The following is a 124,859-nucleotide window of genomic DNA, read 5'->3' as shown; positions in this document are numbered from 1 at the left end:
GATCAGATCATCAAGATTAACATTCTGACCAAGTTTCTTTAAGATATGGTCACAAATGTGGCCTCTAAAATGTTAACTAGCTTTTCCTTTGATTTGACCTAGTTCTGACCCCACATGACCTAGATTTGAACTTGACCTAAAGATCATCAAGGTTAACATTCTGACCAAGATTCATAAAGATACAGTCATAAATGTGACCTCTAGAGTGTTAAGCTTTTCCTTTGATTTTTGGACCAGGTGACCTAGTTTTTGATTCCACATGATCCAGATTCAAACTTAACCTAGAGGTCAAACATTCTGATTAAGTTCCATAGATATTGGGCCAAAATTGAGTGTTAACAAGCTTTTCCTTTGATGTGACCTAGTTTTTTACCCCAGATGACCCAATATCGAACTCGTCCAAGATTTTATTGAGGGTAACATTCTGACCAAGTTTCATTAAGATTGGGCTAAAATTCTGACCTTTAGAGTGTTAACAAGCTTTTCCTTTGATTTGACCTGGTGACTTAGTTTTTGACCCCAGATGACCCAATATCGAACTCATCCAAGATTTTATTGAGGGTAACATTCTGACCAAGTTTCATTAAGATTGGGCTAAAATTGTGACCTCTAGAGTGTTAACAGTCAAATTGTTAACGACGGACGACAACGGACACAGGGCGATCACAAAAGCTCACCTTGAGCACAAAGGTGAGCTAAAAATAGATTTTTTCCGAGTTTGGTCATCAAAAAGCTGGTTTCGAGTTTATAACTTTAAAGATAATAACTGGCTTTGGATTGTGTTTTGGGTCACTGTTACTAAAAATAGAAAAATGGTTTATGCTAAGAAGCTGTTGGCGTGATGCATTTACTAACGGAGATTATTGAAAACCTGGTTTTCATGGAATTTCTACGTTTCTTGTTTTCTCTGTAGAGCTATTTTCCTTATTTTCTTTGCATTTTTGGAAATCACATGACAGAACTATGCTTGACATGTAGGTAGCATTTTCATAATGAAATAATAACATGACAGAATTTGTCTCAGAAACTTAGATCATACACCACCACTACAATTTAGGGTCTCATTTTTAGCTGATTTTGTAGTTTGTGTTTACTGCATGAAATATTTTTCTTGTATCAAACATGACCCCCACTTTTCTTTGATTTTTATTCAGCACTGACAATATTCTTAATGTAAGTTACAGACATTTAAAATGGGTGCTGATGTGTGCTGCAGCCAATCTGGAACGACTGATACATATTAGACCTTTCTGAGCCAATATATAGAATAAAAATGGGTCAAATTTTTCCTGATAGACCAGCGCCAGTCAGTTTTAGTTGATGGAGAAACTTCTGATGAAGTCCCAGTAACATCCGGGGTACCCCCAAGGTTCTGTTTTAGGCCCTCTTCTCTTATTCTATATAAATGACCTGCCTGAAAATTTAGCTTCACAGGTCTGGTTTTTCGCTGACGACACTGCTGTTTACATCACCGTCAAAAACTCTTCTCATGAAAGTATCCTTCAACAAGACTTTAACAGGTTACAGAGCAAATGGGACACGGAGTTTAACCCATCAAAATGCACAGTGATTAATATCACTAGGTCAAAAAACCCATTTAGGTCCATGCTCACTCCATGGCAAAATCCTTGGAAACAGTAAGTGATGCCAAATACCTTGGAGTCACTATCTCCTCAGACCTTAACTGGAACATCTCCTCAGACCTTAACTGGAACAAAAATGTTAACCAGGTCACCTCCAAATCAAGTCAAACTCTTAACTTCCTGAAAAGGAACATCCCCACCAAAAACCCAAAAGTTTGCTTTCAAAACTCTAGTCAGACCCCAACTTGAATACTCCAGCTCTGTTTGGAGTCCTTAGGCATAAAAGAAAATGTTTGTTTCCGGTATCCCGACCTCCCCTAAATTTTTAGCCCGACCCTAAATGTTTTTTTATGGCCTTGGAGAATATTTTTTTCAACTTTTTAACAAAAAGTTACAAAACTGCACTTTTTATGCTTTAAACAAGGCCAGTGATGTTAGAAATCAACTTACTGATGCTCTAAAGGCATAACCCCCTTATTTGTATTAATTTTTTGACACAAAAATAATTTTCGAAAAGTCTCCCTTAATAAAAAAAATCAAAAAAAAAAATATGTATCGTGCGTCCGTCCGCAGCCATTTCTCAGTAACTGGCAGGTAGAATTTCATGAAACTTTAAATAAACATGAACCAACATACTGCAATTTTTTTTTGGATTGGTCAATTTCAAGTTATTGCCCTTGATTTAATGAAAAATGCCCAAAAATGTCCGTCCGCAGCCATTTTCTCAGTAACTATCAGATAGAATTTCATAAAATTCGAAATAAACATGCACCAACATACTGTGATGATGCCCGTTAAGTTTTATTTTTTGGATTGGTAAATTTCGCTTAGGGTTATTGCCTTTGATTTAATGAAAAATCCAGGTCTGCAGCCATTTCTCAGTAACAAGTTGGTAGAATTTCATGAAATTTGAAATAAATATGAACCAACACACTTCGATGATGTCTGTAATTTTTATTTTTTTTCAATTGGTCAATTTTCCATAGAGTTATTGCCCTTCAATTGTTTAAAAATCTACAGATTTGTACTTAACAAACCAACAAACTTCTTTCATTCTTTCCGATGAACATTTATTATAAACATGTGAAGTTTTGTACCCACACCTGGTCACCACCTTGCCTTGGTCACACCCCCTCCCCCTTCCCCCATCCCCCCACCCCCTCAAAAAAAAATTTCTTTTAATTATTGTTTTATTTTTTTTCAAACCTTCCATGAAAATTTATTAGCATGCAAAGTTGTACCGTTTCCTCACCTCACTCTCCACTCAGTCTTGCCCACCACCCCGATCATGCATTTTTAACTTTCCATCAATATTTATAATCAACACATGAAATTTTGTACCCTCACCTGGTCACCCCAGCTGCCGCACCCCCCCCCCCCCCCCCCCAAAAAAAAAAAAACAAAACATTCATTTTCTGTTAAAATGATTTTGACTACTGAAATTATTTGCTTCTAAGTAACATCCTTAAATTTTTGCCAGATAATTTGTTTTGCCATTCCTCACCTCAAGCCCTTTCTGCGGGGAATACCAATTAATCGAATTTGCTTATAATAACACTGCCGTATTGACTTTTCAACACTTCACAAATACATTAGTATTTCTTTTACTCTCCTGTACATTTCTTTTTTAAAATCTCTCACACAGACGCGCACCTGCACGTAATACTCGGAAAGAGGGCGTGGCAGTATAATTGAACGCGAATGTGTCTCCTGTTTTCAAAAAGGTGAAGTGCACCTTGCGGAAAATTATAGACCAGTTTCATGAACTTCTGTGCTATGCAAGACATTAGAACACTATCTGCAAACATCTTCTAAACCACCTAGAACGAAATAAAATACTTACAAACTTGAACCATGGATTTCGTAGTGGTTTTTCTTGTGACTTAACGCAGATATTAGTAACTCTTAATGATTTATTAACATTTAATGATGAAGGTCATCAAATAGACGTAATCATTCTAGACTTTTCAAAAGCCTTTGATACAGTGCCACATAAAGAATTGTTATCTAAATTAAACAGCTACAACATAAATGGTCCTATACACTCATGGTTAAAATCATTTCTAATAGAAAGACATATGCAAGTTGTTGTAGAAAGTGAAACTTCCCAGAAATGTACAGTCGACTCTGGGGTTCCGCAGGTCACAGTCCTTGGACCTCTTCTCTTCTTGTGTCACATAAACAACCATTCGATATCCGTCGAATCACAGGTACGCCTATTTGCAGGCGATTGCCTGTTGTACTGAAAATTCAGAAACCAGAAAGATTACAACATCTTACAGAAAGATTTATTAGAACTGGAAAAATGGGCTAACATCTGGGGTATGAAATTTAATGCTAAGAAATGCTATGTTTTGAGCGTTAACAATAAAAACCTACACTTCTATTCGTTATGTGGACATATCCTCCGGCAAGTATCAGAAAATCCATACATAGGGCTAACATTGGCTGAAGATCTACGTTGGTCATCGCATATAAGTAAAGTTAAAAAAAAAAGCAAATTCTATAATGGCTCTTCTTAGAAGAATTTTACGTTATTGTCCACTTGAATGTCGGAAAACCACTTAAATTTCACTTGTACGATCAATATTGGACTATGGATCAATTATCTGGGAAAAGTATAACATCGATAAATTTATAGAAAAGGTTCAGCGTCAAGCGGCTCGATTCATAGCAGGTGACTACAGAGATGTGGGCTGTGTAACAAGGACGTTGAGTACACTGGAACTTACGACTCTACAGCAGCGCAGTCAGTCTAACGGCTGATCTTCCTATTCAAGGTGGCTGAGGGTCTGGTGCCAGCACTACCTCCATCGGTATACCTGCACCCGGCGAAACAGAGGACTCAGGAGGCACATTAAAATTAAGAAATTCACAGACTATGAGACGAAAAACGTTCTTGAAAAACAAGTTATTAACAATTCACGTGGTTTTCTTGTCACACATTGTAAAACTGAGCAATTAAGAAATTCTTTCTTTGTGAAAACGCCACAGGATTGGAACCACTTGGAAGACCATATAGTGTGTGCAAAGACATTACAGGGCTTTAAGTCGGCCCTCCAATATTACTAGCACCTCCCCCCAGTGTCCTATACCGTATATAAGTGTATTCCCCGGAAAACCCGGAAATATTACGGCTAATTTCCGGAAATCACTCAAGAGGTCATAAAGTAATCATTTTAAAAGGGATTCGTCTAATTTTGGTAAATATCTAAACTAGAGCCTCTATACTCACAAATATATAAAAATAAATATAAATAAATAAATTTTAATAGGCCAATTTGACTGTCAAAATACCGTATTTTTCTACGTGAAATAGTAGCATTTTGGAAAGCCCGGAAATCATAAAATTGCTTAGAAATTAAATATATATATAGCAATTAATTTATTTTTTATATGTATCTAAAGAGGACCCTATATGCTACGACATATATAAAAAGAAATAGAAACTATTGAGATTTAATAAGGTAATCTTATCGTCAATATACCGTATTTTTCTACGTGAAATAGTTACATTTTGGAAAACCCGGAAATCATAAAATTGCTCAGAAATTAAATATATATATAGCAATTAATTTATTTTTTATATGTATCTAAAGAGGACCCTATATGCTACGACATATATAAAAAGAAATAGAAACTATTGAGATTTAATAAGGTAATCTTATCGTCAAAATACCGTATATTTCGATGTGAAATTGTAGCATTTTGGATAATCTGGAAATCATAAAAGTGGTTAGAATTAAAATAAATTTAAAGCAATATTTTTCAATTTTTTTTTAAATATCGAAACAATAATCTATATCATACTATACATGCATAAAGAAACAGAAATATTGATATTTAATACGATAATTTGATCATGTTTCTATTTGAAAGCATATCTCGGAATAGAAATATCTTACAAAGCAAAGATTTCTTTTCAAGTATGTTTTCTTTCTACATTGTACATTGTATTTGTATATGTATATCTTATACTTGGAACAAACATTTAATTGCTTAGGAGATAATCTAGCTATAACTTATTTTTTGTTTTCCGAGTTTTCCCAAATTCTTTTAATAAATTTTATACTATTTTACTTTGTGAAAATCGGAAAGAAAGTTATACTAATTAACTCTATCAAACAAAGTCATTTACCAAAGGAATGGAATTATATAACATTTATATGAAAGCATGATCAAAAACGAATAGTGTATTCTCAAGCTTTATAGGCGAATTTAAAAGACAATAAAATTTAAGTACAATTATACGCAGAAACGTCCGTAAAATTCACTATAAAATTTATTACGGATGTGTACTGTGTCATTTTGCCTTCATACAAATCACGAGAAGTATTTCTTCCACATATACCCTTGCAATTAAGACCAATGATAAATAACTTGAAATATTGGCATTATTTAATTCTGGTTTATCACACAAGTTCTAATAAGTACCTTAATTGTGGTGTTTCATCAAAGTTATCATATAAAGTAATAATTAGAATTATTATTATAAAAGGTTGAAATGTTAAATTGTTTATGGGTATAATGATATTTAAAGAAACAGAACACAAATACCCAATCATGCCTTATTTCTCTTTTTATTGCTACCAGCGAACAAGTTATCACCTCTGACTGAATTATCACACCTTCATTAATTGCCTGATGATATACCGCACGTGTATGTTAATCGAGTGTGCGCATTACAATAAACAATCAATTTAGCAATTTGGTGACATCGGTACACACTTTGATTTATTATCTTCGAAGATGGTAATCAATACAATACAACAATATCATTTTATTGCATTAAACATATTACAATGCTTATAGCACAATACATTTTAAACATAAGCAGATGAAAACATATCCAAAAGAGATAGAAAAGGACATTCGTAGATTCATATTTCTACTTATAACAGTGAACCACTGATTTTTTATATATATATTTCTTACTCTATACTTTTTTGAAACAACAAAAAAATAATTATGATTATGCAATTCGGATTTTATTTGCAAAGAAGATGAATTTAGCTAATTGATTTATTGATTTTTTAGATTTACAATTCATAATCGAATCGAACTTGTTCAAAGTTGGCCATCGGCAGTAATAAGGTTTAAGGTATTTTTTTCTGAGTTCGCGGTAGTTGGGACACACTAGCAAGAAATGATATTCATTTTCTAATGTATTCATACTACAAGATTTACAAATACGTTGATTGCGTTCAGTGTTATCATAGCGACCTGTTTCAATAAATAAATTGTGCGAGGATGTTCTAAATTTCGACAGTGCAATTTTGTATTTATTTTCCGATATACAATTTAAATACTGTTCAGTTTCAAAGTTGTGTTTAAAGATACAGTATGATTGCAGGCGGGCCGAGTTATTAATATCAGTGTACCAACGCTGTAAATATACATCAAAAATACGCTGTTTAATAACTTGAAATGGAATATCTATAATAAATTGATGATTCCAAATGTAATTTAATCCATGTGTATCTAGTATTGTTTTTACCTGACTAGCCCAGTTTTTACCTCTATAGTCTATACCGTTGTCAACGTCTGACTTAAGGAACATATATGTTTGTTTAACTAATGAATTATCGAGATGCTTAAGGATTTTAATCCAATATTTTATAATGTTGATTTTTCTAATAACAGATAGTGGTATACGTCCAAGCTCACCATATAGAGCGGATAGATTTGTAGAGCGTTTTACGCATAATACTCGACGCAAAAATTTAGTATGAACTAATTCAATATCTGTTGCTTCGTGCATTCCCCATATTTCAGAGCCGAAGTGGAGGATTGAACCTACAAGGCTGTCAAACAAATAAAGTATCTGTTTAATTGGTAATTCGATGTTATTTAGAATTGAGAACAGGCTATATAAAGCCCGCGATGCATTTTGTGCAATACATTTTTGACTGCGGTACCAATTACCATTTTTAAATAATGTGATACCAAGGTATTTAAAGGATGTTACAGTTTCCACTGGGGTGTTATAAATATAAAAGTTATGATAGGTGTGTCGGCCTTTCTCGAATATCATTGCCTGAGTTTTTGATACATTTATTTTTAATCCCCATCTCTGACAATAGTTTACAAGATCATCAAGCATCGATTGGAGGGTCTCTGGTGATTTTGCGAAAAGCACTTGATCGTCAGCATAAAGTAACAAGAAATATTGAAGTTCATTTACAGTAAAAATATCCGCCATATTTGAGTTAATATGCTGAGAAATGTCGTTTACGAAAAACATAAAGAGGAGAGGGGAACTCGGGTCCCCTTGTTTTAACCCGATATTTGAGGTAAAAAAGTCGGACGTCTGGGAATTGAACCGTACACAAGACCTAACAACCGTATACATTGATTTCAAGGCTTGTACTAATTTTCCGCTGACGTTTTCTTTCAATAGTTTTTGAAAAAGGAATGATCTATCTATTTTATCAAAGCACTGCATGTAATCGATAAAAATACAGTATAGTTTTTGTCCCGAAGCCAGAACCTTGCTTATCACTGAATGCAGAATAAAAATACAGTCTATTATTGATTTACCTTTTTGAAAACCAAATTGCCTTTTATCAAGTTTTTCATACTTATTGGACCATTTTGTTAACCTGTTTAAAAGTAACTGAGAGTATATTTTGGCAAGAACGTTAATTAAGGTGATACCGCGATAATTTTTTGCGTCGTTTATATCTCCTTTTTTGAAGATCGGTGTGATGATACCGTTTCCCCAGGAAGTAGGGTATTCGCCACTACTCAACAGCCTATTGTAAAGTGTAATCAAGAAAGGTGAGATTAAATCGTAACTTGCCTTAAATATTTCGCTTGTTAGATTGTCTAAGCCAGGCATTTTATTATTATTTTGTGAAAAAACCGCTGTCCGTACTTCCGCATCTGTAAATGCGCAATCTAAATCTTGGTCAATTTGGTCAGTGTTTAATTCCGGGTCTGCATTTTCGGAATGCTCATTACCAAACATCGATTTAAAATGATCAAAAAGGCTGCTTATGTTAAGATTATCAGCCTTGAGTGAATTACTTTTCAAGGACTTTTTTATTTTCTTCCAGAATAATCGAGGTTGGGATTTTGCCAAATTACCTATTTTTTGCCCTTCTTTCAATCTGTATTTATGCTGCGATTTTTTCTTAGTCCTATTATACTTTGTTCTTGCTTGAGTAAATAATATCCTATTATTGTCACTTTTGTTTCTATTAAAATTATTTCTTGCTCTTTTAAAATTCAGTTTTGCAGATTGACAATTTTCGTCGAACCATTTCTTATTCGGCTTTCTCGGCGTTTTGGATTTATGGAAATGAAAGTTAGTATTTTTTCCGAAAGATGCAAACGCACAGTCATGTAACACACTAGTGAACCTGTCTACCACGTGATCAATTGGTGACGTTGATATACTGTCTGTTAAGTTACTTATGATATCCCGATTGTTTGTAAGCTGTAATCGGAAAAACGGAACTTTCTCACTGTCCCGAATTATTTTTCTGTTTTGATATTCTGTGTTAATATCTGAATCCGAATTACAATAAAGCGGTTCCGGTGCAGACATTGAAAGGCTACTGTAAACAGTATCGGGGGGTGATCCGAGTACTCGTTGAACTCCGCAATTTCGAAATATGAAATAGTATCAAAGTCTAAAAAGTTCAGTAAAAGGTAATCAACAGTGCTTAAACCTTGACGGGAACAAAAAGTGAAATCGCCCGGTTCATTAAACGCGCGACCGTTAGCTATTAACAGACCTGTGGTCTGACATAAGTCGATCAAGCGCTTGCCGTTATGGTCTATGACCTTGTCCTTACTAACACGTGCGGGAATGTTTGTATTGGTGTTTAATACATTTATATTTTGGTCTAAATACTTATCATATGTAACAAAGTCTTCCACGTTTGCAACTCGGCTATTAAAGTCGCCGGTGACATAGATTTTACCTAGATCGTTATATTTTAAAATGTATAGTTCAATCTGTTCAAAAAAATCAAAGTCAGAGGCATTGAACACTTTTGAGCTATTAGGTGGGAAATATGCATGGCATATATATATATCTTGATTGTCAACAAATAAATCTGCAGAAATTTTTAACCATATTATACCATGTTGATTTTTATCTACAACACTGATAAAGCGTTTAAGTTTTTATTTGAAATAAATGGAAATACCTCCACTAAAACGTCCTTTAGATATACCCTTTGTCTTATTTCCAGAAATATGGATGCTACTGAAACCATTTATATCAATGTTAGTAATATTTTGATTAGATATCCAAGTTTCACTAAAACAAATAATGTCGAAGTTTTCAATATAAGACAAAAAGTCAGGGTCTACGAGTTTCCTTAACAGTCCATGTATATTCCATGCTAGAATACTTAATTCCGTCTCTTCTGGACGCCCCTAATTTTCCGTGCCCTCGGGTTTATGCAGCTTGCCGTCAATGTATAAATTCTTTCCGGCGAATCTAACATTCTTTCCCGCCTTTCTGGCTGTATCCATGGTAACATACAACGATTTACGAGCCTCCCTGATAGCTTTGGGTAGTTGAATCAGTTCCGGTGTATTTTAAACAAGTATTTCTTTATATATTTTGAGAAAGTACAATTAATATGGTCGTTTTGGCATGATGTATTTTCACACTTGATTCGTAGGATATAAAAAAAAACTTTTGATATTTATTTCATCATTTATAAGCAAAATCACAGTAAATATAATAGGCAATAGTGTCTTAAAGTTTGCAAGAAAGATTACATGTAATAGATAAATAATAATGTATGTATGTATATGTATGTGCGTGCGTGCCTTCGCGCGCGCGTGTGTGTGTGTTTAAAGTTATTTTCGTCACCATTCCATGTATGCTTTTATGTTTTAACTGAATATACAGAATGATATAATGCTATTTCTGATAAATATTTATCCAGCTATTTCTTTAACAGCAAGTGCTAAACAACGTCTCATTTTGTATTTTTTCTGCATGGAAATTACTTTGCATGAACATTTTATCAATTTGAAATTTAATATTAATCTTTGCTATTAAGTTTTGTAAATATTATTCAAAGTCAATTGCCGATTTGTATTTTTTATTTTACTTTTATGAACCGTACATTTTTATTTTTGAAAATAATAATAGTTATAATTTCATGATGTGTTCTTATTAATACCTAGACATGGAGATAGTTAGTGAAAATAAAAAACAGAAAACCTTTGACCAACTATCCGATTTCCGTCATTTCTTAATGCGGCGATTTCGCCGGCTAAAAATGCTTAAGATTGGCGGTCGTTTAAAAGTCATACGTTTAAAAAATGATTCAAGATTTTCTTCCCATTTCAGGCTTGGATACTTGAAAATGATATGATGTTAAAATTATTAGATTCAAACAAAAAGTAAGAAACTTATAGCCAAGTACTTGATTGCCGCTTTTTTTTTTAATATGACGATTTTGACGACCAAAAACGGTTAATTTTGACAGACGTTTATACTTTAAATATATAACGTTATTTTTCTACTTTTTCTACTTTTTCTACTTACCCCATGCACAGATGTTCAGAAAAGATTTAAACAACAAATTAGAAACTTATAGCCATGTAAATGATTTCCGGGTTTTCCAAATATGACAATTTCACGGCAAAAAAAGGTTAATTTTGACAGTCGGATTTACTTTAAATATAGCAATATCTCTAAAAAAAAAAAAAATACTTGTACCCAAATCCTAGATGCTCAAAAATGATTATGTATCAAAATATTTAGATTTAAACAACAAATTAGAAACTTATAGCCATGTAAATGATTTTCGGGATTTTCCAAATATGACAATTTCACGGCAAAAAAAAGGTTAATTTTGACAGTCGGTTATACTTTAAATATAGCAATATCTCTAAAAAAATTACTTGTACCCAAATCCTAGATGCTCAAAAAATGATCATATAGCAAAATATTTAGATTTAAACCATAAATAAGAAACTTCTGGCCATGTACATGATTTCCGGAAATTAGCCGTAAAATTTCCGGGTTTTCCGGGGAATACACCTACAACATACAGAAATAGATAGATAGAGGAATAAGGTCAGTAATTCGGTCGAAAATGTGCTTCCGTGGTGTAGTCGAAAGAAGTCCATAATAAATAGATCCTAATTTTCCCATTTTCTGCGCAAATTCGTGTAGAACGAGTGCTTTAATCACACTTTTTCGCTACTAGAATACATTCTGCATGAAATGAGACGGTTTTCATGTTCATACAACCCACATGGCAAGTTTTGCAGATCGAAACCGGAAGTAGTGTTTATGCGCGGAGGAGAGTGGTAGCAGACAAATGCGCCATTTTATAAGGGTAGCAGACACAAACTGACTGGCATTTCACTAGGAAACTATTCAACCCCCTATTTTCTTTTCATTTTTCGTTAATTTGTGATAGAACTTCATGAAAAATTGGTGTAGGAAAAAGTGATGTTCTCTAAAGATACGTAAAGACGACATGAAGTTGTCGTTTTTTAATATGAAACAAAGAAGGATTTGAATTACTGACCTTTAACCTATAAGAGCTGAAATAAGACTATTCTCGAAACACATCGTAATTAGTCTTTATAGCCATAAATCGGTTGTATATGATATAAAAGAGTGTTTCCAATGCAAAATAATAATGAAATTTGAAAATTCTTGAATTTTGACCTTATTTTATGTAGATGCGCCTATTTCAGCAGCGATTTCTTGGGTTTAAAAGCCAATACTTTGTCTCCAGAATGTCAGAAAATGCACAAAATGCATCCTTCTGGGTCTTATTCATGACGGAATGAATGATATTTCAGAATCCCAGTGAAAAATGATGCAAAAAAGTGAAACTTTTACCAAAATATACAATAAAAGGTCCATAAGGCCAAAATTTAGCCCTGTAAATGGGTAGGGGGTGGCTTCTATTAAATGTCTATATTTCTCCAAAATCTCGAAATTTCACAATGAAACTTGGCAATATGTTTGGTATTACATCTTTCTTGGAAATAGAGATGAAAATGGTGTGAAATTTGATAAGAAACATTTCTTATAAGAGCTGAAAAAAGACTATTCTCGGAACACATCGCAATTAGTCTTTATAGCCATAAATCGGTTGTATATGATATAAAAGAGTGTTTCCAATGCAAAATAATAATGAAATTTGAAAATTCTTGAATTTTGACCTTATTTGATGTAGATGCGCCTATTTCAGCAGCGCTTTCTGGGATTTAAAAGCCAATACTTTGTCTCCAGAATGTCAGAAAATGCACAAAATGCATCCTTCTGGGTCTTATTCATGACGGAATGAATGATATTTCAGAATCCCAGTGAAAAATGATGCAAAAAAGTGAAACTTTTACCAAAATATACAATAAAAGGTCCATAAGGCCAAAATTTAGCCCTGTAAATGGGTAGGGGGTGGCTTCTATTAAATGTCTATATTTCTCCAAAATCTCGAAATTTCACAATGAAACTTGGTAATATGTTTGGTATTACATCTTTCTTGGAAATAGAGATGAAAATGGTGTGAAATTTGATAAGAAACATTTCTTATAGGAATAAGGTCAGTAATTCGGTCGAAAATGTGCTTCCGTGGTGTAGTCGAAAGAAGTCCATAATAAATAGATCCTAATTTTCCCATTTTCTGCGCAAATTCGTGTAGAACGAGTGCTTTAATCACACTTTTTCGCAACTAGAATACATTCTGCATGAAATGAGACGGTTTTCATGTTCATACAACCCACATGGCAAGTTTTGCAGATCGAAACCGGAAGTAGGTGTTTATTGCGCGGAGGAGAGCAAATATGCGCCATTTTTAGGGTAGCAGACCACAACTGACTGGCATTTCACTAGGAACTATTCAACCCCCTATTTTCTTTTCATTTTTTCGTTAATTTGTGATAGAACTTTCATGAAAAATTGGTGTAGGAAAAAGTGATGTTCTCTAAAGATACGTAAAGACGACATGAAGTTGTCGTTTTTTATATGAAACAAAGAAGGATTTGAATTACTGACCTTTAACCTAGATAGATAGACAAAGAACAGCTATTTAGTGTATTGTAACCATAACATATCTCTTATCATGTTTTAGTTGTTTTCATGCACCGGTTACAACAACAACATCAGCAACAAAGGTAAGAAAAAGGTAGATTTTAGAAGGTATGCAGTATTTATTACGCAAAGAAAGGCAAAATTGTGAATTTAAAATTTACACAAATACATTCAAACCCGAAAGTACTTAGTTAAAACTTGCAGGTGTAAAAATGTCACAAGTTTCAACACAAAGTAATTCGGACAGAAATTTTCGGACAGCTTTAATTCGCAGACACTTAGGGCCACGCAGGTTTTGATGATGCTTTGTTACAGTTTCAGTGTTGTAAAAGAATTTCCATTCACGATCAATTTTTACTTAAAATTTCAAACAAAATTGCATGGCCCAAGAAATTCCAGAACTGATCTGACCTGGAACAACTGATACGGGGACTGGAAACCGGCATTTATCTTATCTTATGCTGTCGTCCAATCGAAGCGTATGCTGTAGGTTATTCTGCTATTACTCAAACACTTACGCCTTACAGTTTAACTCGTCCTTTCAGTGAAAAGCTGGGAAAGCATTTGTTGAATTTGTTGTTGAAAACAAAAGTTCTGCCATGAAATTATTGCCTGCATCTGTTTTTAAATGGAAAATATCTACATTAATGTTACTTTTCACCCTGTGAAAATGGCTAAATCTAGACTTGTCTTACCCAGAGAGAAAGATGTCGTTTTTTACATGATATTTGCCTTGTTGATTCAGAGTACTTAGAACAAAAAAAATAGGACATATTTTAATGAAAATAGCAAGTCAAAACTGTAAACTGTTGCCTGAAAATATTTGTTTATGATATTGCTCTGTTCTTCACCAATTAAATGCGTGTTAAACCTAGATGATTTTCTGCAGTTTTATCTAAAAGTTCCGAATACTAAATGTAACTTCGTTGTCGGCCTTTTTTAAAAAAAATATTGTTATTTTAATTTAAATACGTTGTATTTTTCACACATCAGTTTTAAGATTAAATTTATTAAACTAATTTTTGGAGTTTAAACAACAATTTCGTTTGAAACATTCCCTACGTTCAAGAAGAATGTTTGTTTCTGTATGTAGAAATCTGACATTATAAACAATAATTATAATTATGGCTCTACAAGATTAAGAAAAGTGTCTGCTTTCTGTTATTTTCCATTTTTTTTATTCAAATCCAACAAAAATCGGCCCTTTGATAAAGGTTTGAAGTTACGTGGTAAAACATTTCTTCAGAGAAGTGAGCTCGAGTTAATTCATAATAATTAAGCATATCACCACATGCAGTCGCATGCTGTTTTTGCTTCAGGATCCCTTTAGATCAATCTCTGATCATCTAATTATCACCACTTAACATGTGACTGGTCAACCCTTTGAACAATAAGTGTTATGGCTCCATGATTAACATGAGGTAATATGCTAATTACACGCTAATCGATAGTGGCGAAAACAAAATATCGATCGCTAACGACTGGTTGATATTTACAGGTATGGACGACTGCATAATACAGATAAATGTATTGATTTATACAGAGTTTCTACTCCCCGTATTAGACCTTCCTGGTGTTGCATAGTTTTTATATGAAATAAGGTGCTACCTAAAAGGCAGAGCTCCCTTGAAAAATTACCAGTGCCCCATAAAAAAACTTGGCAAGAAGTGGTGTTACTGCAATGACTGCAACATAGTCCAAATAATAGGACCTTTGGGACAGCGTGATAACAACTGGATGTTAGAGGGATGACAATTATAAATAACAGAGTTCTTGTTTAAAAATTACTGATTAGAATTTTACTCAGAGAAAAAGACTGTTCACCTAACACCTGTTTAATTTACTGAACTGCTAAAAATCTAGGGCTTTTTAGGTTAATCTTTAAGCTCCATTTTAATGTTTATTCTCATTTGTATAGCCAACAGTTTTTTTTTCCAATTGTAAAACTCTTGTCAGTGGTTCTTAGAGCGTGGATGCAATATATATGAAAGGAGAGAAGAGCAATGTGTGCTTTTCCAAAATTCAAAGCCTGTTAATTTGGACCCTAGAACTTTTTTTTTAATTAAAGTGATCTATCTACTGTACAGGCAGTACATTGAAACCTGACATCAAAACAAAACATGATTTTTTGTTACTGTAACATTATTTGAAATATTCATGATAGATCTAAATACAAAAAAAAAACAAAAAACCTAGTGAAATAAATGATAATTAAAAAAAAGTCTGGTGCTGCTGGAGACCGAACTCCCGACCTCTCGAGTGTAAGACCATCACGCTACTGTTGCACGAAAGCGTTTCTGTGACGTCATCCTCTACAATTTTATGTATAAAATATTTCAGTTATGACAGTGGGAAGAAAATCGTTTCACATTGAAGCTTTTTTGTACAGGTCTCGAAAATTTATTTGGCGCTAATTTCTTACCATCAAACACCCGTTTACATTGTTACTCTATGTTCACAGCAGTTAGCGGGACACTTTTGTAATCCGTAAATAGCAAGTGTTTATTGTTCTACTGGAAGAAAACCGAACAGCACCGATTCCAATAAATACCACGTGTTTACAGCTCGATAGTATATACACTATATCTGTTTTATTTTTCACACGTCTAACAGTAATGCGACACTATCACTGGCGCCGGTAGCTCTGCTATTATGTCGATGATAAAATTACAATGTGGTATTGGTTTTGTAAACAGTAAATTGTAATTACTTCCCTTTAAACCATGTCATTGAAAGGCATCAACAGGTCTAGGAAAGTGGTATACATTGTATTTACAGATTATCTGTAAATTTTCAGATTTTTCAATCTATAAATTTACAGATCAAGTGTTTGAAAACTTCAAAAATTATATTTAGACTCAAAATCGCAACTTGAAAGTAATTGATTTACTTATGGTATGCATGGATAAAGGACACTTGTAACTTTCAGTCATTTCTGTTGACTTTGAATTTTACGAAAATGCCAAAAACTCAAAGTCAACAAAATGGCTGAAACTCACAAAGACCTTATTTTATGCATACTGTAAAATTTGAGTGTAAATAAACCATTTAATTTCAGTCTGCAGTTTTGAGAATAAATGTAATGTCATTGGTTTTCATACACACAATCTGTAAATTTATAGATCGAAAAATTTGTAATTTTATAGATTATCTGAAAATATACCACTTTCCTAGACCTGATCAAAGCCGTCTACAATAGTCAGTATTATACTACATGTAAGAAAATCAATAAAAATGACGCTAGAAGTACACCAAAATTTGATGTTTTGTTCATTAGACAGATTTTAAAACTACAGATTTCTCTTCCGCCTAGTCAAAGTGTAATGGAAACTAAAAATATTGAAAAACTAACAGTAACAGCGTGAGAGGCTGTAATCTGCATGACTGATTCAGACAACGATCTGAGTGATTATGAAACACAAGCCACAGTCATGTTTATTGTGAATGTCTATGTATTGCCAGCTCAGAGATACGTGTTTGCTTGTAGAATAAAAAAATTTGTTTTCAGTGAATAAATATTGTTAACTTTACTATCTTTTATCATTAAACTTGCTTAAAATAGAAGTATTATTACTTCATTACTCTTGTATTAAAAAAAATCCCAATAATAGGGAGGTTGGTCATGACCAGCAGATGACCCCTATTGATTTTGAGGTCAGTATGTCAAAGGTCAATGTCACAGTGACCCGGAACAGTAAAATGGTTTCCAGGCAATAACTCCAGAACGCTTGGGCCTAGTGTCAGGAAAATTGATAGTTAGGTTGGCCATGACCAGCAGATGACCCCTATTGATTTTGAGTCATTAGGTCAAGGTCACATTGGCCAGGAACAGTTAAAACGGTTTCTGATCTTCTTGTCCAAAACCATAGGGCCTAGGGCTTTGATATTTGGTGTGTAGCAAAATCTAAAGGTCCTCTACCAAGATTTTTTCAGATTATTTCCCTGGGGTCAAATATGGCCCCACCCCTGGGTCACATGGTTTATATAGACTTATATAGGAAAAAACTTTGAAAAACCTCTTGTCCAAAACAACAGGGCCTAGGGCTTTGATATTTTGTATATGACATCATCTAGTGGTCCTCTACTAAATTTGTTCAAATTATTCCCCTAGGGTCAAATATGGCTCCGCCCTGGGGGTCACATGGTTTACATAGACTTATATAGGGAAAAACGTTGAAAATCTTCTTGTCCAAACCACAAAGACTATGGCTTTGATATTTTGTAATGTAGCATCATTTAGTGGTTCTCTACCAAGTTTGTTCAAATTATCTCTCTAGGGTCAAATATGGTCCCGTCCCAGGGGTCATATGGTTCATATAGACTTATATAGGGAAAAACTTAGAACCTTCATGTCCATAACTTACATCATTCAAATTTGGACCACATGTATAGTTTTGAGTGGCAAGATGAACCTTGACATGAGTTGACCTTGATCTTGACCTAGTGACCTTCTTTCACATTTTTGAAGGTATAGGCTTCAAATTTGGACCACATGCATAGTTTTTTGTTCCAAAATAAAATTTGACCTTGATTTTGACCTAGTGACCTACTTTCACATTTCTCAAGCTACAGCCTTCAAATTTGAACCACAAGCATAGTTTTGTGTACTGAAATGAACTTTGATCTTGATCTTGACCTAGTGACCTACTTTCACATTTCTGAAGGTACAGGCTTCAGATTTGGACCACTTGCATAGTTTTGTGTTCCGAAATAAAATTTGACCTTGATTTTGACCTACTGACCTACTTTCACATTTCTCAAGCTACAGCCTTCAAATTTGATTCATATGAACACATGCATAGTTTTATGTACCGAAATGAACTTTGATCTTGAGATTGACATAGTGACCTAGTTTCACATTTCTGAAGCTACAGGCTTCAAATTTGGACCGCATGCATATTTTTGTGTTCTGAATTGAAATTTGACATTGATTTTCACCTATTACCTACTTTCACATTTCTCAAGCCACAGCTTTCAAATTTGGACCACATTACACATTGTTTTGTACCGAAATGAAATTTGACATTGATTTTGACCTTGAGCTAGTCTTGAAATTTGGAACATTAAAAAATGGCTCAGTGGATGGCGCCAAGATCACTCTGTAATCTCTTGTTAGGTTAATAGGTTAAAGGTCAAGGTCAGATTAAACCAGAATGGTAGAACTTTTGTTTATAGTGAGCATATAATTTCTGTTCCTTGTGCAATTACTATATGCATCAAGGGGGGCATTTCGTGTTCGACGAGCTCTTGTTAACTTAGAAAATTTGTTAAAATTTTTGATAAAGTCAAATATCTCTGTAACTATTAAGGCTTTTGACTTGAAACTCAAAATACTTATTTACTATCAAAATCTACACCAGGAGACATAATTCCTATAACTCTGGTTTGAATTTTGACAGAATTGTGCCCCTTTTTAACTTAGAATTTTTAGTTAAAGTTTTTGATAAAGTCAGATATCTCTGTTACTATCAAAGCTTTTCACTTGAAACTCAAAATAATTATTTACTATCAAAGTCTACACCAGGAGAAACAATTCTCATAACTATAATTTGAATTTTAACAGAGTTATGCCCCGTTTTAACTTGGATTTTCTTTTTTTACTGGCAAAGCTCAAATTCAGAGTCAAGCACTGAGAAAAGTCGAGCGCGCTGTCTTAAGGACAGCTCTTGTTTTTTGATCCGATATTTTATAGTTGCCAATCCTCTAAGCATTACACGCATCTGCATTTTACTGTTAGGAAAAGGAAGACGAGCAAAAATCCAAAAAAAGGTAATAAAAAACAGGTCAGACTTACTTGCTTCAATAAATTAAACATCTATATTCATGTAGAAACTTCATACGAGTTAAATTTAATGCATACTGGTAATTTTGTTTTCAATAAGAGTCTTTAAATCTTCGAAAGATGTTGTGAATAGATGCAAGGGAATATCTACCCTGACACTGGTCTCAATACACAGCGCACCGTCAATAACACTTAACTGCAGAAACAAAACATGAAATATACATTCAAAAAAGGTCAGCAGTGCAATTTCATGCTTTAACATCAACATAAATCATTATCAGGGGTGTAATCATAATAAATACATTGTAAATATACCAGAAAAAGTTCCAAACGGATTTCATTATAGAGATTTCCTAACAGAAATATGCAGAATAAGTTCGGACATGATGGGACAGCGACAGTCAAAAGTTACCACGCTGTCCCTAAACGTCCTATCATATTGACTAGAAGCGTAATATTTTTTGTTTTCTTGATCTGTATATAAACTGCTGGATATATAATACCAAAATACTGAGCAATAAGATTTGATTCATTTATGTTCCTTTTTTGTTTTGCTCTGAAAAAGATTAACAATAACAAGAAGAGCAGGACAAAATACACAAGACTAGAAAAATTAAATGTTTTCATAAATTGAAAAAAAAACCCAGAATGAATGAAAATTTGGCGACAAGAGTTCCGCAAGCTTTCAGTTCATGTGCACAGTTATCTTATATGTGAAAATCATAAGCGGTGGTCTAGTGGATAAGGTGTTGGCCACTCAATTGAGGGGTTGTGGGTCAGAGCCCCACTTGGGTCACGACCATGACTTCTCATAATTATGACACCAGTACTGGTTTTTGCCAGGAAGCGGACTCGAGAGTGGTTTCAATAAGCTTAAAGCTTTCATCGAAATCTAGCTAAAACAGATTAGTATAAACTTATCACTCAAAATGTCCAGAAATTCTAGAATAGGGTCAGTGCGAAAGGAAAGAATCTTAATGCATGTTATATTGACATATTTCAGGGGTGTGACAATGGCAAAGATAACTCCTGGGATGGAGAAGAGACAGAAAAGGCTGGAGGAGAAAAAAAGTCTATCGAGAGTAACTAGAGGTATGTATTGTTTGGTCAGCTGGTATTGTCTATAAATCTCTGCATAAAACACACATCTTAATTTTTGTGTCAGGCTTGATTCCCAGACTAAAGGTGACGAAGTGTGATGTTATAGTGAAAGTCAATTATTCAGCAACTTCAGGTTTGTGAAAATATCTCCTTACGTTAACATGATTAAACTTCTTTACTGTTTACACTGACCGAGGTGCTGAAATTTTTTACAGAAGTCTAACAAGGGATGAAAAAAGTTCAGTTTTAAAAAGTGGGGTCTGATTACCTTCTGAAATGGCTGCAATATACTATTGATATACCCTATCAAAATGGATTCAAAATAAATCCTGGAGAATGATTTAGTTCACACTGGAGAATGATTTAGTTCACACCGGAGAATGATTTAGTTCACACCGGAGAATGGTTTAGTTCACACCGGAGAATGATTTAAATCACATTGACACCTTTTGATTTTGTTAGAGGCGGTTTGTGTTCAGGTTAGAGAACACCAATTGTTTTCCCATAGACTTCCATTATAATATTATTGCGTGTACGGCCTTCCATGAATCGAAACATGTATATCCAATAACATTTTTTATGCCCCCCTTCGAAGAACGAGGGGTATATTCTTTTGCAGATGTTGGTCGGTAGGTCGGTTGTTCTGTCGGTATGTAGACCAATCCGTTTCTGGATCATAACTCAAGAATGCTTGGGCCTAGGATCATTAAAGTTGATAGGGAGGTTGGTCATAACCAGCAGATGACCCCTACTGATTTTGAGATCAGTAGATCAAAGGTCAAGGTCACAGTGACCCAGAACAGTTAAACAGTTTCCCGATGATAACTCAATAACGCATAGGCCTAGGATCATGAAAGTTGTTAGGGAGGTTGTTCATGACCAGAGGATGACGTCTCTTGATTTTGACTTTAATAGATCAAAGGTCAAGTTCACAGTGACTCAGAACAATGAAACGGTTTCCGGATGGAAACTCAAGAACACTTGGGCCTAGGATCATGAAAGTCAATAGAGAGATTGTTCATGACCAGCAGATGACCCCTATTGATTTTGAGATCAGTAGGTCAAAGGTCAAGGTCACATTGACCCGAAACAGTTAAACCATTTCCGGACTGTAACTTGAGAATGCTTGGGCCTAGGATCACGAAACTTAATAGGGAGGTTGATCATGATGACAGCAAGTGACCCCTATTGATTTAGAGGTGAGTAGAGTAGGTCAAAGGTCACAGTGACCCGGAATAGTTAAACGTTTTCCGAATGATAACTCAAGAACACATGGGCCTAGGATCATAAAAGTTCATAGGGAGGTAGGTCATGACCAGCAGATGACCCCTATTGATTTTGAGGTCAGTAGGTAAAAGGTCACATTGACCAAGAACAGTTAAACCGTTTCCTGATGATAACTTGAGAACGCTTGGGCCTAGGATCTCTAAAGTTAATAAGGAGGTTGATCCTGACAGGCAAATGACCCCTATTGATTTTGAGGTCAATAGGTCAATGGTCAAGGTCACATTGACTCAGAACAGTAGAACTTTTGTGTACGATGACCAAATAATTTATGTTCCTTGTGCAATTACTGAATGCATCAAGGGGGATTTTTGTGTTCTACATGCTCTTGTTTCAAGAAGTATTTTAGTTCCACCAAAATATTGGACGAAAAACATACATATATGAATAGTGATACTTTATTTAAGTAATTTTGGTGTGAATGGGATGACCCCCTGCATGACGTGAGAAATTCATTTGATAAAAAAAATTTCAAAACACATGAAATGTAGCAAATTTTATCAAAATGTATTATAATAATGAAATACTGTAAATGCAGAAAAAATATTCCATTTTGAAAAAAATGGGTTTGTTTACATGACTGACTTATCAGAAAGGACAAACATTACCTTATTTCCAGCCAGGTATACACTTACCTCATTTCCTGTAAATTCCCTGTACTTTTTTAGCTCCACTATATGGAGAGTAGGGATGCTATTCTACTCGCCCCGGCGTCGATGTCGAATTGGCGTGAGCTTTCTTGGTTAAAGTTTTTCGGCAACCTTTGTTTTTCTTTGTTACTATTGCTTATATCTTACTGTAAATTCACATTAACATTGTTCAGCATGCAAACAAAGTACATGCAGGGGCTGGCCCATTATTCCCAAGGCCAAGGTCACCAAGTTGTTATACTTGGAATTATTAAGTCCCTCTGCCGGGGGAGACATATTGTTTTTGCCCAGTCCGTCCGTCACACTTCATTTCCGATCAATAAATGGAGAACCATTTGACCTAGAGCCTTCAGACTTTATAGGGTGGTAGGGCTGCTGGAGTAGATGACCCCTTTTGTTTTTGGGGTCACTCCATCAAAGGTCAAGGTCACAGGGGCCTGAACATTGAAAACCATTTCCGATCAGTAACTTGAGAACCACTTCACCCAGAATGTTGAAACTTCATAGGATGATTGGTCATGCAGAGTAGATGACCCCTATTGATTTTAGTTTTACTCTGTTAAAGGTCAAGGTCACATGGGCCTAAACATTGAAAACCATTTCCGACCAATAACTTGAGAACCACTTGACCCAGAATGTTGAAACTTCATAGGATGATTGGTCATGCAGAGTAGATGACCACTATTGATTTTGGTTTCAGTCTGTTAAAGGTCAAGGTCAAGGTCACAGGGGCCTGAACATGGAAAACCGTTTCCGATCAATAACTTGAGAACCACTTGACCCGGAATGATAAAACTTCATAGGATGATTGGACATGCAGAGTAAATGACCCCAATTGATTTTGGGGTCACTCTATTTAAGATCAAGGTCACAGGGGCTTGAACAAGGAAACCCGTTTCCGGTCAGTAACTTGAGAACCACTTGTCCCAGAATGTTGAAACTTCATAGGATGATTGGTCATGCAGAGTAGATGACCTCTGTTGATTTTGGGGTCAGTCTATTAAAAGTCAGTGTCACACAGTCATCTGTAAAATCATTTCCAGACAGTAACTTGAGAATCACTTGACCCAGAATGTTGAAACTTCATAGGATGATTGGTCATACAGAGTAGATGACCTCTGTTGATTTTGGGGTCAGACTAATAAAGGTCAAGGTTACAGCAGACAGAAAATGGAAATCCATTTCTGGTCAATAACTTGAGAACCATTTGATCTAGAACATCCAAACTTCATAGGGTGATAGGACTTACAGGGTAGATGCATGGCCCCTATTGTTTTTGGGGTCACTCCATCAAAGGTCACAGGGGGCTGAACATAGAAAACTCTTTCCAATCAATAACTTGAGAACCACTTGACCCAGAATGTTGAAACTTAATAGGATGATTGGACATGCAGAGTAGATGACCCCAACTGATTTTGGGGTCACTTGATCAAAGGTCAAGATCACAGGAGCTTCAGCAATAACTTGAGAACCACTAGGCCCAGAATGTTGAAACTTTGCAGCCAACCATCAGTGTCTCTTTGACTTTCGCTCCTGTCCCCTATTGACTTGCCTATACAACTATGCGCTGGGGGAGACATGCGCTTTTTCACAAAAGCATCTTTAAGTTTTCATGTTAAATTTTTTGAAAGCTTCGTTTATAGCGTTTATAGACATATCTTTGGTACTTTAAAAGATAATTGACTTGAAATTAAAAATATTTCTGTATAATCATCATCTGCATGTGTGGTTACAATCCCCATAACTCTATTTTATTTTTGACAGAAGTATGCCCCTTTCATACTTAAAAGTTTTTTGGCAATCTTCACTTTCTGGATAGAACTTTAGTACAGTATAAGATAATGACTTGAAACTTAAAATGTATCTTTATCATCATCATCTGCATTTGTGGTAACAATCCCAATAACTCTGATTTGTATTTTTGACTGAATTATGGCCCTTTCATACTTTAATTTTTTGACAAACTTTGTTTTCTGGACATAACTTCAGTACTGTATAAGATAATGACTTGAAACTCAAAATATATCTTTACCATCATCATCTTGGTGTATCTTCCTTTTAAAGTGTAGGTCTCTTATTGAGACATAAATTCATTTTACTGTCAAATCGCCAAATAGTGGAGCGCGCTGTCTTACGAACAGCTCTTGTTAAATTGGTGGTCTCTGACCTATTCAGCATGATATTCCAGTGAGGCAGCACTATAAAGTTGGGCATTGCGCTTACTGCAACAAGTAGACACTGTTGTTAAAAAAACAAACTAAACCTGAACAGACACAAAGACTTGTTAATTGGCATTTTATGAGTGTTTTAGGCACCATTATGATTATTGCTTGATACAATGTGTTTCTTTGTTGTTTTTTTCCCAGGCAAAGAATATGTTTCTTTAAAATGTGACTGTATCATTAAAATTTTACTGTGAAATAATTTGATTTAATGGCATGAAAGTTCATTGTTATGACCAAAACAGTTTTTTGTGGATTTCAGTGTTTGTTGATAACATGTTGGGGAATTTACTTGTTCGTTGGGATTTCACTTTTGTTGATTGACTGAACCAAAAAAAAAAAAAAAAAAATTAGTCCCCCAAAAATACTAATGATTCTGTAGTAACTTGTGATATTTATGTTTTCAGCACGCACAGTCAAACAGAATTCTGCATCATCGAAAGTACCAAATGAGCCAGCCAGTGGAAATATTTTTTCAGGAATTATAATGGTATCTCAGTCTTTCATGACCGATATTGGTTTACCAGTTCAGACATTCAGCTTTTCACAGATAGCGCTGCAGGTGAAGGTCTTGGTTTCGGTATATATTTTTCAGGAGCATGGACATGTGCCAGCTGGCCAGAATTATGGCATACTGCCGGGTATACAAAAGATATCACAATTTTAGAACTTTTCCCAATTTTAGTGGCAGTCCACATATGGGGATCAAAGCTAGTTAACAAAAAAATCTGTTTCAGATCAGACAATATAGCTGTTGTACACATCATCAATACAATGACATCAAAGTCATCTAATGTTATGGTTCTTCTTCGCAGCTTGACACTCCGCTGTGTTCTTCTGAACATGGTGGTAAAGGCAGAACATGTTAGTGGTATTAATAATAGAATTTGTGATGCGCTTTCTCGCTTTCAGATGCAGCGTTTCCATCAACTAGCGCCAGAAGCAGAAAAAGAACCAGAACCAATTCCCAAATGTCTATGGAACATATTCGAGGAACAGCAGCCTTACTGATCAATGCCAGTATTTCTGAAAATACTCGTCTAGCTTATAAAACAAGTTTAAATTCATTTAACAGGTTCAGGAACCAGTTTAAGCTAGAATCTTTATGGCTAGTTCCTTTGCAGCATCTAGTGTTGTTTATTGCTCATTCCTTTGAGGTAGGGTATGCTGCCAGAACGATTTATTTGTACAGCAGTGGAATAAGTTTTCTTCACAAAATTAACAATTGGCCAGACCCCTCAAATTCATTTGTTATCAAAAAATTTCTTGAAGGTTGTAAATGAGTGAAGCCATCAAAAGATGTAAGATCCCCCATTACAGAGGGGTGCGACACCTTATGTACCAGTCACTTTATGTACCAGACACTTTATGTACCACTTTGACACTAAGTGTACCACATATATATTATATAGTAATTGTATCTCATTGTGTAGCACTGTCAATATGTGATAATTACCTGTGAAAACAACTTTGATTTTATCAGCTTAAGGCCATAGAATGTTGTTAACATTTCTATGTGCATATAATTTTACCTTATTAATTATGACAATTAACATTTAAATTTAGTAAAAAATAACATTTCAAGTAACATAAAATATAACATTTTCATCAAATCAAAACAAAAATGATCATCCACTATATATCATATATGAAGTACATAAGGTGTCCAAAGTGGTACATAAAGTGCTGGTACATAAAGTGTCTGGTACATAAAGTGACACATTCATTACAGAGAACCTATTAAAGAAAATCTGACAAGCTTTACCATTGGTCTGCTTTTCGGCCTATGAAGTTAGTTTATTCAAGGCAGCATATACTTTGGCATACTATGGTCTTTTCAGAGTCAGTGAAATGGTATTTACTACCATAACACAACAAGAACGAGTATTAATGCTGGATGATATTATTATGGAACCAGCTACAACTGCCATAAGAATACAATTGCGGGTATCAAAAACCCATCAAATTGGGTCACCTGTTATCCTAAGAATACCAGCAAGCACTGACCATAATATATGCTGTGTACAATCTATGAAGAAATTCTTAAATGTCAGAAGCAAAACCAGTAAAATATTATTCTGCCATAAAAATGGTACTCCTTTGACACAAACACAGTTTTCAGCAGTCCTTAAAAAAGCCTTGAATCAAATGGGTGTTAAAACCGGTACTTACAAATCCCATAGCTTCAGAATAGGTCGAGCAAGTGACTTAGCTTTACAGGGTGTATCAGAAGAAGCCATAAAAGAAATGGGCCGATGGTCATCAGAAGCATACAAACATTATATAAGATTTTGAATATTATTTACATTGCAGACATCTGGGTGTTAGGTGATTCCCTTGTTCACTGGGCCAAAATCCGGGCAGAATTTAAAGGCAAGCCAAATTTGGGTTTTGACAATCTACAAATTAAATGGTCTGGGAAGAGGGGTATGAGGCTCCAAGACTGTCACCAAATTCTTCAAGAAGGACTTCTTCAAGGACTCAAACCAAAAGTAATCATTCTACATCTAGGTGGAAATAATATCACTAATAATAATACTTGCCAAATAATTTCAAATTTGCAGAAAGACATCTCTTTTATTTTCAAAAATTTTCCTAATTCTGTGATTGTCTGGACTTATATTTTACCTAGGTTAAAATGGCAGGATACCCCCAACAGCCTCAATTCATTAATTTCAATGGATCTTAAGCATAAAAGAATAAATAGGCAGATTAAAAACTTTGTACTTGACAACCCACTTGGGAGAGTATTGGTACATAGTGAAATCAGTCGAGAGACGCCAGGTTTCTACAGACAAGATGGAGTACATCTTTCTGATATAGGAAACGATATGCATTTATTACAACTAACAGATGGGATTTCAACTTTTACAGAACATGATGTCAAAACCATAGGTTTAGATAATTAGTTTAGTTAATAGAATTTTGGAGGACAAATTGTAAGCATGTTGCAATTTGCTGTGGCGGAAAATTCTAATTGGCCATTGGGCAGAGGTATAATTCCTGGCTTCTTTCTATATAGAAATTGACATTGTGCATTTACCAAGATAAAACAATTATTTTTACTATAGTATCAACTGGGACACACCCACTCCCTTGACTTGGTCCCTCACATGGAATAACGCAAGGTGGGGCAGGCGGGTGTTTCCCAATTCTCATATTTGTGTTTCAAATAGATTCAACTTGGTGCAAAGAAAGTATCTTTGGTATTTGTGCAGTTCACATTAATAAACAGTCGATTCTTGCTTTAGTGCGGTATAATGCAAGCTCAAAGCAGCATATAGATATTTGCAATAAGCATTAGTGCGGTATATTGAAGCTTAAAGCATCAGAGATAATTGCAATAAGCAGCAAGAAGTAAAGAGTATGCGACAATTGTACACTATAATCTATTAGCAATTGCAGTATTGTATTCACTTTCAATGATAATGATAATTACAATAATAATAATAATATTTAATTATCAGATTTATCCAAAACCTCTGTCCTTCGGCCGAGTGGTATTTGAAATTTCTACATGGCTCCAATATTCAACGGAGACAACCGTGGGAAAACATTGTGGACTTTAAATTCCACACATGATCAAATTTAATTTGTATGTTTTATGATTTATCATGAACTGAGTAATACTTTGACAATGTATGTTTCACAATTTATCATGAATGGTTTAATAATCGAAATAATAAATGGTGATTGATTTAGTTACTGTTCTGTCTTTAAATAAATAAATAGCTTTCCTTCACAATAGTTTTCTCAGGTTAATTTTCTTAATTGCAGGACTTTTGCATTTGACTTGAATCTTAAAAGCCTTTGACTTTGAATTGCAGACATCTTTGGTTCTTTTTCTTTTAACTCAGCAATAAGTATTGCATTTATAAGCCCCCGAAGGGAGGCATATAGTTTTTGAACCGTCTGTCTGTCTGTCCGTCAGTCAGTCTGTTAGTCTGTCGGTCTGTCAGTCTGTCGGTGTGTCAGTCTGTCGGTCTGTCCGCAATTTTCGTGTCCGGTCCATATCTTTGTCATCGTTGGATGGATTTTCAAATAACTTGGCATGAATGTGTACCACAGTAAGACGACGTGTCGCGCGCAAGACCCAGGTCCGTAGCTCAAAGGTCAAGGTCACAGACATTAAAGGATAGTGCATTGATGGGCGTGTCCGGTCCATATCTTTGTCATCGATGGATGGATTTTCAAATAACTTGGCATAAATATGTACCACAGTTAGACGACGTGTCGCGCGCAAGACCCAGGTCCGTAGCTCAAAGGTCAAGGTCACACTTAGACGTTAAAGGATAGTGATGGGTGTGTCCGGCCCATATCTTTGTCATCGACGGATGGATTTTCAAATAACTTGGCATGAATGTGTACCACAGTAAGACGACGTGTCGTGGGCAAGACCCAGGTTCGTAGCTCAAAGGTCAAGGTCACACTTAAGACGTTAAAAGATAGTGCATTGATGGGCGTGTCCAGTCCATATCTTTGTCATCGATGGATGGATTTTCAAATAACTTGGCATGAATGTGTACCACAGTAAGACGACATGTCACACGCAAGACCCAGGTCGGTAGCTCAAAGGTCAAGGTCACACTTAGACGTTAAAGGTCATTTTTCATGATAGTGCATTGATGGGCATGTCCGGTCCATATCTTTGTCATTCATGCATGGATTTTAAAATAACTATGCATGAATGTGTGACACAGTAAGACGACATGTCGCGCGCAAGACCCAGCTTCGTAGGTCAAAGGTCCTAAACTCTAACATCGGCCATAACTATTCATTCAAAGTGCCATCGGGGGCATGTGTCATCCTATGGAGACAGCTCTTGTTTTTCTAGAAATTCTGTAGTTTCAGGAGACGAAAAATGAAAACAGGAGAAGTAGTCATTTCAGGAGTTGTTAAATAAATAATACATCTCATTAAGTGATTTGTCGCTGAATAAATCATTGTTTACAGTTCAGATGCGAAGGAATTATATCACAAGGGCGCAGCCCGAGTGATATAATGATATGCATCTGAACGAAAAAACAATGCATGATTTTATTCAAGAGCAAATCACTAAATGAGATATATTACTTTGTTATTCTAACACGTTACCAAGGACTTTTAAGTGCATCCTTGACGGCATTCATTAAATATTTGTCCGTTTCCAATTGGTTTCTTTTCCAGCGCGCCGCTATACCGTTTGACACTATGACGTAATAATTGTGATGTCAGAACTGTGAATTGTTGTACAATTATTCCCTGTTTTCAGCCTTCTTTAATAGGAAAATGAATCGGATCGTGTTAGAATAACAAATAATATGTAGCTGAATGTAAACCGGTAGTGCCATGTATTATTACCCATACTCCTAACTTTGCTCGTCTAACACCTTCTCATTCAACGCATTATATAAATGGTTTCGAATTGTCTTATCGGAAGGGTAGAATCGTTTGCTGCTTGGATGAGGTACTGGATCACATATTGTTCTGACATACGCATAGATCTGTGTTCTGAGTACTCCAGGATCGGTTATATTAGCAGTTACCAATTCTCTTATTTTATGTGCCACTGTTGGATCAATAGGTTCAAGTACAACCTGCAAGTATGATTCATTAGTAACATATACTGGTTTTAATGAACATATTCTCAGTCCACTCTTCACTTGGGCGGGCCTAAGCAGTGCATGGGTTACAACATTCGCTTTGCAACATGGAAGTTATGGGTCTGTTCCAAGGTGAGGCCACTTGCAGTTTTTCTTTCAGGAAGACACCTGATGTCACATTTTCCTCATTTCATCCAGGTGCAAAGTGGTACCAGTAATGAAAATTGTGTGCTCTTTCTCTGATAAAAGTGATTAATATAAGTTCTGATAACTGGTTTCATAATGAAGCTAAAACAATTTACTAATACATTAACTCTTCACTTTCAGACAGTGAGTTTTCATAAGGTGAAGACTGACACTACAGAAGCTGCACCTTCCTGTGGCTTTAAATCCTTAAGAATGAAAACTGGTCTTTCTACATTTCAACAATATGTGTTAACTCCTTACTTTACACTCTACATTTCTCTTATCAGGCAGCAAAATAGTTGTCATTAAAAGTCATGTTTTACTGTACATTTATGAAAAATGTCTAGTGTCTCTAGATGGCTTAGATGAGTGGATCCAATCCAGTAATTCAAGGGCCATAAATCAAAAAAGCCTGGGCGGATTTGGCTAGTTATCGAACTTGGCTAAGGTCTTATGGCCAAACATATTTTGTTCAAGTTTGGTGAAGTTCGGATGAGAAATGTTCGACTTAAAGAGCGGACAAGAGTAAAAAGGCAGATTTTTCAGTACTTCAAGGGCCGTAACTCCAAAATGCCAGGACCGATTTGGCTAGTTATCGAACTTGGCTGAGGTCTCATAATCAAACACATTTTGTTCAAGTTTGGTGGAGATGGGATGAGAAATGTTCGACTTAGAATGCGGACAAGAGTAAAAAGGCCAATTTTTCAATAATTCAAGGGCTGTAACTCCAAAATGCCTGGACCGATTTGGCTAGTTATCGAACTTGGCTGAGGTCTCATGGTCAAACAAATTTTGTTCAAGTTTGGTGAGGATTGGATGAGAAATATTCGACTTAGAGTGCGGACAATAGTAAAAAGGCCGATTTTTGGTAATTCAAGGGCCATAACTCCAAGACGCCTGGACCGATTTGGCTAGTTATCGAACTTGGCCGAGGTCTCATGGTCAAACACATTTTGTTCAAGTTTGGTGAAAATCGGATGAGAAATGTTCGACTTAAGAGTGCGGACAAGCTTTGTGACAGACACACAGACACAGACATAGACACAGACATAGACACACACAGACTGGAGTAAATCAATATGTCTCCCACACCACTTTGTGGTGGGAGACATAATTATCTGTAAGCATAAAATGTACATGGGCAGTCTAAAATCAACTCTACATTCATACCTCTCCAGGCCCAACAGGGTGAACTGTATGTTGAGAGTTATCCGGCAGACAAGTTATAATCAGCCGTTCATGAGGGACATTGTCGCCAGCAATCAGCCTGCATAACATATCTTCAGCTTTCAGTTTTCTTTCGCCTGGTGTGGGAGTGTCAGTAACCTTTATTCAAATATGAAAGGTTATTATTGTAAAAACTTATCTACAATGTATACAAGAAGGTTTCAATATACATAAACGAAAAGGTATTGAACAAGATAAAATAGAGCCTTGCATGTTTAATCAAAGCCATAAGTGAACATCCACTGATCATAATAATAGTCTTTGTCTCAGTTGAGTTTTTAGGCTTAAACAAGAGCTCGTCAAACACTAAATGCCCCCTTGATGCATTCAGTAATTCCACAAGGAACAGAAACTATATGCTCACTGTAAACAAAAGTTCTACCATTCTGGTTTAATCTGACCTTGACCTTTAACATATTAACCTAACAAGAGATTACAGAGAGATCTTGGCGCCATCCACTGAGCCATTTTTGAATGTTCCGAATTTCAAGACTAGCTCAAGGTCAAAATCAAGGTCAAATTTCATTTCGGTACAAAACAAAGTGTATGTGGTCCAAATTTGAAAGCTGTGGCTCGAGAAATGTGAAAGTAGGTCACTAGATCAATTTCAAGGTCAAAGTTCATTTCGGTAGACAGAACTATGCCTGTGCTTCAAATTTGGAGGCTGTAGCTTGAGAAATGTGAAAGTATGTAATAGGTAAAAATCAATGTCAAATTTCAATTCAGAACACAAAAATAAATACACATGCAGTCCAAATTTGGAGCCTGTAGCTTCAGAAATGTGAAAGTAGGTCACTAGGTCAATCTGAAGATCAAAGTTCATTTCGGTACACAAAACTATGCATGTGGTTCAAATTTGAAGGCTGTAGCTTGAAAAATGTGAAAGTAGGTCACTAGGTCAAAATCAAGGTCAAATTTTATTTCGGAACACAAAACTATGCAAGTGGTCCAAATTTGAATCCTGTACCTTCAGAAATGTGAAAGTAGGTCACTAGGTTAATCTCAAGATCAAAGTTCATTTCAGTACACAAAACTATGTTTGTGGTTCAAATTTGAAGGCTGTAGCTTGAGAAATGTGAAACTAGGTCACTAGGTCAAAATCAAGGTCAAATTTTATTTTTGAACAAAATACTATGCATGTGGTCCAAATTTGAATCCTGTACCTTCAAAAACGTGAAAGTAGGTCACTAGGTCGATAACAAGGTCAAAGTTTTATTCATTACACAAACCTATGTATGTGGTCCAAATTTGAAGGCTGCAGCTAAAGAAATGTGAAAGTAGGTCACTAGGTCAAGATCAAGGTCAACTCATGTCAAGGTTCATCTTGCCATTCAAAACTATACATGTGGTCCAAATTTGAATGATGTAAGTTATGGACATGAAGATTCTAAGTTTTTCCCTGTATAAGTCTATATGAACCACATGACCCCTGGGGCAGGGCCATATTTGACCCTAGAGGGATAATTTGAACAAACTTGGTAGAGAACCACTAAATGATGCTATATTACAAAATATCAAAGCCATAGTCTTTGTGGTTTCGACAAGAAGATTTTCAAAGTTTTTCCCTATATAAGTCTATGTAAACCATGTGACCCCCAGGGTGGAGCCATATTTGACCCTTGGGGAATAATTTGAACAATCTTAGTAGAGGACCACTAGATGATGTCATACAAACTATCAAAGCCCTAGGCCCTGTGGTTTTGGACAAGAGGTTTTTCAAAGTTTTTCCTATATAAGTCTATATAAACCATGTGACCCCCGGGGTGGGGCCATATTTGACCCCAGGGAAATAATCTGAACAATCTTAATAGAGGACCACTAGATTTTGCTACATACCAAATATAAACGCCCTAGGCCCTATGGTTTTGGACAAGAAGATCAGAAACCGTTTAACTGTTCCTGGCCAATGTGACCTTGACCTTTGACCTAATGACCTCAAAATCAATAGGGGTCATCTGCTGGTCATGGCCAACCTAACTATCAATTTTCCTGACACTAGACCCAAGCGTTCTTGAGTTATTGCCTGGAAACCATTTTACTGTTCCTGGTCACTGTGACTTTGACCTTTCACATACTGACCTCAAAATCAATAGGGGACATCTGCTGGTCATGACCAACCTCCCTATCAACTTTCGTGACCCTAGGCCTAAGCGTTCTTGAGTTATCATCCGGAAACCGTTTTACTGTTCAGGGTCACTGTGACCTTGACCTTTAACATACTGACCTCAAAATCAATAGGGGTCATCTGCTTGTCATTACCAACCTCCCTATCAACTTTCATGATTCTAGGCCCAAGTGTTCTTGAGTTATCATCCGGAAACCGTTTTACTATTCAGGGTCACTGTGACCTTGACCTTTGACATACAGACCTCAAAATCAATAGGGGTCATCTGCTGGTGATGACCAACCTCCCTATCAACTTTCATGATCCTAGGCCCAAGCGTTCTTGAGTTATCATCCGGAAACAGATTGGTCTACATTCCGACCGACAGACATCTGCAAAACAATATACCCCTCCTTCTTCGAAGGGGGGGCATAAAAATGTGCACACAATTTAGAACACTGGTTTTAATTAAAAGCTTCAGGCTACAGATATTAAGCAGCAGAGCCACATAAAGCAAAGGTTATTGGCATGTGCTTTGCTGAAGAGTTTGGCAGTGTTCAAGAACAGTAAGAGTGGCCTGTATTAAATATGATGGTAGCTCATGAAAAGCTGCTAATCACAATAACGGTGAATAACCTGATGAAGCTGTATGTATGGTGGTATATCAAAAGTCATTAAATCATTGCTGCTAGTCACAATATACTGCAGCTCTGATGATAATGAAAAATCATGAATTTATTACTGATCCAGCTATATGTATTAATGTTACAGATATTATGAATAAAAATAATTTATTTTGTACTTGTTTTAAACTGAAACAAGTATTTTTTCAATTTTTGCAACAGCACATATTTTCCAATTTTTCTTATAATTCACATTTCCCTCTTGTAAATACATAGTACTACATAGTGCTACATAGTTTCATTGTTAACTGTGCCTTACTTTACCTTTTATAGTTAGCTCTAAAGTTAAATGATATTTTTATGTCTGAATGTATAGAATATGTTAGTTTAGATATCCTGTTAGAAATATAAAATTGGCTGTGTTAAAAAGAGCTTCAGTAGAGAACACAATGACAGCAAACTTGAGGTTTTTTCCATAAAATGTAATATTTTCAGTATGTACAATATTGCAAATGTTTTAGGCTTCAAATGCAAATCATACCCATGTACATAATTAGGTTGCCCTCTTCATACACTACAATGAACATACAAGTATTTATTACTAACAAATCTATTTTTACATAAGCATGTATGTCTCTGAAAGTTTAGTGTGATCTGTGAATGTGTTGATAACTATTGTCTGTAAATAAAAAAATATAAATTGATAGATAAGTTTGTCATATTTGAGCCAAAAAAAGTCTGCAATGTTTAAATTTTGCTTCCCATAGAAATGATATCTTGCTGGTCATGAACAGTCACCCTCTAGATTATCATGCAGAAATACTAGTGTCCCTTACGGAAATATTATAGTTTGCCGCGAACACTTGCTGCGATCATGCCGCGAAAATATCCGGCGAACATGCCGCGAACACTTTTGATACAGTTGGTATTATTGTTCGCGGGATGTTCGTTTGGTGTTCACTTTTCACATGCAAATTAGCTTTGCCGCGAACAAGTAGCTGTGAACTTCCCGCGAACAAGTTGCCGCGAACTTCCCGCGAACAAGTAGCTGTGAACTTCCCGCGAACAAGTAGCTGTGAACTTCCTGCGAACAAGTTGCCGTGATCATCCCGCGAACTAGTTGCTGTGAACATCCCGCGAACTTGCTGAAAACCATCTCTACAGAAATTGTGTACAAAAAAGCATGTACAGAAAAAGTGCAAAAACAAATAAATTAGTAGGAATCAGGGATAAAAATTTATTGAATAAATTTGAACACTGAGGTTGTAACAAATTCAAATTGTCAATGTCTGAACTTTTTCATATCATATTTGGAGCATTTTAAACAAACTTTTAATGATGAAATATGTTTGAATTTTAACTGTTACTTTTCATTTTAATAACAGTGTCTGAGTGCATGTATTCATTTCATCCCAATGTTTTTCTTCACATTGAATGCTTATAAGTTATATGTATCACTACGAATCTGTCATTGTTTAATTTACATCTTAATTATCAGACTTATGAATTAAGCTTAGAAATTGTCAAAATAAGCTAGTTTTATATTTCTTTTTAGATAATTTGATACAGCTCTGCAAAAGGTTAAGCATATCTATTTCATTTTCAAAATTCCTTATGTTAACTGAGATATATGAGTATAGATATTAAACATAAATTTTCTGACTTACCAAAAAAAAGTATATATTCCTATCAGCCTCTAAGAATCACTTATGAAAACTTTCTGTAATGCACACAGATTTCCTTCTAAACATGCCCAGAATATCTGGTTGTAATTAACTTATCAGACTCGTACTGTGACCTTACAGATAATGTTACAAATTAATTGATCTACAATTACCAGCTCTTATAAAAGTTCTTCAGTAACAGTTTACCAAAAGATTATAATCTTCAATGTTCTTCTCGCGAACATGTCGTGATCATTGGACTTCCTGCGAATATCCCGCGAACTAGTATCAAACCAATCGCGGCATGATCGCGGTAGCAGCGAATATCCCGCGAATACTTCCTGCGAATAGGTATGTTCGCAGCATGTTTGCGGCATGTTCGCAGCTTTTTGACTATTTCGAAAGGGGTAAAACACACACAGTCGTAATAGAATAATTAAAGATCAGGTAGAAAGAAATCAAGTTAAATGTGAAAGACTTCTATTCTGTTAGGTATCAAAAGTGTCAGTTTGCTATAGACTGTCCCAGACATAAATCCTCCAACCGCTTTTTGATCATACAAATTTTGATATTCTCCTGCTGTAAACCCCTCATGTTAAAATTTTAAGAAATAATTATATAATGACCGTCAGCAAAAGATTGTGAATACTTCTTGTTTCCTTATGTATAGTATTCACTTCCAAAACGTAGTCCTCTGCAACTTATGATAACATTAAAAAAAGACCTTATAACCATTATAAAGAGATTTCCCAAGATGCTATCACCTACTGCTCCAATTTTCTGTGTGATTAATTTCCACCCAATTTAAAAGACTGAAGAAACATTAAAATTTTAGTGTTTGAACTGTTTGTCAGCTTTCACACTTCTTATGTAACCATCTGCTACTGTCTGTGGTTTATTTTATCTTCATAAAACTTGGTCAGAATGTTTTTTATCATTAAATTCTTGAATGATTTCGAATCTGGGTCACATGGGGCCTAAAACTAGGTTACTTGGTCAAATCAAAGGAAAAGCTTGTATACACTCTAAAGGCCACTTTTTGCTCCAATCTGCCCAAAACTTTTAGAATGTTATTATGGAATCTTGGACAAGCACAAATATGGGGCATGTGGGTTAAAAAACTAGGCCACTAGGTCAAATCAAAGAAAATACTTGTTTACACTCAAGATGCCATCTTAATGAGAATTGGTCATAATTTTTGTCTCTGTGAAATCACTTTTTTCAAACATGTTTACACTGTTATGATGTGTTTCTCAGGTGAGCGACCTAGGGCCATCTTGGCCCAGTAAACACCTGACGTCGTACCGACGTTGGATTTTGGTTGCGACGTTGGTGACCTGAATCCAACGTCTAACCAACGTCATAACCACGACGTCTAATAGACGTCAGACTTAGACGTCTAGGAGACGTTGGAATTAGGTTGGTTAGAAAGTCTGTTTAAATGTTTTCATTTATGAAATTAACTGGTGTAATTTTGCTAGTATAGTTTAAAGATAGTTACTGTATGCCTGAACATGCGCTTATAAATAATAGTTCATTCGCACATCAAACATTATCATTAATCATGTTACAAAACCGCATGAGATTGTCTATTTTCGGAAACAGATTTCTTTTTTACCAATTTAAAACTGTTCTGGAAAAAATTGCATTCTATACACATGTATAAATTATTCTAAATTCACCTAAGGATCTTCTTCTACACATTTTGTTTATTAGTCATGCCTTCGCGAGGTAAGCCTGCATCGGTTTACACAAGTCTTCCGGTAATTTGATATTTGTGGGATAAGATACAGCAAGTTTATAAATACTTTACACAAAGGGATCCGCATCGTGAGTAGCAGATTTTTGAAAGTTGTACTTAGTTTAATAGTTATTCTTTTAATGTTACGTATTCTTTCAAAGATTAATGCATTATGTTTATTACTTTAAAAATCAATTGCATTTAACATAAAACTTCATTACATTTTATGAGGTTATAGAGATTTCTTTTAGAATTTAAAATATAACATGTTTGTTTTCCACGTAGCAATTATGTTCTTTAGTAATAACTCTAGCATACTTGTATAAGTTTTCAAATTTTACGAAATGAGGAAACTGTCAAATTTTATACATTTCAGATGGGAATTTTAGCGGAGTTGAAGAATCATGCAGACATGACTAAACTTGAAAGTTTCAATTACTGGATTACCTTTTTTGGATTTATGATATTAGACTTATGTCGCTATCATGTGAAATTGCGACGTCTAGCCAACGTCGGGATGCGACGTCTAAACGGTTTGCAAATCCAACCAAAATCCAACGTTAATCCGACGTCTAACCGACGTCAAATGTCTACTGGGGGCCCTCTTGATGACTGTTTCAGGGGCAATAACTAAGGAAATAGGGGTGGACCCAGATGAGAAATAGGAGGTGCGCAAGTTCATATCATGATAAAGACTCCTGCAAGGTTTAAACAATTCATATTAAATACTTTTTGAGCTAGACGCATCACAAGGCGAAAATGTATATTTTTGACTATTTCTGGGGCCAAAACTCTGGAAATAGGGGGTGGAGCCAGACAAAAAATAGGATGTACGCAAGTTCATATCATGATAAAGACACATGCAAGGTTTCATCAATTCATATCGAATACTTTCTGAGCTAGGCGCGTCACAAACTTCGGACAGACGGACGGACCGACTGACAAGATCAAATCTATATGCACCCACCACTCACGGGGAAACACAAAAATGAGACCCTAAATTTACTCAATGGCATTAACATGACCTTTCCCCCCCCCCCCCCCCCCCCCCCCCCCCCCCTCACTCAAAAAAAAACATCAATGAAAAAACATTTGGATCTCTGTGAGATTTGAACTGACACACTTCCATTCCACAGCACAAATATCTACTTTCCGTTTCAAATATGACCCCATTTTTCTAGTCCATTTATACTGACAATAAGTGTACCCAAACCAAAGATAATGAGTGGAAGCCATTTTTCTAATTTTAGTAACAGTGATCCCAAATATCATTTAATGCTAACTTTTTGGATAAGCTTGCTATACACAAAGTTTGGTGGCAGTAAGTAAGTCCGACCTAAAATTATAAAGCAGAAACCACCTTTTCGATTATCACGTTGAGAAAAAAAATCTATTTTTAGTAACTGAGACCTTGACCTTGAACAAATGGCATTAAAATGACCTTTTTATAAAAAAAAAAAGAAAGAATTTTTTTTTTTATCTCAGTAGGGTTTGAACTTACGCCCCTCAGTCCCACTGACTAATGTGACCCAATGCTCTAGAACACTGTGCCACCGTAGAATTTTCTAAGTGTAAAGATTGAATAAGTTAACCTGACCTTGAACTTTACCCCAATGACCCCATATACAATCAAAACCTTGGTTTTTCTATAAGCTACCTATAGGACAAGTTTAATTTCAATACATCAATGCAAACTAAAGTTATTGTATGGAAACCAATTTTTCTATCTTTAGCTTGACCTTGACCCAAATGTACTCCTTATCTATCTAAAGGCCAAGTTAAGTTTATACTAATTTGTTTTAGCTCGACTGTGATGAAAGCTTCAAGCTTATTGAAACCATTCTCGAGTCCATTTCCTGGAAAACCCAGTACTGGTGTCATATGAGAAGTCATGGTCGTGATCCCAGTGGAGCACGAACCCTTGACCCCTGGATTGAGCAGCCGACACCTTATCCACTAGACCACTCCCAGGCCAAGTTTGGGGTCTATAGCTTGTTCCAAACTAAAGTAATTGTGTGGAAACCAAGTCTGACTCATCCAACGACATACCCCAATCAAATAACCGGTTTTCTACAAAAACTGGTAAAAAGGACTACATGAATTTGAATCTGCCATTACCATTTTTTTTTCACCCATTTTCCTGTTCAGTGTCTGTATACCTTATGGATGGTTAAACACCACTGTGTATATGGTGTGTGGTGGTGTTGGGGTTTGGTGTTTGCATGTAGATATTTGGTATGTGTGCATGTGTAATGTTAATACGTGTGTGCACATGTGCATGTGTGTAAGCTTATTTTCAGTCGCCATCAGAAGCCCATGTGTTCTCCAGAACACTGTAAGAAATTTTTTAGTTGGAGTCTAGTGCAAGATACAGAAGACTCTCAAATTCCATTAGTTTCCCTGGTTCTTTAGCAAGTAAGGTGTAAAGCACCCATACATTGAACACTTACCCCATTGTTAGTAATTTTAGTTCTAAAACTATTGACCCCTTAAAAATTGTTTTGTATTCAAACAATTGGACTACTTGCGACTAGACCTGCATGTTTTATTTGGTACTGATCAGCCTTATTCCTATATCATGGAGGTTAATCTACTTGGACTTTTTTAAAATCAAAACAACACCCCATCACTATGATCAAGGGACTGACTTTTTTAACTTGATGTTAGAAATTTTTATAACAATATTAATACTAATTAAAATCCTTCTGTATTTCATATAAAGTACGACTGCTTCATGGCCTATTACCTTGTTTTTCAAGATAATAGTTTTTTCTTGCAAAAACTTTTCATGAAAATTCTATCCAAAACTTATGAAAATTAAATATTCATTTTTGACCTTGACCTTCTGCTGATAGTTAAAACAGGAGTTCTGCATGTTGTCAGTATGGTAGGAACATTTAACCCAAGTTTCATACATTTCTTTCTGCGAAGCAGTTTCTAAAGAGAAATATCTGTTAGGGAGAAAAGGTTGAAACGTGTATCTAATAACTTCGCATGCAGGCACTTTCGAGACGTCAGCTATTCAACTGCTGTTTCAGGCTTGCAAGATGGTTTGCTCTCTTCAGGAAGCCCAAAACAAGGAAAGAGAAATAAAAAAAGGTTCAATTTTTTATTCTTTATTTAATAATTAATTATATAGCTTAGAAAAAAAATGTATACAAATGCACAAAAAGGTTCTAAATACAAAATACCTACAAAAGAACTCTCACAACACTTAACATGGACAATCTACAGGGTAACAATCTCCTCTTTTCAAGTTAAAATAAGGTGCTTCCTTTCATCTCTCTTGTCTGTAAGTCTTGCTGAATCCGAGTATGAGAATCTGTATTTGCATTTGGAATGCTGAAAACTAATGACTCTTTTCTCTATTCATCTTTATGAACAATTTCAATGAATGAAACAATATGTTTGAAGTTAAACTTATCCCTACAAACTAATTTTTGTTATTCATTAAAATGTGAATTTGTCAATCTATCATTCTATCAAGGTAAGATTGGCTAGATCAGGAAAGTCAATTATCCTATTCAGATACTCACACAGATTACAATGGTTTCAGTTATTCATTCAGAGATCAGTATATATGTATAGGTACCTAATAAAACCATTACACAGTACACACCTTCTGAAACACTTGCTTGTCAATAGTCAAAACTATTGCCCACAGTTCTGATCAATAGTTTTGCATATTGACTGGCAAGTTATTCAGTAAGACTTGAGTGTTTTGTAACATGACATAAGAAATTAATTTTCACACTTTTAATTTTTTAGACTTTTTAGTCCAGTAAATATGTGTCGAGTGCAGACCAGTCAACTAGCACAAACTATGGATCGAGAGTTGTGTACTGAGTAATGTAACAATAAGGAATGTCAAAACATTGATAGAACAATTTCCTAAAGAACAAACAGAAATTTATGGACTATGATAAAATTGATAAAACTGAGAGATTGTTTCTAAGTTTGATGGTGATCTTTTCCTTGTCATATTGAGTTAACTTTAACCTGAAGTATTTACAAAACTGATATGCAATAGACAAGACTGTTACCCTGAAGGTCCAAAAATCTATCACAACAAATTTTATAAAATGTAAATTGTCATCCTAAAACGTACCATTTGGCTGAACCTTTCTAAATTTCAAACTGAGCAAAGTAAAAAATATTAAGTGCTCTATTTGAAATCACTTACTTATTGCAAGAAATTTGAAGTCACTGATGCCAAATAACCTAAAAATAGTTGTTACCAAACTACAAAAAGGTACAAAAAAGGTCCATTTTACCATGACAAGATACATTTAAACATCACATGTCAGTATCACAATGAATTGATAATGCATCGGGTTGGTCTATCTATCTAAAAACATACCAACTGCAAACAGATAAGGTCCCCCAAAAAATTGTTTATTTCCAGTATCCCGACCTACCCTAAAAATTTGTCGCAACCATAAATGTTTTTATGGCATTGGGAAAAAAAATCAATATTTTCGCAATTTTTATACTTTTTGCTTTGTGTTGCCCTTTCTTCACTGTAAAAAAAATCCCCCCAAAAAATTGTTTTCATACCTACCTACCATATTTTTGGGGGGCATATTACCAGAAACAAACAATTCTTTAGGCCTAATCACACAAATAATTCATCTTTATAAAACTGTACTATAAAGTGGAGAAAAGTAAGAATTAGAAATTTTAAATGTCATAAATTTCTATTATTTAATCATTCCTTTTATTATATTAGGCAAATGTCAAATTTTATGTAAATAATTCCAAACATATACCGGTATCCAATTTGAAAGCAAGAGGGCCATGATTGCCTTGAATTGCTGTTTCACAGCTGGCACATAAGGTCACCCAAATAACATGTCTGTCAAATTATTTTAAAATAAGGCAAGCAGCTTCTGAGTATTTTTTTTAATGAAATTTTCATATTATAGTCATCTATTGAAAACTAAGTGCTTGCAAGTCATGTTTTCATAAAATTTATAATAACTTGAGAAAACTTGGTAGAGGGTCACTATAGTAACATTGCTGTGAAAATATTGCAAAATCCGACAAGCAATTTCAGAGAAGAAGATTTTTCAAAGTTTTTCATTATGGTCATATAGGAAAAACTAGCCCAAGGGCGAACTAAATACCAAAATTTGTAGTAATCTAGTTTTTTATCTAGATTATTCAGTTTTATAACTAACCTAGTTTTCCCAGAGACAAACATTTTGACAAAGTCTTATGAAGATCAAGCAGAAAATGTGGCCTCTTTAGTGTTGACAAGGTTTTTCTATGATTGACCTAGAGACCTAGTTTTTAACTTGGGCTCCCCACTTCGTGATATATTTATACGCATGAGAATTATTCTACTATAAACTTAATTTAGATACTTATTATTTTAATTCTAACACGACTTACTTCAAATAACGTTAGACGTGAATCAGAGGAGTATTTTCATTAAACGTAAATCACAACTGCGTGCTATGCCACAGCATTTAGCCAAAACACTGTGGCGCAACATAGTTCAAGGTCTGTTTATTGCAGAATAACTGGAGATAGATTTTGCTCTATATGTATGTAGGTTATTAGCTAGTTGTGTTAGAATTGTTTTTAAACTCTAGAAAGACACCAACTCTGCCAATTTATGAATTCAAATGCAAACTGCCAAGTTATGTTTTATTATACCAGATCAAAGTTTAATTTTATGTTTTCCTGAAAATATTTAACTGTTACACTGAACACCGAGAATGTGTATATTTCAATGCTGTTGAAATTGGTAGACACAGTGAAAATGAAAACTACAGCCTTTTAAGGCTAGGCCACAGAAAGACAGAGGCCACTGACCAGGAATGTAGAAGGATGGAATTTAATATATATACATCTTTTAAAGTTACAGAGATCACTAGATTTTACACAAAAGTACCTTGAAAAAAATTTGAAACAAAACATTCAAGTGGTAAAGCAGCAGTCACGTTTTTAAGCAGCTGATACAAAATTACAATTAGTATCAATCACTATCAATGCTTTTTTAAATCTTTCCGTAATGAACCTATGCTTTGTAGTTATGACAACCAATAGATTATATTAATTTTATTTAATGACCAAAATTCCTAGGTAAATGCTGAACATACAATAAGACAAAACGGCTAAAGTAGCCCTAAGTCAATCACTTCACCTTGAATTTTTAACCTAGAATATAAAATAAAATTGATAATGTAATAACTTCTAATATTTAATAAAACAAGAGCACTGCCTTGCGGGTGCTGACGCTCATCTGATATTTTTTGTATAATAGAAATATTGTTCTACCCATGATTTTCTAAGTCTAAAAAGGGCCATCATTCTTGCAAAAAGCAGGATAGAGTTATGTTTCTTGATGTACAGTGTCCACTTATGATGGTGAAAAACTGTTGCAAGTTTTAAAGCAATAGCTTTGATAGTTTATGAGAAAAGTTGACTTAAACATAATACTCAACCAAGAAAATGATTTTCTAAGTCCAAAAGGGCAATAATTATTGCAAAAAGCAGGATGGAGTTATGTTGCTTGCTGTACAGGGTCAGCTTATGATGGTGAACAAGTGTTGCAAGTTTCAAAGCAATAGCTTTGATAGTTTAAGAGAAAAAGTTGACCTAAACATATAACTTAACCAAGAAATCTGATATTTTCTAAGTCCAAAAGGGGCCATAAATCTTTCAAAAAGCAGGATGGAGTTATGTTTCTTGCTGTACAGGGTCAGCTTATGATGGTGAACAAGTGTTGCAAGTTTTAAAGCAATAGCTTTGATAGTTTAGGATAAAAGCTGACCTAAACTTAAAACTTAACCAAGAAAACTGATTTTCTAAGTCCAAAAGGGGCAATAATTCTTGCAAAAAGCAAGATGGAGTTATGTTTCTTGATGTACAGGGTCTGCTTATGATGGTGAACAAGTATTCCAAGTTTCAAAGCAATAGCTTTGATAGTTTAGGAGAAAAGTTGACCTAAACATAAAACTTAACCAAGAAATCTGATATTTTCTAAGTACAAAAGGGGGCATAAATCTTGCAAAAAGCAAGATGGAGTTACGTTTCTTGCTATACAGGGTCAGCTTATGATGGTGAACAATTATTCCAAGTTTCAAAGCAATAGCTTTGATAGTTAAGGAGAAAAGCTGACCTAAACATAAAACTTAACCAGGCAACGCCGACGCAGACGCCGACAACCGCTCAAGTGATGACAATAACTCATAATTTTTTTTCAAAAAATCAGATGAGCTAATAAAATGACTCAAGAGCAAAATTTTCCTTCAGCATACAGTAAACAACAACAACAACAACACTAATATATTGCTAAATTAAGAGTATTAAAACATGCTTTTAAAGCTTTTATATGTCTGTTTGATTGTATGAAGTATCTTTCAATAAGTGAAAACAAGAAGCACTTTGAAATAATCATAAAAATTACAATGCATTATTTAAATAACAAATTAAAATATCTATAACAAATACACTTATCATATCTATAGACTCTGACAATAAATTCTAAAACATGAAATCATGACATAACAAGTGAACAATACAACAAAATATATCTGAGACAACAAGGTGTATGTCCATAGGACACTGGTGCCTCCACTCCCTGTCAATGTATGCGTATTTTTGACTTGGTCAATGGAAGTAGCTCTGATGTTGCTTCGTGAAATTCCAAATAAAACACCAGATGCACAACTTCAGATGCTGAATAACATTCCTGTCAGGTTAGATTGCTCTAGGCTAAATACTTTTTGAGACATACATGACATGATTTGGACAGAATGATAGACTGACAGACAGACGTACGGGAAAAAGAGCAAATATAAGTGCCCATCTCCCTGGTGCCCCTCACCCCATCCCCCTGGTGCCCCTCACCCCATCTCCCTGGTGCCCCTCACCCCATCCCCCTGAAAAAATCTTGGAGGCACAAAAAGTATACTTATAACTGCATTAAAGCTTAAACCTGTGTGGTTAAAATATTTTAAATAAGCTTACAAAATGATTTTTTTCTTCAATATTAACAGAACATGCACTTTTACTGCATTGCAAAAGTATACTTCATAAAGAATTTGTAACAAAATAAATAATGAAGTAAACTTCGAAGCTTTATAACACTTATGTAATAACAAAATTATGTAATTACTTTATTTCACTCCTGTGATGTCAAACATGTGAAAATTATCATTTTATCTGTTTAAAAACAATTATTATAATTCAAAATTTAAAGAATATCTTCTCACATCATAACCTATGACACTAGGATTTTAAAACACATGTATATTGCACATATATGTGGAAATATGGCACAACTTGTACTGACAAGCAGTTGTAAATAGAGCATAATCACTACAATTTAACTAAAAGCGTGATAAAGATATGGTTTACATTTCTATAAATAAAAAAGTTCTTTTAAATGTAACAAAAATAAATAGCAGGGAATAGGCCCCTTCAAAAATACAGATCAACTAAAACAGTATACAGGTACCCAGACAGATCAACTAAAACAGCATACAGGTACCCAGACAGATCAACTAAAACAGCATACAGGTACCCTAACAGATCAACTAAAACAGCATACAGGTACCCTAACAGATCAACTAAAACAGTATACAGGTACCCAGACAGATCAACTAAAACAGCATACAGGTACCCTAACAGATCAACTAAAACAGCATACAGGTACCCTAACAGATCAACTAAAACGGCATACAGGTACCCTAACAGATCAACTAAAACAGCATACAGGTACCCAGACAGATCAACTAAAACATTATACAGGTACCCAGACAGATAAACTAAAACAGCATACAGGTACCCTAACAGATCAACTAAAACAGCATACAGGTACCCTAACAGATCAACTAAAACAGCATACAGGTACCCTAACAGATCAACTAAAACATTATACAGGTACCCAGACAGATCAACTAAAACGGCATACAGGTACCCTAACAGATCAACTAAAACAGTATACAGGTACCCAGACAGATCAACTAAAACGGCATACAGGTACCCAGACAGATCAACTAAAACAGCATACAGGTACCCTAACAGATCAACTAAAACATTATACAGGTACCCTAACAGATCAACTAAAACAGCATACAGGTACCCAGACAGATCAACTAAAACAGCATACAGGTACCCAGACAGATCAACTAAAACAGCATACAGGTACCCTAACAGATCAACTAAAACAGTATACAGGTACCCAGACAGATCAACTAAAACATTATACAGGTACCCTAACAGATCAACTAAAACAGCATACAGGTACCCAGACAGATCAACTAAAACGGCATACAGGTACCCTAACAGATCAACTAAAACAGCATACAGGTACCCTAACAGATCAACTAAAACAGCATACAGGTACCCTAACAGATCAACTATAAACAGCATACAGGTACCCTAACAGATCAACTAAAACAGTATACAGGTACCCAGACAGATCAACTAAAACGGCATACAGGTACCCTAACAGATCAACTAAAACAGCATACAGGTACCCTAACAGATCAACTAAAACAGCATACAGGTACCCTAACAGATCAACTAAAACAGCATACAGGTACCCTAACAGATCAACTAAAACAGCATACAGGTACCCAGACAGATCAACTAAAACGGCATACAGGTACCCTAACAGATCAACTAAAACAGCATACAGGTACCCTAACAGATCAACTAAAACAGTATACAGGTACCCTAACAGATCAACTAAAACAGTATACAGGTACCCAGACAGATCAACTAAAACAGCATACAGGTACCCTAACAGATCAACTAAAACAGCATACAGGTACCCTAACAGATCAACTAAAACAGCATACAGGTACCCTAACAGATCAACTAAAACAGCATACAGGTACCCAGACAGATCAACTAAAACGGCATACAGGTACCCAGACAGATCAACTAAAACAGCATACATTTATTTATTTATTTTGTTGGGTTTAACGTCGCACCGACACAATTTTAGGTCATATGGCGACTTTCCAGCTTTAATGGTGGAGGAAGACCCCAGGTGCCCCTCAAAACAGCATACAGGTACCCTAACAGATCAACTAAAACAGCATACAGGTACCCTAACAGATCAACTAAAACAGCATACAGGTACCCAGACAGATCAACTAAAACAGCATACAGGTACCCTAACAGATCAACTAAAACAGCATACAGGTACCCAGACAGATCAACTAAAACAGTATACAGGTACCCAGACAGATCAACTAAAACATTATACAGGTACCCTAACAGATCAACTAAAACATTATACAGGTACCCTAACAGATCAACTAAAACAGCATACAGGTACCCTAACAGATCAACTAAAACAGCATACAGGTACCCAGACAGATCAACTAAAACAGCATACAGGTACCCAGACAGATCAACTAAAACAGCATACAGGTACCCAGACAGATCAACTAAAACAGCATACAGGTACCCAGACAGATCAACTAAAACAGCATACAGGTACCCTAACAGATCAACTAAAACAGCATACAGGTACCCTAACAGATCAACTAAAAAAAGCATACAGGTACCCTAACAGATCAACTAAAACAGCATACAGGTACCCAGACAGATCAACTAAAACAGCATACAGGTACCCTAACAGATCAACTAAAACAGCATACAGGTACCCTAACAGATCAACTAAAACAGCATACAGGTACCCTAACAGATCAACTAAAACATTATACAGGTACCCTAACAGATCAACTAAAACAGCATACAGGTACCCAGACAGATCAACTAAAACAGCATACAGGTACCCTAACAGATCAACTAAAACAGCATACAGGTACCCTAACAGATCAACTAAAACGGCATACAGGTACCCTAACAGATCAACTAAAACAGCATACAGGTACCCTAACAGATCAACTAAAACGGTATACAGGTACCCTAACAGATCAACTAAAACGGCATACAGGTACCCTAACAGATCAACTAAAACAGCATACAGGTACCCTAACAGATCAACTAAAACAGCATACAGGTACCCAGACAGATAAACTAAAACAGTATACAGGTACCCAGACAGATCAACTAAAACAGCATACAGGTACCCAGACAGATCAACTAAAACGGTATACAGGTACCCTAACAGATCAACTAAAACGGTATACAGGTACCCTAACAGATCAACTAAAACGGTATACAGGTACCCTAACAGATCAACTAAAACAGCATACAGGTACCCAGACAGATAAACTAAAACAGTATACAGGTACCCTAACAGATCAACTAAAACAGCATACAGGTACCCAGACAGATAAACTAAAACAGTATACAGGTACCCAGACAGATCAACTAAAACATTATACAGGTACCCAGACAGATCAACTAAAACAGCATACAGGTACCCTAACAGATCAACTAAAACGGTATACAGGTACCCTAACAGATCAACTAAAACGGCATACAGGTACCCAGACAGATCAACTAAAACAGCATACAGGTACAGATAGAAGGATTACAAAACTACAACTTTGGTGAACCTACACAGTACAGGTTATATAGAGTCAAACAGTACCGCAAGTTACTCCAGAACCACATATAACTACTCCTAAGAAAGACTATTTATTTAGATTAAGTCTACTACGTCCCTCAGTCGTGTTAGCAAATAATCTCAAATCTCATTTCTGAGGAAGACTGTTTATCAAAACATTGAACTGCCACCAAAGATTATTATCCAACTTCTCTCAAAGCTTAGGTGGCAATTTTCACACATCATCAACATTTATTAGTCATTTCAATTTTTATGAAAGTAGTCTAAATTTATTCCACATGAATTTCAAAGAAAATGATAACCTGAGAGATCATTTAATGTCATGAGCATAAAATCTGATTTCTTCCCAAAATTTTTACTACAAGAATAGTTACTTAGATGATTACATGGTATGACATAGAGAATTTTTATACAAACTTTTCGGTGGAAACATTCATTAAACGAAAATGATGCAAAGATGCGATTCAATAAGACTGACCATAATTAAACAAACACAATTACATATTTTTTCTCAGCAAGTCTTGTCACAAATATGAAAACTTCTAAGTATATTGTATGGAAGTAAATATGGATTTTTTGTGGTGTAACCCAGTGTGATCAGGATATGATACTGTAGCTGTCAATAATGTAAAAACACTCAAGTGTATGAAATATTTCACAGTAGTACATTTCTTATTTTCTGCAAAGAATAAACATTTTCCAAACTATGTAAAAGGTATGGAAGTAAATAGGGAATATAAAAGGAATAAACAATGCTAAACAGAACTTGAGACAGAAGCTGTTTGTCAGGAAGATTCACTTTACCTTCACTCACTACTTACATAACTGGAACATTTTTGTTGTGGAAACTTTCCTCTTATGTCTGTTGTAAATGGCTGATATCAACAAAATGGAAAAATATGGACCTTGAAAAATAAATTCAAAACCAATCAATACAGTGTGAAAACTGACCATATTCCTACTACTTCCTACCTGACAAGTCCTTTGGAAGGGTTAATGATACAAGTAGTTTCATCAAGTATCTAAAAAATAAACAAGAAGGAAACCTTGTAACAGACAAGGTGAATCAAATACTACATGACTGGTGAAAAATGTCACACGTACAAGTATAGTATAAGAGGATGTTCAGAGATTACATGGAAAAGTGCTCTAATACCTGTATATATATTTCTGGTCAAATTTTACAAACATCATAAATATTAAAGAACATACTAAATGCAAATACTTAAAAAATTACAGATATCAGAACATGTACATTTACTTATTCTAAGGCAATGCACTACATTATGACCCTGTCATATGAAATGAAATTAATCAATACAACTTGTGACTTAACAGAGGTTAATGTTTCTCAACATAAATTGCATTTTTACACTTCTTACGAATACATCCAAAATGTTCTGTAATTATCTGATCCATACCAAGGAGCTCTTTAATTTTCAAAACATGATTGAATGTTACTGTCTTCTTATGACTGAATCATGAATCATCAGGATACTATATTTCTGAACCTCCTATACAACTGATATAATGTTGCTTTCTTCACGGCATTGTCCCTTAAACCTTTTGCAGCAAAACAATTAATGTGTCCAAAAAAATAATAAAAAGATTTGACATATCAACTTAAAATTCCTTTATCTACATTGTAGAACAGTTTCATCATTTTTTTGATGATATAAGAGCACTTTTCCCAGTTTTGACTGAACAGCCTTTGTATATCCTGTCAGATCATATAGATCAGCTGTCAGAACAAATACAACAATATAAAATGGAAACATTTGAATGCCAATTCATTCACATAACACACCATGCTAATAGTTACTTTCAAACACAGAAAATGAACATAGTCTGCAAAAAGTGAATATATCACAGGATGAAATCTTTGTACCTTTAAAACATGATGAACTTTTCTTTTTCTATACTAAATTCAGGTTGAAAAGGGGATGTAAAATTAAAATGCTACTGTGAATAAAAGACACATATTTCAAGTTTTTTATTAACAGGGCTGTATAAAATACATCACCTCTCATTGAGATAACTTGCATAGACAATCTTCGGGGTTTTGCTGCAACGAAAGTTTTAAGTAACACATACTATAGTTTCATACCACGTCAATAGTCAAAATTATTGTCCAAGGTTCAAATAGTTCTGAATATTGACTGGCAAGCCATTCAATACGTGTTCTATGTTAAGATGGCATCAGAAATTAATTTTCATTGTTTTATTTTGAATTTTGACAAATTTGCCCAGTAAACATGTGTTGAATATAAGGACTAATGTAATAATATTAAGTGTTTAATTGTTTAAAACTCACAGATGAAGTATTCACAGCCAGATAAAATGTAATTAAATAAAACACAGGTAACAGAATATAACCATGTAAGTACAGACACAACACACATCACTTAATTAACAACAATGAGGACAGTTTATACTTGCATATAAAATGTAAAAAAATAAAAATTAAACTAAATATGTTCAGAAATAACTAAATTTGTTCATTAACAGTTTGATTTTTTGCACAATTCTATAATAACAGTAACAGATACATTTAGTAAACAATAGAAAGGAGTTTGATTGGCTTATAATACTTTGAAGTTCTTGATCTAATACAGAAAATAATTATTATAACAAAATATATCTGAATTGTGATTCACGTTCAGTGTAAAAAAAACTCTCCTACAAAATATCTGAACATCCCTTTCACTAATTCTATCATTTGTTGCCTTGTTGTCTTATAATAATGGGTTAGTGTAATTGTGGAAAGTACTTTTTTACGTCTTAACCAGTAGTACACTGTTGCAATGATTTGTATACACCAGTTCTCCGGCAAACCCATACAAACATAAAACGTAGTCCAGTAATTTATGAAATGTAAATTAATTTTATCTGAATGTTAATATCTAAGGTCTGCACAAATATCCTGAGTCTACTAAATCATAAACTAAACACAAAGTCACCAATACAATCAAAATGTATCTTATTTATAATTATAAAAATTTATGCTTACACACACTGATGTCACAGATAGCAGAGTAACTAGTACAGTGAACAATGAAGAAACACACACTGCTATACATATATTTCACCTTTTCCTTCCCAAAGTTCTCAAGGTCAATAAGCAGCTTTACAGTGTATTTTTAAATATATACCAAGGCAAAGTTGGTCCAAAATCCCTGAACTAAAAAAGATTTAGTAAAGGATTCAAGAGAAGAGCTCTGCTAATGGAGACCTGGCAACCACTTACTATAAATGAACCATCAGAATGAACAACAAATGAAGCTACAGAACAAGCTAAGACAATATCATGTTTGATGAGAACAAACTATTTAAAGGCAATTTCTGTCTTTTGCACTGACAATTTCTGTCCTTTGCACTGACAATTTCTGTCCTTTGCACTGACAATTCCTGTCTTTTGCACTGACAACACCTTTCTGTAGTGGAGAAAAACCTTTGATCTAATTTGAACAAGGTCCAAACAAGAAAACTACAGTTTATTTGAGGTGTAGATATCATCAGAAGCACTTCATGGTAAAAAAATTGTTCAAAAGGCTTTCAATATTCCATATATGGATGGTGGTCCATGTGCACTACTGAGGCAAATGGTATTGAAACATCTAAGAAAATTCCATGCAAGGACGGTACATACCAAATTTGATGAACATCTACAACCTTTAGCATAATGAATCCTTCAAAGTACCTTTCATATCATGGATTAGCATCAATAATTTTCTGGATCAATTTTGTCTAGAATGAAATTTCAGATTTGACAGAACAGATAAAGATAGGAAAGGACAGTTATACACACCTCCCATATTATATACATTAGTACAATCTCATGGCACATGTACTAGTATTGTATAGCAAAAACCTATTTCTAACAATTATTAGACATCATCTTTAAACTAATGCAGTTGCCGCAGGCTCCTTCCCTTCATGACCTTTTGACTGGACTTTCAAAGGCATATCTTCCTCTTGTGTCCGAGCTGTACCTGCAAAAATAGCAAAATGTAAAACAGTTTCAGGTCAAACAAAAACTTCAAGAGACCCAAATGGGCCTAAGTCACTGACCTGAGGAGAACCATGATCTTTAGACCTTGCTTCTCACAAAGTTTGATGAACATCCATTAAGCAATTCATTAAATTATTTACAAGATTTCTTTAATCTTTTGACCTGGTGGCCCTTAAAAGGATCCAAGCTGAAGAATTTCAACACATCTGAGAGAGGACAATAAAAGGATGCTACTGATCAATTTTAGAGAAGATCCATTAATAGATTTGTGAGGAAAATCATTCACAGGTGTGATTATTTCTACCACTGGTAGTCCTTCAAATGGGGCAAAGCTGACCTACCTGAATAAATTTGAGAGAAGACCATAAAAGGATACTACAGAACAAGTTTGGTGAAAATCTATACCGTATTTAAAATGGTTCATGAGAAGAAGTCATTCAAAGGTTTTTTCCTATCTTTAACTCTGGCAGCATCTAAAAGGGACCAAGCTGAACCATTTGAACCATCCTGAGATAAGACTATACAAGGATGCTTACAGAACAAGTTTGGGGAAGATCCATCAACTTGTTCATAAGAAGAAAGCATTTAAATATTTTTTTGACATTTACCTCTGGTGGCAAGCAGTACCACTTAAATAAACTTGAGAGAAAAGGGATTACACAATGTTTTTCTTTATTTTTTTTTTCATGCCAATTTGCGGCCAAAGTTCGGCCCAAATCTCAATGGCAAATAGCATGTTTTCTTCTTAATTCCAAAGCTAAACTTCCTAAAATTCCTTTTCTATTTTCCAAGGGAAATAAATTAACGTTTGTTCAATCGCCATTTTTAAGATGGTTGAGAGTCAATCTGAGAATTTTTTATACCTGTCTAATTAATGTACATGACCAATTTGATTTACCGATTTATATGATGACCAACAAGCATATGCAGTTTAGTTACTGCATAACAAATAATGGCTGTACCCATGGAGTAGAAATACACTGATACTGCAATAGAAGGTGGTTTATCAAAGGCATTAAAGAGTCTTAAATCGCAAATCACAGCAAAAAGAAAGTATGATCAAGTATACGAAAAGTCGAACAGGCCACCGAGGACTGTTATTGAAAAGTTGACTATTGATAGACCACGGTAGAAAAATACTGCGGCTTAGCTTGAACAGACAGTGATACAAAATAAGAGAATTTGGACATACATGAGTAGGCATCAGCTATTAACAATGCCCATAAAAAACCTGTGTCCTGTTTTTCCCCACAAATTATAGGATCCCTAAGTTTCAAACTTATCTACAAGAATATGGCAGTAACAGCCAAATGACAAAATAAGCATTTAAAGGCTTTCTATGTTTGGCTTTGGTGGCCACGTAAAGGGTCAATTAGAAATTTCTGAACAAGAGGAACATGGACCACAAAGTTTGGTGATGATCCATCAAGTGGTTTATGAGAAATTGTTTAAAGATTTTCCATATTTTACCTCTGTTGAATGCTATATAGGCCTAGAGACACTATTTGAACATAACTGGGTAAAGTCCATGCAAAGATGCTTCTGCTGAATATTAATCACCTGGTTAGTGAGAAAATGTTATTTAATGTAAAATGTTAACGCTGGAAGATTGACACAGCACCATCATAATAGCTAGACAAGGGGGCATGAAGACACTATATCACTCATCTGATTTAATTCTTCAAACCTGACCTAGCTTTTAGAAAGACAATCATTCTGACAAAGTGTCATAAAGATTGGGTAATTTTTTTTCCTCTTTATAATATTATCTTATAAGGTTTATTTCAAACTAGAAATGTGTCCATGGGACACAGATGCCCCCACTACATGACATTAAAATGACAATTTTTTCCCAGGTCAGGGGCCATTACTCCTACAATACTGAATGAATCCGGACGCAAAACCCCAGGTGCACAACTGCACATGCTGACCAACATTCCTGTAAACTTTGGTGACTCTAGGTCAAATACTTTTGGAGCTACGCACGACACAACATTAAAATGACCAATTTTTAACTAAGTCAGGGGCTATAACTCCTACAAGACTGAATGAATCCGGATGTGAAACCCCAGGTGCACAACTGCACATGCTGACCAACATTCCTGTAAACTTTGGTGACTCTAGGTCAAATACTTTTGGAGCTATGCGCGACACAACATTAAAATGACCAATTTTTTACTAAGTCAGGGGCAATAACTCCTACATGACTGGATGAATCCGGATGCGAAACCCCAGGTGCACAACTACACATGCTGACCAATATTCCTGTAAAATTTTGTGACTCTACGTCAAATACTTTTGGAGCTAGGCGCGACACAACATTCTCGGAAGGAAGGACGAACGGATGGATGGACGGACGGACGGACAAGGGCAAATCTATATGCCCTCCCCCCCCAAAGTGAGGGCATAAAAAAGCAACCCACATTTTGACCTCAGATAACCCAGTTACACACTTGGCCTGGTTTTCATTAAGAGAAATATTTTGACAAAGTTTCATGAAGATCAGATTGAAAACATGGCCTCTGAAGTGTTAGTACGGTTTTTCTGTGATGTGATTAGATATAGTGACAGCTTTTCATCACAAATGACCTAGTTTCACATCCTTCCAAGATTTTATTGCGGGGAATAATTGGACTAAGTTTCATTAAGATTGGGTCAAAATCATTTTATGTTTCTTAATAAAATTGTGATATTAAGTAAACTTTTATATAACTTCTGGCTGGAAAGGGGTGGGGTAAAAGGTATAGAAAAGGTATGGAAACTACACAATGTCATCAAAAAATAAGATAAAAGTAGCATATCATGAAGAAAACAATAAAAAAGCGTAAAAAATTTCTTTGTTCGGATGGAAAGAGAGGGAATGGATGGTGCAAGGAGGTGTTAAAATCCAAACTAGAGGATGCTTACAACAACAACAGCTGTCACAGGAGACAGTGCGCTTGACTATTTCGATGCTGGATAGTGAAACTGGGCACATCTGAGGAAACTAGAGCTGTCAGTGGAGTGTTTAATGACTCCAATTGTGGATGAAGATATTGCACAATAGCCTGAGTCTATGTCAAAAATATCAACTTAAAGTAATAAGAGAGGTAAAGAAAAAATGTATCAAAACACTATATAAGTATATCCTAAGCAAAAAGGGGCATAATTCATTACATATTGGTGCCAGAGTTATGCACCTTGTGTCATATGGTGTGGGTGATGATGTTGAACAACTATTTTAAGTTTGAATCAAATCCATTCAGTAATAACAGAGACAGAGTGAAAGTGCCTCAAAACTTTAACCTAAAATTCTAAGTAAAAAGGGGAAATAATTCATGAAAAATTGGTCCCAGAGTTATACACCTTGTGTCATATGATAAGGGTAATGATGTTAAACAATTGTTTAAGTTTAAATCAGATCCATTCAGTAATAACAGAGATAGAGTGAAAGTGCATAAAACTTTAACCTGAAATTCTAAGTAAAAAGGGGAATAATTCATGAAAAATTATGCCAGAGTTATGCATCTTGTGTCATAGGATGTGGGTGATAATGATGAACAACTATTTTAAGTTTGAATCAAATCCATTCAGTAATAACAGAGGTAGAGTGAAAGTGCACCAAAACTTTAACCTAAAATTCTAAGTAAAAGGGGGGAATAATTCATGAAAAAATGGTGCCAGAGTTATGCACCTTGTGTCATATGATGTGGGTGATGATGTTGAACAATATTTTAAGTTTGAATCAAATCAGTAATAACAGAGACAGAGTGAAAGTGCATCAAAACTTTAACCCGAAAATCTATGTGATAAGGGGGGATAATTCATGAAATATTGGTGCCAGAGTTATGACCCTTATGTCAGATGATGTGGATGATGATGAGGAATAAGTATTTCAAGTTTGAATCAAATCCATCAAGTAATTACAGAGATAAGTTGAAACAAGAGCTGTCTCCATAGGATGACACATGCCCCCGATGGTACTTTAAATGAATAGTTATGGCCGATGTTAGAGTTTAGGACCTTTGACCTACGGAGCTGGGTCTTGCGCGCACCACGTCGTCTTACTGTGTCACACATTCATGCGTAGTTATTTTAAAATCCATGCATGAATGATAAAGATATGGACCGGACACGCCCATCAATGCACTATCATGAAAAATGACCTTTAACTTCTAAGTGTGACCTTGACCTTTGAGCTACGGACCTGGGTCTTGCGCGCGACACGTCGTCTTACTGTGGTACACATTCATGCCAAGTTATTTGAAAATCCATCCATCGATGACAAAGATATGGACCGGACACGCCCATCAATGCACTATCCCTTAATGTCTAAGTGTGACCTTGACCTTTGAGGTACGGACCTGGGTCTTGCGCGCGACATGTCGTCTTACTGTGGTACACATTCATGCCAAGTTATTTGAAAATCCACCCACGGATGACAAAGATATGGACCGGACACGCCCATCAATGCACTATCCCTTAATGTCTAAGTGTGACCTTGACCTTTGAGCTACGGACCTGGATCTTGCGCGCGACACGTCGTCTTACTGTGGTACACATTCATGCCAAGTTATTTGAAAATCCATCCATCGATGACAAAGATATGGACCGGACACGCCAATCAATGCACTATCCTTTGATGTCTAAGTGTGACCTTGACCTTTGAGCTACGGACCTGGGTCTTGCGCACGACATGTCGTCTTACTGTGGTACACATTCATGCCAAGTTATTTGAAAATCCATCCATCGATGACAAAGATATGGACCGGACACGAAAAATGCGGACAGACCGACAGACTGACAGACTGACAGACCGACAGACGGTTCAAAAACTATATGCCTCCCTTTGGGGGCATAAAAAGAGAAAGTGCACCAAAACTTTAACCAAGGTGGGGACGCGGAAAGACGCCGACGCTGATGCCTGGGCGGGTAGGATAGCTCTCCTTATACTTTGTATAGTCAAGCTAAAAAACTTATACCTCCTACTACTTACCATGCATACTTCGTCTAATACAGTAGACTACCCCTCCTACTCCAGCTAATACAATCACAGCTCCCACTGATATTACTACAATTATCCACACAGCAAGTCCCTCATCTGTACCATTGTGATCAGCATGCACACTGGTGTCTGCAAAAGGTAAACAAGAGGGTCATGATGACCCTATATCGCTTACCTGTTAAACTTGGCCTAGGAAACCTTCAATATAAACACTCTGACCACGTTTCATGAAGACAGGGTAATAAATGTGGCCTCTACAGTGTTTACAAGCTTTTCCTTTGATTTGAGTGGTGACCTAGTTTTGACCCCATATGACCCAGTTTTAAACTTGACGTGTCAAGAGTGATTAATATTAGTTGTAGAACTTTAATATAAGTTGTAGAACTTCCTTCATAAACGACCTAAAATAAATTATGTATAAAAACTTGGCCAAGGAATCATCAAGATAAACATTCTTACAAAGTTTCATGAAGATCAAAAACCGTTTAACTGTTCCTGGCCAATGTGACCTTGACCTTTGACCTAATGACCTCAAAATCAATAGGGGTCATTTGCTGGTCATGGCCAACCTAACTATCAATTTTCCTGACACTAGGCCCAAGCGTTCTTGAGGTATTGCCTGGAAACCATTTTACTGTTCCTGGTCACTGTGACCTTGACCTTTGGAATACTGATCTCAAAATCAATAGGGGTCATCTGCTGGTCATGACCAACCTCCCTATCATCTTTCGTGACCCTAGGCATAAGCGTTCTTGAGTTATCATCCAGAAACCGTTTTACTGTTCAGGGTCACTGTGACCTTGACATTTGACATACAGACCTCAAAATCAATAGGGGTCATCTGCTGGTGATGACCAACCTCCCTATCAACTTTTATGATCCTAGGCCCAAGCGTTCTTGAGTTACCATCCGGAAACGGATTGGTCTACATTCCAACCGACCGACCGACATCTGCAAAACAATATACCCCTCCTTCGAAGCGGGGCATAATAAAGGGAAGTAATGTGACATAAAATCAGTCCATAGTTATCTACCCCGATTGTCTCAGTCCAACTAAATACAATAATGAAATTTCAAATAAGTCCTATAAGTACTGATAAAAATCCATTTTGATTACAATCAGGGGAGGTAATCAGATATAAAATAGCTCTGGATGTGACAGATTCGTCATGGAATCCAAGATTTATTGTTGTTGAAGATATGTTGGAAGTTTGTATCAAATCAAACCATAAATGAAGTCTCTATATGGCTGCAAAAGCCAAAAAAGCAAATTTTGGACTTTTAAGGGGCCATAACTCTTGACCCCATGAAGGAACTGGCCAGTTCAAGAAAAGAACCAAGATCTTGTGGTGATACAAGTTGTGTGCAAGTTTGGTTAAAATCAAATCATAAAGGAAGCTGCTATTGTGCAGACAAGGTCAAAATAGCTAATTTTGGCCCTTTCAGGGGCCATAACTCTAGAACCCATAATGGGATCTGGCCAGTTCAAGAAAGGAAGCAAGATCTTATGGTGATATAAGTTGTGTGCAAGTTTGGTTAAAATAAAATCATAAATGAAGCTGCTATTGTGCAGACAAGGTCAAAATAGCTAATTTTGGCCCTTACAGGGGCCATAACTCTGGAACCCATAAAGGAATCTGGCCAGTTCAAGAAAGGAATCAAGATCTTATGGTGATACAAGTTGTTTGCAAGTTTGGTAAAAATCAAATCATAAAGGAAGCTGCTATTGTGCAGACAAGGTCAATTGGCTAATTTGGGCTCTTTCAGGGGCCATAACTCTAGAACCCATGATGGGATCTGGCCAGTTCAAAAAAGGAACTGAGATCTTATGGTGATACAAGTTTTGTGCAAGGTTGGTTAAAAGAAAATCATAAATGAAGCTGCTATTGTGCTGACAAGGTCAAAATAGCTAATTTTGACCCTTTTAGGGGCCATAACTCTGGAACCCATGATGGAATCTGGCCAGTTCATAAAAAGGAACCAAGATCTTATAGTGATACAAGTTGTTTGCAAGATTGGTAAAAATCAAATCATAAATAAAGCTGCTATTTTGCAGACAAAGTCAAAATGGCTAATTTTGGTTCTTTCAGGGGCCACAACTCTGGAACCCATAATGGGATCTGGCCAGTTCAAGAAAGTTCAAGATCTTATGGTGATACAAGTTGTGTGCAAGTTTAGTTAAACTAAAATTATAAATGAAACCTCTATTGTGCAGACAAGAAACTGTTGATGCACGCACGGATGGACTGACGACGGACCAAGGGTGATCTCAAAAGCTCACCTTGTCACTATGTGACAGGTGAGCTAAAAATTCAAGGCTGCAGTTTTGCTTTTGAAAGTGCATGGTGGCAAGCGTCAAGTAAGCCGAAATTTCGAGTTATTACTTGCAATGAACCGTAGGCATCCACACTTATGTTTATATTACTGAATACTGTTTTTTGGGGGGTTTTATGGCACACTAACACAGTACAGGTTATATTGTGCCAAACAGGACTACAAATTTTGGTTTCATATTTCGTTTACATCGAGCCCGCCCACTTAGCTCAGTAGGTAGAGCGTCAGTTTACGGATCGTGGGGTCGTAAGTTCGATCCTCAGGCGGGGCTTATGTTTTCAGTGACTATTTGATAAACAAAATTGTGTCTGAAATCATTAGTCATCCACCTCTGATAATTCATGTGGGGAAGTTGGCAGTTACTTGCGGAGAACAGGTTTGTACTGGTACAGAATCCAGGAACACTGGTTAGGTTAACTGCCCGCCGTTACATGACTGAAATACTGTTGAAAATCAGCGTTAAACCCAAAACAAACAAACAAAAAACAAAGCATTTACATCGAAATAAAAACATGAGGTATGACTGGATGGAAAAACAGATTCATAATCAGTTATTTTTTGTGTATTCATTGCAGAAACTTGCGAGCAACGAGAGAAGGTTGGCATTAAATTGAGGGCTGGCATTAAATGATGAATGAGGGAATGATAAAAATAGTGACAGACAATCTAATCTAGCAAATTTCACAGCATGTACTTTTTACGTCGCATTCTTCTTTTGTTTTTGCATGCCCAAAATACCAGAAAAATAAAACTTTCCATGCCGATTTGTCGTCTTAAATCTTACTGACAACGAAGAACAATGGGTTTAATCAGCGATATAGGTACAAAGTCATTGATTACATGTAGATTTGACGAATTGCCTATGCTCTTAACGTAAATCAACTGTGAAATGAAATGTGATGACTGACAAAATAAACTTGCTCATTGACAGTTGTTTAATAAAACTTGTTGCTTATTAATTATCAACTGATATTTGTCTCTGAAAATGCAAGCCAACACTTCATGAGGTGACAGAATAAGAATGTTTGAAAATATGAATCATCAGTGTCATCTTTGAACAAAAGAAACTAGAGTTCTTTCACAACATAGATTGTACTTATAAATGATGTATATCCTCTTAAGATTTAATTATTTTAAGAAATACAATAAAGATAAAACTGTTGTATTTGGTTATAAATCCTATTTATCTAGTATTAACTAAGGTCAAAAACCATCAATGTACGGTAAAAACCATAGTTTTGACCCCATATGACAAAGTGGCCTAGAAATCATCAAGATAAACATTCTGACCAAGTGTCATGAAGATAGGGTCTTAAATGTGGTCTCAAAGGTGTTGACAAACTTTTCCTTTCATTTGACATGGTGAACTAGTTTTTGACCAGACATGACCCAGTTTCGATCCAGGCCTACAGATCATCAAGATAATCATTCTGTGCAAGTTTGCATGAAAACAAAGCACAAATGAAAAAAATTCTATATGGCTGGAAAGAGCCAAAATAGAACTCTAGAACACATGATTAAATCTTGTCGGTTTTTGAAAGGAACCCAGATCTTATTGTGACTTAAGTTGTGTGTAAGTTTGGTTAAAATCAAATATAAAATGTTGCTTCTATCGTGTTCACAAGGTAAAAATTAACCATTTTGGCTCTTTCAGGGGTCAATCAGGGGCCGTAACTCCGTAACCAATGAATGGATCTGACAGATTCATCATGGAATCCAAGAGTTATTGCCGTTAAAGATATTTTGCAAGTCTGTATCAAATAAAACCATAAATGAAGTCTCTATACGACTGCAAAAAATAAAATAGCACATTTTGGCCCTTTAAGGGGCCATAACTCTGGAATCCATAATGGGATCTGGTCATTTTTGGAAAGGAACCGAGATATTATGCCAATACAAGTTGTGTGCACATGGTGTATATGCATATCGTATCCATCTTTGTGGTAAATGAGAAAACGGATCCCTCTCTGTTCGCGCACAGGACCATTTTTTTGTACTAAACAATGAACTCCAATGTCATGGTGCTCGGAAAATCGAAATTTTAGTCCCGAACACATGTTTGTGCATAAAAAACATATGAACCACGGAAAGACATAGCTATATACCATTGCTTTTTTATCGTTACATTTGTTTTATCAGTTCACACAAATCCAAATGAAGATGTAATGTAGACGGGGATACTGGCTCGAATGAACATCGTGCGGTGTTTATGAAACTTAAATGCAACTTTCCTTGAATATAGCAAGTACCTAGTACCTTAGATGGGAAGTCGCTGATCCCATCTTACTTGTAAATACACTTTATGTGGTTGTTTTCATCAGATTTCCATAAAATTGCCCTACTTTCGATTTCGTTAATGCACAGGATCCCTCTCAGTCTGTGCAATTTTGCCTCACAGGATGCTTCTTGACTCTCTTGTTTTTTAGCGACACCGGCTCCCTTTCAAGTTAACTTCAGTGTAAGAATTATGAGATTGTATTCGTATTTAAAAGCAGCACAATAATTATCAGTTATTAACTTTGTATCGGGAACTATGCAAGAGTTCTGCAGCGGAAATAAATTGTGCGACTTTAGGAGCGCAATATTCTTCCGCTAAAGAACGAGAATGCATAGATTATTAAAACGGGTATGTAATAATACATAAAAGGTAAAGGTAAATTTTATTGACCGTCGCTTTGTGAAACAATTAACATAAGCTCTGCAGAGCTTTTGAGAGATCCTACTTTAAGAACATCACTTATACCTTACCCCAAGCAATTTGCTGGTACCCATTTACAGCTGGGTCGACTGAGGCAATCGTGATAAAGTGCCTTGCTCAAGGACACTACGCAGTGAGAGTAGCTAGGATACAAACCAGGGGCCTTCACCTCTGTAGGAAAGCGTCTTAAGTAGCTCTCTCGACCAATGCGTCCCTTGTATCAAATCAAATTATACAAATTCTAGTTTAAAAGTGATTTGAGTATCACTAAGGTAAAAGTAAATTTGATAATAAAATTTTAGAAATTGCTACTTTATTTTCATTTTAAAAGAATGTGAAGGCAAGTAAAAACACCATAATTTATTTGCCTTACAAAAAGATGTCTACATTCCACCTTCGTTTGGACTTGCATGAACTGATAAAACAAATGTAACAATAAACAGGAGGGCCAAGATGGCCCTAGGTCGCTCACCTGTGTAACACACCGTAACAGTTTAAAAAAAAATGTTTTACTTAGGGATTTCATGGAGACAAATATTCTGACCAATTTTCATTAAGATTGGACCAAAAACATGGCCTCTTGAGTATAAACAAGCATTTTCTTTGATTTGACCTAGTGACCTAGTTTTTTACCCCACATGACCAAGATTCGAACTTGTCCAAAATTTCATGAAAACAAACATTCTGACAAAGTTTTGGGAAGATTGGGACAACAAGAGCTGTCACTAATGGTGACAAATGCCCCCGCAGCACCTTGACCTTGGACCTGGTGACCTTGATGTTTGACCTGGTGACCCCAAAGTCAGTAGGGGTCGTGTACTCAATAAGTACTATCAGCATGTTAAGTTTGAAGGTACTTGGTACAGTGGTTCACGAGTAAAGTGCCTTCATGCAAAAAGTTAACGTTGTGACGAACGAACAAGCAAACTAACGAACTAACGGACGGACAGCTGAAAACTAATATGCCTCCCTTTGGGGGCATAAAAAACAAGAGGGCCATGATGGCCCTATATCGCTCACCTGTTATCATTGCACTTGAGGACAAGAAGGTCCTCAGAAAAAATATCTAAGTCCAAAGGACAGGAACAACAAAGGGAAGAAATTTAACCAAAAAGAAAGAAAAATTCTTACAAGGTACAGATATGTCAAAATACACCTAAAAATTGGAGGTACCATCCATGTTGTACCACAGAAAAGTGGTCTTGGTTTTTCCCTACAGCCAATAATAAAAAAGTTACTAAAAATAAGCTATTTATAGTAACGTAAAAGGGAAGTAATTAAAAAAAAAAATTATTGTAAGTGAACAAAAAAAGGATCTGCCAAATAAATCTGTTGACATAAATGAAATTTCAGATCAGTATCTTCATTAGTTACGGAGATATACCCATTTTAATTTGAAATAAAGGGAGGTAATTTGACATAAAATCAGTTCATAGTTATCTACCCTGATTGGCCCAGTCCAACTAATGACAATAATGAAATTTCAAATAAGTCCTATAGGTACTTACTGATATAAATCCATTTTGATTACTATCAGGGGAGGTAATCAGATATAAAATAACTCTGGAACCTACGATTGGATCTGATTTGTCATGGAATCCAAGATTTATTGTTGTTGAAGATATTTTGGAAGTTTGTATCAAATAAAACCATAAATGAAGTATCTATTTGGCTGCAAAAGCCAAAATAGCCAATTCTGGACCTTTAAGGGGCCATAACTCTGGAACCCATGATGGAATCTGGCCAGTTCAAGAAAGGAACCAAGATCTTGTGGTAATACAAGTTGTGTGCAAGTTTGGTTAAAATCAAATCATAAATGAAGCTGCTATTGTGCAGACAAGGTCAAAATAGCTAATTTTGGCCTTTTCAGGGGCCATAACTCTGGAACCCAATTAAGGGATCTGGCCGGTTTAAAAAAGGAACCGAGATCTTATGGTGACACAAGTTTTGTGCAAGTTTGATTAAATTCAAATCATAAATGAAGCTGCTATTGTGCAGACAAAGTCAAAATAGCTAATTCTGGCCCTTTCAGGGGCCATAACTCTGGAACCCATATTGGAATCTGGCCAGTTCAAAAAAGGAACTGAGATCTTATGGTGATACAAGTTGTGTGCAAGTTTGGTAAAAATCAAATTATAAATAAAGCTGCTATTGTGCAGACAAGGTCAAAATAGCTAATTTTGGCCCTTTCAGGGGCCATAACTCTGGAACCCATAATGGGATCTGGCCAGTTCAAGAAAGGAACCGAGATCTTATGGTGATACAAGTTGTGTGCAAGTTTGGTTAAAATAAAATCATAAATAAAACCACTATCATGCAGACAAGAAATTGTTGACGGACGGACGCATGGACTGACGACGGACGACGGACGAAGGGTGATCACAAAAGCTCAACTTGTCACAGGTGAGCTAAAAATGGCCTCTAGAGAGTATACAAGCTTTTCCTATGATCTGACCAAGTGACCTAGTTTCTGACCCCATGTAACCCAGATTTGAAATCATCTAAGACTTCATGATAACAAACATTCTGACCAAAATTTATGAAGATAGAATCAAAAATGTGCCCCCTAGGGTGAAAACAAGCTTATTCTTTGATTTGACCTGGTGACCTAGTCTTTGACCCCACATGACCTAGATAAAAATTCATATGATATTTCATGCAGGCAAACATGCTGACCAAGTTTCATGCACATCAAATGAAAACGACTGTTAACAAGCTTTTCCTTTGATCTGACCGGGTGACCTAGTTTTTGACCCCATATGACCCACTTTCAAACTTGGCCTAGGAATCATCAAGATAAACATTCTGGCCAAGTTTCATGAAGATAGGGTCATACATGTGGCCTAGAGAATTAACAAACTTTTGACCTGATGACCTAGTTTCTGACTCCATATGACCCAGTTTCAAACCTGGCCTAGAAATCATCAAGATAAACATTCTGACCAAGTTTCATGAAGATAGGGTCATAAATGGGCCCTTTAGGTTGTTAACAAGCTTTTCCTTTGATCAACCCAACATGACCCAGTTTCGATCCAGGCCTAGAGATCATCAAGATAATGATTCTGTGCAAGTTTTATCAAATCAAGGCATAAATGTAACCTCTATATGGCTGAAATGGCAAAAATAGAAAATTTTGCCTCTTTCAGGGGCAGTAACTCTAGAACCCATGAAGGAATTTAACCGGTTTTTGAAAGGAACCAAGATCTTATTGTGTCTTAAGTTGTGTGCAAGTGTGGTTAAAATAAACATAAAATGTCACTTCTATCATGTTCACAAGGTAAAAACATGAGCTGTCAGTGGACAGCGCGCTCGACTATTCTCAGTGCTTGATAGTACAATGAGTACAACTTTAACATTACAATAAGCATATTCTAAGTCGAAAAAGGGGCCATAATTCAGTCAAAATGCTTGACAGAGTTGCCTCCTCCTTTTAACAGACTGGGGTCATGGTGGTAAACAAGTATGCAAAATATCAAAGCAATATCTCAATGGACTTTGAAAATATTTGGGGTGGTATGCAAATTTTAACATTTGTGTGACGCTCAGGCCGACGCAGGGGCGAGTAGGACAGCTCCCCTATTCTTCGGATAGTCGAGCTAATTACCAAATTTTGGCTCCTTTAAGGTCAATCAGGGGCCGCAACTGCGGAACCTATGAATGGATCTGACAAATTCATCATTGAATCCAAGATTTATTGTTGTTGAAGATATTTTGCAAGTTTGTATCAAATCAAACCATAAATCGTGGCCTCATCGCGAAACTAGTCTATGTGTATATAGAAATAGAAGCAGATAGACTAGTTTCGCGTTGAGGCCACGAAATGAAGTCTCTATATGGCTGCAAAACCCAAAATAGCAAATTTTGGCCCTTTAAGGGGCCATAACTCCGGAACCCATGATGGGATCTGGCCAGTTTTCGACAGGATTTGAGATATTATGCCAATACAAGATGTGTGCAAGTTTTATTAAAATTGATTGCAAAATGTTGTCTCTATCGTGTTCACAAGCCAAAAATAGCAAATTTTGGCCCATTAAGGGGCCGTAACTCTGGAACCCAATATTGGATCCGTCCAGTTTTCAAAAGGAACCGAGATATTATGTCAATACAAGTTGTGTGCAAGTCTGATTAAAGTTGAAGGCAAAATGTGCACTCTATCGTGTCCACAAGCCAAAAAAAGCAAATTTTGGCCCTTTCAGGGGCCATATTTCTGGAACCAATGAAGGAATCTGGCCAGTTTTCAAAAGGAACTGAGATATTAGGCCAATACAAGTTGTGTGCAAGTTTGATTAAAATTGATTACAAAATGTGGTCTCTATTGTGTTCACAAGAAATTGTGAACAGATGACAGACAAAAATGCAATCACAATAACTCACCCTGTCACTACATGGCAGGTGAGCTAACAAAACCTCACGTGCACAACTTCACATGCTGAATAATATTCCTATGCATCAAAACCCTTGGTCAAAGATTTTCTTTTGAGATACATAGAACACTAAACTTTAGGCCCTTTTTATGTATATTTTGTCAAAGTCAAGGGCCATAAATAACCCCCGGGGCGGGGCCAATTTTACCCCGGGGGTCATGATTTGAATAAAGTTTGTAGAAGTCTACTAGGCAATGTTACATATCAAATATCTAAGATCTAGGCCTTCTGGTTTATTTTTAGCAAATTTATGAAGATTTCCCTATGTACAATCAAGTAACCCCGGGGGCTGGGCCTGGGGGGTGGTCAAGATTTGAACAAATTTTGTAGAGGTCTACTAGGCAATGCTACATGTCAAATATCTAAGCTCTAGGCCTTCTGGTTTATTTTTTAGAAAATTTTGAAGATTTTTCTATGTACAATCAAGTAACCCCATGGGGCAGGGTCAATTTGACCCCGGGGGTCATGATCTTATCAAATTTTGTAGAAGTCTACTAGGCAATGCTACATGTCAAATATCTAAGATCTAGGCCTTTTGGTTTATTTTTAGAAATTTTTTGAATATTTTCCTATGTAAAATCAAGTGACCCCTGGGGCTGGGTCAATTTTGACCCCGGGGGTCATGATTAGAACAAATGTTGTAGAGGTCCTCTAGGCAATGCTACATGTTAAATATCTAAGCTCTAGGCCTTCAGGTTTATTTTTAGAAAATTTTTGAAAATTTTCCTATGTAAAATCAATTGACCCCTGGGGCAGGGTCAATTTTGACCCCGGGGGTCATGATTTGAATAAATTTTGTAGAGGTCCACTAGGCAATATTACATGTCAAATATCTAACCTCTAGGCCTTCTGGTTTATTTATTAAATTTTTTTGAAAATTTTCCTATAGAAATCTATGTAAAATCAAGTGACCCGTGGGGCGGGGTCAATTTTGACCTGGGGTCATGATTTGAACAACTTTAGTAGAGGTCCACTAGGCAATGCTACATGTCAAATATCTAGCTTTAGGGCTTCTGGTTTTTGAGAAGAAGATTTTTTAAGATTTTCCTATGTAAAATCAAGTGAACCCTGGAGCGGGATCAATTTTGAGCCCTGGGTCATGATTTGAACAAACTTGGTAGAGGTCCACTAGGCAATGCTTCACACCAAATATCTAAGCTCTAGGTCTTCTGGTTTTTGTTCTGTATGGAATTCAATTCTTTGAACAATTTCGAAAGTGGGGCCACCCAAGGATCATTCCTGTGAAGTTTGGTGTAATTCTACCCAGTGGTTTTCAAGAAGATTTTTTTTAGAAATTGTTGACGGACGACTGACGACAGACGACGCACGACGGACATCAAGCAGTCACAATAGCTCACCTTGTCACTTCGTGACAGGTGAGCTAAAAAATGGCTGTTTTTTAATACTCTGTTACTAAATGACATTTAATTACGAATGTAGCTGTGTATAAGTCAGCTAGCACTCTATAACTACTTCAAGCAGTGTTAACTAAACAAACATTGAAACAGCAAAATGACCTTGGTGTCATACTTTGAATGTCTATGTATTTGAAATAAAACAACCCAAGAAAATATTTAATCCGGGCTGAATTAGCAACCCTCCTACATATACACTCTAACTGATAGGATGCATTGATAGAGTGCGCACTTGAAGGACAAACAGAGTGCTAAATGGAAACACTTTTACAGAGCTAACAGGATGCATTGATAGAGTGAGCACTTGAAGGACTAACAGAGTGCTAAATGGAAGCACTTATACAGAGCTAACAGGATGAATTAATAGAGTGAGCACTTGAAGGACTAACAGAGTGCTAAATGGAAGCACTTATACAGAGCTAACAGGATGAATTAATAGAGTGTGCACTTGAAGGACTAACAGAGTGCTAAATGGAAGCACTTATACAGAGCTAACAGGATGCATTGATAGAGTGCGCACTTGAAGGACTAACAGAGTGCTAAATGGAAACACTTTTACAGAGCTAACAGGATGCATTGATAGAGTGAGCACTTGAAGGACTAACAGAGTGCTAAATGGAAGCACTTATACAGAGCTAACAGGATGAATTAATAGAGTGTGCACTTGAAGGACTAACAGAGTGCTAAATGGAAGCACTTATACAGAGCTAACAGGATGCATTGATAGAGTGCACACTTGAAGGACTAACAGAGTGCTAAATGGAAGCACTTATACAGAGCTAACAGGATGCATTGATAGAGTGCACACTTGAAGGACTAACAAAGTGCTAAATGGAAGCACTTATACAGAGCTAACAGGATGAATTAATAGAGTGAGCACTTGAAGGACTAACAGAGTGCTAAATGGAAGCACTTTTACAGAGCTAACAGGATGCATTGATAGAGTGCGCACTTGAAGGACTAACGGAGTGCTAAATGGAAGCACTTATACAGAGCTAACAGGATGAATTAATAGAGTGAGCACTTGAAGGACTAACAGAGTGCTAAATGGAAGCACTTTTACAGAGCTAACAGGATGCATTGATATAGTGCGCACTTGAAGGACAAACAGAGTGCTAAATGGAAGCACTTATACAGAGCTAACAGGATGCATTGATAGAGTGCGCACTTGAAGGACTAACAGAGTGCTAAATGGAAACACTTTAAAGAGCTAACAGGATGCATTGATAGAGTGAGCACTTGAAGCACTAACAGAGTGCTAAATAGAAGCACTTATACAGAGCTAACAGGATGAATTAATAGAGTGAGCACTTGAAGGACTAACAGAGTGCTAAATGGAAGCACTTTTACAGACCTAACAGGATGCATTGATATAGTGCGCACTTGAAGGACTAACAGAGTGCTAAATGGAAGCACTTATACAGAGCTAACAGGATGAATTAATAGAGTGCGCACTTGAAGGACTAACAGAGTGCTAAATGGAAGCACTTTTACAGAGCTAACAGGATGCACTGATATAGTGCGCACTTGAAGGACTAACAGAGTGCTAAATGGAAGCACTTATACAGAGCTAACAGGATGAATTAATAGAGTGAGCACTTGAAGGACTAACAGAGTGCTAAGTGGAAGCACTTATACAAAGCTAACTGGATATACTAAGATAGTGCTAACTTAAAATACTTAAAAACAGCTAAATGAATGTAGTCATGAATAACAAACTTGAAGGTGTTATATAAGTGCTAGCTGACATATACAGTGCTTATTAGATATAATTATTTACAGAGTGCTACCTTGATGTATTTATACAGTGCTAACTGGAACTACTTTTACAGTAAAAATTTATTTACTCAATATACTGCAGCCTGCATGAATATGCTTGGAATTATACAGAAATGTTAATTGATGAAATTAAAATACATTTGTAAAACTTCATATATAAACAGCCGATAATGCAAGTAAAATAACACTTAATAAGGCAGTTTTACCTAATGATACATTCTGTGACCACACATTTTGTCCTCCAATAACAATCAACAATACAGAAATTGTACTGTTTAGAACATCTGTTGTAGAGATTGATACACTGTCATTCCAAGTTGTTGATGAATTGAGCAGTTTGCCATCCAGCTTCCATGATATATTTACTGGTGTACCTCCATACACTCTCGCTTCTATTGGTAGCTGGCATGGCACCACTTTGCAGGTTGACACATCCACCACTAACATTCAAACACAAAGAAATTCTTTTAACTTCAAAGCAGAAAGTTCTAATAATTCAATCTAAGTCAGCTAAAAGTTCTAAAAACTCAAAATATCTGGTTGCTCAAAATAATATAAACAAGAGCTGTCTGAGGCCAGCAACGCTTGATTTTTCAACAGCCTTGTCAATGGAATGAATATAAAAGTCAAACAAGAGGGTCATGATGACCCTGGATCGCTCACCTGAGTAATATGAGCTACATGTTTCAAATATCAAAATATTAAGAAAGTCAGTAGGTCATATTTATGGTCAATGAAATTCAGTTTTACGATTTGTGTGCAAAACTGTGTATGTTATCAAAATTCCAAGGCTGTATCTTAAAAAACAAGAAAGTAGGTCAGTAGGTCAAGGTCACAGTCAAGTGACATCATATTACTTGGGGTCATCAGGTAATTATAATTAAACAGTCTTGGAAATAGGATCAGATGATTTTTTAAGTATTTTTCCTATAACACTAGATGATGCTACATACCAAATATCAAAGCCCTAGGCCATGTGGTTTTGTACAAGAAGATTTTCAAAGTTTTACCTATATAAGTCTATATAAACCATGTGACCCATGGGGCGGGGCCATATTTAACCCTAGGGGGAAAATTTGAATAATTTTGGTAGAGGACCACTAGATGATGCTACACACCAGTTATAAAAGCCCTAGGCCCTGTGGTTTTGGACAAGAAGATTTTTAAAAATTTTCCTTTCGGTTGCTATGGCAACTAGAGTTCTGCATGGAATTTAATTCTTTGAACAATTTTGAAAGGGGGCCACCCAAGGATCATTCCTGTGAAGTTTGGTGTAATTCTGCCCAGTGGTTTTTAAGAAGAAGATTTTTTTAGAAATTGTTGACGGACGACTGATGGCGCACGACTGACGACGGACATCATGTGGTCACAATAGCTCATCTTGTCACTTTGTGACTGGTGAGCTAAAAAGGGGCATAATTTAGTAAAAATGCAAAACAAGGTTATGGAACCTGCATAATGCTTATCAGCTCATGACAGTGGACAAGTGTGTGAAGTTTCAATCCATTCCCATTAGTGGGTACTGAGATACCAGTTTACAATTAAGAATTTAACCAAAAACTGATAAGTTGAAAAAGGGGCATAATTTTGTAAAATGGGAAGTAGAGTTATTGAACCTTTGCGCTGCATGTCATATCATGACAGTGAACAAGTGTGTCAAGTTTCAATTGTTTCCCATTAGTGGATACTGAGATACCAGCTTACATACAAGAACTTAACCATAAACTGCTAAGTCGAAAAAGGGGCATAATTGTGAGAAAAAACAAACAAAGTAGAGTTATGGGACCTGCTTTGTGCATGTCAGAACATGACAGTGAACAAGTGTGTGAAGTTTCAATCCATTCCCACTAGTGAGTACTGAGATACCAGCTTACATACAAAACCTTAACCAAAAAGGACATCGGACATTATGCTAGGGTTCTAGCCCTAAGTTCAATGCTATTTCTTGACTTCAATAGCTGATAGTTTTATATAATAGCTTCAAATACTGATACATAAGTTATATTCCTATCAAACTGTCACAAAAAATAGTTTTATTTCATAATTGTTTTCTTGAAATTCGAACAGTTTGTAACTAAGGGTCATATTTTTGAACAAGCAAATTCGATGAATTGGTATCCCCTGCCGAAAGGGTTTGTGGTGAGGAATGGCAAAACAGTATATCCAGCAAAAAGTTAAGGATGCTACTAAGAGGCAAATAATTTCATTAGTCAAAATCAATTTAACAGAAAATGAATGCTATTTATTGGTGGGGGGGGGGGCAGTGGGGGGACTGGATGAGGGTACAAAACATCATATGTTGATTATAAATATTGATGGAAAATTAAAAATTAAAAAAAAAAAAAAAAAAAAAAAAAAAAAAATGCGAGGGTGGGGGGAGGGGGAGATGCATGCTTGGGGTGGTGGGCATGACTGGGTGGAGGAGTGAGGTGGGGGAATGGTACAACTTTGTATGTTGATAAATATTCATGGAAGGTTTGAAAAAATATTTAAAAAGGAATGAAAAATTATTTTTTTGGGAGGGGGGGGGGGGGGGCAGATGGGTGACCAAGGCAAGGTGGGGACCAGGTGTGGGTACACAACTTCACATGTTTATAATAAATGTTCATGGAAAAGAATGAAAGAAGTTTAATGAAATTCTACCAATTGGTTGGTTTGAAATGTACAAATCTGTAGATTTTTAAACAATTAAAGGGCAATAACTCTAAGGAAAATTGACCAATTAAAAAAAAACAAGAGCTGTCTCCATAGGATGACACATGCCCCCGATGGCACTTTGAATGAATAGTTATGGCCGATGTTAGAGTTTAGGACCTTTGACCTACGGAGCTGGGTCTTGCGCGCGACACGTCGTCTTACTGTGTCACACATTCATGCGTAGTTATTTTAAAATCCATGCATGAATGACAAAGATATGGACCGGACACGCCCATCAATGCACTATCATGAAAAATGACCTTTAACGTCTAAGTGTGACCTTGACCTTTGAGCTACGGACCTGGGTCTTGTGCACTACACGTCGTCTTACTGTGGTACATATTCATGCCAAGTTATTTGAAAATCCATCCATGGATGACAAAGATATGGACCGGACACGCCCATCAATGCACTATCCTTTAACGTCTAAGTGTGACCTTGACCTTTGAGCTACAACCTGGGTCTTGCGCGCGACATGTCGTCTTACTGTGGTACACATTCATGCCAAGTTATTTGAAAATCCATCCATGGACGACAAAGATATGGACCGGACACGCCCATCAATGCACTATCCTTTAAAGTCTAAGTGTGACCTTGACCTTTGAGCTACGGACCTGGGTCTTGGGCGCGACACGTCGTCTTACTGTGGTACACATTCATGCCAAGTTATTTGAAAATCCATCCATGGATGACAAAGATATGGACCGGACACGCCCATCAATGCACTATCCTTTAATGTCTAAGTGTGACCTTGACCTTTGAGCTACGGACCTGGGTCTTGCGCGCGACACGTCGTCTTACTGTGGTACACATTCATGCCAAGTTATTTGAAAATCCATCCATCGATGACAAAGATATGGACTGGACACGAAAATTGCGGACAGACTGACAGACCGACAGACGGACAGACGGTTCAAAAACTATATGCCTCCCTTCGGGGGCATAAAAAGACAGGCATCATCGAAGTATGTTGCTTCATATTTATTTCAAGTTTCATGAAATTCTACCAGCTTGTTACTGAGAAATTGCTGTAGACGTGGATTTTTCATTAAATCAAAGGCAATAACTCTAATGGAAATTGACCAATCAAAAAAAAACTTGACGGGCATCATCGCAGTATGTTGGTGCATGTTTATTTCAAGTTTTATGAAATTCTACATAATAGTTACTGAGATATGGCTGCGGACGGACATTTTTCATTAAATCAAGGGCAATAACTCTAAGGAAAATTGACCAATCAAAAAAAAAACTTGGGCATCATCGCAGTATGTTGGTTCATGTTTATTTCAAGTTTCATGAAATTCTACCTGCTAGTTACTGAGAAATGGCTGCGGACGGACGCACGCACGCACACGCGGATGCACGGATGTGACGGACGGACAACGCCATTTCAATACCCCCCCTCCCGATTTCATCGGCGGGGGATAAAAATTTAAAATGTGTTTTTTTTAGTTAAAATAAGCATTGGCATTTAAGGTATGTCTATTATGAAATATTTTAACACAATAAATAAACTTATAATACCATGCAGGTTATCAGTGTTATTGACATTTTTGAAAATAAACGAAACGGAAAAAAAAGTAGAACAAAACTTTTGGTCCCAAACTGTACTTCAGTTATTCCATCCGAGTGCCTATGATAACTGATGCATTGATCATAGCCTATTGTTTGTTTTCTATACATCTCTTGCTATACTGTATCTATACACATGTACAATACTGACAGGACATTATGTGAAGGATTATTATTGAATATATGCAGTGGTGTAGCTGTCCATACACTGGCGTTGTTGGCCTTTTTCATTGAAACGGAGGGGTGCAGGAGACTACCTATTCCACAATGGTTCAGGGATGCCTTACTTTTAGCATTTTATATCAGTGGAACAGAACTTCACTAGCTAGTATCAACATTTATATAGATATTCTTGGGGTGTCTGTGTTAGTTCTTTGAGGTCCTTATACTAGTATTTCGGTTGGCTTCAAAATAAGTTTCAGACGTGTGAGCGAATTGATGTTAATTCTGGGGGTGTCAGTGTTAGTTCTGGGCGAGTCAGTATTAGTTCTATGGGTGTCAGTGTAAGTTCTGGAAGCAACTGGGTCAGATGAGATGGTGTCTGGAGTAGTTCTGTTAGGGTATAGGATGCTGGATCGAATTAAAGCAAATGTTGCTCTTAAAATGCATTCTAGGTTCGCTTTAATTGTGTCCTACAAAAGGTAAAAGAACTGCACCAAAGTGGCACTATTTCCATAGAAGTTTGTCTGTATTTCTTTGTCATGTTTACATTGAAGACACATATGTAATATGTCTAAACCACTTGCTTGGTTCTCGACTTACGACAGACGCAGTTGTCTCAATCCTGATGACACTCAATCGATGGACTTAGACTGTCAAGCGGTAACACATCTGATTGAATAATTCATAAGATATAACGATCTGTCTGCTTTCTAGCTTGACTTTCTATGTCCGCTATTTATTTAGTTTAGTGTTTTCTGTGCTTGAAATATTTACAAAAATGAATAAAGCTGTAGATATGTAAGGTTTAGGAAACACATGCAATAAGTGCCAAATATTTATGTAAAAATTTATTTGCTGACACCCTGTACGTATTTTTTTTTCAATTTTAAACACTTTCCAACCTGTGACCAAGTACCATTTTTGCAGCATACGTATATAGTAATTATTTACAAAGGCATGTGAACAATTTTGTTGCATCACTCGGGGGAAATATGTTTAAAACGTAAAAATGATTTATGTTCATATTTTAATAGAAAAGAGAATGAGAAATGTCTACAAAGTCTTCTTTTTTGTTCATAAACTTGTAAAATGAAGTCGCATTTATCAAGAAATGGTCTTCAACTATCGTAACTATGCAATTTCAGAAGTCTATCCCTATGTCACTTTTTCCTTAATCGGATAGGCAATCTGAATAGGAAAATGTCCGAGGCCCGTTCTAAGTCGAAAAAGGGACATAATTTTGTAAAAAAAGCAAAATACAGTTATGGAACATGTGCAATGTAAGTCAGTTTATCACAGTGAATAAGTGTGTGAAGTTTCAATCCATTCCTACAAGCGGTTACTGAGATACCAGCTTACATACAAAACCTTAACCAAATCGGGATGCTGACGCATGGGCGAGTCCAATAGCTCTACTATTCTATGAATAGTCAAGCTAAAAATATACAACAATTTATGTAAGCTCAAAATACCTGGTTGCTCTTAGTTATAAACACCAAGCTATGTAAGCTCAAAATACCTGGTTGCTCCAATTTATACACATCAAGCTATGCAAGCAAAAAAATACCTGGTTGCTCCAATTTATACACATCAAGCTATGTAAGCTCAAAATACCTGGTTGCTCGATGTTTCACACACCAATCTACGTAAGCTCAAAGTACTTGGTTGCTCTATATTATACACACCAATCTATGAAAGCTCAAAATACCTGGTTGCTCAATGTTATAAAAACAACAATCTATGTAAACTCAAGATACCTAGTTGCTCGATGTTATATACACTAATTTATGTAAGCTCAAGATACTTGGTTGTAAAATGAAGTCGCATTTATCAAGAAATGGTCTTCAACTATCGTAACTATGCAATTTCAGAAGTCTATCTATGTAAGCTCAAAATATCTGGTTGATCAAAGTAATATATAACAATCTATGTAAGCTCAAGATACCTGGTTGCTCTATATTATACACACCAATCTACGTAAGCTCAAGATACCTGGTTGCTCAATGTTTTACATACAAATCTATGTAAGCTCAAGATACCTGGTTGCTCAATGTTTTACATACAAATCTATGTAAACTCAAGATACCTGGTTGCTCAATATAATACATACCAATCTATGTAAGCTCAAAATATGTGGTTGCTAAAAGTAATATACAACAATCTATGTAAGCTCAAGATACCTGGTTGCTCAAAGTTATAAACAGCAATCAATGTAAGCTCAAGATATCTTGTTGGTCAAAGATATTTACAACAATTTATGTCAGCTCAAGTTACCTGGTGCTCAAAGTTATAGACATAAATCTATGTAAGCTCAAAATACCTGATTGCCAAAAGATATAGACATAAATCTATGTAAGCTTAAAATACCTGATTGCTAAAAGTTAAAGACATAAATCTATGTAAGCTTTAAATACCTGCTAAAAGTTATATACAGTATTTTCAAACGAACGCCATCCTTCATCATGACAATTTCAGTTGGAGTTACCTTAACCAGCACCAAACCATAATATGTCCATCTTATCACTTTATGTGATAGTCAGCATGATCTTTGACAGAGAAATCTCAAAATTAAGAGCAGTTTATGGAGAATGTTCCTTTTTTAACTGATGGTTGCTGTAATTTACACTTATATTGACTGTCATAAGTCATGATTAATCGCTTTCCCTGAGTAATGTGCCTGCTTTTTGGGCCAAAGATCAAGTCATTCTCAATATAATGTGGGAAAATTTCCTAAAACTATTACAGTGACCTTAACATTTGACCCACTTACCTCAAAACTGCTCATCAACTACCAACTGGCAATGTGCCTGCAAACTTGCAAAGACTGTGGGTCACAGATCAAATAGACCAATACATTTTTAGAGGAAATGGTTTTTGTACTAAAAGTGTCACCATGACCTTTAACCCACTGATCTCAAAATTAAAAGGGGTGATATGACACCTATGAGCAATTTTAGGGTCATAGATTAAAGCATTCTGAAGTTAATGGAATGTAAAACTGTTAACAAGACATATATACAGACAGACGACCTGCATCATCACATATGTCCCTTTGGGCATATTAAATTTGTTGAAGTTTCTCTACAGGCTTTGACAAATATAGGTGAATATACAAATACATTGAAATCTTATTTTGTTTTACATTTAAGTACTGACTAAACTTTTGTACAGAGTATACAAATGTATAATCAAGGAGCCACACAATCAGGTAATGTCAGCCTATATATTTACATTTTGATATTAATGACTTTACATATCAATGACTTTACAAACTTCTCTTGAAAGTTTGACTAAACTGTCAACTAAAAACTCCTAACACATTTGCTTCAAACTATCATTCTTTCAAATCAGGCTCCTATGATTATGATGAAACTACTGTTTAATTCTGTGTAAAGTCTGTTACAAAATTGAAGATATGATGTCCACAAAAATGTATATAGCCATAGAGATAAAATAATTTAAACTAGAAAATGCTTTTGTAAAAAAGCGCATGTCTCCCCCAATGCAAAGTCCTATAGGCAAGAAGTCAATAGGGGTCAGGAGCGAAAGTCAAAGAGACACTGATGGTTGGCTGCAATAGGGATCATCTACTTGGCATGTCCAGTCATCCCGCTAAATTTCAACACTCTTGGCCTAGTGGTTCTCAAGTCATTGTTCAGGCTCCTGTGACCTTGACCTTTGATCAAGTGACCTCAAAATAAATAGGGGTCATCTACTCTGCATGTCCAATCACCCTATTAAGTTTCAACACTGTAGGTCAAGTGGTTCTCAAGTTATTTCCAAAAAATGATTTTACATGAACAGGCCACTGTGACCTTGACCTTTAATAGACTGACCCCAAAATCAATAGGGGTCATCTACTCTGCATGTTCAATCATCCTATGAAGTTTCAACATTCTGGGTCAAGTGGTTCTCAAGTTATTGATCGGAACTGGTTATCAATGTTCAGGCCCCTGTGACCTTGCCCTTTAACGGAGTGACCCCAAAAACAATAGGGTCATTTACTCTGCATGAACAATCATCCTATGAAGTTTCAACATTCTGGGTCGAGAGGTTCTCAAGTTATTGATTGGAAATGGTTTTCCATGTTCAGGCCCCTGTGGCCTTGACCTTTAACAGAGTGACCCTAAAATCGTTAGGGGTCATCTATTCTGCATGACCAATCATCCTATGAAGTTTCATCATTCTGGGTCAAGTGGTTCTCAAGTTACTGACCGGAAATGGTTTTCAATGTTCGGGCCCCTGTGACCTTGACCTTTCACGGAGTGACCCCAAAATTGTTAGGGGTCATCTACTCTGCATGACCAATCATCCTATTAAGTTTCAACATTCTGGGTCAAGTGGTTCTCAAGTTATTGACCGGAAATGGTTTTCAATGTTCAGGCCCCTGTGACCTTGACCTTTAATGGAGTGACCCCAAAATCGATAGGGGTCATCTACTTTGCATGTACAATCATGCTATGAAGTTTCAACATTCTGGGTCAAGTGGTTCTCTAGTTATTGATCGGAAATGGTTTTCCATGTTCAGGCCCCTGTGACCTTGACCTTTGATGGAGTGACCCCAAAATCAATAGGGGTCAATTACTCTTTATGACCAATCATCCTATAAAGTTTCAACATTCTGGGTCAAGTGGTTCTCAAGTTATTGACCGGAAACGGTTTTCAATGTTCAGGCCCCTGTGACCTTAACCTTTGACGGAGTGACCCCAAAATCAATAGGGGTCATCTACTATTCATGACCTATCATCCTATGAAGTTTCAACACTCTGGGTCAAATGGTTCTCTAGTTATTGATCGGAAATGGTTTTCAATGTTCAGGCCCCTGTGACCTTGACCTTTGACGGAGTGACCCCAAAAACAATAGGGGTCGTCTATTCCAGCAGCCCTACAACCCTATGAAGTTTGAAGGTTCTAGGTCAAATGGTTCTCCAGTTATTGCTCGGAAATGAAGTGTAACGTACGGACAGAAGGAAGGACGGACGGACGGACAGGGCAAAAACAATATAATTAAGAGATATAGCTCTGGCAGCAAAATTTGCCTGGTTCAGAAAAGAAGGAAAAGTTCTCTGATATTGACTGTAAAATCATTTACCTTACAGTCTAGTGAAGTCCTTTTAGTATGGCGAAGACCTTGTGGTTTAGTTAAAACTTCACAATCAAGTGAAGACCTTACATTCTGTACAGTCTTGAAAAGACCTTACAGTCTAGTGAAGACCTTAAAATCTGGTAAAACCTTGCAGTCTGGTTAAGTCCTACCAAAATCAATCTAGTGGTTTCTGAAAGTTGTGAAGACCTTACAGTCCAGAAAAGACCTTACAATCTAGTGAAGCCCTTACAGTCTGGTGATGACCTAACAGTCTAGTGAAGACCAAAAGTACAGTCTGGTAAAGTCATAACAGTCTAGTGAAGACCAAAAGTACAGTCTGGTAAAGACATAACAGTCTAGTGAAGACCAAAAGTACAGTCTGGTAAAGACATAACAGTCTAGTGAAGACCAAAAGTACAGTCTGGTAAAGACATAACAGTCTAGTGAAGACCAAAAGTACAGTCTGGTAAAGACATAACAGTCTAGTGAAGACCAAAAGTACAGTCTAGTAAAGACATAACAGTCTAGTGAAGACCAAAAGTACAGTCTGGTAAAGACATAACAGTCTAGTGAAGACCTTACAGTCAAGTGAAGACCCTACAGTCTGGCAAAGACCTTACAGACTTGATAATACCTTCCAGTCTAGTGATGACTTTACTGTCTGGTGAAGACCCTTGTTAAATCCTACCAAAATCAGTCTTGTGGTATTTTAAAGTTGTTCAAGTTTTTCTAGTCTACGTTATGAGTGTCAATCTTTACCAGTAGTTCACCCCAGCAAAGGAATAAAATCCTCACCTGAAAGTGATTTGTGAAACTCAGTGCCAGATCCATTATCAAATGCAGCCTCAACACTTCCATGATTTTTATACGCCTTTTCAGATACCACTTTACACCTGATATCTTGGAATGCATTAGCTATAGCTGAAAGGGAATACACTATATTTTTTACTCTACTATTTTAATAACAAGAGGACCATGATGGTCCTGAATCGCTCACCTCTTCCCACATGACCCAGTTTTGAGTATGACGTTGTTTTTTCTATTATTTGACATAGTGACCTAGTTTTTGAGCTCATGTGACCCAGTTTTGAACTTGACCTAGATGTTATCAAGATAAAAATTCTGACCAATTTTCATGAAAATCCATTGAAAAATATGGTCTCTAGAGAGGTCACAAGGTTTTTCTATTATTTGACCTATTGACCTAGTTTTCGAAGGTACGTGATCCTGTTTTGAACTTTACCTAGATATCATCAAGGTGAACATTCCCACTAATTTTCATGAAGATCTCATGAAAAATATGGCCTCTAGAGAGGTCACAAGGTTTTTTTCTATTATTTGACCTACTGACCTAGTTTTTGATGACACGTGACCCACTTTCAAACTTGATCTAGATATCATCAAGATGAACATTCAGACCAACTTTCATACAGATCCCATGAAAAATATGGCCTCTAGAGAGGTCACAAGGTTTTTTCTATTATTTGACCTACTGACCTAGTTTTTGAAGACACGTGACCCACTTTCAAACTTGATCTAGATATCATCAAGATGAACATTCAGACCAACTTTCATACAGATCCCATGAAAAATATGGCCTCTAGAGAGGTCACAAGGTTTTTCTATTATTTGACCTACTGACCTAGTTTTTGATGGCATGTGACCCACTTTCGAACTTGACCTTGACATCATCAAGGTGAACATTCTGACCAATTTTCATGAACATCTCATGAAATATTTGGCCTCTAGAGAGGTCACAAGGTTTTTCTATTTTTAGACCTACTGACCTAGTTTTTGACCGCATGTGACCCAGTTTCGAACTTGACCTAGATATCATCAAGATGAACATTCAGACCAACTTTCATACAGATCCCATGAAAAATATGGCCTTTAGAGAGGTCACAAGGTTTTTCTATTATTTGACCTACTGACCTAGATTTTGATGGCATGTGAACCAGTTTCGAACCTGATCTAGATATCATCAAGGTGCACATTCTGACCAATTTTCATGAAAATCTTGTGAAATATATGGCCTCTAGAGAGGTCACAAGGTTTTTCTATTTTTAGACCTACTGACCTAGTTTTTGAATGCACGTGACCCAGTTTCGTACTTGACCTAGATATCATCAAGATGAACATTCAGACCAACTTTCATACAAATCCCATGAAAAATATGGCCTTTAGAGAGGTCACAAGGTTTTTCTATTATTTGACCTACTGACCTAGATTTTGATGGCACGTGACCCAGTTTCGAACTTGACCTAGATATCATCAAGGTGAACGTTCTGACCAATTTTCATGAAGATCTTGTGAAATATATGGCCTCTAGAGAGGTCACAAGGTTTTTCTATTTTTAGACCTACTGACCTAGTTTTTGAAGACACGTGACCCAGTTTCGAACTTGACCCAGATATCATCAAGGTGAACGTTCTGACCAACTTTCATGAAGATCTTGTGAAATATATGGCCTCTAGAGAGGTCACAAGGTTTTTCTATTTTAAGACCTACTGACCTAGTTTTTGAAGGCACGTGACCCAGTTTCGAACTTGACCTAGATATCATCAAGTTGAACGTTCTGACCAATTTTCATGCAGATCTTGTCAAATATATGGCCTCTAGAGAGGTCACAAGGTTTTTCTATTTTTATACCTACTGACCTACTTTTTGAAGGCACGTGACCCAGTTTCAAACTTGACCTAGATATCATCAAGATGAACATTCTGACCAACTTTCATAAAGATCCCATGAAAAATGTGACCTCTAGAGTGGTCACAAGCAAAAGTTCACGGACCCACGCACACACGGACGACGGACACCGCACGATCACAAAAGCTCACCTTGTCACTTTGTGACAGGTGAGCTAAAAACAAATCTTTTTTTTTTTGGGTGGGGGGAGGTGGGGGCTTGTCTTTTCAGTTTTTCAAAGTTTTATAAATTATCCATACAAATAATTCTTGCCTAACCCTGTATATGCCATATAATAACAAGATGACAATAAGAGAACCATGTTGGACCTGAGTCACTCCCTAGAGAAAACTGATCCATTAGCAAACAAGAAAGATTCTTGAAACCGGTTTCAATTTTGCAAAACCGTTAATCGCTATCAATCAGTAAACATCACAAGTCGTACTTTATCTTTATATATTTTTAGACCAGCACACAGATCCACAGTAATACTTCTGCTAAAACACATGAACTGATTATAATCAATAGTCTCGGATTTGCCTCTCGTGATATATCTAAAATAAAATACACCAAAATATGACTTATTGATTGTCACATTGCTTGCAATCGATAAAGTCCGTAAGTTCTAATGAAGTCAGCTACTAGAAATACCTTGATACAGTCGTTAGGAAAGAAAACAGCATTTTCAATATGGCTGCCGATTAACCGGTTCGATTTGATTTCAAATGATTAACTGGTTTCAAAATTTTGAAATCGTCCCAGCCCTACTGCACATCTTATAAATGTCCTCCATCATTGTATGCAATTTTCATAAATTCCATGCAGCCATTTCTGAGTTATGAACTGGACAAGAAAATTTGTTAAAAGTATATACTAAAAAAGAAATAAAGGTAGAGTTATGATTAAACAAGAGTGCAAGAATGTCACAATATACCCCTGTCGCAGCAAATTAGCAAATAGCAGCTGTGTTTGCAAATGGAATCTTAACTTTGTGGTTGTTTAGTAATTATTGTAATTCTTTTGTTTTTCTATGTCCACAAAAAAACTCCTTACCAAGTAGTTTTTTCCTACGGTCAATTATAAAAAAGTTACAGTATAGGTTATTTATAGTAACAACTAAGAGAAGTTAATCTTAAATAAGAAAAAAAAAAAAAAAAAAAAAAAAAAAAAAAAAAAATCCAAAAATTTTTTTCAAGTCCACACAAAATTCCTTACCCTGTAGAGATAGGTCAAAATACACCTCAACATTGGATGTAATATGCATGTTGTACTACAGAAAAGTGGTCTCGATTTTTCCCTACGACTAGTAATGAAAAAGTTGCAATATAAGCTATTTATAGTAACAACAAAGGGAAGTAATTCTAAAGAAGGGACCAGTGCATGACACTCTGTCTCATGATGGTGTACAATTGTGCCAAGTTTCATCAAAATCCCTCCATGCATGAAGAAGAAATGCTTCGGACAAAGTCATTCTTGTATCTGACCTTTGGCCTCTAAGTGTGACCTTGACCTTAGACCTAGGGACCTGGTTCTTGCGCAAGACACTCCATCTCGTGGTGGTGAACATTTGTGCCAAGTTATATCAAAATCCCTCCATGCATGAAGAAGAAATGCTCCGGACAAAGTTTTCATTCTTGTATCCTTTGACCTCTAAGTGTGACCTTGACCTTAGTCCTAGGGACCTGGTTCTTGCGCAAGACATTCCGTCTCATGATGGTGAACAATTGTGCCAAGGTACATCAAAATCCCTCCATGCATGAAGAAGATATGCACCGGACAAAGTCATTCTTGAATTTGACCTTTGATCTCTAAGTGTGACCTTGACCTTAGACCAAGGGACCTGGTTCTTGCGCATGACACTCCGTCTCATGATGGTGAACAATTGTGCCAAGTTTCATCAAAATCCTTCCATGCATGAAGAAGAAATGCTCCGGACAGTCATTCTTGAATTTGACCTTTGACCTCAAAGTGTGACCTTGACCTTAGACCTAGGGACCTAGTTCTTGCACATGACACTCCGTTTCATGATGGTGAACAACTGTGCCAAGTTTCATCAAAATCCCTCCATGCATGAAGAAGATATGCTCTGGACAAAGTCTGTGGTCGCCGCCCGCCCGCCAGGGGCATTCCCATAATACATCCCGTTTTTTTAAAACAGGCATATATAAAAGATCATGCTGATCATTTGTATAATGTTATTTTAAAATCCATCCATGCATTAGAAAGTTACTGACCAGACATAAAATCTGGATGGACAAAATAATGAATGTGCTAAACAATGCTGTAATTACTGTATTATGCTCATAATTTCCAATTTCTTAAGAAAATAAAGGGCCACAACTCTGATAAATTGTAAGTCAAAGTTATGGTCCTTGGCAAATACACTTGCCTTATGATAATAAAAAGCATACAAAGCTTAAAATCTATAACTCTTAATATTCAAGTAAAGAGGACATAAATATTTAGACAAGCTCAAGAAGTTCTAAATGGAGAAGAATACAAACCAAAAATGTGCTTTCTAGTGTAAATAATCATCTTCTATAACAACTGATCAACTTTAGAAAGGCCCATGCTAAGTTGCTTCTGACCATGTTTTGAAAAACAGCAGTTATAAAACAGCATTTCAAGGGTTTCTCTATTTTTAGCTCTACTTGCCCCCTAAATTCAGTCTGACAGTTTTGTATAAAGCAGGGAAAAATTCATAAAATTAAAAAGGTTTCTCACAAATTAGTTGAAGAACCATCAAGTGGTTCATGAAAAGAACCAAATGATATATTAAAAATGCCAAAACTAGATGCCCACGGGCAACATGTCGAGCCTGCCAGCTGTCAAAAGGACTAATATTTATGATACTATTAAAAGAATGCTTTAAAGTCTTGGTGGCCACAGCAGCAATCATTTCTGCCAAGTTATTTAAGAACATCTCCATCCATGGCTAAGTTAAAGCCCAAACAAGAGAAATTGCATCAACTTTTGACCTTTGACCCCTAAGTGTGACCTTCACCTTTCAACAACTTACGCCTGATAGCCTGGAAAAGGATATGACCTTTGACCTCTAAGTATGACCTTGACCTTTAAGCTACCAGTTGCACATAACACATCATCTTATCCAGGCAAACATCTGTGCCAAAGTATTTAAGAATCTCTCAATCCATGGCTGAGTTACAGCCCGGACAAGCAAAACAACACTAAGTTTTGACCTTTGACCTCAAAGTATGACCTTGAGCTTTAAGGTACCAATCTGGTTCTTGCATGTGACACACCATGTCATTAAGGCAAACATATGTGCCAAGTTATTTAGGAACCCCTTGATAAATGGATAAGTTACAACTTGGACGGACACACTACAACTATGTAGAGCTCGCCGCCAGTGGGTTCAACAACAAGAGGACCATGATGGTCCTGAATCGCTCACCTCTTCCCACATGACCCAGTTTTGAGTATGACGTCGTTTTTTCTATTATTTGACATAGTGACCTAGTTTTTGAGCTCATGTGACCCAGTTTTGAACTTGACCTAGATATTATCAAGATAAAAATTCTGACCAATTTTCATGAAGATCCACTGAAAAATATGTTCTCTAGAGAGGTCACAATGTTTTTCTATTCTTTGACCTATTGACCTAGTTTTCGAAGGTACGTGACCCTGTTTTGAACTTTATCTAGATATCATCAAGGTGAAAATTCAGATCAATTTTCATGAAGATCCATTGAAAAATACGGCCTCTAGAGAGGTCAAAAGATTTTAATAATTTTAGACCTACTGACCTAGTTTTTGACTGCAGTTGATCCAGTTTCAAATTTGACCTAGATATCATCAAGATGAACATTCAGACCAATTTTCATACAGATCCCATGAAAAGTATGGCCTCTAGAGAGGTCACAAGGTTTTTTTATTATTTGACCTACTGACCTAGTTTTGTAAGGCATGTGACCCAGTTTCAAACTTGACCTAGATATCATCAAGGTGAACATTCTGACCAATTTTTATGGAGATCCATTCACAAGTATGGCCTCTAGAGAGGTGACAAGGTTTTTCTATTTTTAGACCTACTGACCTAGTTTTTGATCGCACATGACCCTGTTTCGAACTTGACCTAGATATCATCAAGATAAACATTCAGAACAATTTTCATACAGATCCCATAAAAAATATGGCCTTTAGAGAGGTCACAAGGTTTTTCTATTATTTGACCTACTGACCTAGTTTTTGGCGGCACGTGACCCACTTTCGAACTTGACCTAGAGATCATCAAGATGAAAATTCAGACCAACTTTCATACAGATCCCATGAAAATTATGGCCTCTAGAGAGGTCACAAGGTTTTTCTATTATTTGACCTACTGACCTAGTTTTTGAAGGCACGTGACCCACTTTCGAACTTGACCTAGATATCATCAAGGTGAACATTCTGACCAAATTTCATGAAGATCTCATGAAATATATGGCCTCTAGAGAGGTCACAAGGTTTTTCTATTTTTAGAACTACTGACCTAGTTTTTGACCGCACGTGACCCAGTTTCGAACTTGACCTAGATATCATCAAGATGAACATTCAGACCAACTTTCATACAGATCCCATGAAAAATATGGCCTTTAGAGAGGTCACAAGGTTTTTCTATTATTTGACCTACTGGCCTAGTTTTAGATGGCACATGACCCAGTTTCAAACTTGACCTAGATATCATCAAGGTGAACGTTCTGACCAATTTTCATGAAGATATTGTGAAATATATGGCCTCTAGAGAGGTCACAAGGTTTTTCTATTTTTAGACCTACTGACCTAGTTTTTGAAGGCACGTGACCCAGTTTCGAACTTGACCTAGATATCATCAAGATGAATATTCTGACCAACTTTCATAAAGATCCCATGAAAAATGTGACCTCTAGACTGGTCACAAGCAAAAGTTTACGGACAGACGGACGCATGCACGCACGGACTGACGACGGACACCGCGCGATCACAAAATCTCACCTTGTCACTTTGTGACAGGTGAGCTAAAAATGACGGCTTGCGGGCTGGGTGTGCTAAAAAAAATACTGAAGATTTTACATGGTTGCATGGACACTGAAATAATTTAATGCTTCACTTTTTTAAGGGCATTAAAATATATAATAAATATGTATTCAATCAATGCTAAAAATATAATATACCACAAATGTGACCAGTTTGTGCAAGTTCTGCCTACCTGCATGTGCAACATACAATGATGACTCTGATGTATACATTGCACTTTCTGGGTCCATACCCACTTGACTTCCACTGACAAACCAGTCAACAACAGGAAGAAATCCATGATCCCCAGCACTTAGACAATCCAGTCTGAAATCCTCTCCCTTCCTGACAAAGGTGGTTTGCTCCTCAGCTGCAAAAGGCATGTTAATATCTTTCAAAATAGGGTCATCATGGTTGTCCACCTCAGTTTCAGTTTGCTAAAATGTTTTTTGTAGATGGTCAAAATGGAAAATAACTGAGAAATTATTTTGAAGTGCTAGTATCACACTGACAATAAAATTGTTAAAGCTTTTAATAAGTGAAACAAATATAGGCAGGTATTGTGTGTGTGTGTGGGGGGGGGGGGGGGGGGGGGGGGGGCATCTAAAGGGATGATGACACAGGTTACTATGACACAGTATCAAGAAAAAGTTTAAAAAAATTTAGTTTCAGAATGGGGGTAAAGAAGAGTTGGGGGTAACAAGAGCAGAGTGGGGGCTGATGACATGATACTTAGAGACAATATCAAGCAACAAAAGAAACTACATTAGAAATTGTAACAGAGTTTTCAACCACCCCCACCCATGGACATTTTTCACAAAACATATTCATGCCGAAACAACATCTTCTTTGATGTAAGAAAAATTTCTATCAATCATTATTATATAAAGTAGTTCATTTATTATATATATTATATTATTCATGAAGAGTTTTGGGTCCAGAGACCACTTAAGGAGAAGTAATTATTACACAAATGACATGCAACACTAAAGAAATTTCATACCAGTGCTGGTCATTGCATAGAGCTGTACAGAATAACTATTTGTTTGTTTTGGGGTTAACGCTGTTTTTCAGCAGTATTTCAGTAATGTAATGGCAGGCAGTTAATCTAACTAGTGTTCCTGGATTCTGTACCAGTACAAACCTGTTCTTTGCAAGTAACTGCCAACTTCCCCATATGAATCAGAGGTACAATGCTGCATTTACCTATATATACAAATAATTTATAACTTATGCTTGGTTTGCAATCTAGAAATCTACAATTATTAACAGCTTTTTCATATTTATCAATACCAATCATCTAATTTTAAATATAATTTCATTTTTCAATTAGTGGGAAAATTAAAGAAAATCACATGTATTGTACTTTATCACATAAAAGTAATTTCATGTACCAACAATGGAAGAAAGTTAAACTGGATGTCTGTGACCTTGACCATTCAAAGATGTGTCGTGATATTGCACACAGCACATTGTCTTGTAATGGTGAATATGTAAAGCTATTTGAATATACATCAATGCACAAAACAAGAGGTCCATGAAGGCCCTGTATCGCTCACCTGACTTATTGACCTAAAGATCATCAAGATTAACATTCTGACCACGTTTCATTAAGATATGGTCATAAATGTGGCCTCTTGCGTGTTAACAAGCTTTTCCTTTGATTTGACCTGGTGACCTATTTTTTCACTATACATGATCCAGATTCAAACTGGACCTTGAGATCATTAAGATCAACATTCTGACCAAGTTTCATGAAGATACAGTCATAATGTGACCCCTACAGTGTTAACAAGCTTTTCCTTTGTTTTGACCTTGTGACCTAGTTTTTTATCCCAGATGACCCAATATCGAACTCATCCAAGATTTTATTTAGGGTAACATTCTGACCAAGTTTCATAAAGACTGGGCCAAAATTGTGACTTCTAGAGTGTTAACAAGCTTTCCCTTTTATTTGACCTGTTGACAGGGTTCATACAGCCAGACTGACAAAAAATTCAAGGGGTTTTCAAGGAGTTTTCAAGGACTTTTATTACGTTTTCAAGGATAAGCAAAAAATTGAATCAAAGGCCTGAAGGGCCTGAGTCGGCTAATGATTGATGTACTGACAGTATAGTCTACCAGTTTCAGTTTGTTTTTAGTTTTTTTCTTAAAATTTCATAACACAGCTCGATATTTACCCAAAATATTATATCCGGATACGATTACACTTTTCTCCAGTTTCAACAATATATTTTACAAATTGTGATGATACGAAGACATTTAGCAGCAATTGGCAGCATCTGACATTGAAGTTTACGGTTAAATTACCTCTTATTTAAATCTTTTCATAAAAAAGTTGCTTCGTTTCGAGAAAGCAGCCAAACATAGACGATCTACTTTCGATTTCAAAAACTACAAGAAAATACAATTTAATGTTTCGCCGATTTGTTTATTTCTCGAAAAATAAAAATTAAAATCATTTTTAATATCAGTAGTAACTAAACAAACCAGTAAGAGCTTCTATTTCCGATAATTTATCAGTTTACTGACTGCAAAATTCAACCCACGCAAAGTTTATAGAAATCATACAATGCGTGTTTACGTTCAATGTGGGAGAATTAAGGCTGATCGGCTATGTTACCTAACGCATCCAGACGATGCAGATTTTGTTTTTAAAAAAGCATTGTGTGCGTTTCTGTAATTTTATATACGTTTTATACGCTTAGAAATTATTAGACATGCGTATTTGCATTATTTCTATACGTAATTTACGCTAATACGCATCTTATCTGGAGCCCTGTGGAACTATTTTTTGTCTTTCGCTGGATGTTACCAAAGCTTTGTAAGCCTGCGCAATTCTTAAAATGCACATTTATGCTTAATGAGTTACATTCGAGTATTGCACAATTACAAGTCATAAATAAGACAGATTACATCGTATATTGGTCATAGCTAAGGGAATTGACACAACTTAACTTCATTCATGCAGTGAACTGTTTGAAGTTTGAGAAATCTAATGGAACTACATCCCTTCACGTGTTATTTGGTCCATTTAGAGAATCGCTGAACAGCAAGGACTCGTCAAAAGGCTTTCAGCCTTTAGCCGACTCAACAAGCACTTATTACACAGGAAATGACTGGCTTACAATTGGTGAACACTTCTTACATCCAAAATGACTATCACGTGATATAAGTTTTTCTATAAAGTTCCAATTTGCAATTGATCAACACTTTATCACACACAAAATGACTGGCAAACAATTGATCAACACTTCTTACATCAACAGCGACTTATCATGTCATATAAGATCAAGTTTTAGGTGCCTCTGGCTGCTGGGGGCGAAGGTGGAATAGTAAACACATCAAGAGTGGCTGTGGGTGACCTTCGATCTGGTACATTTTTCTTGTGCTTCTCAGACTTGACGTGCGATTTCAGCGCCGATTCACCCATTGAACTAATGTCAATAACTTTGTTACAATATTTGCACATGGCTTTCAGTTTGTTTTCGTGCTCGACCAGCCATGGATAGGATACAAGCCGCTTTTTGTTGAAAATACACGACATTTTCTTCAATATCTGTAACGGAAATGGTGTCCGTAATTTTTACACGTCGTAATTTTCCTAGTCTCAGTCTATTTAAAACCCGTATCGTACGGTACACATAGGTTATGTAGACATAAAACATGGCGATGCGTACATATAACAAAGCGTCTTTTACGATCTATTTTTATTAAGCTGACCAAAATTTCTGAAGAAGGAACTTCAAGGACTTTTATCATAAAATCAAGCACTTTTCAAGCAGTTTTCAAGGCAAGTAACGAATTCAAGGAGTTTTAAGGAGGTTTTTGCAAATTCAAGCACTTTTCATCTAGCAGCTTGAAATTCAAGGAGTTTTACCCCAGATGACTCAATATCGAATTCATCCATGATTTTATTGCGGGTAACATTCTGACCAAGTTTCATTAAGATTGGGCCAAAATTGTGACCTCTAAAGTGTTAACAAGCTTTTCCTTTGATTTAACCTGGTGACCTAGTTTTTGACCTCAGATGACCCAGTATTGAACTCGTCCAAGATTTTATTGAGGGTAACATTCTGACCAAGTTTCATTAAATTTAGGACAAAGTTGTGACCTCTAGAGTGTTTACAAGCTTTTCCTTTGATCTGACCTAGTGACCAAGTTTTTAACCCCAGATGACCCAATATCAAATTTTTCCAAGATTTTATTGAGGGTAACATTATGACCAAGTTTCATTAAGATTGGGCCAAAATTGTGGCCTCTAGAGTGTTAACAGTAAAATTGTTGACGACGGACGGATGACGGATACAGGGCTATCACAAAAGCTCACCTTGAACTAAAAATTAAAGACCAGACAAAAACAAGAGCTGTCCGTAAGACAGCCAAGCTCGACTATTCGAAATATTGTCACAGAAGCAGGAAATTATTACCCAAAATGTTAAATATCAAAAGAGTTTTAAGTTCGAAAGGGGACATAATTTGACCAAAATACATATCAGAGTTATGGGACTTGATGTTATCAACTAGTTTTATAACCCCGAAGAAACATGTTAAGTTTCAATTCAATATCTGCATTAGTTTTGGGGATAATAACTTGCATGTTAAACTTTAACCAGAATTTTCTAAGTCCAAAAGGGGGGCACAATTTGCTCAAAATACATGTTAAGAGTTATGGAACTTGACCCAGTGAGGTTGGTAATTGACCTTGAAAAAGAATAAATAAGTTTCAAAGCTATATGCCTTTTGGTAATAGCTGTATGTACTTGCACGCAAAACTTTAACCAGGATTTTCTAAGTCCAAAAGGGGGCATAATTTGCCCAAAATACATGTCAGAGTTATAGGACTTGGTGCTATCAACTAGTTTTATAACCCCGAAGACACATGTGAAGTTTCAATTTAATATCTGTAGTAGTTTTGGAGATAGTTACTTGCATGTAAAACTTTAACCAGAATTTTCTAAGTCCAAAAGGGGGTATAATTTGCCCAAAATACGTGTCAGAGTTATGGGACTTGACCCAGTGAGGTAGGTAATTGACCTAGAAAAAGAAAAAGTAAGTTTCAAATCTATATGCCTTTTAGTAATAGCTGTATGTACTTGCACGCAAAACTTTAACCAGAATTTTCTAAGTCCAAAAGGGGGCATAATTTGGCCAAAATACATGTCAGAGTTATGGGGCTTGACCCAGTGAGGTAGGTAATTGATCTAGAAAAAGAAAAAATAAGTTTCAAATCTATATGCCTTTTAGTAATAGCTGTATGTACTTGCACGCAAAACTTTAACCAGAATTTTCTAAGTCCAAAAGGGGGCATAATTTGGCCAAAATGAAGGTCAGAGTTATGGGACTTGGTGCTATCAACTAGTTTTATAACCCCGAAGACACATGTGAAGTTTCAATTCAATATCTGCATTAGTTTTGGAGATAGTAACTTGCATGTAAAACTTTAACCAGAATTTTCTAAGTCCAAAAGGGGGCATAATTTGCTCAAAATACATGTCAGAGTTATGGGACTTGACCCAGTGAGGTAGGTAATTGATCTAGAAAAAGAAAAAATAAGTTTCAAATCTATATGCCTTTTGGTAATAGCTGTATGTACTTGCACGCAAAACTTTAACCAGAATTTTCTAAGTCCAAAAGGGGGCATAATTTGGCCAAAATGAAGGTCAGAGTTATGGGACTTGGTGCTATCAACTAGTTTTATAACCCCGAAGACACATGTGAAGTTTCAATTCAATATCTGCATTAGTTTTGGAGATAGTAACTTGCATGTAAAACTTTAACCAAAATTTTCTAAGTCCAAAAGGGGGCATAATTTGCTCAAAATACATGTCAGAGTTATGGGACTTGACCCAGAGAGGTTGGTAATTGACCTAGAAAAAGAATAAATAAGTTTCAAAGCTATATGCCTTTAAATGATAGCTGTATGTACTTGCATGCAAAAACTTAACCAAGGTGTGACGCCGACGCCGACGCCGACGCCAGGGTGAGTAGAATAGCTAGACTATTCTTCGAATAGTCGAGCTGATAATTACAAGTCTTATACCTCCAAGTGTGACCTTGAATCTGAGCCAGCCATCTGTGTCTTACATTGGACAAATCAATTATAGTGAATGTTTGTGCTGAGCTACTTAATACAGATAACCATTATTATAGGGTAGCTTTTAAACTTTATGATATTGATGGATGAATGTACATGTATGCAAAATGAATTACACTGATTTATTCTCCTGGTAAAATCATTTCAAATCGAGTTTGTTTTTAAAGTGTGTTTGTCGTTAAAATTGTGCTACTGATACTATTATTGTTGTAGATACTGTGTTTTAACATTTATGTAGAAGGCCATATTGGAAATAAGTTGTATGTATACTATGTACTCTTAATATGTCACCTTCTTAAAATAAAGTTATTATTATTATTATTATTATTATTATGATACAAGGTTATTTTTTTCTAATTTTAACTTAAGATTTTTCTATTTTTAGCTCTAGTAGCGCTCTACAGGGACCAAACATCCCAATTTGAACAAACCTGGAAGAGGGTCTTACAAAGGCATTCCTATTTTTAGCTCTAGCAGCCCCTAGAAGGGCCAAATATCCCATGAAGCTTCAAGCTTTTTCCATTTCTAGCTCTAGCAGTCCCTAAAAAAAGAGCCAAGTGCATCCATTTGAACAAATTTGAGAGGACTTCAAAATTATGTCACAAAGTTTCATGAAGATCCATCAAGCAGTTCATGAGAAGATCATTTAAAGGTATTCCTAATTCAGCTATGCTGTTCCCGAAATGGGACTAAGGCTCCTCATTTTATCAAATTTGAAAGAGGTCCATATAGAGATGATAGAGACTAAGTTTGGTGAAGATAAGTCAAGCAGTTCATGAGAAGAAGTCCTGTAAAGGTATTTCTATTTTTAGTTGTAGCAGTGTATAACAAGAGCTGTCAGTGGACAGTGCGCTCGACTATTCTCAGTGCTTGATAGTATAATATAAGCAATGAGTAAAACTTTAACATTACAATAAGCATATTCTAAGCCGAAAAGGGGCCATCATTCATTCAAAATGCTTGATAGAGTTGCCTCCTCCTTTTTACAGACTGGGGTCATGATGGTAAACAAGTATGTAAAATATCAAAGCAATATCTCAAAGGACTTTGAAAATATTTGGGGTAGTACGCAAACTTTAACATTTATCCTAAGTCGAAAAGGGGCCATAATTCTGTCAAAATGCTTGATAGAGTTGCCTCCTCCTTTTTACAGACTGGGGTCATGATGGTAAACAAGTATGTAAAATATGAAAGCAATATGTCAATGGACTTTGAAAATATTTGGGGTGATACGCAAACTTTAACATTTATCCTAAGTCAAAAAGGGGCCATAATTCAGTCAAAATGCTTGATAGAGTTGCCTCCTCCTTTTTACTGACTGGGGTCATGATGGTAAACAAGTATGCAAAATATGAAAGCAATATGTCAATGGACTTTGAAAATATTTGGGGTGGTACGCAAACTTTAACATTTGTGTGACGCCCACGCTCACGCTCACGCCGACGCCGGGGCGAGTAGGATAGCTCCCCTATTCTTCGAACAGTCAAGCTAAAAATGGACTGAGAGCTAATTATACTAATAGCTCACCTAGAACCTTTAGTTTAGGTGAGCTAAAAATGTCACTAGGCAGTGGACTTTTGTAACTGTTACAATTTTTTATGCAAATCAAGAGTCAGCATGAAGCAATGTGATATAGAATCATGTTTTCTTTAACCAACATTTTACCTTCAACAACAAAAAGCTGTGTGCTGACAGTAACATCTCTACCATTTCCTGTTATATGACAGGTATAGTTCCCTGCATCCTGCTTAGTCACATCTGGTATGTTGAACACTCTACTTGTGAAGTTCCCTTTTTGTTTATCAGGACCACTCCTTGTAAATTTCAGAACTCCATTATGTTCAGCAAAAAATGCGATGTTGAGATAGTTCAAACTTGTATAGCCTGCAGGAGACCTACACTCAAACTGTACATCATCTCCCTCCTTCTTCACACAATCTGTTGGCTTAAAATATCCTTGCATGTCATCTGAAATGTACCATACATGATAAACTTCACAATTCAAATGAATATCTTTAACAATCATTGCCTGAAAAATATATTATGCTCTCCACATAAAATACAACAATTTAAAAGCTAAATTTCAAATTAAGAAAACAGTTTTTAGCACTGGAGATCTCAAGGAGTGTACACATTAGTGAAGCTGTTCTATAAAATGTCAAAAATGTCTGCAATTATTATGGAAATCTCAGTCAGTGTACACATTAGTGAAGTTGTTCTGAAGTTGTCAAAGATGTCTGTTACCATTATGCAGCTCTCAGCTGGCCAAAGTTTTTTCCGGTGCACAAATCTATGCATGTGGTCCAAATTTGAAGGCTGTAGCTACAGAATTGTGAAAGTAGGTCACTAGGTCAAAATCAAGGTCAACTCATGTCAAGGTTCATCTTGCCACTCAAAACTATACATGTGGTCCAAATTTAAATGTTGTAGGTTATTGACAAGAAGATTTTAAGAGCTTTTCCCTATATAAGTCTATACAAACCATGTGACCCCCGGGGCGGGGCGATCTTTGATCCTAGGGGGATAATTTGAACAAATTTGGTAGAGAACCACTAGATGATGCTACATTACAAATATCAAAGCCCTAGGCTTTGTGGTTTGGACAAGAAAATTTTCAAAGTTTTTCCCTACATAAGTCTATGTAAACCATATGACCCCCAGAGCGGGGCCATATTTGACCCAAGGGAAATAATTTGAATCATCTTGGTAGAGGACCACTAGATGATACTTCATACCAAATATCAAAGCCCTAGGCTCTGTGGTTTTGGACAAGAAGATTTTCAAAGTTTTTCCCTATATAAATCTATGTAAATCATAAAAATAAACAAAGGGCCATAACTCACTCAAAAATTGTTGAACCAGTCTGATTTTCAGAAGGACACAACTAGGCTATCAATACATCATTCTGACAAAGTTTGGTCAAATTCCCCGCCCCCCAGTAGTTTCTGAGGAGATGCGATATTGAGAAATTGTTAACGGATAGACGGACCACGGACGCAGAGTGATTTGAATAGCCCACCATCTGATGACGGTGGCCTAAAAATGTCTGTTATCATGTAAGTCTCAGTGAGTGCAGATATTAGTGAACTTGTTCTGAAATGTTAACAAGAGGACCATGATGGTCCTGAATCGCTCACCTCTTCCCACATGACCCAGTTTTGAGTATGACGTTGTTTTTTCTATTATTTGACATAGTGACCTAGTTTTTGAGCTCATGTGACCCAGTTTTGAATCTGACCTAGATATTATCAAGATAAAAATGCTGACCAGTTTTCATGAAGATCCATTGAAAAATATGGTCTCTAGAGAGGTCACAAGGTTGTTCTATTATTTGACCTATTGACCTAGTTTTCGAGGGTACGTGATCCTGTTTTGAACTTTCCCTAGATATCATCAAGGTGAACAATCTCACTAATTTTCATGAAGATCTCATGAAAAATATGGCCTCTAGAGAGGTCACAAGGTTTTTCTATTTTTATACCTACTGGCCTAGTTTTTGATTGAACATTACCCAGTTTCTAAACTGACCTAGATATCATCAAGGTGAACATTCAGATCCATTTTTATGAAAATCCATTGAAAAATATGGCCTCTAGAGAGGTCAAAAGATTTTTCTTATTTTAGACCTACTGACCTAGTTTTTGACTGCAGTTGACCCAATTTCAAACTTGACCTAGATATCATCAAGATGAACATTCAGACCAACTTTCATACAGATCCCATGAAAAGTATGGCCTCTAGAGAGGTCACAAGGTTTTTTTATTATTTGACCTACTGACCTAGTTTTTTAAGGCACATGACCCATTTCAAACTTGACCTAGATATCATCAAGGTGAATATTCTGACCAATTTACATGAAGATCCATTCAAGGGTATGGCCTCTAGAGAGGTCACAAGGTTTTTCTATTTCAAGACCTACTGACCTAGTTTTTGATCGCAGTTGACCCAGTTTCAAACTTGACCTATATATCATCAAGATGAACATTCTGACTGACTTTCATACAGATCCTATGAAAAATATGGCCTCTAGAGAGGTCACAACATTTTTTCATTATTTGACCTAATGACCTACTTTTTGAAGGCACGTGACCCACTTTCAAACATGACCTAGATATCATCAAGATGAACATTCTGACCAATTTTTATGGAGATCCATTCACAAGTATGGCCTCTAGAGAGGTGACAAGGTTTTTCTATTTTTAGACCTACTGACCTAGTTTTTGACCGCACATGACCCTGTTTCGAACTTGACCTAGATATCATCAAGATGAACATTCAGACCAACTTTCATACAGATCCCATGAAAAAAATTGCCTCTAGAGAGGTCACAAGGTTTTTCTATTATTTGACCTACTGACCTAGTTTTTGATGGCACGTGACCCACTTTCGAATTTGACCTAGATATCATCAAGGTGAACATTCTGACCAATTTTCATGAAGATCTCATGAAATATATGGCCTCTAGAGAGGTCACAAGGTTTTTCTATTTTTAGACCTACTGACCTAGTTTTTGACCGCACGGGACCCAGTTTCAAACTTGACCTAGATATCATCAAGATGAACATTCAGACCAACTTTCATACAGATCCAATGAAAAATATGGCCTTTAGAGAGGTCACAAGGTTTTTCTATTATCTGACCTACTGACCTAGTTTTTGAAGGCATGTGACCCAGTTTCGAACTTGACCTAGATATCATCAAGGTGAACCTTCTGACCAAGTTTCATGAAGATCTCATGAAATATATGGCCTCTAGAGAGGTCACAAGGTTTTTCTATTTTTAGACCTACTGACCTTGTTTTTCATGGCACGTGACCCAGTTTCGAACTTGACCTAGACATCATCAAGATGAACATTCTCACCAATTTTCATGAAGATCTTGTGAAATATATGGCCTCTAGAGAGGTCACAAGGTTTTTCTATTTCTAGACCTACTGACCTAGTTTTTGTCGGCACGTGACCCAGTTTCGAACTTGACCTAGATATCATCAAGATGAACATTCTGACCAACTTTTATAAAGATCCCACAAAAAATGTGACCTCTAAAGTGGTCACAAGCAAAAGTTTACGGACGCACGGACGACGGACACCGCGCGATCACAAAAGCTCACCTTGTCACTTTGTGACAGGTGAGCTAAAAATGTCTATCATTATGGAGGTCTCAGTGGGTGCATAAATTAATGAAGTTGTTCGAAAGTGTCAAAAATGTCTGTCATCATTATGGAGATCTCAGGAGGTGCAGATGTAAGTGAAGTTGTTCTGAAGTGTCAAAGATGTCTGTCATCATTATGGAGATCTCAAAGAGTGCATCTATAAGTGAATTGTTCCAAAGTGTCAAAAATGTCTGTCATCATTATGGAGATCTTAAGGAGTGCAGAAATTAGTGAAGTTGTTCTCAAGTGTTAAAAATGTCTGTCATCATTATGGAGATCTCAGCGAGTGCAGATATTAGTTAAGTTGTTTTAAAGTGTCAAAGATGTCTGTCATCATTATGGAGATCTCAGAGAGTGCAGATATTAGTGGAGTTGTTTTAAAGTGTCAAAGATGTCTGTCATCATTATGGAGACCTCAGAGAGTGCAGATATTAGTGAAGTTGCTCTGAAGTGTCAAAGATGTCTGTCATCATTATGGAGTTCTCAAGGAGTGTAAACATTAGTGAAGTTATTTTAAAGTGTCAAAGATGTATGTCATCATTATTGAGTTCTTAAGGAGTGTAGACATTAGTGAAGTTGTTTTAAAGTGTCAAGATGTCTGTCATCATTATGGAGATCTCAGAGAGTGCAGATACTTGTGAAGTTGTTCTGAAGTGTCAAAGTTGTCTGTCATCATTATGGAGATCTCAATGAGTGCAGACATTAGTGAAGTTGTTCTGAAGTGTCAAAGATGTCTGTCATCATTACGGAGATCTCAGCGAGTGCAGATACTAGAGAAGTTGGTCTGAATTGTCAAAGATGTCTGTCATCATTATGGAGATCTTAGCGAATGCAGATACTATTGAAGTTGGTCTGAATTGTCAAAGATGTCTGTCATCATTATGGAGATCTCAGGGAGTGCAGTTATCAGTGAAGTTGTTCTGAAGTGTCAAAGATGTCTGACTTCAGTAAAGATGTCTGTCATCATTATGAAGATCTCAGCAAGTGCAGTTATCAGTGAAGTTGTTCTGATGTCTGACATCATTATGGAGATATAAGGGGAAGCAGGTATTAGTGAAGTTGTTCTAAAGTTGAAATGAAAAATCTAGCATGCAGAAGTTCTCTGTGAACATTATATGTGCAAATGATCAGATGTAAAACCTTTACACAAATTCATAACAATACCAAAGTTTGATTGACCACCTTTAAATTGGCTTCCATTATGAAAGTGTGTAAAAATCCTACAACTTTATTTTCAATTATCAAATTTTAATAGTAAAAGCCCTGTAAAAGCATGTAATTTACCTGTAGCCATGCAAAAACCACTGTATAGTCCAAGAGTAAACAGTACTTGTGCTGTAGTGGAATCCATTATAGAAGTGCAAATCAGTCCCTCAGATTATTTAACACATGTCAACAACTTTCAGCTGTACCTGTAAAATAGTGGAAGTCTTTCATACTTAAGAAGTTTAACAAGAGGGTCATGATGACCCTGGATCGCTCACCTGAGTAATATCAGCCACATGTTTCAAATGGCAAGCTGATGCTTAAATATTAAGAAGGTAGGTCAGTAGGTCACATTCGTGGTAACTGAAAGTCAGTTTTAAGATTGGTGTGTAAAACTGTACATGTCATCCAAATTTCAAGGCTGTATCTTAAACAAGAGGGCCATGATGGCCCTGTATCGCTCACCTGAGTACCATTGCTCAAAATGATATGATCAAGTTTTGACATAGAGCACACAGGCATATACATTTTAACAAGATTTGAACAAATTTTGTAGAGGGCCACTAGGCAATGCTACATGTCAAATATCTAAGACCTAGGCCTTCTGGTTTATTTTTAGAAAATTTTGAAGATTTTTCTATGTACAATCAAGTAACCCCATGGGGCGGGGTCAATTTGACCCCGGGGGTCATGATTTGAATAAATTTTGTAGAAGTCTACTAGGCAATGCTACATGTCAAATATCTAAGATCTAGGCCTTCTGGTTTATTTTGAGAAAATTTTTGAAGATTTTCCTATGTAAAATCAAGTGACCCCTGGGGCGGGGTCAATCTTGACCCCGGGGGTCATGATTTGAATAAATTTTGTAGAGGTTCACTACGCAATGCTACATGTCAAATATCTAGAAAAATTTTGAAGATTTTCCTATGTAAAATCAATTGACACCTGGGGCGGGGTCAAGATCGGGGGTCATGATTTGAACAAATTTTGTAGAGGTCCACTAGGCAATGCTACATGTCAAATATCTAAGCTCTTGGCTTTCTGGTTTATTTTTAGAAAATATTTGAAGATTTTCCTATGTAAAATCAAGTGACCCCTGGGGCGGGGTCAATTTTGACCCCGGGGTATGATTTGAACAACTTTAGTAGATGTCCACTAGGCAATGCTACATGTCAAGTATCTAAGCTCTAGGGCTTCTGGTTTTTGAGAAGAAGATTTTTTAAGATTTTCCATGTAAAATCAAGTGACCCCTGGGGCGGGGGTCAATTTTGATCCTGGGGTCATGATTTGAACATAGTTGGTAGAGGTCCACTAGGCAATGCTTCATACCAATTATCTATGCTCTAGGGCTTCTGGTTTTTGAGAAGAAGATTTTTTAAGATTTTCCTATGTAAAATCAAGTGACCCCTGGGGCGGGGTCAATTTTGACCCCGGGGTCATGATTTGAATAAATTTGGTACAGGTCCATTAGGCAATGCTTCACACCAAATATCTAAGCTCTAGGGCTTCTGGTTTTTGAGGAGAAGATTTTTTAAGTTTTTCCTTTCGGTTGCCATGGCAACCAGAATTCTGCATGGAATTCAATTCTTTGAACAATTTTGAAAGGAGGCCACCTAAGAATTGTGAAGTTTGGTGAAATTCTGCCCAGTGGTTTTCAAGAAGAAGATTTTTTTACAAATTGTTGACGCACGACGGACGACGGACATCAAGCGGTCACAATAGCTCACCTTGTCACTTCGTGACAGGTGAGCTAAAAACAAGAAAGTAGGTCAGTAGGTTAAGGTCACAGTCAAGTGACATCATATTACTTGGGGTCATCAGGTAATTAAAATTAAACAGTCTTGGAAATAGGATCAGATGATTTTTAAAGTATTTTTCCTATATAACTCACATAATAACTAAGTGACCCCAGGGCGGGACCTCTTTTAATCCCAGGGGCATAATTTGAACAATTTTGGTAGAGGACTACTAGACAATGCATCATACCAAACATCAAAAGCCTAGGTCGTATGGTTTCAGACAAGAAGATTTTTAAAGCTTTTTCCTATATAAGTCTATATAAAACTTGGGACCCCAAGGGCAGGGCCTCTTTTCACCCAAGGGGTACAATTTGAACAATTTTGGTTGAGGACTATAAGACAATGCTACAACCAAATATCAAAGGTCTAAATGTTGTGGTTTCAGACAAGAAGATTTTTAAACTTTTTTTCCTATTATAAGTCTATGTAAAACTTGGGACCCCAAGGGCGGGGCCAAATTTGACCCTAGGGGGATAATTTGAACAATCTTGTTAGAGGACCACTAGATGATGCTACATACTAAATATCAAAGCCCTAGGCCATGTGGTTTTGTACAAGAAGATTTTCAAAGTTTTCTCTATATAAGTCTATATAAACCATGTGACCCCCAGGGCGGGGCCATATTTGACCCTAGGGGAATAATTTGAACAATTTTGGTAGAGGACCACTAGATGATGCTACACACCAGATATCAAAGCCCTAGGCCCTGTTGTTTTGGACAAGAAGATTTTTAAAGTTTTTCCTTTCGGTTGCCATGGCAACCAGAGTTCTGCATGGAATTCAATTCTTTGAATACTTTTGAAAAGGGGGCACCCAAGGATCATTCCTGTGAAGTTTGGTGTAATTCTGCCCAGATGTTTGCAAGAAGAAGATTTTTTTAGAAATTGTTGACGCACGACACACAACGCATGACGGACATCAAGCGGTCACAATTATTATAGCTCTCCTTGTCACTTCGTGACAGGTGAGCTAAAAATGCTGCATCTAATTGTTTCTGGGAGATTTCCGTAATGTGAATAGTTATCATCTTTGCACAATAAATACAAGTATTACTAGTGATTTTTCTGTGGTACAGTGCAGCCTCTGTAGAGCAACACCTGTTGGGAGATACAAATATTGACTGTTATGTAGAGGTTGTTGTTCTGGAGAGGAAAATTTCATTGCATTTTTAAACTTAAGGAAATTTTGATGATGTTGTTATAGAGAGGTTTTAACTGAAGGGAGGGCCGCTCTTGAGAGGTTGTATTGTACTTGAAGCTTGGCTACCAACCTAGAACTCCTATACAGGCAAGTTATATTCAGATATCTCTAGGTCAACTGGCATATTTTTTACACAATCTCGCAAGGCAAACATATGTTTTTGAAAACACAAAATATGACATCAGACTTCCCTTCAACTTTTCCTGGCAGAAAAGAAAATGAAAGTACACAGGCTAAACTTGAAAACCTGCAAACAAATGTTGCATTTGTATTGGTCTTTGTTTTAAACTGGACATTTGGGCGACTTTTAGAAAAGTGTATTACAATAACCGTATCTGGATATAAAATTCTGGATTCCCAGAATACGTTCTATTTGAAGTGTTTAACTTAATTTAGACTGTAACAGTTGTAAGTTTAAATCTTTGTCTTATTTCATTTAATGAAGTGGAAACTTAAAGTGCTGAAATTATCTTCTGTATGTTACACACCTATAAATTTATAAATAAAGTGTGTTCTGAAATTCTAACAAGTAAAATACACAATAGTTCTTAAGATGTTTTTGTAACAGAAATCATTTCAAGCTTTTATTTCTTTAACACATAGATATTGTTATTTAATATATAATGACAAAATAATATTATAAGATTCTTTCACCGGTTGTAGGTGCAGATGGGAATTTCTGGTCTTGAGGGTAACTGTTTAGGCAGTAACGAGACTCCAGCCGACAATGCACCATACTGTATATCTAAAAATAGAACTATATATCATGTTACTATTTCTAGAAGTTACACATTTTTACCACAAAGTGAACATTTTCTTTCACATTCATTCATTGTTCAATGTTATAATGTATTCCTTTCTCAAAAGGTAAAGAATGATTCATAATTCTAAATTTGCAAAGAGTTTTAGCTAAATTGTATGGCAAAATATCCAAATACTTTTCAAAACAATGTTCTTTTTATACATGCAATATACAAGGCATTTAGAAGAGATGTCAATAGAGTTATTCCAATTTTGTACAAAGTGATCTTGCAATCTAGTCTTAACCAGTCAGGGGTGTAAAATTCCACTCGCCCGCTCGCATTGGCGAGTTAAAGTCTGAGTAGGACGAGTGGACCTCGCTGTATACTCGACCGACCGGGCGAGTGGTTTTTTACGTCCTTACTTTACCAAAATTCAGAAATTACAACTCTAAAACGTCAACAAACTTTGAGATGGTTCAGTTGCTACCTGGATTGACTGGAATTTACCCGCGAATCGTAAAGATATCAAAACGTCATGCTGGTAATTTTCCATTCCACAAGCACGTGCGGCCTATCGTATATTAAATATCTAATTTACACCGACACGTACACAAAAACCGTGCGTAGTGCATTCATTTTTTAACATTTTCGCTTCAAGTTTTCAACACCTCTTGAGAAATAATACTATTTGAAATCTATAATAATTTTAATAAGATATCGACAGAAATATAGGCAAAATTCTATAAAAACGGTCGAATTTTCATATAATCATTTGTAAAAATTCAAACAGCGCGATCTTAGTTACTTATTTCTTTCTAAAAGTAAACAAGTGAATGAAGTATTGCCATGCAATACAAAGTCCCCTACTGGAAGGCACCTAATTTTCTCTTCTGCAGTATAACATAATGAACTGATACCTGTCAATGATGTATGAACAATATTGTACTATATATACAATAAAATATAACAAAGCACTTGGATTAAAATTTGCATATATAAAAACGTTCAGTTGTTTTCATTTGGAATTTTTTTTTGGCCGTTTATACAAAAAGTTATCATAAAAGATATTTATAGTAACAACAAAGTGAAATAAACCCTAAAAAAAAAAAAAAAAAAAAAAAAAATCTATAAAATATAAGTCCACGAGAAACTCTTTACCAGTAGAGATAGATCAAAATACACCTAAAATTTGGATGTACCGTGCATGTTGTACCACAGAAAAGTGGTCTCAATTTTTCCCTATGGCCAGAAATAAAAAAGTTACAATATAATCTATTTATAGTAACAACAATGGGACATAATTCTAAAAAAAAGTGTGCCTCATAGTGGTGAAGATTTCTGCCAAGTTACATCAAAATCCCTCCATGCATGAAGAAGATATGCTCCAGACAAAGTCATTCTTGAATTTGACCTTTAACCTCTAAGTATGACCTTGACCTTAGACCTAGAGCCGGGGCTTTGCGCACAACATCTTGTCTCATCCAGGGAAATGTTTGTGCCAACTGATATTCAAATCCTGTTTTGCATGACAAAGTTATACACCGGACAGGAAAAAAATCCTATTGACCTTTGATCTCAAAGTGTGACCTTGACCTTTAAGCTAGGGTTCTAGGTGTTGCGCATGACAAGTCGTCTCATCATGGGGAACATTTATGCCAAGTAATATTGTAATCCCTTGATGGATGACAAAGTTCTGGACCGGATAGGAAAAAAACCCTATTGACCTTTGGCCTCCAATTGTGACCTTGACCTTTGAGCTAGGGGTCCGGATTTTGCGCATGACATGCTGCGTCATCATTAGGCACATTTGTGCTAAGTAATATCAAAATCCCTTCATGGATGTCAGAGTTATGGACCGGACAGGAAAAAAGCCCTATTGACATTTGACCCCCAATGGTGACCTTGAACTTTGAGCAAGGGCTCTGGCATTTGCGCAGGACATGTTGTCTCATCATGGGGAACATCTGTGCTAAGTAATATTGAAATCCCTTAATGAATGACAGAGTTATGGACCGGACAGGAAACAGACCCTGTTCAATGCCATGTTAACATTTGACTGCTAAGTGTGACCTTGACCTTTGAGCTAGGGGTCTGAAAGTTGTGCACGACACATCGTCTTATTATGAGGTACAATTGTGCCAATTGACATTAAAATCCCTTCATAGATGGGAGAATTATGGACCGGACAGGAAAAAAGCCCTGTTGACCTTTGACCTCAAATTGTGACCTTGACCTTTGAGCTAGGGGTGCAGGTTTTGCGCATGACACGTCGTCTCATCATGGGGAACATTTGTGCCAAGTAATATTAAAATCCCTTCATGGATGAAAGAGTTATGGACCGGACACAAAACAGACCCTGTTCATGCCATGTTAACATTTGACTGCTAAGTGTGACCTTGACCTTTGAGCTAGGGGTCTCAAAGTTGTGCATGACATATCATCTTATTATGAGGTACAATTGTGCCAAGTGATATTAAAATCCCTTCATGGATGGGAGAGTTATGGACCGGACAGGAAAAAAGCCCTGTTGACCTTTGACCTCCAATTGTGACCTTGACCTTTAAGCTAGGGGTCCGGGTTTTGCGCATGACACGTCGTCTCATCATGGGGAACATTTGTGCCAAGTAATATTAAAATCCCTTCATGGATAAAAGAGTTATGGACCGGACACGAAATTGCGGACGGACGGAATGACAGAATGACGGAAAAGCGCATTCCTATAGTCCCCGAAACTGGTTTTCAACCAGTAGGGGACTAATAAATGATGAATACTCTGGGCATAAAATTCAGACTTTTGACCAGAAAGAACAAAAAACAGAATAAAAAAAATCGTAAATAATGAAAAAGCGGCAGTAATTACAATACATGGAGTAAAACGATTTTTGGCAAACAGATTTCTTTTAGTGCGGCAGAATAGGTTACGTGACCTCGTGAACGTAAATAGAAATGCGATTTTAAAATAAAGCAATGTGATGTCATTGGGGTTTTTAATAAGTTTTAAATGAATCTTTGTAAATGTATTTTTTGACCAACAACTTAAAAGTTTTTTTGTCAAACAATAATGTAAATTCCTTCAGGGCAAATAGGTCAAAGAGGTAGGATATCCACTATAGTAACTATCGTTTGAGACATTTACCTTTTATACGGGATATAGCACATTCGCTTTTGATAACAAATTAAAGAAGAAACTTTTTATTGATTTCTATTTCTATTTCTCAGCAATTTTAAGAACCGATGCGGTACGATCAGACAGTGATGTGTCACATGGCGCGAAAACATGACGTAATGCCATGACAATCTCGAGCAAAAATACCGCTTTGATCTCCACTTCAGATGTCTGACACACTTCTTTTAGCTCTTTGAGGGGGTGTAAATTGATCATGAAAACAAGGTCAATTACTTAGTTTATCAACTGAATAATTACCGATAATCTTTAACGTTTTTTCCCTCTCTTTCAACACGGGGTGGATGGACGATGATTTATTGTGCCCAATTTTTTAGACACTTTTCAAAATAAATATTTTTCGGGAAATAATACTATTATACATAATACTCCTTTCATAAAAGTGACAGTATTAAAAGTGTCAATTATTAGGGCGAGTGGCTGTTCACTAAGGGCGAGTAGATATTACTGGCTACTAGTCCTGCAGGGCGAGTGGTGTGAAATTTTTTTTTACACCCCTGCCAGTGATTTTAAATGTTTCAAGTTTGTGACATTTTGATAAATAAAATATTCAGACAATCCAAGCTCATCAAGATTAGTCTTAACAAAAGATATCCAAGGAGAAGTAAGTATATTGCTATTATCTTACCAATTTTATCATCTTTAGCATTTAATAATTTGCTCCAATAACATAATACTCAAGGTAGAGGTATTGGCATAATACCTAACTCACCGTAAACCATACAATTTGGTGTGGATGGTTTCAAGTTCAAGATGAATTTACAAATTTTTTAATGAAACTGTTCTAATACCTTAACATTGTCAACACCCCATGCCTCACTTCCATACAACAAAATTGGTGCAATCATGGTATGAAATAAATGTAACTGCACAGAAATAGTAAGACTGAGTTTATGGGATTTCTGAATAACTGAAAATACGGCTCGTCTTGCCTGTTCCACAAGTTTTGCTTTGGCTTTAGAAAAAATGCCATTATAATTATAAGTATACCAAGGTACGAAAAATCCTCAAAGATTTCCAGTCTTTTGTCATTAGAGAAAAAGTAGCAAAAGACACTGAAGCCATACCCTCAAATTTTGCTGACATATACTGAGTTAGATCATTCAAAAATATTGAAAACAAGATCGGCGATAAATTTTCACCTTGACACACTCAAGTTTGACTACTGAAAATATAGCTGACAAGTTTTCCCGGTGTTCCTTGTTGGGATTATCTGCTGCATCTGCACGCAAATGTTCAGTGCTGATGGACTTGAGGGTAACGAGTTTCCAGCCGAGTTACCACCTAAACAGTAACCCGAGAGCAGGATATTCCCATCTGCACCTATAACCAGTGGCAGAATGTTTTTCTTGCATACCAATATCAAAATAATTAATAACAAGTGCTGTCGGAGGACAGCAACGCTCGACTATTCAACAGCCTTGTCGCTTGAATGAATACGAAGTTGTTGAAAAAGGGGCATAATTTACTTAAAAAGTAAAATAGGGTTATGGAATCTGCATAGTGCTTATCAGCTCATGACAGTGGACAAGTGTATGAAGTTTCAATCCATTTCCATTAGTGGGTACTGACATACCAGCTTACATATAAGAATTTAACCCAAAACTCCTAAGTAGAAAAAGGGGCATAATTTTGTAAAATGCGAAGTTGAGTTATTGACCCTTTGCACTGCATGTCATATCATGACAGTGAACCAGTGTGTGAAGTTTCAATCCTTTCACATTAGTGGATACTGAGATACCAGCTTACATACAAAAACTTAACCAAAAATTTTTATGTTGAAAAAGGGGCATAATTTTGTAAAAAAGCAAAATAAAGTTATGGGACCTGCTTTGTTAATGTCAGATCATGACAGTGAACAAGTGTGTCAAGTTTCAATCCATTCCCATTAGTGAGTACTGAGATACCAGCTTACACACAAAGCCTTAACCAAAAAATTCTAAGTCGAAAAAGGGGCATAATTTTGTAAAAAAGCAAAATAGAGTTATGGAACCTGTGCCATGTAAGTCAGTTTATCACAGTAAATAAGTGTGTGAAGTTTCAATCCATTCCCACAAGTGGTTACTGACATACCAGCTTACATACAAAACCTTAACCAAAAATTTCTAAGTCAAAAAAGGGGCATAATTTTGCAAAAAAGCAAAACAGAGTTATGGAACCTTTGCAATGTAAGTCAGTTTATCACAGTGAATAAGTGTGTGAAGTTTCAATCCATTCCCACAAGTGGTTGCTGAGATACCAGCTTACATACAAAAACTTAACCAAATCGGGACGCGAACGCCGACGCATGGGCGAGTCCAATAGCTCTACTATTCTATGAATAGTCGAGCTAAAAATAAAACCAATTGGATGGCTTTCTTTTTAGAACTTTCTCTTATAGCAGAGTATTTAAACAAAGCACGGGAGAGCAACGTCCGTAGACAGCAAAGACGTCATGACAAATAACAATGTCTGGTTCCAGTTTTGTTTTATCAGTTGCAGCGTAACGTTATGAATTTTTGATAAAATAATGCATTTTGAATTGACAAAAATAGTATCAGGAACAAAGAGGAACTGTCAAGGTATTGGACTTTTATTCCTTTTTTGAAATAAAATATAAATAACTGTATAAATCTTCTACATATATGTAGTTCGTAATACGTCATTTAAAGCACGAGAGTCATCTTACACCCCGGGGTGTAAGATGGATTTTTCCAGCACCGGTAAAAATACTGGAAATCCCCGTCTGGTATGCAAGAATACAAAAATATATGCACGCAATGATCTACCAAATTGCGTAGTTCAACATGCTCTATATGGCGTGGACAAATCACTTTTGATGATAGATGATGATGATGAATGGTAGTTGTTTAGAAATCAATAAAAAAAAATGTTGATGCTGTATGAGTTTTTATTTCTTCTAGCTTTGTCCTAATTCATTCAAATGGAACATACTCATGGACTTGATTAACTGGAAATTTAACAGTAACTGACTTATGTTCTACAGGAGGCATGACCTGAAAGTAAACATACATGTACAAACACATGTGAAGTAACAATCATCTTTGATTGATTTATTTCAGTATATAAAACACATGGAATGGTACAACACAAAATTGAAACAAATTTCAAATATCATATTATACAATGTCTAGAAATTAAAACATAATTATTGAAAGACAATTAAGAAACATTACTAACTTAAAATACCAAAAACTGCAGAAAAAAATGTACCAGGACATGTATTCATATACCCAGGATGACACAAACAAGAGGGCCAAGATGGCCCTAGGTCGCTCACCTGAGAAACACACCATAACAGTGTGAACATGTTTGGCCTCGTGATTTCATGGAAACAAATATTCTGGCCAATTTTCATTAGGATTGGACCAAAAATGTGATCTCTTAAGTTTAAACAAGTATTTTCTTTGATATGACCTAGTGACCTAGATTTTGACCCCAGATGACCCATATTCGAACTCCACCTAGATTTCATCAAGGCCGTCATTCTGACCAAATTTTATGAAAATCAGTTGGAAAAAACAGCTTCTATCGCATACACAAGGTTTTTCTTTGATTTGACCTAGTGACCTAGATTTTGACCCAAGATGACCCATATTTGAACACCACCTAGATTTCATCAAGGCAATCATTCTGACCAAATTTCATGAAGATCGTATGAAAAATACAGCCTCTATCGCATACACATTGTTTTTTCTCTGATTTGACCTAGTGACCTAGTTTTTGAACCCAGATGATCCACATTCAAATTCGACCTAGATTCTATCAAGGCAATCGTTCTGACCAAATTTCATGAAGATCAATTGAAAAATACAGCCTCTATCGCATACACAAGGCTTTTATTTGATTTGACCTAGTGACCTAGTTTTTGACCCCAGATGATCCATATTCGAACTTGACCTAGATTTCAACATGACAATCATTCTGACCAAAATTCATGAAGATCAATTGAAAAATACAGCCTCTATCGTTACACAAGGGTTTTCCTTGATTTGACCTAGTGACCTAGTTTTTAAACCCAGATGACCCATTTTCGAAAGCTGCCTAGATTTCATCAGGGTAATCATTCTGACCAATTTTCATGAAGATCAATTGAAAAATACAGCCTCTATCGCATACACAAAGTTTTTCTTTGATTTGACCTAGTGACCTAGTTTTTGATCCCAGATGATCCATTTTCAAACTCAGCCTAGATTTCATCAAGGTAATCATTCTGACCAAATTTCATGAAGATCAGTTGAAAAATACAGCCTCTATCGCATACACAAGTTAAATGTTGACAGACAGACGTCAGACGCCGGACATCGAGCGATCAGAAAAACTCACCTGAGCATTGCTTAGGTGAGCTAAAAACGTGATTTAGAGTTATTTGTTCTACTCTTCTTGTGACAGGTAACCAGCCCAACTGTAAGAAGTGTTCTGTATCAATAATGACTTCTTTGATCAAGTCTAAGGACAAACCTAATGATCTTGTTTTGAGTAACCTATTCTTCAGACTCTTGAGAAATGCCATAGTACCATACAGAGCAGGCATAGTCAAAGTGACATTGGATCAAGGACATGACTAACATTTTCTTAGTGTACAATGATAAAAACTTTTGCTTTCTGTATAGAAACCTAAGTCTTGCATTTGCTTTTTTAATGACTGATGTAACCATGGTCTCATAACTCAAACATTGATCCAATATAGCACCCAAATATTTAACAGAATTGATGTGCTTAATCACTGTACCATTACATACCTAGGATTCTGTTTTTCCTAGGTGCAATGACAATTTGTTGACTAACTCGTTCAAGATCCTGGGTTAACAAATGCTCAATTTCTGTTTTACATTTGCCAGACACTAAAATGGCAGAGTCATCTGCATACAATAAAAGTTTGTTATTTACAACACCTGCCATGACATTTACATAAATTAAAAACAGTAGAGGCCCAAGTATGGAGCCTTGAGGCACACCACATGTGATATTTACAGATGACGAAAGAATGCCAGATATGATTGAAACCATCTGATAACATACGGACTAAAACCTATCATTTTGAGTTTGTCTAAAAGAATAGCATGGTCAACTGTATCAAAAGCTTTCTGCAAATCAAGCAGAATCATGTCAACATAATTACCTTTATCTAAATTAAACCTTATATAGTCAGACAGATGTATTAAACATGTATCTGTTGAAAAAGAACTTCTAAAACCTGATTGAAACTCGTATAGTAAATTCTGTTTACTCAAATAATTTTCAAGTTGGTCATATACAATTCTTTCAAATATTTTAGAAATAATACATAAAACTGATACAGGTCTGTAGTTTCCTACCTCAGTTTTAACACTCTTTTTAAAGTAAAGGTGGATATTGTAATCATAGGCAACATTAAAAATCCAGTATGCCCATGGGCAGAATGACGAGTCCACCAGCTGTCCAGTGTGACCTTGACCTTAAAACTAGGGACCTGGTTCTTGCGAATGACACTCAGACGACGTCTCATAATGGTGACCATTCATGCCAAGTTAAAACAAAATCCTAACTGGAGCACTGAAACATGTTATCAAGTCTTCCATTTTTCAAAGCGGAGGCAGTGGTTTAGTGGTAACACTAACTACGAAACCAGGGATCTTGAGTTCGAGTCCCACTCCTCCAACTAAAAGTTAACACGGGGATAAGAGTCCCATGTATGGGTGCTTTACACCTGACACACTAAAGAACCAGGAAAGCTTCTGGAATTGGAGCATCTTCTGTATCTTGCACTATACTCTGACTAAAACAGGGTTTTCACTTGACCCAATTTTTTTTCCGCCACAAAATATCGAAGTTAACGACACATAGGGGGAGGGGGCGTCCAGTGGGTGTATTCTCCAACACACTGTGCATGTTGCAACAATTTGTCATTTTTACAGTTTTTTCATTATTTGATTGTAAAACTCTTATTGGGGGATGGGGGAGAGGGGTAGGAGGCTCTCCCCTTGGAAATGTTTGAAATACAGGCATGAAATGAAGGCCTCTGGTGCATTTTTATGTTCAAAATTTGAGATTATGGATAGGTTAGCACCCTTTTGATGGGGGGGGGCGGGCGAAATACAGGCATGAAATGGTGGCCTCTGGTGCATCTTTAGGTCCAAAATTTTGAGGTAAAGGAGGGGTTAGTACCCTCTTTATGAGTGGGGGAGTCAGAGGGTTTTCCCCCTGGAAAAATTATAAAATACAGGTATGGAATGGTGGCCTCTGGTGTGTTTCTTGGTCTAAATTTAGAGAAAATATTATTATTATTCCTTTGCCAAAATAGCAGGGTACTTCTCAGCAAAAAAATATATAAAATTTATGATTCTCTGACAATAATTAGCCTTAGGCTACATGTCAAGTCTACAGGGGTTTTATGGACCCTTATCAGACTGGACCAGACAGGATCTTGTATATTGGGGATTAAAAAGTCTGGTATTGGGGGGGGGGGGGTGGGTCAGTTTTCTTTGCCTTTAATACAGAGAAATACACATTATAAAAAATACATTTACGGCAAAAACTTTTTTTGCCAATTTTTTATTTTTTTGGCCATTGGCGACTTTGGGGAATTGCAGCGGAAACCCTGTAAAATTACTAGCAGTCTTCTGGAAGAGTCACCCATATGGGTCACCAGTGTAGACTATAAATATGCTGACATACAAACAAACAAACTATTATTTTTCGCAATAATAGTCTGCAGTTAAGAACCTGACTTAATAATATAACCTACAAATGTTGAAGCGTTTATAGAAACAGGTGGTCAATGTTTGACAATTTATTATATAAGTAGGGCATTACCATTTAACTGCCCAAAAAAATAATTTTAAAGGACTATGATCTGGCCAACTTTGCTAGGAAAATAATGTACTGAAGCAGCTGTTTCGAACTAACAATTATGGAAATCAAGCAGCTAATAAAGGTATTAAATAACTTTTGAACTATCTACCTGCATTTACTGCCACCCTTTCTAGTCAGTCTTATAGTTAGGACAATGTATATGTTACTACTTACTGCTTCAACAATACACCTATATGACCAGTGCGTTTACAATTCCAAATGCACTCAAACGGCTGTGAAGTTACATAAAAGTATACCAGAGGACAGAACGCTCGTTTGGCTACGACTGTTTATATATGAGACATCTTCACAAGAGTTACAACCAGTTTGTTAAGAATAGTTGAGCTAAAAAATCATTGTTACCCTTGGACAGCATGACTGTGTTGTAATGCAAGATGACGACATTGGCTATTTACATTGTAGGGGACTAACATGCACATTTTTGGCGAAAAAAGATTTCCCTAAAAAATCCATGAAAAATAAGTACTCTCAATGTGACTAGTGGTACAAACTTACTGACATAAGATTTTTGCAAGATATTCTTATACATAACCAAAAATATTGTGCACAAGGTAGTTATCCGTTGCAATGCTTTTGAAATAATGCAGAAAATTTACATTCTTCTTGCATTTTTACCAAAACCTAACTTTTAATTCCCACCACTTTATCATTTTTCAGTTTCACATATATACATTCTATTTACAGGTACAAACATTGGAACTTCTTGCAGATCATTAAAGAATGGCTAGTGTGATTCATGGATTTGCTATAAGTTTCAATGTGGTTTATACCCATCTAAATGCACATAAATTAGCATTTAATTCTTAAATGAAATTATATCACAACATGAGCTCATAGAACACAAAATGCCCAGCTCCCCCCCCCCACCCCCATCCACCCTTGATACATTCAGTAACTGCACAAGGAACAGAAATTTTCAGGTCGTTGTAACCTTGCCCTTTGACCTACTGACCTCAAAATCAGTAAGGGTCATTTGCATCCAATCCCCAAGTAAGTTTCGTGATCCTAGGTCCAAGCGTTCTCAAGATATCATCTGGAAATGATATAACTGTTCCTGGCCACTCTGACCTTGACCTTTGACCTACTGACCTCAAAATCATTAGGGGTCATCTGTTGGTCATGATCAACTTCACTATTAGGTTTCATGATCCTAGGCCCAAGCGTTCTCAATTTATTGTCCAGAAATGGCTTAACTGTTCTGGGTCACTGTGACCTTGACCTTTGACCTCAAAATCAACATGGGTCATCTGCTGGTAATGATCAACCTCCCTATTAAGCTCTGTGATCCTAGGCCCAAGCTTTCTCAAGCAATCGTCCAGAAACTGTTTAACTGTTCCAGGTCATTGTGACCTTGACCTTTGACTTCAAAATAAATAGGGGTCATCTGCTGGTCATGACCAACCTCCCTATCAAATTTAATGATCCTAGGCCCAAGCATTCTTGAGTAATCACCCGGAAACCGTTTCACTGTTCCTGGTCACTGTGACCTTGACCCTTGACCTACTTACCTCAAAGTTGAACTTGAACTTAATATTTTATGTTGTTACACATGTGTACCAAAATTTATGATCCTAAGCCCAGGCATTCTCAAGTTATCATCCTGAAACTGTTTAACTGTTCCAGGTCATTGTGACCTTGACCTCTAAGTAGAACTTGACCTGTATTTTATGATGTTACACCTGTGTACCAAAATTTTTCATCCTTGGACCAAGCCTTCTTAAAAGTTATCATGCAGAAACTGTTTAACTGTTCCAGGTCAATGTGACCTTGACCTTTGATCTACTGACCTTAAAGTCGAACTTGACCTGTATTTTATAGGAAGTGTCTAGCCGTCCGGTAACCGGACGCCTAGCCTGCGTTCTAGTCGTCCGGTTACCGGACAGCTAGCAAATCATCAGGGGATTTTCTAGTCGTCCGGTAATTGATTTCTTAATGAATAAGTAATGATTTTATATAGTTTTAAATGTTATTTACTTAAAATATCAATACTTATCTGATTTTTCAGTCGATTAAACACAAGAGATCGTGTTTGTTTACAAATTTGTTGATATTCTATTTTTAGAAATGATAAAACATTGATCGCCGAACGTCCATATGCTATTTTGTAAAAAGTGATGTTTTTTTCTAACGGCCTAAACTTTAATTATTAAAACACAAACTTTTTGAAGAATGGAAAGCTTAAAAAAAGCAATTCATTCATTAATTTTGAATATAATTATTTCAAAATAAAATGGATTAATTATGAACGCTTAACTATTGACCATATCGACATTAAGGATAAATCCCGTTTTCCGGTTTTTCTTAAAGTTTTGAACATCACGCTGCCGCTTTTGAAATTAGATGTCATTTAAAACAGTTATTCATTAAAAAATACTTGAGTACTAAATATGAAAATTGAAAGTACTTCAAAACTGTTTTAATTTTGAAAAATCCAGTGAAAAAGTTGTTAAAATTTAAAAATTCTGATCCCATAAAAGCCTCCAGATGAACAGATTTTAGTAAGAGACGCCACGTCGATCTCGCCATTATTAAGTTTGGCAAACTTCCATTTTATCGGCTGAATAATGCAGTGATTTATTGTAAATGTTTATAGTATGTATTTACACAAAATTTTGTTTGCAGATAAGTATAGATATCTTAAGTAAATAACATTAAAACTATATAAAATCATGTCTTATTCATTAGGAAATCAGTTACCGGACGACTAGAAAATCCCCTGAGGATTTGCTAGCCGTCCGGTAACGGACGACTAGAACGCAGGCTAGGCGTCCGGTTACCGGACGGCTAGACACTTCCTATTTTATAATGTTACACCCAGGGTTCTCACTAGCAATTTCAAGTTGCAGTCCTGGGACTCCCAAAGCTGAAAAAGTTGCAGTCCCAACTACTGACTAGACTGACGGACAGACTTAAATGTTTCGTCAAAACACAGGCCTCTATGTTACTTGTCAAATTAAGTGTAGGCCCACAGACATTCTGTAAACACAATTCTTCACACAAATATTGTTAAGGTGTGGTAAAAAGGTAAAGATAAAATAGGTCACATGTAGTCAAAATTTAATGTAAGAAAAAATCACCCCTGGACAACATCCCCCTCCCCTCACCCCCACATCCCTGCTGTTTCTGATCTTCCTGGACAAAATCCCCAGTGAAGTTGTCAAGTTGGACAAAATCCCCCTTGTGAAAATATCAAGTTGCCCAAAAATCGCTCCTGATAATTTTTTCTTTACATTTTTATTTCAGAATGGAAACGTATATAAACATACGGTGAAAACAAAATATATAAAAAATTACTACTTTTATTCTAATACTCTTTAAGAGCACAACGTGTCTAAAATACAAGAATGCACAGTATGTCTATGATCAACATATTAATAAATGCTTCCTCAAATAACATCAGCGATTTTGCAGAAAAATAATCACGTTACTAAGACCGGCATCGACAGCATCTTAAAATGACTCGGACATTCATAATTAAGCCTAATTATCATTTTTTAAAAAAGATTCTAAAAAGTTCTTTAAAATTGGTAATTAGTACGTGAGAAAACAATCGGAGTTACTTCAAACACTACGTAATCCGTCGTTAGCAATTAGAAATTGTCACCCATGCAATCACACCGACAATCACATGTATTCGAGTTGATCCGTCTCGCGGTGAAGTAGAAACGGGCAACGCTGATTGGCTATACGCGGCTATCGGTGACAAGCGAGTAACTCCGCCCACATATTTTGCTCTCAAGTCAAACCTTGTGTATTCGCAATTTATGTAATCAATTATTGAATTAATTTTCACTGCGTCTCACTGCAGAAACGTGCGTCCGGGGACTCCCGAGCTGCAATAAACACGCGTATACCGGGACCAATTATGCGCACAGGGACGCCGATTTCGGCGATTCCGAGAACCCTGGAACTTACACCTGTGTTAGTGTGTATCTAAATTTATTTAAATCTGTTAAGCCTTTCAGGAGTCCTTGTCCAGAAACAATGAAAACCAACGTACTGACCAACAACAGATAAGCTCATTCCTATATTTCCCCTCAAACTTTGTCCGTGGGATATAATAATCAATCTTCAAAATATTTGTCTTGTCTGTTGTGAGTTTCATCACCCCATTTGAGCCTCAAAATCCATTGAATGTTTTACGTCTGACTGAGTTTTTATTCCATTTTCAGATGACAAATGGGGTGAAGATTAATTGGGGAAAATTTTTGTGCTGATTTTCATAAAACGGCAAAGGAAAAACCCCGATTTCTGTCCGGTGTCTCACGAACAGAACAATGAAAGTTTTAGTCGAACAGTCAGCATCTGACACGGAGCCACTAAGGTTTGGTGTCCCGCAGGGTTCTTGTGCCGGACCTGTGATCTTTACCCTGTATATATCGGCTCTTAACCGAGTGGTGCAGAAATATCCAGCTGATCTCTATGGATACGTGGACGACCACAAGATTGCGTTAAAAATTCAAGCGGGAAATTCTCAAAATGAGACAACTGTTCTTCAGCAACTAGACAGTTGTCTAAATGAAATCATAAAATGGATGACAACCTTCAAACTGAAAATGAATCAGTCTAAAACTGAAATTATTATGTATGGAACAAGACAACAGTTAGCGAATTTGGACATCACAAGTGTAAACGTTGGTGGGTGTGACGTAAAATGCGTCGATCACGTCAGAGACCTAGGTGTAACTATGACCAATACACTCAACTTTGACCATCACATTCAGAAAAAGTGTCAGATAGCTCATGTACAGTTACGAAACCTTAGGGCTATACGGAAACATCTCACACAGAAGTCAACTGAATCATTAGTGCATGGATTGGTTCATTCTCACATTGACTTCTGCAACAGTTTATTTACAGAAATTCCAGCCTACCAAATCAATAAACTACAGCGAGTCCAAAATCATGCCGCTAGAGTAGTCAAAAATGCTTCCTATGAAAAACCAAGTACCGAACTTCTGAAAGAATTACACTGGCTTCCAGTTAAGCCTAGAGTCATGTTCAAAGTTTTAGTAATAGTCTTCCGTGTCATCAATGGTACAGCTCCAGTATATCTGAGGGAAATGTTTGTACCTACTCGACAACGATACAGACTTCGCTCACAAAGTGACACTAACTTTAACATCCCTAGACGGTGAACAAAACTAGCAGACAGATCTATGGCAGTCGTTGGTCCCAAATGGTGGAACGATCTGCCTAGCTATCTGAAAAACATTCAGTCTGAAGCCAGCTTTAGATCAAAACTGAAAACACATTTGTTTAGGCAGTTTTATGAACAATGAGTGTAGTCTTGTTAAAATACAAAATATTCAGAAGTGGTGTAAAATAGTATTTATATATGTCCAAATCTTTAAATCTAAGTTCTAGAATCCTGTTCATATTTTGTATGTATATATGTTAAATGTGGGTAATGTAATTGTAAAGCGCAATAGAATATTTTATAATTTTTGCGCTATATAAATGCCATGTATTTGTATTTATTTGTATTTTGTGACTATACTATCCGAACACTACACGACCTGAAATAATCAAGGTAGCAGTTGGTAGTTTCCAGCCACAGATTCGAATTGGCCAGGGTCAAAATCTGTCATTAGAGATAAAACCTTGAAGTGAAGGCTGTTTTGATGTTTGAAATATTTGTTGATGTGAGTTTGTGATTAACAAGTTTAAGAATGGTATGTTGCAGAAATTCTGGCAGATGCGAATGTAAGCTTGATGGCATCATTTTCATATAACTGCTTGAAATGCATATATACCACTATCAGCATTGAGCGTCTCGTGAACTGTCCAAATGTCATATAGGCCTCACACAGTTGAAAATAGTGAAAAAAGTAATCGGTAGACAGGTATTTTTGTCCAGCTCTGCAAGTAATACTTGAAACTGAGTACAGAATGCAAGTGGCCATTTGGCTCTATCATTTCCCCTAACATTTTAAGGCCAGTTGGAGATATGGCTAATTTGGGCTGAAATGTCATGTATTTTCGCGGGCTGAAATTATCTTTCAGGTGGCTTGTGGATTTAAAAATCTATGCTTTGTATGAAGTTTACTATGTATTTTATTTCTTTTTCAAGTAAGATGTAAACCGGTATCTTTTTATTTTCAGGTCTGCATCTCGTAAGATATCGGAAGCCGTCTGACTTGGCCACATCGCTCGGAAGTCCGAAGTACTAGAAAAAACCGCCATCTGCTACCTTAAGACACTTGTCAATTTTGTAAGTACTATTTCATGCTTTCTTTTGTGTTGTTCAAGCTCTCCAGTATGTGTTATTTAAAAATCCGAGCTGAATGGATTCATAACATAGACAGATGTTGTTTGATATGGTAGAAGTTAAGGGGAGGTAACTCTGATTTTTACCGGGTAAGTAAATCTTATTTTTGTTTGTAGTGTAGGGTTTTCTTAAATTTCTAGCGGGAAACACATTTCTTTTGTATTTATATCAAATTTAAAGGAAGAAGGACTATTTAAAGGAAGTATAGGTGCAACTTTTTGGCATTTTGTAAATACATGGCTGTTTCACAAGGCTCGGAACTGGATTTTGTGGTGATATTTCTTTCGAAGATATTTCTCGAGTGGCAGGTATGATTTTAGTTCTTACAAATTTCTATTGTGGCTTTATCGGTGTCAGGACATGACGACAGAAGAAAAGTGTAGAGAGTGGATACATCTTGGGTGCATTTAAGGTCCTGGAGTGAGGTAACATTTGCAGATATTTGTTTTTAATTAAGAGAAGATATGGTTTCTCGGAGATGTACTGGGAGACTGCTCGAATTCGTTAAAATAGGTAAGTTTGGCAACAACAACAACAACAACAACAACAACAAAAGTGCATTGTAAAATATTTATTTAAAGCTATTTTTATACTTACTGTATGTAAGGTAATATGAAAAAGTACTTGTAAACAGGGGCGGCTTTTCCTGAGCTTGCGGACTTGAAGTACAGTTAGTCTTGGGTAAGTAAGCTGTGCTGCTTTTAATTCTGTTCCTCAAGTATGCAGGGCTGTGCACAATGCTAATACAGTACATTTATGGCCATCATGTAATAGTAGGTAAGTCTTTTTTTAATGTCAGAAAGATAGATGCAGTAAGAAATATGTGTGTAAAAAAGGGGCCAAAACCACAATATTGTAGACATTGTTTGGACATGTGCAATTTGCAAGAAGAACAAAGCATTGTTTAAATATTGGTAAGATTTTATTTGTCATAGATCATTTTCTTAGAATCAGGTGCCAGACAGTCCATGGAGATGCATGTCTTGGTCCTTAAGGTAGCAGTTGGTAGTTTCCAGCCACAGATTCGAATTGGCCAGGGTCAAAATCTGTCATTAGAGATAAAACCTTGAAGTGAAGGCTGTTTTGATGTTTGAAATATTTGTTGATGTGAGTTTGTGATTAACAAGTTTAAGAATGGTATGTTGCAGAAATTCTGGCAGATGCGAATGTAAGCTTGATGGCATCATTTTCATATAACTGCTTGAAATGCATATATACCACTATCAGCATTGAGCGTCTCGTGAACTGTCAAATGTCATATAGGCCTCACACAGTTGAAAATAGTGAAAAAAGTAATCGGTAGACAGGTATTTTTGTCCAGCTCTGCAAGTAATACTTGAAACTGAGTACAGAATGCAAGTGGCCATTTGGCTCTATCATTTCCCCTAACATTTTAAGGCCAGTTGGAGATATGGCTAATTTGGGCTGAAATGTCATGTATTTTCGCGGGCTGAAATTATCTTTCAGGTGGCTTGTGGATTTAAAAATCTATGCTTTGTATGAAGTTTACTATGTATTTTATTTCTTTTTCAAGTAAGATGTAAACCGGTATCTTTTTATTTTCAGGTCTGCATCTCGTAAGATATCGGAAGCCGTCTGACTTGGCCACATCGCTCGGAAGTCCGAAGTACTAGAAAAAACCGCCATCTGCTACCCAATAGCTCAATATTTTTATATCAAGACAGAAACTTAGCAAAAAAATGTCATGCCCTATTTATCTTTTGAGCTGTTAATTGTTTACCATTCCAATTTCCGCAGACTTTGTGAAATTCCCAATTTTACCTTCCTTTCGTTTTCGTTGAGTTGAGTCACAGCCTAAAACTTGGCCGATTGATCGCTTCGTCGGTATCGTCTACTTCCGGTAGGAGCTCTCAGGTAATAACACTCAGGTATGTTTATGAATTATGTATATGTCTATGTTTTAAGGTGGTTACGCGAGAAAATTTCTCGGACCACGTGAACCAAAACGCTTGGTGGCTTCAATGAAATCATTCAGTTCGTTGTTGAGTGCCTGACGCCATTCTTTGTTGGGGTCATTTTCATCAATGGTTAGGAAGGGCTTCTCACTGAAGACTGATATACCTGTCAAGAGAAACATCTCTTTCTTTGCCTTTTCTCTTGCACTGTTGTATATTGGACATTCACATAAAAAGTGCTCTACTGTCTCACGACTTCCACATTCGCAGTATGGACAGTCAGTCAAACCAACTTTGTAATTGACGTCTTTCAAGCAGTAACCACTCTGTAGTGCCAATATGCTTCTTTGATGCGGTAGACCATCAAAGTTCACTTTGTTACGTTTGACTTTCTGTTGATACTGGAAAAGAGTTCGCCCACTTTCTGAAATTTCCCACCTGCGTTGCCACTTGTCACAGGTAGCCAGGGATGCTGCAGCACGTATTTCTGTCTGACTGGAAGTACTTGGTAGGCCCAGACACATTGACAACCCTTTCCTTTGGACTGTTTCTAGTGGTTGGCAGTTCCCTATTTGCCAAACAATTGACGCATACTCAAGTTGAGGCAGCACTATGGATTTGTAGAGTTGCAGCATATTCTTTACACTGATCTTTTCTGTTCTGGAGACTGTATGAAGAATAGATAAGGCTCTTGATCCTCTTTTTTTTCTACATCTTCATTGTGTTTCTTAAAACATAGTTCACTGTCTAGAGTGACTCCTAAAAGTTTTGGGGTTTGTGTTCTTTTGATAACTTTGGAATCTATTACTAGTTTTGTGTCTGGCAGAATGTCTTTGTATTTGGAAAAAATACAGTACTCAGACTTGTCAACATTAAGTTTCATTCTCCATCTGTAAGTCCAATTTGCAATAACCTCAAGATCAGCATTTACTGTTTCTGTCAAGTCTTGTAAATCACTTCCAGTCTGCCACAATGTGCCATCATCTGCAAATGTGACCTTGTTGCTCGATATATTCCGGAAGACATCTACCATGAAGAGGTTGAATAGTAGGGGAGACAGCACTGAACCTTGTGGGAGACCAATCTTAGTTGAGAATTCTTCTCCTAATCTGTTCTCAATGAGACATTTTCCTTTTCTATTGGTCAAAAAATCGTCTATCCATGACCACATCTTTCCTGTTATACCTAGTCTGTGTAATTTGACTCTTAGACCGTCCCTCCACACAGTGTCAAAAGCTTTTTCCATGTCTAAGAATACTGCCAGTGTCATTTGTTTCTTGTTGAAGCCATCAATACAGCACTGTACCAGTCTAAGCAAGGCATGTGTTGTGTTTCTAAACTTTCGGAAACCTTCTTGTTCTGTGTCCAAGATATTGTTGTGCTCTGAAAAGGCATATAACCGGGAATGAACAATTCTTTCCATGCATTTCCCTAGCACACTTGTAAGGCTGATTGGCCTGTATGAACTGGGTTGGAAGTATGATTCTCTTCCCTGCTTTTTAAGGAACTTGATGACTGCAGTCTCCCATTGTTCTGGTAAAATTCCATCTTTCCAAGATTTCAGAAATAGGTAATGGATTGAAATATGTAGTGTTGCGTTAGCATTGATAAGGAGGTCAGTGTATATTTCATCTGGACCAGGGGCTTTATTTGTTTTAAGAAACTGCAGTGATGCCTCAACTTCCTCATATGTTATGTCTCTGTTTAGGAATGTTTCACTTTCTTCTTCTACAACAATCTTTTCATTATTTCTAATGTTTTGGAGTTCACACTCTATTTCAATTCTGAACCTTTCATCAAACTGTCTCTTTTCTACATGCTGACCACTGAAAAAATTCTCCTCCAGAACTTTGGATTTTTCAGCTGTTTCAAAAATGATGTTTCCATTTTCGGTTTCTAGAGGATGAATTATGCTGGTATCATCCACCGGATAGCTAGTTAGCTTCTTAAAGGTGTTCCATTTCTCTCTTGAATCAGATGTGCTATTTAATTTTTCACAGAGACGTTTTACCCATTTATCTTTTGCAACTTCAATGGTTTTGTCAAAAGCTTCTTCACATTCTTTAAGTATCTGAAAGTTTACTGGTGTTCTTCTTTCTTTAAATACTTTCTTTGATTTGTTTAAATCTTTTTTGGCAGCTTTCACTTCATCATCAATCCATGGTTGAACTGTTCTTCTTTTACTGGCTTTAATTCTTTTCTTTGGAATGCATTCTTCCATACAGATGTGAAATGTTTCAAGAAAGGTCATATATAGTTCATCTACAGTGTTATATTTTTTAGCTTCTTGCCTCCAGATTGAAAATTTGT

General features: G+C 36.3%; 1 protein-coding gene and 1 long non-coding RNA gene across 3 annotated transcripts; one reads left to right on the top strand and one right to left on the bottom strand.

Moving 5' to 3' along the window:
* Positions 1–13,654: 13,654 nt before the first annotated feature.
* LOC123560876 (uncharacterized) lies at positions 13,655–25,112 on the top strand. Its single transcript, XR_008365940.1, has 3 exons — positions 13,655–13,694; positions 20,397–20,485; positions 25,058–25,112. It is a non-coding gene; the product is annotated as an uncharacterized LOC123560876 (long non-coding RNA).
* Positions 25,113–48,905: 23,793 nt separating this feature from the next.
* LOC123560873 (uncharacterized) lies at positions 48,906–122,459 on the bottom strand. Of its 2 annotated transcripts, XM_053552537.1 has the most exons (9): positions 122,375–122,436; positions 104,235–104,325; positions 100,660–100,787; positions 95,889–96,191; positions 88,320–88,496; positions 81,242–81,367; positions 71,136–71,369; positions 58,271–58,408; positions 48,906–53,275 (listed from the first exon to the last, which is right to left on the bottom strand). In XM_053552537.1, exons 3-9 carry the CDS (start codon positions 100,724–100,726, stop codon positions 53,184–53,186), a joined length of 1,137 nt encoding a protein of 378 aa, XP_053408512.1. In that variant the 5' UTR covers positions 100,727–100,787; positions 104,235–104,325; positions 122,375–122,436; the 3' UTR covers positions 48,906–53,183. The 2 variants fall into 2 exon arrangements, with proteins under 2 accessions (XP_053408512.1, XP_053408514.1); XM_053552539.1 differs by lacking the exon at positions 104,235–104,325 and having other exon boundaries at positions 122,375–122,459.
* Between the last annotated feature and the right edge of the window lie 2,400 nt (positions 122,460–124,859).

This window comes from Mercenaria mercenaria, chromosome 10, assembly GCF_021730395.1.
Source record: "Mercenaria mercenaria strain notata chromosome 10, MADL_Memer_1, whole genome shotgun sequence".
Classification (NCBI taxonomy): domain Eukaryota; kingdom Metazoa; phylum Mollusca; class Bivalvia; order Venerida; family Veneridae; genus Mercenaria; species Mercenaria mercenaria.
The sequence above is the reverse complement of the archived record's forward strand: the minus strand, read 5'-3'. Positions and strand labels throughout refer to the sequence as shown.

Coding starts and splice junctions, on each gene's coding strand:
- LOC123560873 (XM_053552539.1), bottom strand. CDS start 100,726: ATGGATTCCACTACAGCACAAGTACTGTTTACTCTTGGACTATACAGT. Junction 88,497..95,888: donor ACAGCTTTTTGTTGTTGAAG/GTAAAATGTTGG, acceptor TGCCTTTTGCAG/CTGAGGAGCAAACCACCTTT. Junction 53,276..58,270: donor TATTAGACGAAGTATGCATG/GTAAGTAGTAGG, acceptor CTATTTTTGCAG/GTACAGCTCGGACACAAGAG.